Source organism: Rattus norvegicus, chromosome 4, assembly GCF_021556685.1.
Source record: "Rattus norvegicus strain SHRSP/BbbUtx chromosome 4, alternate assembly SHRSP_T2T, whole genome shotgun sequence".
In the NCBI taxonomy this organism is placed as follows: domain Eukaryota; kingdom Metazoa; phylum Chordata; class Mammalia; order Rodentia; family Muridae; genus Rattus; species Rattus norvegicus.
Genome location: NC_141537.1, coordinates 109730406 through 109874584, shown reverse-complemented (window position 1 = coordinate 109874584; position 144179 = coordinate 109730406). Strand labels below are relative to the sequence as shown.

The window sequence follows — 144179 nt, the reverse complement described above, 5'->3', positions numbered from 1 at the left end:
GTAGAGCAATTTAAACATATGGTGCTGGTCAGACTGATAGTTTACACATAGAAAAATGCAAGTAGATTCATCCCTAGCATCCTGCACAGAACTCAACTCGAAAGGGAACAGAGACCTCAACGTAAAACTGCATACACTGAAACTGATAGAAGCAAAAATGAGAAGTACCCTCGAACTCACTGACACGTGAAAGACTTTCTGAATAGAACATGGTTAACAAGGTACTAATACGAACAATTAATAAAGGAAACCTTATGAAATTGATGTTTCTGCATGGAAGAGGATACTGTCATTGAGACAAAATGTCAGTCTAAAAATGAAAAAAAATACAAAAACTACATATCTAATAGATAATAAAAATATAAAGAACTAAAAATTACATATCAAATAAAACCCCCAAATAACCCAATTAAAATGGTGTACATATCTAAATAAAAAAACTTTCAAAAGAGAAAGCTCAAATGATTGAGAAACATTTAAAGAAATGTTAGCCATAGTTAGCTCTCAGGGAAATGTAACTCAAAACTACTTGGGTAATTCATCTTGCACCTGTCAAAATGGTTCAGATCAATAAAATAACTGACAATTCATACTGATGAGGATGTGAAGTAAGGGGGGGGCACTCATCCATTGATGGTGGGAGTGCAACTTCTATGTCCCCTGTGGAAATCAATGTGTCAATTCTTTAGAAGTATAAGATCAATCTACATCAAGATCCATCTATTCCACTCTTGTGCATACACCCAACCCAGTCTACATCCTATTACAGAGATACATACTTAAAATGTTTATTGTAGCTTTTATAGTAATTGTAGAAAATGGGAAACAACCTAAATGTCCCTCAATACAAAATGAATAAAGAGTATGTGGTACGCTTACACAGTGGAGGAATACTCACAATGGCACACCAACTGGCCACACATTAAGCAGAGAGTTAGAGATCTTAGAGTAATCAAACATAAATGGGATGTATGTCTTCATCAAATCCTTCAATTCAGGGCTCAAGGAAGTTTCTGAAAGAGGAAAAAAAGGGGTATAATAGCCCAAGGGAATGGATCACATAAAGGAAACAGAACTCTCTAAATCAACAGAATCAATATACATATGAGCTTCCTGATACTAATGGAGTACATCCAGGGCCTTGCAAAGGTCTTCACCAGACGCAGTCCTTGGGTTAAGAAGAGAAAGGACGACAAGTCCCCATCCCTAACCCACAAGCAATTCCCAATTGATAAACACTTGCAAATGAAAATATAGTTTCTTCTAAAGGAGACTCACTGGGAAAACAAGGAACCCTTATGTTTGGGGTCCACGCCCATTAGAGTAGATGACTAACACAAAAGGAACTCAAGGGCATCTTTAAATATTATTGTGTTACAATGTGATGAATTTTCTTTTTCATAAACAACTTATTTTATCATTATTAATTTTATTTATATATTTTTATCCTCTCATTTTTCCTGACGGGTCTTTTACATATACAATATGGCTTCCTCCTTTGTGTTTTTATGGGATTCCTGAGTGTTTGAAGAAGTGGTTCTTTTTCTCATGCTTCCTCTCAGGTCTTTTCCTTCTGTTTGCTTACTACATACTTATGTGATATCTTGTTTCATCTTACCATATTTTATTTTATTATATTCTTTTATTGGAACTCATGAAGATGGAAGCCTCAGTATCCAATTACTTTCCAAAAGTCAGCTCAAAATACTTTACTCTCCCCCAAAAAATTTGAACATTTTTTTTGTGGAGCAATAATATTATCCTGCTTTTTCACCACCTGAGATACACTCTGCTTCCATGTTCTGGAAATGGAAAGTAACAGGCTATAAGGGCATAGAAAACGTGAATGAGTGAAGAAAATGGAGCAAATTGCCTGTCTAGACTCCACATTCTGTCATTACTGTTTCTCTTCTTGCTGTCATACCAAAATAATTGGAACAGACATATGCATCTGTGTTGTGTTTATTACAGAAAAACTACCATGACAAGTCTGCAATCATCTTAGGAAAGGCACATCAAGTATAAAGCAATATTTGTTTTGCTGCTTAAGTTGTTGCAAAATTCCTGGAACAGGAAAAAGTCTTTTATTTCATAATTAGAGATAACTGGTTTACTGCAAACAAAAAGAACAATTCCTCTTCAGTAGACAGGGTTGCAATTCGCAGCACCCTCATTGTTGCTTACAACTTCCCATAACTCCAGTTTCAGGGGACTCAAAATCTTCTTTCTTTTGCATTCACCTGTAATGCACATATTTTTCTTCAGGCAAGATATTCACCTGAAATATATATGAAGTAAACTATAAAATATTTTATGAATGAAATAAATAAAAATGTTATGAAATAAAATGAATATTAACCTAAAAGTATTTGTCTAGCTATTTTCTATTGAGCCTGGAGAGACAAGTATATTATGAGATACTAATATAGTGCCATTATTTCTCAATACTAATCAAAGATGCTACATAAAGAATATAAAAGAAAAACAAAACATCTAGTTAGTCTAACGACATGTATCTGTGGGCAGAGAGATTTGCATGCAGATCTGATGGCTATTGTTTGATCAGAAGAGATCAGCTGACATGAGGACCGAATTAAATCTGAAGAATTAATTTTTGTTTTTTATATGTAGGCTGTCACGCATGAACTCACAGAATCATAAATCATCTAACCAACTAACTAACCAACTATTTAACCAACCAACTAACCAACACACCAACTAACCAACCAACCTACTAACAAACCAACCAACAAACAAATAAATGCAATTACATTTTAAATGCATTTCTCTTTATTTCAAAGGAGTAGATAGACAAAAGTGATTTCCCATTCCTTGTGTCCTGCAGTGAATAGTCACTTTAGGGACTCTGATAAAGTAAAGAGAGCCAAAACACACTAATGTAAAAAGTAAGTGTAGCAGCTATGTTATGTTTGTTTCCTAATTCCCTTTACTCAAAAAAAATCTTATTTTCTCTCCCCAGAGAATTTCTGCAAATACACACACACACACACACACACGCAAGCACACACGTGCCTTTTTTGAGACAAACTTTCTTCCTATGATAAAGATAAGCTAAGTAGAGTAAGAGATTTTTAGCACATTCTTTGGATAAATGGTGGTGAGTTTTTAAATATATTTTTATTTCTAGTTGAAATAATTAATATTAATAAAAATGAGGGAGTTAATCATGGGTAGGTTTATCAAATGATCTATAGTATATGGAAAATAGACCCTCTTAATCAACCAGAAGAATCTGAATAGAGGGCTCTTCAAGAAAAATGTATGAAACTTTATTCTATTTGAGGAGGAGGAGTTTATCCAATTACGGAGGAACAAACAGGAACCTGTCCACATAATAGAGCATGGCTGGTGTTGGATGTGAATGGATTCAATGGGAGAGCGCATCAAAAATGAAAAGAGAAGGATTTGTTTAAGCTTTGCAGGATCAGATACTGGATAAGACTAGAGGCCACTCAATTGTCTGAATACAGAAATAGAAAATTAGAGAATTCTCAAGCCAATGTATTTGCTGTTGACATAGTGACAAAATTACTGTGACCAACACATCTTTCTTCAACCTTGTATTTATAATTTGGAATTCTTTGTATGATTGGAAGATACCATTTCACTGCTGTGTATGTAGGTGTGGATCTTAAAGATTTTACTGTTTTGTTTTTTTTTTTAAATAACCATTCCATTAATTTATGTCTCAAATGATATCCCACATCCCGGTTACCACTTCCAGCAACCCTCCACCCACCATCCCACATCTGCCCTCCCCCTCCCCTTTGTATGTATGAGAATGCTCCCCCACCCATCTACAGTCTCCCACCTCACTGCTCCAGCATTCCCCTATGCCTGGGCATCAAGTCTCCCCAGGGACCAACCTCCTGTCTGGCTGCTGTCAGGCAAGGCCATCCTCTGCTACATATGTATCTGGAGCCATTGATTCCTCCAGGTACACTCCTTGGTTGGTGGTCTAGACTCTGGGAGAACTGAGTGGTCAGACTAGCCTATGTTGTTCTTCCAATAAGGTTACAATTCCGCTCTGCATCTCCATTCCTTCTGCCAGCTCCCCAAACAGGTTTCCTGAGCTCCATCTTGTGGTTGGCTCCAGGCTGCCACATCTGCATCGGTCAGTTGTTGCCTGGACTTCCTTCAGAACCTGCCGCACTAGGTTCCTGTCAGTAAGCACCTGGAGCACAGCAACAGTGTTGGTTTGGTGTCTGTAGACATGATGGATCTCCAGGGGCGGTCCCTGGTTGGCCCTTTCTTCAGTCTCTGTTCCCTTTTTGTGCCTGTTCTTCCTTTGAACAGGAATGTTTCTGTGTTTAAAGCTTTGAGATTGGTGGGTGTCCCCATCCTTCGGCCGGGGACTGTGCCTAACTATTGGAGGAGGTCTCTATAGGTTCTATCTCCCTCTTCTCTGCACATTTCAGTTAAAGTAGACCCTCTTTGGGTCTTGGGAGCCTCATGTTTCCTTATGAGTGAATGACAGCTGAGATTTCAGAAATCGTAACCCAGATGTTCACACGTACAAAGTTGCTCTTACTGAAGTGAAACAATTCACCAACAAATCATTGGCCAATAAATTGAAAAAAAATGGACCAGAAGTGAATCTGATGTCCTTGTACTTAAGAGTGCTTGTGTGTTTATGAACGCAATGTGAACTGTCAGAATCTGACTCTGGGAATGCTCTGAAATGTATTTCCAACCCTATTCTCTATGCATGTTCTACATTCCTGGCAAATATCTGCTATTTCTTTAATGTCCAAATGTATTTTTATAAAACTGTACAAGTTTGGACTGGATTGAGATGTACTTTTGTTCAAAATTGGGGAGAGGGACTCAAATGGAGGTTTTATATCAAAGTGCTTTTGTGCATCTATACTGAGCTGCCTACTAATGAATCCAGATTGAAAGAGTCCTTGTTTCTGACCCTTTGGTCTACCCTCAATTCCCCAATTGCCTCTTACCTAGGTAATTTCCATAAGATGAAATTTCCTAATTTTCTGTTCCCGGGTTCTTAAAGAATGGTTCAAAGCTCCATTCTTGATAACAAAGGGCAAGAAGAATTACCCTTTTTTGAGACAAATAAAGTGTAGTCTTTAACATGTTTAAGAGAATATTTTTATTTGGTATGAAAATAACACATCATCTAATTATTCAGCTACTATAAGGGAAAACCCAACTTAAGAGTTGTCCAGCTTCAAATTCAACTTATCTCAGTGGACTTCTTCACAGTTATAATGAGTATTCTAAAGTGATGGAGTTTTCTGTGGGGTTCTACACTTTCACAATCAATATTACAGTTAAAATTAGAAAATGGAATTGATTTGTATCTTCAGTGAATCTTGTGCACCTTTGCCTGTGTTCTGTCCTTCCTTGTTACTTCATTTTACTGTCACTTTAAGTTTTATTCATTTATTACTATACCCACATTTACATTGGTTTATGTGCATGCATCACAGAGGAAACATTAGTGGCCAAGTGCTTGAGTGATTCTATTAAACCTAATTGTGCAAGCTTTTATTTCTGGGATAACTTTGATAATGTTATCTTATTTTAAACAAAATATAGAGAACTAATAATAAGCCAAATACTGCATGCAACTAGATAACGTCTTATATTTTTTAAATCCTGTAAAACTTTACAACATGAGAATCAACATTTAGAATGTAAATCTGAGAAACAAAATAGCTTTATCTATACTTAATATGTTTGAAGACAGAAAAATATTTGCATTACACTTATGTGTACATATTGTGTGAATACATGGACACAGACTTGAGTATCTTTGATCTAGAAAGATTAACATCATAAAAGTAATCACTTTATATATTTTGAAAGAAAACCTATATAATCATTTTACTGATCTTTAAAAAATACACAGTCATTATAAGTTTAATAAAGAATTGCAAAGTGTTTTCAAATTTCTATAGATAGTTCAATGTCTGTAATACCGGCTTTCCTGCTAAGTGCCATGTTATTTTTATAAACTACTTACTATTTTTCGGATGCCTCAGGTTGCTAGCATATTTACTATTAACACTGAGCTCTTAGGATATTTGTGGATGTTAACTGAGAATACACGCATACAAATACACTCACACAAACTCGTGAAGCTCTCTCCTTGCAGGCCTAGGTATCCATATGCCTCAAAGGATACTATGGCAACTATCACTAAACACTTGACAATTGTGGCTAGGATTCACAACTAGCTCTCCTAAAACTTTGCATGAACAGTCACATTTCACCATGAGCTAAATTATTCTTGTTATATTTAAAACTCTTCTGACATTGACCCAGAAACTTTCTAAAGAGTTTTTTCTGCATTGCTTTACATCAATATGACTGAGAATTGCTGGAAAAAAAGGACTATTGTACTAAAAGGTCAAGCTCGTGACAATGTATACTGGAGAGTCTGCTCTGGTTACTTGAAAAAGGAAGTTAATGGCCCTAAAGATTTGAGTTTGTTCAAGGATTACAATATACTATCTATGATTTCTCTGCTATCCAGTAAGGATTCTGAATGATTTAAAAAAACAAACCAAAGGCTTGTAATTGTTAGGGGCTTGGGTATTGTTTTTACTAGCTGCAATTGATATATGTCAATTCAGATTAACTCTGTGTAACGTAGTCCCCAGGTAGGCACTTTATTTTGATTAAAGTGAAGAAGAACGATCTCAATGGATTGTAAATCCTATTATATGCATTGGAACACTAGATTGCTTGTTAGAGAACCATTGCTAGGTCTCACCCACTGAGAAGATGACTCTTGAGTGACATCTGAGAACTGACATTTATAACAAGTCCCCAGCACTGTGCTGTTGCCACACTGCATCCCATTCTGAGAGCAACTGCTCAGCTCTCTTCAAAGCCAACTCATATCCTCTGATGCCTGCACACGTCTTTCTGCATGATGACACTTGTTTCTCTCTGTCTCTCTGCTTAGAAGAAATTCTGGGTTTCTGTTATATACTTTCAAGCAGGTCTGGAAATGTACTGACTTGTGTGTCAGACACAGGGAAAGATCCAGCTCCAGTGAACATATTTCCCAGTCAGGATCACTCTCCAAATCCATGTCTGCTCAATGCTTCATCTTCCTTTGCTCATGAGTGTTCTTCTGATTATTATTGCTTGTTATCTCAGTGTAGTTCTCAAAGACTCCATGTTATTCCGTTACTGTGTATAGGTTCCTTTTCTCTGCATGTGAAAATTAGCAATGTTGATTTGATACAATATAGAATCATCTAGCACTCAAGCCACCGGCTATGCTCTGTAAAGGACACTAGCCCACCTGTACTGTTCTCAATCTCCATGTACATCTTGCATACTACCCAGTATGTTGAGTACTCCTGTATCATATCCAAATTCCAAATCTAGACTGTGCCTGCATTTTGTGCTTTGTGCTGTGATCCAATCTAATCATTTTTACTGGGTCCTAGCTCATCCCAAACTTCTCACCTATCCCATCCTGTAGACCAGTGTTTCACACCAAAGCCACAGCCTGTATCACAAGATTTTTGTTTTGTTTTGTTTTGTTTTTGTTTATTTGTTTGTTTTTGCACTGGTCCAACCTGTTGAGTGCTTAGCAACTATGAGCAAACCATCCATACCCACTGCCTGCAGAGGTCAGAAGAGGGTGCCAGCTGGCACCATCCTCAGTCATCAGGCCTAAATTGGTCTCATGTAGGGGCATGACAGTCCAGCCTTGTGAGTATCTGTGACTCTTGCTCATAATGCTCTTGTCAAACTTCTAGTCAAGGCTCAAGCAACAAACTTCTATTCCAGCCCCATCAGATGCTGTCATTAGTAATATTCACATGCTCTTATGTTTGTGACTTAGTTGGAAGCACTCATGTTCCTTAACCAAAAATCAATGAGCATGTGAAAGATTGATCTACAGTCTTCTCATATCTCATATCTACTTGGGTCACATCAAAAGCAAAACAAAACCTCTACCCAGCTGAGGAACCCTAGACTTTCAATCAGAGACATAAGTGATCAAAGAAATCCACATGCCCAGGTTTCATTCCAATAAAAAAAAAAACAATAAGAAAGGCCAAGTATTTACAGAATGTTCACTGGTGAGAATTACCTATATGAGTATAAAGACCTAAAAATTAAAAGAGTATGCATAAGCTTCATCAAAGAATTATTGAAGTGTAAAGAAGATACAAAACCCAATGAATATAGAGAAAAGAGAAATAAACATAAACATAGAGTGAAAGAAATGCCAAAGTCAATTCAAGATTTGAAAACTAAATTCAGTATAGTGGTGCTAAATATTTAGCAACAATTTCAGAGCAAATTTTCATAAAATCAGAGCATAGAAAATGTATGCCTTGAGAGGACCAGTGTGAATCTACTATGTCACGAAGACAGGGTTGGTTTGTATAGTTTTCTAAAGACTGCTTCTGTCCTAGCAATGTGGCAGTCTTTAGGGCAAATGTCAAGAAGGTAAGAAGATACAGAACCAGTTGCTAGGGAGGTGGTCAGCAGTGAAGAATACATGTTTTTACAGAATACCTGTATTTGGTACCAACACCCAGATATCGGTTTACAACCAACTGCAGCTCTAGTGTCAGGGCATCTGGCATCCTTTTTTGACCTCTTTGGCATCAATCATGAACAGTTTCCACATATATGCATATTGACAAAACATTGATGTACTTAAAATATAACAACTAGATGAATTAATAAAAGAAAGAAAATACAAAACGAACATTAAATCTGATCTTTTGAGCCTAAGTAATTTTATGTCTCAGAACATGTGTGCATTTGAAAATGCATTTTTTTTTAAACTTCAAAAGAGAGACTGGCCCTCCTCTGTATTTACTTAACATGAAAAAAGACCTGTGCATTTTGAAGGGTCCAGAAAATATTACAGGTTGAAATTGTGATACTTTAGTGAAAAGCAAGTTAAGATTTTTTCTTTTGGCAATTACTTCTCAGCCTCTGGAGTATATTGTCAGATTCCCAGGGTAAAAAGTTTACTCATTTTGTTTTCAGTCTTGTGTTTTTTCACTGTTGGTAAACTAAATGTTTTTTTTCTCTTTTTCTCTCTTTCACTTCTAATGTGATTTCCAGTCGGTCTGGGGTTGTCAACTCTCAAGTTTATCTTGCAGGCACTTCACAATATGTTAATTTGTTTATTATAAAATCATAATTCTATTGCCAAATATGCTAAGCTCTTTCCTTTCTTTCATTAAATTTTAAAGACTTCTTATGTTTTAAATTCTATCAAGTCAAACAATATGTGTGTGTCTTTCATGTTCTCTCATTTAAGAAATTGTTGCATAGAAGTAATTTTCTGGTATAACTACCATTTGTAACACACACACACACACACACACACACACACACACACACACTCACAAAGTTGACCACTAAATCCTTGTTAAATGCAATTTGAACTTTCTTGTTTTGAAATAGAAGAAAAAAACAAAACCTATTTTCCCTTGACAATTAAAGAATTATTGTATGAAAAATATGTTCATGGCTGGCCTTTTAAAAGAAATGTTTAAAAATTAACCCAATTCTAATCTACCTGAGCATTTACTTAGTGCCATTGTCAAAATAGCAATGAATTATCAACATAAATATTTATACATCTAATCACAGAAAACAATAGGTAATAATCCTGTTTTCCAGTCATTCCCATAGTTTTATGGCAATACAGTTTGAAGTATATATAAATTTTCCATTTTGGCGCAAAAAGAATCAAGCTTTTATCTTTGAAGACTCTATGTACAAAATGTTTTAGTGTTTTGACAGAATTACACATTTCAGTCAGTGTAGAATTTGATTTAAATTTTTGCCAACAATGCAGAGCAGTGAAGACTCAGCCCTTAGTTATGGGATACTTAATAATGTGCTATGTTACATAATAGACATAGATACAATCCCATTTTTCACTTAGTATCTCATTTTCTTTGCATAGTTCTCAATACCTGGTTGCTTATACAGTGCTCAAACTAAAATGTATACCTCCTCAAATGAAATTCATAGAGGAAGTCAAATCCACAGCAAAAGTCATAATACATAGGAGAAGATGTGAATACCAGAACCATTTAAAACTGCGTGAGATGTTTTCACAATAGAATTCTTGATTATTCCCAAATCTCCTAAGGCTTCAGAAAACTGCAGAGGAGTTCAAATCACTCTGAGAATTTTTAGAAACTTTGTAGTTATCTTTTCATTTGCTTGCCAAGTATAAGGAACTGCCTTACACCAACTTGGAAAGGTGGAGTGGGAAGGAAGAATCACCTTGTTTCACCACTGTAAATGAGACGTTGTAGACTCTTAAGATTAATTTTAAGCAATTATAATTTGCCCAAAAGTTAAAGCACTTATGCTAATAAGATGGTTCACTTGGTAAGAGTACTTGGTGACCAAGACTGATGAGCTCGATTTGATCCTTTTAATTCAAGGTGAAAAGAAGACCAATGCCTGTAAGTTCTCTTCTGGATAACTTGGCCCCCTTACAGAGTCAAATGGTGCCCAGGCATGTGCCTGCTCCCCCTCCCCCAATCATACAAATAGCACACACAATTACATAAGAAGCACACACATACACATACTGCCATCCTCTCCCATACATACATACACACAGACACTAATGATAATATAATAAAACAATAGATTAGAAACTTATCCTTCCTTTAAAAACTTAAATTTGATGATTTTTAAATATACCTTAGGTAAATATAAAAATATGTAATAAAATATACATTGATGCAAAAATATTTATTTAATTTCTTATGGAAATCTTTAACTCAGACATGCCCACATTGCTTTTATTTTCTTCAAAATTCAGGTTGGCTCTTTTGTTTTTTTACATGAGAGATACGTCTATCATCCATACCTGTATCTCTGTTTACATCTACATCTGTATCTTTAGCTACCCCTACATCCTTATCGCTAATGCATCCACATCTGCATCCATGTGTACATCCTCACTTATACCTGCATCTGCATCTGTATCTAGACCCACCTCCTTATCGCTAGCTCCATCAGCATCTCTGTCTGTATCTACACCCACGTCTCCATATATAACTGCATCCGTGTCTGTATTTATGTCTCTCTCTGCATCCATATCAATATCTATACCTACTTGTCTATTTAATGTTTATCTGAATCCCAAATACTTTTACATTTATATTGATTTTTTTTAAAACCTGAACTTTGGTTTCCTATTTTAAAGGATTTCATAGTTATTCTACTTTAATCTTCCATACATTGTTTATGAACAAAATATTCATATGAACGAGTTTGTCATGGAAATTAAGTAAAGTGACACTGTTGTCTGAACATTCTATAAACCGTTTTTCTCTCTAATCAATTATTGAAAGAGTGCTGGATTTTTAAGCTATACTTATAGTTAATTATCTTCTGTTCGTTATTGCATTTTTTTATTTGTATATTATTGAAATTTTTTAATTATATAGCAATTATGATAATAGAGTTTCTAAATGAATTGTCCTTTTGTCTTTCCATTTTTCTTTACTTTTGTTTACACTCCTGATTGAATCTTCCTTTCTTCTTATATTACAATTTTTTTCATCTTTATTAACTTGAGTATTTCTTATTTACATTTCGATAGTTATTCCGTTTCCAAATTTTCAGGCTAACATCCCCTTAACCCCCTCCTCCTCCCCTTTTCGATGGGTGTTCCCCTCCCCATCCTCCTCCCATTACTGCCCTTCCCCCAACAATCACGTTCACTGGGGGTTCAGTCTTGGCAGGACCAAGGGCTTCCCCTTCCACTGGTGCTCTTACTAGGCTATTCATTGCTACCTATGCAGTTGGAGCCTAGGGTCAGTCCACATATAGTCTTTGGGTAGTGACTTAGTCCCTGGAAGCTCTGGTTGGTAAGCATTATTGTTTATATGGGGTCTCAAACCCCGTCAAGCTCTTTCAGTCCTTTCTCTGAATCCTTCAACGGGGGTCCCATTTTCAGTTCAGTGGTTTGCTGCTGGCATTCGCCTATGTATTTGCTGTGTTCTGGCTGTGTCTCTCAGGAGAGATCTACATCCGGTTCCTGTCAGCCTGCACTTCCTTGCTTCATCCATCTTATCTAGTTTGGTGGCTGTATATGTTATTCTACAAATTTTAATGTTTATATCGGGCTACAATTTTTTTTGCTACACATTTCCTTTCATTTACTTTAGCTGTGGTTAATGTTCAGTAATTGTAAACTTTAATGTGTAAGTCGTCATGTCTTGTTCATCCTGCTTTATTAAGTCACCCAAGACCATCCACATTTGAATCAGACCTTCCACATCAATCTCTAGTTTAGAAAGTATTCCATAGTCTTCCCTACAGGTAATCCTGTGGAAGCATTTTCTCAGTTTAGATTCCCTCTTCATATGTGTGTGTGTGTGTGTGTGTTTTCAAGTTGAAAAACACCAAGGAGGACAGTGAGTTTACATAATTTACACTTAATAAAAGTATCGATGCAGTTGTCTTTATGTTTTTTTTCTTTTTTCTTTTTTTTATTAACTTGAGTATTTCTTATATACATTTCGAGTGTTATTCCCTTTCCCGGTTTCCGGGCAAACATCCCCCTCCCCCCTCCCCTTCCTTATGGGTGTTCCCCTCCCAACCCTCCCCCCATTGCTGTAGTTCCCTCATCTATTTATCCCACATACTTTATCCTTTTTAAAAATACTCATTACCATTTCTTTCTGTCTCATCCATATCTTCTTTATTGGCTAATGAGTTGAAGTATTATTTTGATAGATGCTACAGGATTTTTGGTCTATTTAAAGATTATTGGATGCCTCTGTTAATACCATTGTACCTCTTATTCTGCACAGCATCCTTAAAACTGTACCTACATGCCTCTGCCTTAAACGTTTATGCCATTCTCAACATAACATTACTTGATTTTGTCTGTGTGAATTCTCTTTTCCTTGCTGAGATGAGAAGTCTTTCTGTTGCTTTCAGTATTGAAATATGCATCCATGACATAGTGTTCCAGGTTGACAGTTTTGAAATTCTTTCAGCACTTTAAAGCTATCTGCCCTGCATACTTTCTGATAGTAATTCACTTGCAATTTCTGTTTTTATTCCTCTGAGCCCAATGTGTCAAAGGCTTTTGGAACTTTGTATCACTGGTTTTCAGCACCTTTCATGTGGATATTCTCTCTCTCTCTCTCTCTCTCTCTCTCTCTCTCTCTCTCTCTCTCTGTAATGTAGTCTCATCTTTTGTTCCTTGACAAGCTTTCTAGTATGTAAAAAGGTGTATTGTCTTATCAAATTAGAAAAATTCAGTCGGTGTTTACCGGAAGTCCCACACCCGCGGATCCCGGCCCGCAGCAGCTCTCTGCTCCCAGACCCGGTGAGAGAGAGACCCAACCGCCTGGTCAGGTGGGCACTCCAGAGGCTGCAGAGCGGAAGAGACCACCAACACTGCTCACCCCTGCCCACATCCCTGGCCCAAGAGGAAACTGTATAAGGCCTCTGGGCTCCCGTGGGGGAGGGCCCAGGAGCAGCAGGACCCCTGTGCCTGAGACACCGCCGGAACCTGAAGGAAACAGACCAGATAAACAGTTCTCTGCACCCAAATCCCGTGGGAGGGAGAGCTAAACCTTCAGAGAGGCAGACAGGCCTAGGAAACCAGAAGAGACTGCTCCCTGCACACACATCTCGGACGCCAGAGGAAAAAGCCAAAGACCATCTGGAACCCTGGTGCACTGAAGCACCCGGAAGGGGCGGCACAGGTCTTCCTGGTTGCTGCTGCTGCAGAGAGCCCCTGGACAGCACCCCACGAGCAAACCTGAGCCTCGGGACCACAGGTAAGACCAAATTTTCTGCTGCAAGAAAGCTGCCTGGTGAACTCAAGACACAGGCCCACAGGAACAGCTGAAGACCTGTAGAGAGGAAAAACTACACGCCCGAAAGCAGAACACTCTGTCCCCATAACTGACTGAAAGAGAGGAAAACAGGTCTACAGCACTCCTGACACACAGGCTTATAGGACAGTCTAGCCACTGTCAGAAATAGCAGAACAAAGTAACACTAGAGATAATCTGATGGCGAGAGGCAAGCGCAGGAACCCAAGCAACAGAAACCAAGACTACATGCCATCATCGGAGCCCAATTCTCCCACCAAAACAAACATGGAATATCCAAACACACCAGAAAAGCAAGATCTAGTTTCAAAATCATATTTGATCATGATGCTGGAGGACTTCAGGAAAGACGTGAACACACTTAGGGAAACACAGGAAAACATTAATAAACAAGTAGAAGCATACAGAGAGGAATCGCAAAAATCCCTGAAAGAATTCCAGGAAAACACAATCAAACAGTTGAAGGAATTAAAAATGGAAATAGAAGCAATCAAGAAAGAACACATGGAAACAACCCTGGATATAGAAAACCAAAAGAAGAGACAAGGAGCTGTAGATACAAGCTTCACCAACAGAATACAAGAGATGGAAGAGAGAATCTCAGGAGCAGAAGATTCCATAGAAATCATTGACTCAACTGTCAAAGATAATGTAAAGCGGAAAAAGCTACTGGTCCAAAACATACAGGAAATCCAGGACTCAATGAGAAGATCAAACCTAAGGATAATAGGTATAGAAGAGAGTGAAGACTCCCAGCTCAAAGGACCAGTAAATATCTTCAACAAAATCAAGAAGAAAACTTCCCTAACCTAAAAAAAGAGATACCCATAGACATACAGGAAGCCTACAGAACTCCAAATAGATTGGACCAGAAAAGAAACACCTCCCGTCACATAATTGTCAAAACACCAAACGCACAAAATAAAGAAAGAATATTAAAAGCAGTAAGGGAAAAAGGTCAAGTAACATATAAAGGGAGACCTATCAGAATCACACCAGACTTCTCGCCAGAAACTATGAAGGCCAGAAGATCCTGGACTGATGTTATACAGACCCTAAGAGAACACAAATGCCAGCCCAGATTACTGTATCCAGCAAAACTCTCAATTAACATTGATGGAGAAACCAAGATATTCCATGACAAAACCAAATTTACACAATATCTTTCTACAAATCCAGCACTACAAAGGATAATAAATGGTAAAGCCCAACATAAGGAGGCAAGCTATACCCTAGAAGAAGCAAGAAACTAATCGTCTTGGCAACAAAACAAAGAGAATGAAAGCACACAAACATAACCTCACATCAAATATGAATATAACGGGAAGCAATAATCACTATTCCTTAATATCTCTCAATATCAATGGCCTCAACTCCCCAATAAAAAGACATAGATTAACAAACTGGATACGCAACGAGGACCCTGCATTCTGCTGCCTACAGGAAACACACCTCAGAGACAAAGACAGACACTACCTCAGAGTGAAAGGCTGGAAAACAACTTTCCAAGCAAATGGTCAGAAGAAGCAAGCTGGAGTAGCCATTCTAATATCAAATAAAATCAATTTCCAACTAAAAGTCATCAAAAAAGATAAGGAAGGACACTTCATATTCATCAAAGGAAAAATCAACCAAGATGAACTCTCAATCATAAATATCTATGCCCCAAATACAAGGGCACCTACATATGTAAAAGAAACCTTACTAAAGCTCAAAACACACATTGCACCTCACACAATAATAGTGGGAGATTTCAACACCCCACTCTCATCAATGGACAGATCATGGAAACAGAAATTAAACAGTGATGTAGACAGACTAAGAGAAGTCATGAGCCAAATGGACTTAACGGATATTTATAGAACATTCTATCCTAAAGCAAAAGGATATACCTTCTTCTCAGCTCCTCATGGTACTTTCTCCAAAATTGACCATATAATTGGTCAAAAAATGGGCCTCAACAGGTACAGAAAGATAGAAATAATCCCATGCGTGCTATCGGACCACCACGGCCTAAAACTGGTCTTCAATAACAATAAGGGAAGAATGCCCACATATACGTGGAAATTGAACAATGCTCTACTCAATGATAACCTGGTCAAGGAAGAAATAAAGAAAGAAATTAAAAACTTTTTAGAATTTAATGAAAATGAAGATACAACATACTCAAACTTATGGGACACAATGAAAGCTGTGCTAAGAGGAAAACTCATAGCGCTGAGTGCCTGCAGAAAGAAACAGGAAAGAGCATATGTCAGCAGCTTGACAGCACACCTAAAAGCTCTAGAACAAAAAGAAGCAAATACACCCAGGAGGAGTAGAAGGCAGGAAATAATCAAACTCAGAGCTGAAATCAACCAAGTAGAAACAAAAAGGACCATAGAAAGAATCAACAGAACCAAAAGTTGGTTCTTTGAGAAAATCAACAAGATAGATAAACCCTTAGCCAGACTAACGAGAGGACACAGAGAGTGTGTCCAAATTAACAAAATCAGAAATGAAAAGGGAGACATAACTACAGATTCGGAGGAAATTCAAAAAATCATCAGATCTTACTATAAAAACCTATATTCAACAAAATTTGAAAATCTTCAGGAAATGGACAATTTCCTAGACAGATACCAGGTATCGAAGTTAAATCAGGAACAGATAAACCAGTTAAACAACCCCATAACTCCTAAGGAAATAGAAGCAGTCATTAAAGGTCTCCCAACCAAAAAGAGCCCAGGTCCAGACGGGTTTAGTGCAGAATTCTATCAAACCTTCATAGAAGACCTCATACCAATATTATCCAAACTATTCCACAAAATTGAAACAGATGGAGCCCTACCGAATTCCTTCTATGAAGCCACAATTACTCTTATACCTAAACCACACAAAGACCCAACAAAGAAAGAGAACTTCAGACCAATTTCCCTTATGAATATCGACGCAAAAATACTCAATAAAATTCTGGCAAACCGAATTCAAGAGCACATCAAAACAATCATCCACCATGATCAAGTAGGCTTCATCCCAGGCATGCACGGATGGTTTAATATAAGGAAAACCATCAACGTGATCCATTATATAAACAAACTGAAAGAACAGAACCACATGATCATTTCATTAGATGCTGAGAAAGCATTTGACAAAATTCAACACCCCTTCATGATAAAAGTCCTGGAAAGAATAGGAATTCAAGGCCCATACCTAAACATAGTAAAAGCCATATACAGCAAACCAGTTGCTAACATTAAACTAAATGGAGAGAAACTTGAAGCAATCCCACTAAAATCAGGGACTAGACAAGGCTGCCCACTCTCTCCCTACTTATTCAATATAGTTCTTGAAGTTCTAGCCAGAGCAATCAGACAACAAAAGGAGATCAAAGGGATACAGATCGGAAAAGAAGAGGTCAAAATATCACTATTTGCAGATGACATGATAGTATATTTAAGTGATCCCAAAAGTTCCACCAGAGAACTACTAAAGCTGATAAACAACTTCAGCAAAGTGGCTGGGTATAAAATTAACTCAAATAAATCAGTTGCCTTCCTCTATACAAAAGAGAAACAAGCCGAGAAAGAAATTAGGGAAACGACACCCTTCATAATAGACCCAAATAATATAAAGTACCTCGGTGTGACTTTAACCAAGCAAGTAAAAGATCTGTACAATAAGAACTTCAAGACACTGAGGAAAGAAATTGAAGAAGACCTCAGAAGATGGAAAGATCTCCCATGCTCATGGATTGGCAGGATTAATATGGTAAAAATGGCCATCTTACCAAAAGCAATCTACAGATTCAATGCAATCCCCATCAAAATACCAATCCAATTCTTCAAAGAGTTAGACAGAACAATTTGCAAATTCATCTGGAATAACAAAAAACCCAGGATAGCTAAAGCTATCCTCAACAATAAAAGGACTTCAGGGGGAATCACTATCCCTGAACTCAAGCAGTATTTCAGAGCAATAGTGATAAAAACTGCATGGTATTGGTACAGAGACAGACAGATAGACCAATGGAATAGAATTGAAGACCCAGAAATGAACCCACACACCTATGGGCACTTGATTTTTGACAAAGGAGCCAAAACCATGCAATGGAAAAAAGATAGTATTTTCAGCAAATGGTGCTGGTTCAACTGGAGGGCAACATGTAGAAGAATGCAGATCGATCCATCCTTATCACCCTGTACAAAGCTTAAGTCCAAGTGGATCAAGGACCTCCACATCAAACCAGACACACTCAAACTAATAGAAGAAAAACTAGGGAAGCATCTGGAACACATGGGCACTGGAAAAAATTTCCTGAACAAAACACCAATGGCTTATGCTCTAAGATCAAGAATCGACAAATGGGATCTCATAAAACTGCAAAGCTTCTGTAAGGCAAAGGACACTGTGGTTAGGACAAAACGGCAACCAACAGATTGGGAAAAGATCTTTACCAATCCTACAACAGATAGAGGCCTTATTTCCAAAATATACAAAGAACTCAAGAAGTTAGACCGCAGGGAAACAAATAACCCTATTAAAAAATGGGGTTCAGAGCTAAACAAATAATTCACAGCTGAGGAATGCCGAATGGCTGAGAAACACCTAAAGAAATGTTCAACATCTTTAGTCATAAGGGAAATGCAAATCAAAACAACCCTGAGATTTCACCTCACACCAGTGCGATTGGCTAAGATCAAAAACTCAGGTGACAGCAGATGCTGGCGAGGATGTGGAGAAAGAGGAACACTCCTCCATTGTTGGTGGGATTGCAGACTGGTAAAACCATTCTGGAAATCAGTCTGGAGGTTCCTCAGAAAATTGGACATTGAACTGCCTGATGATCCAGCTATACCTCTCTTGGGCATATACCCAAAAGATGCCTCAACATATAAAAGAGACACGTGCTCCACTATGTTCATCGCAGCCTTATTTATAATAGCCAGAAGCTGGAAAGAACCCAGATGCCCTTCAACAGAGGAATGGATACAGAAAATGTGGTACATCTACACAATGGAATATTACTCAGCTATCAAAAACAACGAGTTTATGAAATTCGTAGGCAAATGGTTGGAACTGGAAAATATCATCCTGAGTGAGCTAACCCAATCACAGAAAGACATACATGGTATGCACTCATTGATAAGTGGCTATTAGCCCAAATGCTTGAATTACCCTAGATCCCTAGAACAAACGAAACTCAAGACGGATGATCAAAATGTGAATGCTTCACTCCTTCTTTAAATGAGGAAAAAGAATACCCTTGGCAGGGAAGGGAGAGGCAAAGATTAAAACAGAGACTGAAGGAACACCCATTCAGAGCCTGCCCCACATGTGGCCCATACATATACAGCCACCCAATTAGACAAGATGGATGAAGCAAAGAAGTGCAGACCGACAGGAGCCGGATGTAGATCGCTCCTGAGAGACACAGCCAGAATACAGCAAATATAGAGGCGAATGCCAGCAGCAAACCACTGAACTGAGAATAGGTCCCCTATTGAAGGAATCAGAGAAAGAACTGGAAGAGCTTGAAGGGGCTCGAGACCCCAAAAGTACAACAATGCCAAGCAACCAGAGCTTCCAGGGACTAAGCCACTACCTAAAGACTATACATGGACTGACCCTGGACTCTGACCCCATAGGTAGCAATGAATATCCTAGTAAGAGCACCAGTGGAAGGGGAAGCCCTGGGTCCTGCTAAGACTGAACCCACAGTGAACTAGTCTATGGGGGGAGGGCGGCAATGGGGGGAGGGTTGGGAGGGGAACACCCATAAGGAAGGGGAGGGGGGAGGGGGATGTTTGCCCGGAAACCGGGAAAGGGAATAACACTCGAAATGTATATAAGAAAGACTCAAGTTAATAAAAAAAAAAAAAAAGAAAAATTCAGTCAAGTACTTATTAAATGCTGCTTCTGCTATTTCCCCATTTACCCTTTCCATTTTGAAAATATTTATTTTTCATTATGTATAGGTGTGCCTATCTGTGTACTTCAATGCAGGTTCCCACGGATGCAGATCTTTTGTAGATGAAGTTAAAAATGATCATGAACAGTTAGTATGGGAGCTAGGCACTGAATCTAGGATGTTTGGAAAAGCAGCAAATGCTATTAAACACAACCCCATCTCTCCAGCTCTCTCCATTCCACTATTTTTCTTGACTTTGAGCTCATTTTTTCTTATGTCTATTTCTTTTTTTAAATTTTGTGTATATGTGTGGCCATGTTGGATCTGTACTATTCATTTTTAAATATTTAAAATTTCCATCCAATATTTTTGACCATATTTAATCCCCCAAACCCTCCCATGTCTTCCCTACCTCCCTACCCATTCAATCTAATATATACTTACTGCTAGTCTCAAAAAAAAAACAGGCCTCCAAATCTGTTTAGAATGATACTTTTAAGAATACCAAGTATTTGTATCATAGTAAATTTCATCCCAACCTCTATCTTTTTTCCTTTAAGATATCCCATCCAACTTCTACTTATATTTACCTTTTCTTTTTGTTTTTCATTTCTAGAAATGCCATTTGAGGGAAAAAGCCAGTCTTCAGAGTGGTGACACACATGAGAGCACAGGTAAGACCACCACTTCTACACCAAGGGACACGCACAGAGCCCTGAGGACACAGGAACCGAGGGGCAGTCTGGGACAGGATCCTTCTGGTTTCTGCTTGTGCCCTGAGTTGACCCTGTGCCACAGTTCTCTGTAACCAGATCCAGTGGTGAGAAAGCTGGATTCTCAGAAGTGCAGAGCACAAGTGAGACCACCACTTCTATTCACATTTCTTACCCAAGAGGGACCCACCTGGAACTCAAGAGCAGTCTGGGACAGGTTCCTTCAGGTTTCTGCCTGGCCCTGGAGCTGACACTGCAATGGCTTTCTGTACCCTGATCCCATTGTGAGAAAGCTGGTATCCAAGAGTGCTGACACACAGGCTTATAAGAGGATCAAGCCACTGTCAGAGACAGCAAGACCAGCTAACACCAGAGATAAACAGATAACAAGAGGCAACTGCAAGAACCTAAGCAACAGAAACCAAGGCCACTTGGAATCATCAAAATCCAGTTTCCCCACCCCAACAAGGCCAGGACACCCCAACACCCTGGAAAAGCAATATTTTGATATACAATCACAACTCATGATGATGTTAGAGGACTTTAAGAAGGACATAAATAACTCCCTTAAAGAAATACAGAACAAAATAGGTAACCAAATAGAAGCCCTTTTAAGGAAACACAAAAATCCCTTAAAGAATTACAGGAAAACACAACCAAACAGGTGAAGAAATTGAACAAAACCCTCCAGGATTTAAAAAAACCACAAAAGAAACAATGAAGATATCTCAAAAGGAGACAACCCTGGAGATAGAAAACCTAGGAAAGAGATCAGGAGTGACAGACACAAGCATCACCAACGGAATACAAGAGAAAAGAAGAGAGAATCTGAAGGGCAGAAAAAAACCACAGAAAACATTGACACAACAGTCACAGAAAATGTAAAACACAAAGAGCTCCTAACCCAAAACATCCAGGAAATCCAGGACACAATAAGATCAAACCTAAGAATGATAGGTATAGAATAGAGCAAAAATTCCCAACTTAAAGGGCCAGTAAATATTTTCAACAAAATATAGGAGAAAACTTCCCTAACCTAAAGAAAGACATGCCCATAAACATACAAGAAGCCTACAGAACTCCAAATAGATTGGACCAGAAAAGAAATTCCTCTTGTCACAAAATAATCAAAACACCAAATACACAAAAGAAAGAAAGAATATTAAAAGCAGTCAAAGAAAGAGGTAAAGTAACATATAAAGGCAAACCTATCAGAATTACACCAGACTTCTTGCCAGAGACTATGAAAACCAGAAGATCCTGGGCAGAAGTCATACAGATCCTAAAAGAACAAGAATATCAGCCCAGGCTACTCTTTGCAGCAAAACTCTCAATTAACATAGATTGAGAAATCAAGATATTCCTTGACAAAAACAAATTTACACAATATCTTTTCACAACCCAACCCTACAAAAGATAATAGATGGAAAACTCCAACACAAGGATGAAAACTACAGCCTAGCAAAAAAGCAAGAAAGTAATCTAATTATAACTAACCCAAAAGATGGAGACACAGAAACATAATTCCACCTCTAACAACAAATTTAACAGGAAACAGCAATCAATTATCCATAATACCTTTCAACACCAATGTACTCAATTCCCCAATAAAAAGACATAGAGTAACAGACTGGATACACAAAGAGGACCCAGCATTTTGCTGCATTAAGGAAACACGTCTCAGTGACAAAGACAGACACTACCTCAGAGTAAAAGGCTGGAAAACAATTTCCAAGCAAATGGTCACAAGAAACAAGCTGGATTAACCATTTTAATGTTAAATAAAATAAACTTTCAACCAAAAGTTGTCAAAAAAGATAAGGAAGGACACTTCATATTAATCAAAGGAAAAATACTCCAAGATGAACTCTCAATCCTGAATATCTATGCTCCAAATGCAAGGGCACCTACATTCATAAAAGAAACCTTACTAAAGCTCAAAGCACACATTGCACCTCACACAATAATAGTAGGAGATTTCTACACCTCACTCTCATCAATGGACAGATCATGGAAACAGAAATTGAACAGAGACATAGACAGACTAGGAGAAGTCATGAACGAAATGGACTAAACAGATATTTATAGAACATTCTACCTTAAAACAAAAAGATATACCTTCTTCTCACCACCTCATGGTACTTTCTCCAAAACTGACCATATAATTGGTCATAAAACATGCATCAATAGATACAGAAAGAGAAATAACCCCGTGTATCCCATCAGATGACCATGGACTTAGACTGGTTTTCAGTAACAACCAAAAGGACAGAAACCCCACAAAAACATGGAATTTGAACAACCCTCTACTCAATGATAACTTGGTCAAGGAAGCAATAAAGAAATTAAACTCTTTTTAGAATTTAATGAAAATGAAGGCACAACATACCCAAACTTTTGTGCCACAATGTAAGAAGTGCTTAGAGGAAAACTTATAGCTCTGAGTGCCCAAAAAGAAACAGAAGAGAGCATGCATCATCAGCTTGACAGCTCACCTAAAAGCTTTAGAACAAAAAGAAGCAAATACACCCAAGAGGAGTAGAAGGCAGGAACTAATCAAATTCATAACTAAAATCAACAAATGGTAGGAGAAGCCCTTTGTCCTGCCAAGGCTGGATTCCCCAGTGTAGAGGAATCTCAGGGCAGGAGGCAGAAATGGGTGATAGATTGGTGAGGGGGATTGTTTAAGGAGTTTATGGATAGGAAACCAGGAAAGGGGATAACATTTAAAATGTAAACAAAGAATCCAATAAAAAATTACTAGGCCAAGAATTCATACAGTATATTGTGATGATATTTTGGCCTTTCCCAGCTTGGCCTAGATCCAACCACTTTTTCTTACCCACTCAATTTTCTGTTTTTATTTAAAAAAAAACAATCAAGTAAACAAACACCTCTGAGCCTTAATTCTCCTGCCCATATGCTCTTTAGTCTGCGTTCCATCCTCAGAAGTTTGTGGGAATTACCAGTAGTCTCCCTAAAGAAAACATTTTTTTCTACTTACAGTTATTAATTTCTAATAGATCCTTACTTAGGGATGGAATATTATGCCTACTTTTCCTCTCTATATTGGGATTTTTTTATAGGTCATGTGTATAATACCATACATGTTCTGAAATCATATTTGCAGCTGCCTTGTTTTGTCCAGGAAACATTGTTCCATTTAACCATCTACTACCTCTGGCTTATAATTGTTCTCAGTTCTTCAATATCTCTGAGCCTTAGGAGAAGGAGGTATGATATGTCCTCTTGAGGGCTTGGTACTCCATAGTCCTTAGTTTCTGGGTCCATTACTATAGAGGCTTCTCAAGGAGCAAAAAGAAGTTTCTGTTTAAAATTGGATACATTTTCATCTATTAATTATTTTTCTAATCATATTAAAAATTTAGTTTTTATTTGCTGTTCTTCTCTTTTTTCTTTTCTCTATTTTATTTTTTAATAAATATTTATCCAACCTATTTGCTTGCTTTTCAGATTTTAATACTGATAAGTATATCAAATGCAACTGAAATTTTTTCACCAATTTAATGTTTACTTATAGTTTGGAGAATGATAGAAATCTATGTGCTTAGGCTGATGCTATTCTGAAAATGGAGTAAATTTTACGATGATTAGAGGACATTTCATTCACTCAGTTGTTCTACTACTCTAATTTTTCTGATGCTTCTAGATTTACTCAGTTTTCCTGCTGTGGCTTTCCATCCATTTATATCTTTAAATGAAATTATGTTGATTATAGCATTTTCTTCAATTAATTATGATTGTGTCTGTTAATTAACTATAGAGCATAATACATTCCAATATAGTATAATTATTAGCAAATGTATACTCACTCTTGCCATTGTAATATTTCACTTTTATATATATCATTATGTTTTATATGCTAACAGATTCCACAATTATTTGTTTCTTTTGTGTTAAATACAAAATATATAATCTTGCTTAATAACTGGACACCACACCAAAGTATTGTATTAATATTTTAAATTTATAACCATCTAATTCACACCAATGTTAACTGGGTTTCTGTAGCATGCAATATTTTCTCTTCTTTGCTCCTTTTTTGCCCTTCATTTGTGCTATCATGTTACAAATTACTCTTTATACCCTGTGTACCAATTGGCTTGAATTTAAACTCATATTATTATATATTTATGTTTTAAATCTGATATGAAAGGTAGGCTACAAAAATCTATATATGTGCCCAGTCCATACTTTTACAGATACTCAAGATCAGCTAAAGGTAAAAACTCAAGAGAGTCATGAGCACAGATTCAATTACTAAGATAGAAAAATAAGTTAACGTAATTTTTCTCAATGTGTAGATACAGTAAAATCTTTCAATATATACCATTGTGAGGCTGATTTCAAATCCTTCTATAAAGGACTAAGTTTTTGAAAAGCTCTAAAATTACTTTGTATAAAGGTGTATACATAGAGAAGAAAACTATGAGTCTGGCCATATGAATATTAGTTTCTCTGAATCTCAAATCCTAAACAAAATACTTTTGGATAGGATAGATCAGCATTTATATAGGTTTGTTACCAATAAAACAGTGATATACTTTTGCTTGCTTTTATATAGTATTTGATTTATTTTAATTAAATATTATTATATTATGAATATTTGTCAATAATCTTAGCTATTGAAGTCAGCAAGACAGACAAAGACATTGGCATGTGAGTGGAAGGCAAGGTAGGGGAGGAAGGAGCACTATTTCTTCTTCTTTTTATGATGTTTGTTAAGGCCAATTGCATACTTTTACTATTAATGATGCAAGCAAGTCTTATGTGTAACCTGAAACTAAGATGAATAACTGTTCAGAGATTCTAATTATGCTTTGGGGATCAATGTATTAGTCGGGTTGTCTATGAGAACATAAATGATTGAATATAGTCTATGTGATATGGTGTTGGCAGGTCTATAACAACTGTCTCACATCTGCAAGGGATGTTTCGGCCAAAAAAAAAAAAAAAAAAAGCAGATAGATTTGTTAGCAAGATTGAAAGCAAGGAGGCAAAAGTGTGGTCTGATTGATCTTGTCAGTGTGGGACAGTATTTCTCACATTTAAGATTGTTCTTCCTTCACATAATCTTATCAGGAAAATCCCTCATAGGTATGCCCAGTACTTTCTTCATTCTTATTGATTCCAAAATTAGTCAAGTTGAGAACCAAATGAATCATCACAGTAATGGTTGTAATGTTGTCATTGTGTAAGAAACAACAACAAAAACAAACAAAGAAAAACAGAAAACCCTCTGGAAATTCTTTGAAGGTATAAATAGAGTATATCACGCCTTGGTCCTTAACCTCTGATGAGACTCCACTGGACAGTCAGCATTATGCTGCTGCCCATCATATGAGACCGTCACACTGAAATAAGAGCCTCCAGACCCTATTTGAGTGGCCAAGGAACCTTGATCAAACTGAAGATGTCTAAAAAGATAAATATTTTTATTACTTTATGGTGCTTTCTGTGACAGTTGTTTGTTCAGCCAAGCATTTGATACATATAAAAAGATTAGTATGGAAAAATAGTCGACTATTTAAAATGAAGATTACGAGAAGGTAGAGAGCCTTGGAAGAATCTCTAGTGGTACTGTCTCATGGTTCTCAAGCAGATCTTTGTAAGAGTTTAAAGAAAATAAAGAGGATTTGTTTGCTTACTTGTTTTGTTATTTTATCTAGAAAGAAATTGATCTTCACTTTATAGTCATTAAACGTTTGGCAAGAGTCTTTCTTGAAACTATGAAGAAAATGCCCTGGACTCTGACCTCGTAGGTAGCAATGAATAGTCTAGTAAGAGCACCAGTGGAAGGGGAAGCCCTGGGTCCTGCTAAGACTGAACCCCCAGTGAACATGATTGTTGGGGGAGGGCTGCAATGGGGGGAAGGTGGGGAGGGGAACACCCATAAAGAAGAGGAGGGGGAGTGATTAGGGGGATGTTTGCCCGGAAACCAGGAAAGGGAATAACATTCGAAATGTAAATAAGAAATACTCAAGTTAATAAAAAAATAAAATAAAATAAAAATAAATAAATAAAAAAAAGAAAAAAAGAAAGCCAAAAAAAAAAGAAAATGCAAAATGAATTATTCTGATTGGACAACTAAAATGAAAAGATTTTAAGTTAGTTGAGAGAGCCGTATGGCATTTTTCATTGCCTATGAAGAAACAGAATGACCTAAGGGACCCTTGCAAACATCAGAAGCAATACCACCCAAGTTAGAAAATGAACTCTTCACCACTCTTTGCTTTTCCAGCTTAGACAGTTAGTCTCAGATAAGGAAAGGGCCTGAGAGAGAAAGTAGAAGAAATGTGAGATTATGTGCTTCATTGTCTTAGAACAATGGAGATATTGTCTCAGTGGATCATTCAGAAATACACTGTAAAAATGGAGACATCAGGGAATGATGACTTTGCTGATATTAAACACTAACACCTTTCAAAGTTTTCTCACAAAATATGGTTTTCCATGTTCAGTGAGTTGCTTAGGACTTTTCTTAAGCCATAAGGCCTTACCTACAGTTTGCAGAGAACAATCCATAGTAATGGGAAAAGCCTATGTTGTTTCAGGATTCTCATGGACCCCCTTTCCCTAAAACCGAACCAGGTCTAAAGTATTTCTAGAAATAGAGACTTCACTCATTGATGAGAGATGTCCAATTGGAGCTTTCTCTTCCTAATTATTTGCTGATTCTATTTAGATTACTCTTTTGTTGAAGAATTGAAAATATTATTATTGAGAGTTATCAATGATCTGTGATTATTGATTAAAATTTGATTTGCTGATCTGGGGATATGTATTGTGTTTTTATGGGTGTGGTTCACCTCTGAATGTTTAGGTTTTCCTTCTATCTTGATTTAGAGGTACATACCACTTAAATTTGTTTTTATATGCAATGTTCCTTTTCACTGTCTATTTATCCTGACTAAATGTTTTGTTGGGTGCAATAATCTACATGGGTAGCTGCTGTCTTTTAGAGTTTATAAAATATCCATCCAGACCCTTTCGGATTTTAGAGTTACTCAAATGGGTCTGCCTTCATTTTATTTAATTTTTTCATTCTTTAATCTTTTTCTTCAGTCTAGACTTTATCCCCCTTCCATTCCAACCTCTGACTCTTTCACACCCCACACCACCTATCCCCCTAGATATCTGCATCCCTTCCATCCCACCAGTCTTTATATTTCCTGGGGCTCCAAGTTCTAAGGGTTAGGTCTACCTTCTCTGACAGTCCTATTAAGACTCACCTATTAAGAACAATGACATGAGTTTTACAGGCAAATGAATGGAACTAGAAAATATCATCCAGAGTGAGGTAATTCAAACACAAAATGATATGCATGGTATGTACTCCCTAATAAGTGCATATTAGCCAAAAAAATTACAGAATTCCCAGGATACAATCCACACAATTCAAAATGGGTCTGCATATATATTTTATTTTTCACCCTCGCAGCTTTTAATATACTTTCTTTTGCACAATTGGTGATTTGATTATTATGTGTTGTGAGGAATTTCTGTTCTGGTCCAGTCTATTTGGTGTTCTGTGTGCTTCCTTCACCTTTATAGACATGCCCTTCTTTAAGTTAGGCAATTTTTCTTCTATGATTTTGTTGGGAATAAATTTTGTTGTGCCTTTGACCTATATCTCTTCTCCTTATCTATCACTATTACACTATTATTAATAAATTTGGTCTTTTCATAGTGTCACAGATATCCTGGATGTTTTAATGCCTAAAGGTCTTCTTAGATTTAACTTTTTTATGGTGATTTTCATTTTCTTTAATATTTTGTCTGCAATGCCTGAGATTCCTTCTCTCTCTCTCTCTCTCTCTCTCTCTCTCTCTCTCTCTCTCTCTCTCTCTGTGAGGCATACAAGTGATTTACATTTATGAGTTCATAAATTTTTCATTACTAATTTTAACTCAGCTTGGTGTTCCTTAGTGATTATATTTCCACTTTCTGGTATTGAATTATTTTCTTTATTCCATTCTATTGTGTTTTCATAGATTTCATTAATGGATTTATTTGGATCCTCTTTAATGTCCTTGAACACATTCATAATAGCTATTTTAAAGTCATTGTCTGTTTTTCTGATCTATTGAATTTCTCATGGCCTGCTGTAGTAAGGCTTGCAAGGCTAAAATGAAGACCTATTATATTCTGGCAAGTAATTATTTTATTTTTATCCTGGAATCTTGGCATATTGGTTTGGAATGGTTCTAATTCTAGGGACTCACATTTTGTCTTTGTCTTTGTTGGGTGCTTTTCTGTTTCTTGGTTTCTGTTGACTTCTCTGGATCTTATGAGAGAGTGGTGCCTAAGGGTTGCCTGGTAGGGATTGTTTCATAGTTCTGAGTCCCTGGCAACTCTGACCACTAGGGCTCCAGGGCAGAATTTATTTCTATGAATTAGGAAATGACTGGAAGAAAAAGGATACACTCGAAGGCTGGGCTGGGGAGATGAGATGGTTTATAAAAAGGAGGAAATCTCAGTCTGCCATGAGGGGTAGTGGAGTCCCCAGGGAGTGAGGGAAGAGAAGAACTGTAGGCCTTGGTTAAGTGATCTCCTACAGTGTAGGTATAAGACTGGGGACTGGGTTTTTAAGAACAAAAGAAAAAACCAAAGGTACCTACCTGATTCCTTGGCTATTGTGGTTACCAGGTTACCAACAAGAGATTGGGATGACATCAGGGAGGAGGACTATAGGAGAAGATCTCTGTAATCCCTTGAGAGTGGGAGTAGTGAGGAAGGGGGAAATACAACATGTGGCCAGCTACAAATCTGGGTATAAATCAGAGGAATTAGAAATGGGAATTGGAAAGATAATGAAAATTGGCTCCCATATGCCCTGGTCAGCATAGCCAGCAGATTTTCAGGGAGAGAATGTTTCTGCTGTTGGTGAATGAAACAAATGGAGCACATTTAAAAATCTCAGAAATGTATTAATAAGTATTTCCCATGGCAATACGATATTTAGCCCAAGCCTGAAAATTATTTGTATGCTTGTCTTTTGTGTAATGGAATAGATTATTCATTAGTTTATATAAAATTGGATTTTATAGCCAGGTGTGGTGTTGCTAAAACCATAGCACTGCACACCCTTACTTGTACTACTAATGGTCAGATGCAGGGGGATTTCTATTAGTTTCAAGCCAGTATCATCTTCAGAGTGCGTTCCAGGCTAATTTGGACTACATGTTGAGATCTTGTCTAGTTTATGTAGAGATATAGTTTTCATTTCTGGAGAGACTCTCAGCAGCTAAGCACTTGCTACACAAGCATGAGAATTAGAGTTCAAATCCTCAGAACACAGATAAATGCTTGAAATATGTATTGACCCACTTACATTTCCAGCCTCAGAAAGCAGAGACAAAGAGTTAAAAATGTAAGAGATGACTAAGAGAGGAGATAATCAGATAATGAGAAACCAGCTGGAAATAAAGAAGAAATCTGGGAGTTGCCTTTCTGTATCATCTTTCTTCATCAAATATTTTTAGAACATCTTTGAACTCTAGACCACTGGACTAGTCTCAGGAAAACATACATTGTTTAATTTTACTTTCAGAATAATGCATTTCTGCTTTTCCATAAATTGTACTTCTTCTCACATACGTATTCCATTCTTGTTTTTAAGGCCTGCACACTTACTACTAATGCCTTGATCACATTCACTTTATCCCTTTAAAATGCAAAACTAAGTTAAAAGTGTGCACCCAGCATTTCTGCTAAATGATAGCAATCTGGTCTAGGAACAAGCACGGTGATACAAAGAAGGAAGTGAAAAATATTACAGGATATGGAAGAAAGGGTAAAAGAATAATAAAACAGTGGGTTTTAAAGACAGTTTTGCAGAAAGATTTTCAAACAAAATCCTAACAGAAAGTCCATACTATGCAAAAAGTTAGATGAGTTTTTAAGATTTATTTTTATTTTTATTTCTACATATACATGCATATATATGTATATCTATATATGGATGATGAAAGAGGCCAGAATAGTGTGTTGTATCTCCTGGGACTGAAGTCGCCAGCCATTGTGAGTTTATTTGGTCACATACCCTGAATATCTTCTGGTTGACTATGCCAAATACACATGGGAACCTCTGGATTATATGATCTCAATAAACTACTCTCTTTTAATCTTCACTTTCTGAGTAATGTGCAATTGCTACTCAAGAGAAGAGTAAGCCAAAGTTGAAATGAGCTTGGCAAAAGTCTCACAACTTGGGAAAATAATCATCAATTTGCTTAAGACATTTCAAAGATTCTAAAAGAGACTCTGAATCCCCAAAAAAGCACCCATCTGCCCCCTGACATCTGTGAGTAGAAAATGCATCACACTAGAAATAGTTTAATTGACATAAAATTCAACAAGGTTTACACAGAGCCAATCATTTCAAGCCCATCTTGATCTCTTTGCTGACAGACTAATGGATTGTTTGTGACAGGGTCCCAGAAGACAGAATTGAACTCTACTGATGAAATAATCATGGGCTCTTGAAGTTGTATATCCTCCATATGGGGCCAGATGGAATAATGCTTGGAATAGAATTTATTTCAGTCATAATGCACATGATATCATTTATGAAAGCACTGTCAGTCCAATTGATGTTTCCTTATATTTGCTTCAAGAATGTGACCTCTGTATATTCTTATCTGTGCTTAAAAATGTTTTGCGTACACAAACAGACTGGGTAAACCAAAAGTGCATGGAAACACGCTAAGACACAGAAGAATTCCAAATGTCCCAATAGGCTAAGAGAAGAGATCCTTGTATTTTTATTTAATCTAACAAAAAAAAATCAATGTATTTTCTCTATTCACACTAATTGCTATAAAGACTGGGGAATGTCAAAAGACTGTTATTGCTTTCATTGGGGAGTGGAGTTGAATGTGTGTTACCTAATGATGACCCACCTTCATCATTTTTTACTTTTGTCTATCTATATCCAACTTTAAGAAATCATTAATAAAATAAGGATTTTAAAGACAAGACAATGGTCAAGAACACTTTCTTGACTTAAAGAAGATCTGGGTTTAGTTCCCAGCACCCATAGTGGGCAGCTCAAAGCAGTCTGTCATTTGCAGCTCCAGAGTCTCCAGAGTCCTCTTCTTCTCTCCACAGAAATCAGAAACACATCTGGTACACAAAATACACATAAAGGCAAAACATTTATAAAATAAAATGAAAATAAATAAATCTCTAAGAACAAATGTAATATTTTATATTCACTAAAATGGAAAGCAGAATATGGTTATAATATGAACACAAGTTCTTGAAACATCAAAACTATAAAATATGATCTGGGGACAAGATAGACGAATAGATAGATGATGGGTAGATAGATAGATAAATAATACATACACATACATACATACATACATACATACATACATACATGTATAAGCAGGCATACAGACATCTAAAAGCTATAAGCATGAAATAATAACTTATTAAGGTCTCTGAGTAGTACTGGATGAATATGAAGTACAGCATGGTATATGGTAGGAGGTACATACTACATGAAACTATGCATGCAGACTGTGTTCAAATAATTCCTTCCTTTGAACTTTTGCTTTTATTTACAAATATACAAGTATGGCCTTACTTTCAAATTTAATAAAGGCAGTAAATGAAAATCATTTGATAAGTTTTGGGATATCAAAAAACCAGAGTAGCTGTCTGTGAAGATGATTCAGTCAGTGAAGTATTTGCTGCTGTGTGAGCAATAGTCCCTGACTTCCTTCCCAAGAGCTCATGTACAAAAGTCCTTTGATGGCATAAATTTGCAATCCTAGCACTGGGTCCTACAGGTAAACCTAGATCCTTGTGGCTTCATGGCCAGCCTCAGACAAGGGCACCGATGGGAGACTAATGAGAGATAATATTCTTACAAAATAATAGTAAGGTGGATAGTCCTTAAGAAATGAAGTCAAAGACAGTCTTTGGCTCTACCTGCACTTTTTATGTTATGACATTCCCTTTTTCCGCTCATATATACACAAACATTCACACACATACACTAAAGAAAGAGAAACTGTAGCACATTAATAGCAAATAAACATTTTGCAAATTTTGTTAGGGCTAGATTTAAAAACTCCAACAAGATTACAGTGTTACTGAGATTGGAGTTACAGAACCAAAGATTTATGTTTCCTACTCAAGATTTCCTCTGCTAGAGTCTGAAGCTAAACTCTGACTCTACTAAAGACATGTTTCTGTAACATCTTTGGCTCCATTTCATAGGAGAAACTGTCTGACCCATGGAGCAGACAATGCTTCACATAGATTGTCCTATAAGGAACCGCCATGTGAAGTCTTCTGGGGAACCAGTGGTCTCTTTCAAGTCATGCAATGTGTCTCATCTTGTTGGAAAAATAATTGTGAATACAGCAATAGTTCAGAGATATATGAATCATGAGGGCAAATATATGACTATATTCAGGATGATAGCCAATAAAGTTATTTTATGATCTCAAAATCGGTCTTTTCATGAAGTCAGTACCATGCAGCTATATGAACATATTTTGGCTACTGTTGTTACATAAAGTTGTAAACATGTAGAGTTAATGAAGGTTGAGTGTAATCATTAATACATTAATAAAGGAACACTTACCCACACATATAATTACAGCATCTCTCTGGTAAATGCATTTGTGAAATCAAGAAGGTAGTAAAGGATAAATGATCTCTTCTGTCTCTACTTTTGAAGAATGGTTCACTCAATGGCTATAGAGAGCATCTCTACATCCCACTGCCGTAGCTGAAGTCAGCTCTGTTTCAATATTACAGCTATACAAGGTCACATATAGTACATTTTGTTTTCTAGTGAGTGAATTCAATGAAACACTAAAGTCTTGGGGGCTGTCAGAAAATGTTGCCTGTTCTAATTTTCTCAAGATGCTTAAAAATGTAGTCTTCCAAAACAAACAAACAAACAAACAAAAACAAAACATTTACTGATAAGCAACTTTATTCCATTTTTTGTCTTACTGAAGATGATACATACTGCTTGGTGTAATTATACCACAGAATAGTTAACACAAAGCAATGTGTGTTTTTCTAATAACATACGGATTATGCTGATATAACCTTCTATCATAGCTGATGTTACTCCTTTTTTTTCTGTCTCCTTTATTAAAAAATGTTAAAATATACATATAGTCTAAATATTGGAGTATGTCACTTCCAATGGAATCTAATTAATGCATAGAACTGCTGACAGTCAGTCCTAGGCTGTCAGAACAGTATTCAAAATTTCAACATTCTATGAACCTGGCAGAACTAAGAAAATCTGAGTCATTCATTGACTCAGATGCGTATAACATCTGCATCCTCATGATGTGAGATGGAGCTGGATTTCAGGGAAGGAAGTGCTGTGATTGTTAAAATAATGTAAGTCTTGACCTAACTTTACCTGTCAAGCTGGTTTCATTAATGCACCAATGTTACAATATCCATTGCTACACTTTTTACGAATTTAACCTTCTGCTAGGTAAGAGACTCAGAATTGCATAGTTAGGCTTTAGTGTCTCCTAACAATACCTTCCAAATTGAGGCTTGGTCTAATTAAAGGTGGAGTTGATAGCATATTTTCTCAGTCACCTTGGAGGAGATAACAAGGAGGGTTACATATACAAGCTCTCGCAGATATGAATGTTAAGGTTAAATTATGAAAAGCAAAGATAGTCCATGATTCCAATAAATTTGAGGTTATTTCTGTTGGAGGGAGCTTGGGTAGGTTGAATAGTACCACTGTATTTACCTGTACAGTTTTGATGCTCTAAGAAGAAACTAACTATGACTATTTAAATGTCTCAGATAGTTAAGGAATGAGATGACTGAGTAATTGATACCTTTTGATAATGGGAAAATGGATATTTTGGAAAAGAACAAAGGAAACAATATTGTTTATTTTGTCACAGTATACGTTGAACTTATACATGCTAGATGACCACTGCTACTGCAGAATTTACTTTTTGCCATTATTTTTTGCTTTTCTAATGTGTGTACTTCATTTTGAAATACTATCTCTTTAAGTTGTCAAGTATGTTCATGAAATTTTTTTGTAAACTTGTTAGGTCTTTAATTTGCTATTTTTTTCCTCAGCAACCCCAATGGCTGGACAAGCAAAGCTTGAAAGAATACTACTTAATATCCCAGCAGAGATAATTATTTTGTGTAAGATTTCTATGAACACACTTCATTAAGAGGTGTAGTTTACTTCATCGTAGGATTAAGTTTGAGGTCTCAGAGCCTCGGAAACAAAATGAAGTTCCTCAGAAATAGTTAGAACTAACAAAAAACAAACGAACAACAACAACAACAAAAAAAAAACCCAAAGAATTCTTAAAGCTGAATTAGAAGCATCCCCTGACAGAGCAAGAAGACACATGGGCTGAGAAACTCTTATGGCATTAGAAAGTCTGAAGATTGTACTGAGAAGGCTTTCTTGCTCTAGTGTTTAGTTGTTTAATGAAAAAGTACAATACTTTGAAAAATGTATTGCAATGTAGGTGGTCTACATTGCAGAAGACGGACTTTATTCATATAGGGAAGTAGCTCATGATATAACACAGGTTTTTGTCTTTTATTATTAAAATGTATTTAAAAATTTAGTGATTATGCAACTACTGAATTTTACATTACGGGAGGGTTTTTAATGCTACATTTACCATACATCTGGAACAACCTATCAATTTTGAGTCTGCTTTGAGAGCTGTATGAATAGAAACTCCTACTGAGCATTCTTGTTATATTTTCAATGAGCATTTTAGCATTTACTGAATAATAATGCTGTTCTTTCATAGCTTTAGATAGGATTAATAGTTAACACACTGGATTATGTGTGGTCAGTTTAGACAATCAAGATGCAAGACGAAAGTTGTCAGGGGAATAATCGCTTAATGACACATAATAATTCATGTTTGCTTCAGAAAATACTAGTCCCCAGGAAGAGAAGATAAAATACTATTTTTGGCATATTTTTCCACCCAAATTATGAAGAGAAATTCTAAATTTTGATGTTATTGAAAGATGAAAATTGGAAAATATGTTAAACAATAAGAATGGTTATCATAACATATAAACTACTAAAAGAAATATAGAATAAAAACGAAAATATTATTCAGATTAAATATCACCATGTTGATTTTTCTGTTATAAAAGTCTGTTTTCTTTAACAGACCATAAGTTTATAGTATGCATGGGATAGACCTATATATTATATAAGCTAAAAATTGGGAAGAGAGGGATATGAAGGAAAGGCACACTGACCTGAAAATAAAACATGAATCCACAGAAGCTAATAATGATATTCAATGAAAATACAGATAATTACTTGTTTTAAGAAGTGCACACTGGAGAACAGTCAACTGGAATACTTCATCATGCCTATACTTAACCTGAAAAGGCAAAATGATGGAGAAAAGAAGAATGGAAAGAAAACACTGAAATACAGACATCTTGCAGAATATGGATAGAGAGCTTCATTTCAAATTATCTTGAAAAGTTTCTGAAATCACATATAGATTTTTTTTCAAGGAAAAGGAACAACAGACTGATGAATGTTGTATGCTGAGTTTCCTATTTTCCACAGTCCACACTGACAGGATGCCATGTGTGAGTTCTATTCCTAATGTATTTTCACAGGTAATCTTTAATTCAAATTGTAATTGGTATCACTCATTAGCACTTTAAGGTCAAAGTTTAAGAATATCTGCATTACAGAAAGCACATACCTATGCTTGCCATAATTCTGAGCAAAAGAAGTCTATATTGTCATGCTTTATTTTGAAAGCATTTACCCAGCATTCTTACATCTCTTCAGGCACATCTTTTTTAAATTACATATTCTCCCTGTAAAGAAATAGCTGAAGTTCAAGAAATAAGAAGTCATTCTAAGGAAGTTTTCATAGTATTTGAATGTTAGTGTAAAGTACAACTGCATAAATTTTTATGTGACTGACTTTCTAACCCATTTCCCATGTATTTATCAGTTTTACAAAAAATTGATACAATAATAGGATTTAAAATGATATATGTTCTGGTTAGATTTTGTCAACTTGACACAAACCTAGACATATCTAGAAAAGGAAATCTTAGTTAAGGAATTTCCATCATGATATGGGCCAGTGATCATGTGTTTGTGGCATTTTCTTGATAAGAAATGGATGCAGGAGTTTCTAACACAATGTGAGTGATGCTATTGCAGGCAAACCAACCTGGACTTAATAAACAGGTAGATCATGAAGCCTGGGGATGCTAGCTAGTATGCACCGTTCCTCTGTGGTCGCTGCTTCAGTTACTGCTTCCAGGTTCCAGCCTTCAGTTTCTGCCCTGGCTTTCTCTCTTTAATGGCAGACTGGAATATGCAAAGTAAAATAAACCTTTTCCTGTTCCATTGTAGCTTTGGTGAATATTTTATTGCATCAAATAAAAACCAAACATGAACAATGTGTCACACACTTTTGTCTGGAGAGAATTCCTTGTAGTAACTCCACATGGGCTTAGGGAATCGTCCTTTGATGTAATTTAATTCGGCGATGTCATGCATATATCAGTTTGTGTAATAGCTGTTTAAATTTTTATGTGGATGAAAGAAGAGGGAACTGAAAAGAAACACTGTGAATACAAGCATCCTGGAGTCTTCGACATCAGGCTGACATGCCAACAAATACTCATCACTCTGTGCATTCCTCAACAATGGTTAGTTTGTTGACTTTATGTACAGATTAGATCCTCGTGCTAGAACAAACAGTGAAAGCAGACGGCTTAGTCATTAATATCTAGAGCTCGCTGTACAATGGAACAACAGTAGGAGGTCACACTTCTATACAGACTGTGCCTCTCCCTTCTTTCCAAGGCTTTAAGCAACATTACAAAATACCATTCAATAACACGCATACTTTTAAACTTGAAATATTAATTAAAGAAATATCCTTTTATTGTTGAAGATAGTTTTTGCTATCCTGGGTTTTTTGTTATTGCAGAGGAATTTGCAAATTGTTCTGTCTAGCTCTGTGAAGCATTGGGTTGGAATTTTGATGGGGATTGCATTGAATCTGTACATCGCTTTCAATAAAATGGCCATTTTTACTATATTAATCCTGCCAATCCATGAGCATGGGAGATCTTTCCATCTTCTGAGATCTTCTTCAATTTCTTTCTTTAGAAGCTTCCGGGGGAATCACTATCCCTGAACTCAAGCAGTATTACAGAGCAATAGTGATAAAAAGTGTATGGTATTGGTACAGAGACAGACAGATAGACAAGTGGAATAGAATTGAAGACCCAGAAATGAACCCACACACCTATGGTCACTTGATTTTTGACAAAGGAGCCAAAAACAATCCAATGGAAAAAAGATAGCATTTTCAGCAAATGATGCTGGTTCAACATAAGGTCAGGATGTAGAAGAATGCAGATTGATCCATGCTTATCACCCTGTACAAAGCTTAAGTCCAAGTGAATCAAGGACCACCACATCAAAGCAGATACACTCAAACTAATAGAAGAAAAAGTGGGGAAGAATCTTGAACACATGGGCACAGGAGAAAATTTCCTGAACAAAACACCAATGGCTTATGCTTTAAGATCAAGGATCGACAACTGGGATCTCATAAAATTACAAAGCTTCTGTAAGTCAAAGGACACTGTTGTTAGGACAAAGTGGCAACCAACAGGTTAGGAAAAGATTTTTACCAATCCTACAATGGATAGAGGCCTTATATTCAAAATGTAAAAAAAATTTCACAAAGTTAGACTACAGGGAGACAAATAACCCTATTAAAAATGAGTTTCAGAGCTAAACAAAGAATTCACAGCTGAGGAATGCCAAATGGCTGAGAAGCACCTAAAGAAATGTTCAACATCTTTAGTCATAAGGGAAATGCAAATCAAAACAACCCTGAGATTTCACCTCACACCAGTGAGAATGGCTAAGATCAAAAACTCCGGCGACAGCAGATGCTGGCGAGGATGTGGAGAAAGAGGAACACTCCTCCACTGTTGGTGGGATTGCAGACTGGTACAACCATTCTGGAAATCAGTCTGGAGGTTCCTCAGAAAATTGGACATTGAACTACCTGAGGACCCAGCTATACCTCTCTTGGGCATATACCCAAAATGCCCCAATATATAACAAAGACAATGCTCCACTATGTTCATCGCAGCCTTATTTATAATAGCCAGAAGCTGGAAAGAACCCAGATGCCCTTCAACAGAGGAATGGGTACAGAAAATGTAGTACATCTCCACAATGGAATATTACTCAGCTATCAAAAACAATGACTTTATGAAATTCGTAGGCAAATGGATGGAACTGGAAAATATCATCCTGAGTGAGGTAACCCAATCACAGAAAAACACACATGGTATGCACTCATTGATTAGCAGCTATTAGCCCAAATGCTTGAGTTACCCTAGATGCATATAACACATGAAACTCAAGAAGGATGACAGAAATGCGAATGCTACACCCCTTCTTTATGACAGGCACTTTTTTTTCTTTTTTTCTTTTTTTCTTTTTTTTTTTTTTTTTTTTTTGGAGGGAAACAAACAAGAATACCCTTGGCAGGGAATGGGGAGGCAAAGTTTAGAACAGAGGCAGAAGGAACACCCATTCAGAGCCTGTCCCACATGTGGCCCATACATATACAACCACCCAATTAGATAAAATAGATGAAGCAAAGAAGTGAAGGCCAACAGGAACTGGATGTAGATCTCTCCTGAGAGACACAGCCAGAATACAGCAAATACATAGGCAAACGCCAGCAGCAAACCACTGAACTGAGAATGGGACCCCCGTTGAAGGATTCAGAGAAAGGACTGAAAGAGCTTGACGGGGCTTGAGACCCCATATAAACAATAATGCTTACCAACCAGAGTTTCCAGGGACTAAGTCACTACCCAAAGACTATACATGGACTGATTCTGGCTCCAACTGCATAGGTAGCAATGAATAGCCTAGTAAGAGCACCAGTGGAAGGGGAAGCCCTTGGTCCTGCCAAGACTGAACCCCCAGTGAACATGATTGTTGGGGAGAGGCAAACACCCATATAGAAGGGGAGGGGGAGAGGCAAGGATGATGTTGTCCTGGAAACCGGGAAAGGGAATAACAATTTAAATGTAAATAAAAAATACCCAATTCAATAAAGTTGGAGACAAAAAAAAAGAAAGAAAAAAGAAAAAAAGATATATTCTTTGTTTAATTCACTCAATATAATACATTAATGTCAAAATTAAATTTTGTCTAATAAGGTCTTATTGATAATTATGTCATAGATATCCTATGAAGAGAAATGTACATTGGTATAAATATATTAAAGGAATGAGCAGTAACAAAAATGCATTATTTCTTTTTTACTTTTTCCAAGTTACCATTTCTTCATTTTATGCATTTGGGTAGTTTACCTGCATTATTTTTGTACCACACACATGTACTATCTGCAGAAGACACCAGAAGAGGGATCCCCTAGAACTGGCATCACAAACCATTGCTAGCTTCTGGGGATGTAACACAGGACCTCTGAAAGAACAACCAGGTTTGAGCCAAGTCTCATGCTCCACTTAAATATTTCATTACTTATTATTGTTTAGGAAATATTTCTGAGGCAGTGTCTTAAAATTTAATTCATGCTCTCTTTAAGTCTTCAATTCTTGTCTCAATTTCCTACCTGGTAGGAATATAGGAGTAGGCAACACTGAATTCCAAAAACAACGACTTTATGAAATTCGTAGGCAAATGGCTGGAACTGGAAAATATCATCCTGAGTGAGCTAACCCAAACACAGAAAGACATACATGGTATGCACTCATTGATATGTGGCTATTAGCCCAAATGCTTGAATTACCCTAAATGCCTAGAACAAATGAAACTCAAGACAGATGATCAAAATGTGAATGGTTCACTCCTTCTTTAAAAGGGGAACAAGAATACCCTTGGCAGGGAAGAGAGAGGCAAAGATTAAAACAGAGACTGAAGGAACACCCATTCAGAGTCTGCCCCACATGTGGCCCATGCATATACAGCCATCCAATTAGACAAGATGGATGAAGCAAAGAAGTGCAGACCGACAGGAGCCGGATGTAGATCGCTCCTGAGAGACACAGCCAGAATACAGCAAATACAGAGGCGAATACCAGCAGCAAACCACTGAACTGAGAATAGGACCCCCGTTTAAGGAATCAGAGAAAGAACTGGAAGAGCTTGAAGGGGCTCGAGACCCCATATGTACAACAATGCCAAGCAACCAGAGCTTCCAGGGACTAAGCCACTACCTAAAGACTATACATGGACTGACCCTGGACTCTGACCTCATAGGTAGCAATGAATATCCTAGTAAGAGCACCAGTGGAAGGGGAAGCCCTGGGTCCTGCTAAGACTGAACCCCCAGTGAACTAGACTGTTGGGGGGAGGGGGACAATGGGGGGAGGGTGGGGAGGGGAACACCGATAAGAAAGGGGAGGGGGAGGGGGATGTTTGCCCGGAAACTGGGAAAGGGAATAACACTCGAAATGTATATAAGAAATACTCAAGTTAATAAAAAAAAAAAAGAATTCCAGAGTGTTTTAATCATCAGGTACAGTGTGTTAAATTACCAGACACTTTATAAAGATTCTATAGCATTACTTATTAATAGAGTGAGCTTTATGTCATTCATTGTTATCTGTACAATGAATGCTATTATGATTTCCAAAGTTAGCCAAGTTGTGGCTTAAAGTGTAAATAAATGTGTACCTTTGGCTTTAAGTGGAATCTAAATTGCATAGCAGATGAAAACTGAACAACTGATAGTGACCATAAGAAGGCAGGGTATTCCAACCTACACAGGAAACATCAAGTCCCTGGGGAAGATGCAGGGAAACTTAATAAGAACATTGGCAAAGATTAAAGAAGAAGATATGAATAGGGTGTTGTGAGAGCACAGTGCAATATCACACTGTGGTACCATTCACAAACTTGACCCTCTTACAGTGCACATGTGTACCCTTGATGTTTTCAAATCCCTTTGTATATAAAGATCTTCATAAATCCAAGTGGTTATTTTTAAAAGTGAACCTAAATAGTTCACTTCAACGCTTTGAAGTCAGGAAGCTAAGCTTTAAGTAGGCTTACTTATCTAGATAAAAATTCCCAAAAGGCAGAGTCATTTCAGAACACATGAGAAGGAAGAAAGGCACAGTTTGAGAAAGCATATTTAAATTCATATTCTATTTATTGTGTTTGTTCACAGTATTGATATTATTTTATTGTCATATTGCAATATACATAATTTAAGTAAACATGATTGCATTTATGTAACTCTATGACTTTAAATGACAGCATTACTGAAGGGAAACTGACACCATAACATGACTGCAGTTTAGGTTTGGAGCCTATGTGTTGACATATTTATAACCTCATATGATTATTACTGTACTCATGGCAATGAGCGCACTTCTCACCTTCAAAGCTTTCCTGTTTTTCATCTGTATTCTGTTCCTCTTTCACATTTCTATTCTAGAATGCACTTTTCTAATGCACATATTTTGGTAAAGTGTGTCTATGTTACTTTACATTTTTCAAAGTTCATTGTGAAGGAAATCATGCCACATGACCTTATTTCTTCTTCAGCTGTTTTTATTTCATGTAGCCATTGTAATTTGAATGAGAACTATATTCTTTATGCTTGCATGTTTAAATACTTAGACCTCAACTGGTGGCACCATTTTAAAAAGTTGTGGCGCCCTATACTCCATTTTTAATTGGGTTATTTGAGTTGGATTTTACTCCTCTATCATATGTAGGGTTGGAAAAGAAGATCCTTTGCCAATGTGTAGACTGCTATTTTCTTATCGACATTGATCTTTGCCGTAGAGGAGTTTTGCAGTTTCATAAGATCCCATTCATCTATTTTTGATCTTAGAGCCTAAGCCATTTATGTTCTGTCCAGGAAATTGTCTCCTCTACCAATGTGCTCAAGAGTATTTCCTACTTTCTCTTCTATGAGATTTAGTGTATCCAGTTTTATGTTGAGGTTCTTGATCCGCTGGACTTGAGTTTTGTTCAGGATGATACATGTGCATCTATTTTAATCCTTCTACATGTGGACATCCAGTTAGATTAGCATCATTTGTTGGAAATGCTTTCTTTTTGATATTATATGTTTTTAGCTACTTTTTCAAAATCAAGTGTCTATTGTTCTATGTGTTTATCTTTTGGTCTTTCATTTGATTTCATGGCCATGAAAATGAATGGAAATCTGCAACTGACTGGGTCAAGGATGTGGGGACTATCTTCAGGAGGAGACAGAGAATTCTGATAAGGGAGGCACCCAAGAATCAATGGGAGTAACCTTAGTTGTATCTTACTACATTGCAGGAATGACACCTAAAATGGCTACCTCTTATAGCTAGGTGCGAATTCTAATGAAGTGATAGAGACACCAAACCACCCACAACAATTCCAACCCCAATTTTTTTCTGTCTACAGAAGGTACAGACAATGTGGATGAAGCAGAGACTGAGAAAATAACTAGCCAAACTTGACACCCATCCCATGGGCAAATACCAATCCCTGACACTATTAATGACGCTCTGTTGTGCTTGCAGACAGGGACATTTTGTCCTCTAAGAGGCTCTACCCATCAGCTGACATCCAGATACAGATTCCCAGAGTCAAACAGTGGATGGAGTTTGGGGACTCTCATGGAATAACAGGAAGAAGGACGGCTGGAAGAAGGGATAGGAAATCCACAGGAAGACCGATAACCTGGACTAACCTGGACCCTTGGAGATCATGAGGTCTGAACCACCAACCAAAGAACATATAGAGGTTTAACCTAGCACCCCCAAAACATATGCTGCAGATGTACAGTTGGTTTTCATGTGGATACAGAAAAATTGAAGTTGGCACCAGCCCAAAATGTATTGCCTTCTGTCATATACCCAAAAGATGATACAACATATAACAAGGACATGTGATCCACTATGTTCATAGCAGCCTTACTTATAAAAACCAGAAGCTGGAAAGTACCCACATGTCCTTCAATAGAGAAATGGATACAGAAAATGTGGTACATTTACACAATGAAGTACTACTCAACTATTAAAAACAATGACAACATTAAATTCTTAAGGCAAATGGAACTAGAAAATATCATTCTGATTGAGGTAGCCTATTCACAAAAGAACACACATGGTATGCACTCACTGACAAGTGGATATTAGCCAAAATCTCAGAATACCCAAGATACAATTCATAGACCATATCAAGCTCAAGAAGAAGGAAGATAAAATGTGCTTTAGTCCTTCTTAGAAGAGGGAACAAAATATTCACAGGTGGAAATACATGGGCAAAAAGTGGAGCATAAACTGAAGGAAAGGCCATCCAGAGGCTGCACTCCCCATCCTGGGGATCCATCCCATATGTTACCACCAAACCAGTTACTAATGCTCACGCCAAGAAGTGCTTGCTGACAGGAACCTGATATTGATGTCTCCTGAGAGGCTCTATCAGAGCCTTACTGATACAGATGAGGATGCTTACAGCTAACCATCAAGGTGAGCACGGGGACCACAATGGAGGAGTTAGAGAAAGGACTAAAGGAGTTGAAGGGGTTTGCAACCCCCATAGGAATAACAACAATGTCAAACAACCAGACTCTCCAGAGCTTCCAAGTAATCACCAACCAAAGAGTACACATGGAGGGACCCATGGCTCCAGCTGCATAGTAACAAAGGGTGGTATTGTCTGGCATCTATAGGAAGAGAAGCCCTTGGTCTTGTAAAGGTTCCTTTCCTCAGTGCAGGGGAATGCCAGGATAGTGAGGTTGGAGTAGGTGGGTAGGAGAGGGAGTCCTCATTGAAGCAGGTGGAGATGGAGGAACTGGAAAAGGGGATAACATTTGAAATGTAAATATATAAAATATTTAATAAAATGTGAAAAATTAAACGAAATTAAAAAAGAAAGAGAAAAAGAAAAAAATTTCAGTCTAAAAATTAAGTTGTGGAGCTTTACAAGATAGAATTGATGGGGAGGAGGGAGACCTTAGTTTTATAATCAGGGACCACTTCCTTTTCAGTCTGGTTCCTGAATATCTGTGCTACACTGTCATGCTCCTGCCACCAACTCATGATAAATTGTACCCTTTAGGAAATATAAACTGGAATAAACTATTTCTTCTTATAGTTTGATTTTTAGTTATTGCATATCCATTTTTAATTGTGTGAACATATGTGTGTGTACAGGTGTCATGGCACATGTGTGGATGTCAGAGAACAATTCTTTTTTTTTTTACCCTATGCAATCAGGTATCAAACTCAGTTCCTCAGGCATGGCCACACACCTTTACCTACTGAGTCAACTCAAAAGCCCTTTGTAGATATTTTATCAGAGCCACATGGTGTAAAGTAATCGAGACAAAAATGATTCAAAAATTTATTTATATTCAATATGTTTTGAAATGTAATTGTACATTTATGTTCACTGTAATATTTACATACATGTACAGAATATATTTTGTTCAGATTAAAATAATTTATTTTTCTAGATTTTAAAAATTCATTCTGTAATAGCTGACGTATTTCTTTAAACTATATTCACACAATATAATAGAAAACTAGAATTTATTCTACCCAGATTGACACCAGGTATTTTGTCTTGCTTGATAAGCCAGCCTCCCTTGACCAACCATTCTCTTATCCTTTCCAGCCTTGAGGAATTCCCTTTCTCTCTAATTTTAAGACTAACTCTTCAACTTTTTCATATATAAAGACAGCAAAAAATACCCATCTTAAAATTTAACATAGTTGTATTATATTTCATGATAGTGTAGTCTATATTGATTCTACCATGGCTGGAAATGTATGTTGTTATAGAATTTGAGTATAACAACTAAGTTTCTATGTCTAAAGGATTTGGAGTACCGATACACTTCCTCTACCCTTAAGTAAATGAGGATGAATGAATCTATGGTAGGTGTTTCTCTAACTTTTAAGATGTTGAGAAGTGATAATTAATGAGCCTATACTAATTTACATTGTTTCCAGCTCTCCACATAAAGTTTGCCTTTACAGTCACACTAATATGGTTGTTAATGTCTAACCTTACTGTCTTTTTTAATGTGTTGACAATGGTAAACTAAATATTTTGCCATGAACTTATTTGTCAACTAAGTATTTTGGTTGATACTAGTCTGTTTTTGTATATTAAAATTATTTTTGAGTCACACATTTTCTGTATATGAGTTAAATATGTTTATATTATGTAATACATGTTACTGTTTTTGTAGTCTCTCACTCGTACTTTGATTTTTCTGTATAAAGGATGAGTGTATCCAGAAGCAAAACAAAATTTTAGAAAACAAATGGTGAAATTTTAATGGGTTTTACAATTTAAAAGACTTAAATAAATAAGTGGTATTATTGGTGATATATATTTATGTAGGAAGGAATTGATAATTAATTTTTCTGCTGAAGAGGCTTATTGGGACAGTTATAGATTTCATGGGTAGTATGCTAGGGGTTCTGAAGAGAAAGTTTTCACTAAGGAAGAACTTTGAAAAAAATAGAATATTTTGTTCTTCAAGTGTTGGAGTAGAGGAAGTTTTATGACACGTGATACTACCCAACCTGACATAAGCCAGAGGAGCAGGGAAGGTAGACAAGGACTAGGACAATAATTCAAAGATGCCTTGGAGATGAGCATAACAGAGGGATGGATAATGAAAAGAGTCCTCAGTGGCCTTTGGCTTTCACCCTGTTTTGTAACTGTGGGAGAAAGGGAGAAAGAAGACTTAGCTCTTTGCAAGCTTCAAGGTCACAGAAGGTGCACTTTCAGAGAGCCTTTCTGGAGTTACATAATGTTTAATGATTGAAACATTCATGGATTCTGTGTCTGCCTGTGGTTATTATGCTCTTTAGGTTTTATTTTTAAATTTTGCATGTGTGTGTGTGTGTGTGTGTGTGTGTGTGTGTGTGTGTGTGTGTGTGCATGCACGCGCGCATGCGCCCATGCATGATTGTGCATGTGTGTGGGTGGAGACAGGGACATTCTTGAAAATCCTCAGAAGGTATTGACTGACAGTCCACTGACCCTCTGGTCCCAGATAGAGCTCGAAGGCATGTCATATAAGTTTAAACTTGCTGATGTAACCTGTACCTCTAAAAGTATAAAAACTGCTTGTTTAAAGGTATTTGGGGGTCTCCTTCTAGTCAGTCACCAAGAGGGGCTGATTGAAGTTTGACCCGGATGCTCAGGAAATTAAACCTCTTGCTTTTGCATCGAACGCCATTCTCGTGCCTCCCTTGGGGGATCTCCTGGTAAACTATCCTCAACAATAAAAGGACTTCAGGGGGAATCACTATCCCTGAACGCAAGCAGTATTACAGAGCAATAGTGATAAAAACTGCATGGTATTGGTACAGAGACAGACAGATAGACCAATGGAATAGAATTGAAGACCAGAAATGAACCCACACACCTATGGTCACTTGATTTTTGACAAAGGAGCCAAAACCATCCAATGGAAAAAAAGATAGCATTTTCAGCAAATGGTGCTGGTTCAACTGGAGGTCAACATGTAGAAGAATGCAGATCGATCCATGCTTATCACCCTGTACAAAGCTTAAGTACAAGTGGATCAAGGACCTCCACATCAAACCAGACACACTCAAACTAATAGAAGAAAAACTAGGGAAGCATCTGGAACACATGGGCAGTGGAAAAAATTTCCTGAACAAAACACCAATGGCTTATGCTCTAAGATCAAGAATCAACAAATGGGATCTCATAAAACTGCAAAGCTTCTGTAAGGCAAAGGACACTGTGGTTAGGACAAAATGGCAACCAACAGATTGGGAAAAGATCTTCACCAATCCCACAACACATAGAGGCCTTATATCCAAAATATACAAAGAACTCAAGAAGTTAGACTGCAGGGAGACAAATAACCCTATTAAAAATGGGGTTCAGAGCTAAACAAAGAATTCACAGCTGAGGAATGCCGAATGGCTGAGAAACACCTAAAGAAATGTTCAACATCTTTAGTTATAATGGAAATGCAAATCAAAACAACCCTGAGATTTCACCTCACACCAGTGAGAATGGCTAAGATCAAAAACTCAGGTGACAGCAAATGCTGGCGAGGATGCGGAGAAAGAGGAACACTCCTCCATTGTTGGTTGGATTGCAGACTGGTACAACCTTTCTGGAAATCAGTCTGGAGGTTCCTCAGAAAATTGGACATTGAACTGCCTGATGATCCAGCTATACCTCTCTTGGGCATATACCCAAAAGATGCCCCAACATATAAAAAAGATACGTGCTCCACTATGTTCATTGCAGCCTTATTTATAATAGCCAGAAGCTGGAAAGAACCCAGATGCCCTTCAACAGAGGAATGGTATAGAAAATGTGGTACATCTACACAATGGAATATTACTCAGCTATCAAAAACAATGACTTTATGAAATTCGTAGGCAAATGGTTGGAACTGGAAAATATCATCCTGAGTGAGCTAACCCAATCACAGAAAGACATACATGTTATGCACTCATTGATAAGTGGCTATTAGCCCAAATGCTTGAATTACCCTAGATTCCTAGAACAAATGGAACTCAAGACGGATGATCAAAATGTGAATGCTTCACTCCTTCTTTAAAAGGGGAACAAGAATACCCTTGCAGGGAAAAGAGAGGCAAAGATTAAAACAGACATAGAAGGAACACCCATTCAGAGCCTGCCCCACATGTGGCCCATACATATACAGCCACCAAAATAGACAAGAGGGATGAAGCAAAGAAGTGCAGACCGACAGGAGCCGGATGTAGATCGCTCCTGAGAGACACAGCCAGAATACAGCAAATACAGAGGCAAATGCCAGCAGCAAACCACTGAACTGAGAATAGGACCCCCGTTGAAGGAATCAGAGAAAGAACTGGAAGAGCTTGAAGGGGCTCGAGACCCCATATGTACAACAATGGACTGACCCTGGACTCTGACCTCATAGGTAGCAATGAATATCCTAGTAAGAGCACCAGTGGAAGGGGAAGCCCTGGGTCCTGCTAAGACTGAACCCCCAGTGAACTAGACTGTTGGGGGGAGGGCGGCAATGGGGGGAGGGGAGGGGAACACCCATAAGGAAGGGGGGGGGATGTTTGCCCGGAAACCGGGAAAGGGAATAACACTCGAAATGTATATAAGAAATACTCAAGTTAATAAAAAAAAAAAAAAGACTCACTTCGAGCCTTACAAAAGCATTGGATGCTCTTCCAGAGGACTTGAGGTTGACTCCAACTTCTGACATAGTGGCTCATAACTCCATTTCCAGGAGATCTTCAGGGCTCTGCTGGCAGTGCGTGCAAGTCGTACAGGCATGCTAGCAGAGAAAAATACCCATAACATACAATAAAGATAGAGCTACATAATAAAACAAAACGACACCTTCTGCATGGGGCTTTAGAGATGGTTGAGTGAATATGACCTCTGCTCTTCCATGTGACCTAAGTTCATTTACCAGAACCAGAATGAAGCAGTTCACAACTGCCTGCAATTCAGTCTCTCAGAACGAACATCCTCTTTAAGATTCTTCAGGCACCTAAGAGGATGTGGCATACGTTCACAATTACATAAACATAAATAATAAAAATAAGAGAATTTCTTGTGCTGATAATTTTATTATATAACATCTCTGCATGGAGAACACTTCACCATTTCAGGTAATAAATAAAGTCCAGCTGTAGTGTTGCAATTCAAATGACCCATTGAACATCATCTAGACAACTCTAAGCCAAAATGGTACAATAAATTTAAATGTGCAAAATAACAAACCTGGATTATTTTTTTTATTATGAACTTCCTTTCCAATTGGGAATGTGATTCTTCAATTAAATAAACAGATAGTAAAATTGAGTTCTAAACATCTTTATTTTGTCCCCCCCATTTCCCATCTATTTTTTCTTTCTCTACTCTTTCTCATTCTATCTGTCCCAATCTCCATTCTTTCTCTTCTTGCTACTAAATAACACCACATAACAAATATATTGTCTCATTATTCGTCCTGCTCTTGGACTCCACACATTCGTCCCTTCCAATGAAGAACTAAACAGGAAATGTGTATGACCACTGACAGATGCATTAAGCTGAGTGACTCTGAAGGTATCATAAAAATGTAAAAAGTCTTTCGTGAATTCACTGTGTAGTCTTAGTTATTTTGAAATAATCTTTCTTTAGTTTTTAGTATGCTGAAATAGAGAGAACAACAATATGTCAATGTCTGAAAAATCTACACATATTTGAATAATACTACTACACAGCATGGGGGAAAGTACTCACACTGTATTTTCCTTTATAACAAGCTAATGGGTGCTTTGTTTTATCACTGAACAAGTGTAGGAACTCTCAGAGGATAAATTAACCAAAGAAAGAATGGAAGGAAGGAAGGAAAGAGGGAAGGAAGGAAGGAAGGAGGGAAGGAAGGAAGGAAGGAAGAAGGAAGGAAGAAATAATGAAAGAAAGAAAGAAAGAAAAAAGAAAGAAAGAAAGGAAAGAAAGAGAGAAGCAAACTGCTCCTTTTATCCTTGTCTCAAATTCAACGACTTTTTTGATTTAGTTTCCAACTATTAGAACTGATTGAAATTACTTATTGGCATTTCTCAGTGCTGTTGTATTAGCCCAATGAGCAGGTGTAATTGTGTTTGCTAGATCAATTCATCTATTGCATGATGCTTTTGAAAATCTGCTCTGGTTACTAAACAACAGAAAATAGCCTGATTGTTTAATTATATCAGGTAAATCTATGTCTATTGATAGAATTAATCTATTCAAAATGAAATAATAAATCTTACAAGTTAGACAGTCTTTCCAATTATCTAGACACCCCCAAAACTCTCATTTCAAATTAATGGACATAAATTCAACATCTGTACAATCCACTAATAGAATCTTATCATTTTAATGTGTGTTAACATCTACATTACTGAAATTCTACCAAAGCATTAAAGACTGGCAATCACTGGCATAAATAATAATTTAATATTAATCCTAATGACAGTAACTGCTGCTTCTTTTTTTAAATTTTATTTAATCTTTTTTATATACTCCAGATTCATCCCCCTCTCAATCCACCGTCTGATTGTTCCACTTCCCATATCTTCTTCTGTGGTTTTCATGAGGATGTGCCACACCCACCCCACCACACCAGTCCTCCTCACTCTCTGAACCTCCACTCTCTTCTCTTGAGGGTTAAGTGCATCTTAACACAAACAAGGCAGTCAGCTGCTGTATATGTATTGGGGGCCTCATATCAGGTAGTGTATGCAGCATGGTAGGTGGTCCAGTGTCAAGAAATCTGAGGGAGGCAGGTTAATTAAGACTACTGGTCCTACTACAGTATTGACTTCCTTTTCAGCTTCTTCCAGCTTTTCACTAATTTCAACCACAGGGGTCAGCAGTTTCTCTCCATTGGTTGGGTATAAATATCTGCATCTGACTCTTTCAGCTGCTTGTTGAGTCTTTCAGAGGGCAATCATGGTAGGCCCCTTTTAATATTTTTATTGAGTAATTTTGCATTGATATTAGTAAGAGAAATTGGTTTGAAGATCCGTTTTTGTTGCATCCTTTCATGGTTTAGGTATCACAGTAATGGTGGCGTCATAGAATGAATTAGGTAGTGTTCCTTTTCTTTCTACTTTATGGAATAGTTGAGGAATACTGGTATTAAGTCTTCGTTGAAAGTCTGGTAGAATTCTACACAAAAGCTGTCTGACCCCTGGCTTTTTGGTTGGGAAGTTTTAATGACTTCTTGTATTTCTTTAGGCCTATGGAACCATTTAGATAGTTTACCTGCTCTTGATTTAACTTTGGTATGTTGTACCTGCCTAAAAAACCATCCATTTTATGTAGATTTTCCAGTGTTGTTGAGTATTGACTTTTGTAGTAGTAGTATAATGATTTTTCTGAATTTCCTCCATTTCTGTTGCCATGTCTCCCTTTTCTGATTTCGATAATTTGTATACTGCCTCTAGGGCCCTTTAGTTCATTTGACTAGGGGTTTATCTATCTTGTTGCTTCTCTCAAAGAATTAGCTTTTGGATTTTTCAGTCTGTATCATTCTCTTTGTTTCTATTTGGTTGATTTTGGCCCCGAGTTTGACCATTTCCTGCCTTCTACTGCTCTTGGGTATGTTTGCTTCTTTCTGTTCTAGAGCTCTCAGGTGTGCTATTAAGTTCCTAGTGAAGATTTCTCCAGTTTCTTTACCAGGGCACCTAGTGCTATAAGTTTCCCTCTTAGCAATGTCCCAAACTTTTGGATATGTTGTATCAATATTTTCACTGAATTTCAAAAAGTCTTTAATTTCTTTATTTATTCTCCGACCAAGTTATCATTTCTTAAAGAGTTGTTTAGTTTCAACTTGTATGTGGGCCTTCTGTTGTTTTTGTTATTATTGAAGACCTTAGGATGTATGGGATTATTTTAAACTTCTTATATTGATTGATGCTTGTTTTTTTTGCCCAATTATATAGTTAATTTTGAAGAAGGTGCCATGAGGTGCTGAGAAGGTGAACTCTTTTGTTTTAGGGAAAAATGTTCTGTAGATATCTGTTAAATCCATTTGGTTCATAAACTCTATTAGTTTTACTCCGTTTAGTTTCTGTTTCAATGACCTGTCCATAGTGAGAGTGGAGTGTTGAAGTCTCACACTAGTAGAGAAGTTCTTCTCTTAATTCATTTTCAGTTCTAAAAACAAAAAAGTAACTTGGAATATTCTTTTCAGTCATGTACCTTTAAGTGGAACACTCTCACACATCATTATTAATCATATATATATTATATATATGATATGTATGTATGTATGTATGTATGTATGTATGTATGTATGTATGATTGTAAACCTTTCTTCTGACATCATTTTCCTCCTCTGTTGAAGGGATGATGGATATACTAGTTCCAAGGAGGAGTCAGTAAAGAATAGAAAAATCATGGCTAGCAAAATCTCTTGTTAGGGCTAGCTCTAGTTTATGGTCCTGAATCTCTAGACACATGCAACAATGTTGATCTAAGCCCAATTTCTTATGAATACTTTGGACATAGTGTAATATATACCTATCATACTTGTGGAATAGTTTCTCCAGCCAGGAATTTACTTACATACTTCCACATCAAACCGTAAAACAGAAGTTAGGGTTTATTTATGGACAGTAATTAGAGATAATAGAATCACTCACAATATGTGAGGACTGTCTAGTTTGCTGATCCATGCTAATTCTACTGTTAAGAATAAAATGAGAAAAAAGTCAAACATTCTAATTCTTCTATTTATTTTCCAAGGATTAATTTTTACTTATTCATTTGTATATATGTGTCTCTCTGCTTAAATGGAGGCAAGACGTTCAGACATCATATTTCCTTGGACTGGAGTTATGGGCAGTGATGTAAGTGTTTAGAAATCAACTCTAGTTCTCTGCAAAATAAGCAAATGATCTTAACTACCAAGCCACTTCTTTGGTCACCAGGAGTTCCCTTTGGGGGTGAAGAAAGACCTTGAAACTTTCCATTATTCTGTTCCTGCTTTTCTTCACAAGATATGTTTCATGTAACGAGTATCCTTAGTTCATGATACTTCATCTTATAAATCACACAGTGTTTATATTTGCTCTTCATGAATTAGAACTGTTGTTCCAATTTTTACACTTAGACAGATATACAGAAATAACGATGCCACAGTCAGAAAACATAGAAATGTTGAGAATGAAATGTCAATCATGAAAATTGAAGAGAAAAAAGTTTTGTAGCTACCCCTAGGATTAAGAATAGAGGAATTGCAAATGGAGAATTTTGAAGCCAGTGCAAGTACAAACATTGGAGCAGATTTATACCTGGGCTGAAATTATATTAAATACAATGAGATGTTTTAAATTATAAAGTTATTTCACTTTCAAAGGAATCACCATATATATAAAATGGAGAGGGGAAATACAAAATAGCAAAAGCAAAGGAATTGGCCTATTCTTCTATTGTCCTAAAGTACAGCTCTCTGGCCATCTGATTAAGATACTACTATTGGACATGAATTTTGTGGAGCATGATGAATATGAAACTATTTGCAATTTTCTATATGCAGATATCTGGTTAGACCGGAACCAATGTTTGACAATGCTTTCTCGTCTTTATTGTTTAGCGTTGACATCTTTGTTATAGGTGTGTGCTTTTATTTATGTTACTTCCATTTCATTCCACTCATCTTTGGTTGAAACCTGTCACCGTGATACCACCAGAAAAAATTTTTTATACAGGATTATTTTAGTTATCCTGGGATTTGTGCGTTTCTATGTGAAGTCGGGAATTGTTCTTTGGGGGAGGGCGGCAAGGGGGAGAGGATGGGGAGGGGAACACCCATAAAGAAGGGGAGGGGGGAAGGGGATGTTTGCCCGGAAACCAAGAAAGGGAATAACACTCGAAATGTATATAAGAAATACTCAAGTTAATAAAAAAATAAAAAAATAAAAAAAGATCTTGAAAGAATTGTTTTGGAATTTTGGTAGGAATTAAATTGGTTCTGTAGATTGTTTTGGTAAGATGGCCATCCTGGCACAATTAATTATACTATGCTATCCTTGCAGACAGAAGCCTAATGTCACTGTGCTCATAGAGGCTCCACCTAGCAGCTGATCTACTGAAACAGATGCAGTGACCCTCAGCCAAACATTAGACAGAGCTCAGGAAACTTTGTGCAAAAATTGGAGGAAGGATTGAGGAATCTAGAGGGAATAAAGACTCCACAAAAAGACCAACAAAGTCAACTAACTTAGATCTTTGGCAGCTCCCAGAGACTGAACCATCAAAGAACATACATGGACTGGAACTAGGGTCCATGCACATGTGTAGTAGATATGCAGCTTGGTATTCATGTGTATCCCCCAACAACTGGAGCATGGGTTGTCTCTCATTCTGTTATCTGTCTATGAATCCTATTCCCCTAACTGGGCTGTCTGGTGTTAGTGAGAGAGGATATGCCTAGTCCTGCAGTGAGTTGATGTGCTAGGGTTTGATAGTTTCTGGGTGGGGAGCTCCCCCTTTTCAAAAGAGAAGAGGGTAGAGAGGGGCTGTGTGAGACGAAGATTGGAAGGGAGGTTGTGACCAAGATGTAAAGTGAATAAGTAAGTTAATGGAAAGAAAGGACTTTGTAATTGCCTGGATAGGTGGCTCATTGAGTAAAAGTGTAACAAAATCTTGGAGAAATTATTATTTTATTTTTACAAAAATTATTTAATTATTTATGTGGCCATTTATTTACATTATTTTTTATTGTGCTTATTCTATTACAAGATGCATACTTTAAACCTAGTAAACTTCTCTTATAGCTACCCTTTCAAAATAAGTGTCTGATAATACTTTAAGTTGTTTGTGCTTGTGCTATACATTCTACTTTGTCTTGACCAAAATTTCCCTGCATGGTTAGAAGCCATGGTAAATAATTATTAAGTGTTTGCTGCAAATATTATTTCAGTTTATGTCCATACACTTACACTTCACTCTACTATACAAATTTTATTGTGTTGGTTTATCAGTTATTTGAATGATGTTATGTATTAATGTGACTAAATGTGACATATACCTTACCTTACTAACATGTTTCCAATCCAACTTCTTTATACATTCTTACTGATTCTCATGATTTACAATATCTGGTAATCACTACTTTACATGCATATTGACTAATATGACTTTCACAGATATGAGAATATGTGTATGTGTTCACATCCACTGCATATTTGATGTCTCTGATGACCAGAGGAGGGCCAGAGATCACCTGGGACTGTCGCCACTGACAGATAAAACAGCCATGTTGTCTCTGTGGCCTTGAACAAGGTCCATGAAAGGGTAGCAAGTGCTCTTATCAGCTGCACTGTATCTGTAGCCCCAGGTTTATGAAATTTTACACAAGTGACACAATTTTATTCTTATTTATAGACAAGGCCTCGATCCATTTTTCTGTTGATGTGTATCTAGCCTGATTCTCTTATATAGCAATTATAAATATTATTTATATATAATATTAGAGCTCTTGTTTCTTCACCTATATTAGCACAACAATATCTGCAATGTACTCTTCAAATTTCAGTGTATTAATTTATTCTAGAAACTGCATACATATTTTCATATTGGCTAGATGAATTTACCTTTTATTACCAAAATATAAATCTTCCATACCCAAATCGTCACCAGAATTTATTATTATTTGTTGAGACAGAATCATCTTTGCATATATGTGGTGCATTCAACTTGGTATACTGTAGCCTATGTTACATAAATATTCTGATTCCACATTTTTAGAGTTTGTATATTCTTGATTATAATTATTTTGGCCAATTCAAGAAAATTACTTGCATCCCTTGAAGGCTAGTGATGGTCAACAAGTTTCAGAAAGTTGTTGGAAATTTGTGCATCCATTCTAAAGCAGAGTCTGTTCATCTCATTTTCCATTTATTGATTACATGCTCTATAAAAGCTAAGACCTTCTCCCATTTGACTGGTTGTCTTTTCACACTGGTAATTGTTCTCTTTTTGTTCTGAAGCTTTTTAAACTTTAGAGTATTCTCATTTCTAAATCTTCCTTTAGTTTACAGAGCTACTGGAGTCTTACTTAGAAATTCACCATTTCTTCTGGTATCTTGAAGTGTTTTTCAGACATTTTCACTAGTAGTTTCAAAGTTTAAGAGGTACATTACAGTGCTTTATCACTTTGAGTTGCTTTTTTGTGTATTATGAGAGAGTTTGGGTTTTTCTAAGTGTGAATACATAGGTTTCTTCCAGTTGTTTATTCTTTTTCCAATGCAAAGCTTTACTCCTTTCTTGGGTATTAGAAGACTACTATTGCGTTCATTTATTTCTGTGTCTGATGTTATATGTTCATGAGTATATATTCTTATTTTATTTCAGTATAATTCTGGTTTTGTTACTATAGGTCTGTGATGTTTCAAAATTACTTATTTCCTTTTATATTTCTCTATTGTACAGAATAGTGACTTTCCTAAGTTCATTTCCCCATAAAAATGATGATTAGCATTTTTAGGAATACTGCATTGTTCTGTGTCTACATCAGTTTCATTATTAAAGTAAATTTGTTTTTCTTCGGTACATCATATATCCTGGCTAGTTTTTGTCCATGTGTCACAATTAGAGTCACCTGAGAAGGACGGTCAACTGAGGAATTATGTCAAAGGACACACAAATAAGGAAGTGGTATTTTCTTCCTTATTTTTGTTGTTGAGGGAGGATTGAGCCCAGTGTGTATTGTGCCAGCCCTAAATAGGTGGCCCAATGAGAAATAAAAATGGTAGCTCCATATAAGCATTAAAGTAAGCTGGAAAGTAGCCTTTTCCCATTGTTCCTGCCTCTTTCCTGTTTGAGTCACTTTCTTGAATTCCTTCAATATATTCCCTTGATTAGGTTGTGCAAGCCAGATAAATCCTGTAGTCTCCAAGTACGTTTTGGTTTGTATTTTATCACAGCACCAGAAACCCAACTAGAACATCATACTTCAATCTGTAGGCTTACCTACTTATCTTGACTCAGAAACATTCTCTTTCAACTCTTATTTTAATTCAGTAATTTTCCTGCATTCTTGTTTTACTGGCTGTTTGTCTGTTTGTTTGTTTTTTCCTGGATTTCTGGTGATAGGTACGTTAGACCTTTTATTCTTCCATGATGTTTTCATATTTTTCTGCATTCAACCTGGTGGGCTCTAGGAACATTTAATTTTTCTATATGTCATCCACTCTGTTAATTCTCTTCAACTGCTTCTACTCTATTGAGAATCCCATCAAGATAATTTCAGTAAGTTAATATTTTTGCTACCAAAATTGACTATGCTCCTGCTTTAGTCCCCTGGAATCTTCTTTCCTGTTAGGTCCTGACCCTCTTTCTTTGTTCCCCAAATTGCATAAGTCCATTGAGAATTTAATTTCATTTCTGTAATTATCTGACCTAATTTTTTCCCCTGTCAGCTCTTTTATATTTCAATCACTTCTTTTCATGGCTCAAAGCAAAACCATCCTAAGCAATTAGCATCATTTCTAAGAATCTTGTATTTTTTCATGTTTGACAGTGCAAATCCTAGCTTCTCTCTGATTCATTTGGGTAGTATATGTTCTAATTATTCTCAGCAAGGATTGGTCCAAATAGACTAGTCATCATTGGGAAAGGCATAGCTTCACTCCTATGCATTTTCTTAACAAATTGCACAATGTATAACCCCATTAATAGCTAAACATAATACATATGGGATAGATTATAGATAAATGTATAGATAGATGCATGGATGGATAGCTAGCCAGACAGACAAATAGATAGACAGACAGAGATTGCCCTTAAACAATGATCATATGTTTCTTACCTAATTTTTTCACCAATGCTCTATTTATTTTGCCTGCATTTCTTCAAATCCCTTAACATCCCATAATGATAATATGTGTAGCAACAAAGGGAACTGGAGAGATGTCTCTATGGTTAAAACCATCAGCTGGTCTTCCTGAGTCTCCCAGCATACAAAGCAGGATTACAATGATCTAAAATTCAAATTCCTGGAGACCCAAACATGGTGCAGTTAAATTTCTTAACTAGGATTCTCAACTCTTTGACCAAATGACAGACTACTACTGGACTCTGACAACATATCTGTTGAATTTATATTTATAAATACTAGGGTATCCATTTTGTAGAATAAGCCTTTATAGAGATAATATGAATTTACAGTGTGGTATTAGAATATGCCAGGGAAGATTCATAACTGCTTTATTATATCACCTTTAGCACCATTTATCTTGATCTCTAAGCATTTACTTACAAAAGTGGTCCATAGCAGAGTTTCTCTCAGATGAATTCCAAGTCTCAAGTGCAATAGACCACAAGAGAAATAGCTTTTTTCCTTATGAAATTGTCCAAATATGAGCTCAACAATACTTTTATCAGTCATTTTTCTAATCCATTAGCAATATTGACTTTGCCGTGAAATGAGAGTAATTCAATTTCAGATTATACCATAAAGCTGAAATCATTATAGCTTTGCCTGCTAGTTTTATACTAGTTATGGCTCTGTCAGAGTTCTCTTGATAAAGCTTTATATTTCAAGTTTTATCCTCAGACATTTTAAAAAACCTGTATTCCTAATGACTTTTGAAATAGCATAGGTTCTTATGAGAATTCAATGCTAGTCTTTATTCAGAGATGAACATTGTGTCTTATACTTAGACAGTCTTTATTCCCAGATACAAGTTTGAGGATATTTTCATAAAATGGCTATTGCACCTTAAGTCAAATTATCTTGAGAACTGGGTCATATTCTTTGGGATACCTTACAATTCGTGAGATCCTAACTTGTAGATTGTCTCTCAGTTCTATATTCTTGCCTTTTATGTTCTTTAGAGTATCACGCTGTCTTTGTCTTCTGAACTTTCAATGGGAACAATTGTAGCACTTTAAGTACTACAACATATAGAGTGTTCAATGATGTCAGTAGCACTCTTACTTGCCTTGAGGACATTTTATGTTTCAGTTTTTCATATGTCACAAACCTACATATAGATCTTAGCTGTACTCTGAGCTCATCATATTATGTGATATGTATTCTAAGTTATGATAGAAAAATGAACTGTTTCGTCAATGAACAGATAATAATTCTCTCCTTTCCCTCTCTAACACTTAAGTATGACCCACAACTTGGGCTGCTATCTTCTTATGCTGAGGATTGCTCTCAGAGTCTTGTTTATATTAAGTAAGTGTTCTACAAATAACCCCTAACCCAGTCTAGATATAGACTTTAAGGACAGAGTTTATTTTTAATATTTTATTTTAAATTATGTATATAAGTGTGTACAAGTGGGCAAATATGTGTATGCCATTTGTCACTAATGTACAGGTTCCCACAGAAGCCCAAAGAAGGCATCAAATTCTGTGAAACTGAAGTAACAGGTGGTTGGAAGACAGTGGTCGTAGGTGATGGGAACATAACTCTGGTTCCTTTGCAAATGTAGCAAGCACTCTTACCGACTGAGCCATCTCCTCATCCCAATTGGTAGATTTTGTAATAGCAGAATAGAAACATTGTTGGCAGGAAACTCCTTAAATGAGAGTTTTGAAATAATGCTTATATTCATGCATACTTTTTCTGTTTGTTTTACGTTTTTGTGCTGGTTGCTTTTAGATTTCCTTCTTGCGTCTGTTAAGCATCTTAGTAAATACTTGTATGTTTCACTTTCTTGTTTGAAGACTTTGAACAAGAGAGTAAGCTAATCTTTATTTCATATTGTTTCAAAGTAAGAGAATATTACCTCTTTTCCACATTTTACATGGGTCATTGACCTCCTGGTAAAAATTCCTGGGCTTAAAGCAGATTGAACCCTAATGGAGATTTGCATCTTAAGCTTTCGGTACCTATTCAAATAATATCAAACCTCACTTACTTGTTTTAAAAGTAACCCTTCTTTTCTAAAATTAAAAATTATGATATTATAATTTAAATTATAATTAAATCATTACAGATAATCTATCCACAAAATAATGTCTAAAAACACAGATATTATAAGGATAGAAAAATATGCTAAGAACATTTTCAGATTCTATTGGGAGCAAGGTCTTCATGTGTGAATTTGACAATAAAAGAATATGGTAGCTTTTATAAAGATTGTATGACTAAATAATTATTCCAGATTACAAACTCTATTACAAATTTTAGAGCATGTAATATATTTTAAATATATAGATGGCTTGCTTGAAGTATGTCTGTGCACCACATGTATGTAGTGTCCACAGAGGAAAGAAGGAAGCAGCAGATCTTCTGTAACCATAGTTACATGAGTCGTCACATGGGCTTTGGGAATTGAACTTGGGTCCTCTTGAAGGGCAAACAGCAGTCCTAAGAGTTGTACCATTTTTCCAGTCCCAAAGCATCTCTATGAATCCCTAACTCAGTATATTTACAAACATCTTTCTAAAGGAAGTTTTTCTCTCTTTTTCTAACTTCTCCTTCCCTATGGCCTCCTTTAGCGGGCACACTAGGTGCTAACTAAGTGAGTTTTAATTGGTGATGTTTCAACAATGCAAATTTATAGAAAATGAGAATCTTTTTATCCATGAACACTCATTTGGAACTTAACCTTTTGACTATTGAGTAATTCCATATTTTGGTAATGTTAGGAAAGAAACATTTTAAAAGTTAGACAAAAAAATTTCTGAAGGTAGATTCATTTCTATATATTAGTTTGAAGGAAGACATCCATAATTTAAATATGAATACATTATAATGATAGAATATCTGAATGTTATTTATTTATTATTTATTCTTACTTACTTTGCATCCCAAACACAGTTTCCATTCCATCCTCTCCTCCAAGTCTGTCTCACCTATCATCCATTCCTTCTCCATTTCTCTTCAGAGGAGGGATGGCCTTGGTGAATATCAACCAGCCGTGGCATATCAGGTTGCAGTACTACTAGCCACCTACTCTTCAATTAAGAGGAGAAAAGGTAACCAGTAGGGGCAAAGGGAAGAACAGAGTCAGAAACAACTCTTTTCCCACTGTTGGGAGTCTAACAAGAATACCAAATTATACAACTGTAACATATGTGCTGAGGGCATAAGTCAGGCCCATACAGGCTTTCTGCTGAGTGATTCAGTCTGTCAGCCTGGATGGACCTAGGGTGATTGATTCTATGTTTTTTTTCTTGTAGTGTCTTGAGCCCTTTGAACCCTCTGACTCCCAGAATCTTTCCTCCAATTCTTAAACAGGATTATGCAAACTCCATCTAATATTCTGCATCTGTTTTAATCAGTTGCTGGGTGAAGACTCTCTGATGACAGTTGGGCTAGATGTCAATATACGAGTACAGCAGAATACCAATAGGAATCATTTCATTGACTTTTTATGTTTGGTTGTTTTTTCATGTTTGGTACTATCATTAATCTCTGTACTGTCCAGCCCCAGGTCTTTACTCTCTGGGCAGTGTAAGTAGTGGATTCCCTCTCATGGCGTAGGATTCAAGTTGAATAAGTCATGGATTGATCTATTCCACAATTTCTTTTCTACCTTTATTTCAGCACATCTTGCAGCCAGGACAGAATGTAGGTTGAAGATTCTGTGGCTGTGTTTTTTTCCCAATCGCTGTACTCACAATTTGTTTGGTTATAGAAGAGGATCAGTTCAGGCTTCTTATTCTCATTACTCTAAGTCTTAGCTAGGGACATTCTCATTGATTCCTGGGAGTTTCCGTTGCCCTATGTGGCTAGCTTGTCCTAGAGATGGCCTTGATTTCAGTTATCTCTTCAGTACTCTCTTCCTCTGTCCTCTCCACACCCGATCTATCCTGTTCCCATCCCCACTCTATGCACCCAGCTAGTTCTCTCTCCCCATTCACCCACCCATAGATGTATGTTTTGTTTCTCTTTGAGCCCCCCTTAGCCTTTCTTGTTGCTTAGCTTCTTTAAGTCTGCATTCTAGCATAGGTATCCTTTACTTTTTATTTCAAATCTACTTATAAGTGAGAACATACCATGTTAGACTTTCTGGGTCTGGGTTATTTCAGCCAGAATGATCTTTTCTAGTTCCATCAATTTGTCAGTAAATATCACAATGCCATTATTTTTAATAGCTGGGTAATGCTCCATTGCATAACTGTACCATATTTTCTTTATTCTTCAGTTGAGGGACATCTAGGTTGCTTTTAGTTCTGGCTATTATGAAAAAGGGATGGATTTACTTCAATGTATTACTTAGTTCAGAAGTATGTCATGTTATAATTTAAATATAAATGCACTCTGAGGTTAGAATACCTGGATTTCATTTTTTATTTAATTTTTATTGATTCATTTAATATCCTGCTCAGTCTCCCCTGTAGTTGACATCTACTACAATCCTCTCCCCATTCTCCCTCCCCTTCTCCTCTGATCTGGGCTGCCTTGTCTGGTCCCAGTGGGAGACGAAGTGTATAGTTTCACAGAGAATACTTGGATTTCTTAACTCACAGTCATATACAATTACATAAAATTAAAATGGGATTACTTCATTACTATTTCAAAATTCAAGTTTTTCTTATTCCCAATTCAGAATATGTTAGGCACCAGAAAACACTAATGCATATTTTAAATTGTGTAGCATTTTTGTTTTCAGAGTAAACAATTTTCTAGAATTTCTATTTTTCTAAGCTAAATTTAATATTTGTCACAAATCTTGGATAACTATTTAATAATAAACCTTTTTTAAAAAGCTGCCATTTCATTATTCTATTATCAGATCCAAACATAAGCACTTCAATATCAGTATAATCTGAAAATAATTTTTAATATATTTTCAATAAAAACAGTCTCTGTCCTCTACGTTGTGTTATTGACACATGAAATCTGATTTATTTGGCCTGATGTTCAGCATGGAAAGAAATAAAGGAAGAACATCAAAACGAATGGCTCTCATTTTCCAAAACATACTCTGAAGTCATTCAGTTATCCAGCAACCTTATGCAAAGAGGGAATGTCTGAGCTTCTGGAATACAGGGTAGAAAGAAAGGATTTTTAGAAGAGGGACAAGATATGAAGATGTGCTGAGTCTTGGGTTGGACGAGATTGGTTTGGAGACCTGGCCCTCATAGTCAGAGCACCTAGAAAGTCTCACCCAAGAGCATTAGGAATTATATGTTTCGGAAAGGTGTGACAGAAGAGCTTCCTGTGCTCTTTGCCTGCTATTACTGAATTGTGGGTCTCATTGGTTCAATTTCATTTTCTCCACTGTTTTAGCTATTATGGCAGACCTCTAGAAATAGCTATTTCAGATTTAGTTGTATCCAAATAACAATGTGCTAATCCTAATTCACACTTGTGTTTTCCTGATGAGACCAGAATATGTTACCACTCTGAATATTTTCTAGACATATTCAGAGATGCCATGTCTTAGGGAAGAGGAAGTAAATTCTCAGGGAAATTGATCAGAAATAATATTATCCTGATTAAGCCTGAACTTAATCTAATTTTGACATTCCCATTTTAATGCTTTTTCAAAATCCAATTAGCTTACACAGATGATTAGCATTTACACGCCTCTTACTTTACAGTCTGCAAATTTCTGTCACCATAACTTTCTTTTTCATTTTTAGAATTTTAACTCATATATAACAAGAAGATTTGACAAGATTTTAATATTAGCTACATCAGAGCATATGCTACCAACACAAATTGTGCATTCAGATGTCAAAAAGTCATCATTAAAACAGGCAAGCTGGAAGTGTTATCAAATCAAATGACATAAAACTTGTGGTAATAACATATTTATTGTTTGCGTCACTTTTTCATTCTCTGCTTGAGGAATGAAAATCAAACAAATGAACACTAAAACCAACCAATACTGTAGTATATTGATGGTCCTTCTTAGAGAAGACCAGAAAATTAGTCTCCTCATGCTATAGAAAATTGACTCTACCATTTGAAAGCCTTGCGAGATGCCATGTTGCAAATCTCACCCATAAAACAGTATCAGTCTCACAGAAACCTCTGCAAACATGAGATGAGATGATAAATGATGCTCCTTGATTTCTGTGTAGCTTCAAGAGCATGAACTTAAATATCTCACACGAGTATTTTCCAGTTCAGAGTTAACTGATAATCTGCATTTTTTACATGAATGACAGATGGACATGCTTGAGTAAATATTGCATAAGATTGAAGTACTTAAATAAGAAACTGCAGATTCTCCACATTCATACTTTTCAGACAGTACCTTCCAAGGAAAGTTACAGACATAGTGAGCCACAGAGTATGTATTTGGAGGAGGGGCTTTGAAGATCTGTAAGCAAAAAGATACAAAAGTGATTAAAAAATGGCACAAACTCCCCCCAAAACAAAACAAAAATGCATATCTCTTTTTATCCTAATGTTTTATGATAAGGAATAATGGCATATCAGATCATTGGCTCATTGGGATCATTGCTTACTCTAACAATATTGTGAGCCTGAACTTGGGGACTCAGAAGCCACATAAGGACTAATGCAGTAATTACACTTCCTAATCCTTATGGCATGGGGGGAGGCATATAGAGATCATGAAAACTCACAAGATAGCTAGAATTAGGATGGATCCCTTAAGTTCAGTTGAAAATCTTACTATTCTTTTTTTTTGTAGGTCTATAGGTATAATTTTATTGATTTTATTTTTTTTATTAACTTGAGTATTTCTTATATACATTTCGAGTGTTATTCCCTTTCCCGGTATCCGGGCAAACATCCCCCTCCCCCCTCCCTTCCTTATAGGTGGTCCCCTCCCAACCCTCCCCCCATTGCCACCTTCCCCCCACCAGTCTAGTTCACTGGGGGTTCAGTCTTAGCAGGACCCAGGGCTTCCCCTTCCACTGGTGCTCTTACTAGGATATTCATTGCTACCTATGGGGTCAGAGTCCAGGGTCAGTCCATGTATAGTCTTTGGGTAGTGGCTTAGTCCCTGGAAGCTCTGGTTGCTTGGCATTGTTGTACATATGGGGTCTCGAGCCCCTTCAAGCTCTTCCAGTTCTTTCTCTGATTCCTTAAACGGGGGTCCTATTCTCAGTTCAGTGGTTTGCTGCTGGCATCCGCCTCTGTATTTGCTGTATTCTGGCTGTGTCTCTCAGGAGCGATCTACATCCGGCTCATGTCGCTCTGTACTTCTTTGCTTCATCCATCTTGTCTAATTGGGTGGCTGTATATGTATGGGCCACATGTGGGGCAGACTCTGAATGGGTGTTCCTTCAGTCTCTGTTTTAATCTTTGCCTCTCTCTTCCCTGCCAAGGGTATTCTTGTTCTCATTTTAAAGAAGGAGTGAAGCATTCACATTTTGATCATCCGTCTTGAGTTTCATTTGTTCTAGGCATCTAGGGTAATTCAAGCATTTGGGCTAATAGCCACATATCAATGAGTGCATACCATGTATGTCTTTCTGTGATTGGGTTAGCTCACTCAGGATGATATTTTCCAGTTCCAACCATTTGCCTACGAATTTCATAAAGTCGTTGTTTTTGATAGCTGAGTAATATTCCATTGTGTAGATGTACCATATTTTCTGTATCCATTCCTCTGTTGAAGGGCATCTGGGTTCTTTCCAGCTTCTGACTATTATAAATAAGGCTGCAATGAACATAGTGGAGCACGTGTCTTTTTTATATGTTGGGGCATCTTTTGGGTATATGCACAAGAGAGGTATAGCTGGATCCTCAGGCAGTTCAATGTCCAATTTTCTGAGGATCCTCCAGACTGATTTCCAGAATGGTTGTACCAGTTTGCAATCCCACCAACAACATGTTCCTCTTTCTCCACATCCTTGCCAGCATCTGTTGTCCCCTGAGTTTTTGATCTTAGCCTTTCTCACTGGTGTGAGGTGAAATCTCAGGGTTGTTTTGATTTGCATTTCCCTTATGACTAAAGATGTTGAACATTTCTTTAGGTGTTTCTCAGCCATTCGGCATTCCTCAGCTGTGAATTCTTTGTTTAGCTCTGAACCCCAATTTTTAATAGGGTTATTTGTTTCCCTGCGCTCTAACTTTTTGAGTTCTTTGTATATTTTGGATGTAAGGCCTCTATCTGTTGTAGGATTGGTAAAGATCTTTTCCCAATCTGTTGGTTGCCGTTTTGTCCTAACCACAGTGTCCTTTGCCTTACAGAAGCTTTGCAGTTTTATGAGATCCCATTTGTTGATTCTTGATCTTAGAGCGTAAGCCATTGGTGTTTTGTTAAGGAAATTTTTTCCAGAACCCATGTGTTCCAGATGCTTCCCTAGTTTTTCTTCTATTAGTTTGAGTGTGTCTGGTTTGATGTGGAGGTCCTTGATCCACTTGGACTTAAGCTTTGTACAGGTTGATAAGCATGGATCGATCTGCATTCTTCTACATGTTGACCTCAAGTTGAACCAGCACCATTTGCTGAAAATGCTATCTTTTTTCCATTTGATGGTTTTGGCTCCTTTGTCAAAAATCAAGTGACCATAGGTGTGTGGGTTCATTTCTGGGTCTTCAATTCTATTCCATTGATCTATCTATCTGTCTCTGTACCAATACCATGCAGTTTTTATCACTATTGCTCTGTAATACTGCTTGAGTTCAGGGATAGTGATTCCCCCTGAAGTCCTTTTATTGTTGAGGATAGCTTTAGCTATCCTGGGTTTTTTGTTATTCCAGATGAATTTGCAAATTGTTCTGTCTAACTCTTTGAAGAATTGGATTGGTATTTTGATGGGGATTGCATTGAATCTATAGATTGCTTTTGGTAAAATGGCCATTTTTACTATATTACTCCTGCCAATCCATGAGCATGGGAGATCTTTCCATCTTCTGAGGTCTTCTTCAATTTCCTTCTTCAGTGTCTTGAAGTTCTTATTGTACAGATCTTTTACTTGCTTGGTTAAAGTCACACCAAGGTACTTTATATTATTTGGGTCTATTATGAAGGGTGTCGTTTCCCTAATTTCTTTCTCGGCTTGTTTCTCTTTTGTGTAGAGGAAGGCTACAGCTTTATTTGAGTTAATTTTATACCCAGCCACTTTGCTGAAGTTGTTTATCAGCTTTAGTAGTTCTCTGGTGGAACTTTTGGGATCACTTAAATATACTATCATATCATGTGCAAATAGTGATATTTTGACTTCTTCTTTTCCGATCTGTATCCCCTTGACCTCCTTTTGTTGTCTGATTGCTCTGGCTAGAACTTCAGAACTATATTGAATAAGTAGGGAGAGAGTGGGCAGCCTTGTCAAGTCCCTGATTTTAGTGGGATTGCTTCAAGTTTCTCTCCATTTAGTTTAATGTTAGCAACTGGTTTGCTGTATATGGCTTTTTTTTTTTTTTGGTTCTTTTTTTCGGAGCTGGGGAGTATATGGCTTTTACTATGTTCAGGCATGGGCCTTGAATTCCTATTCTTTCCAGGACTTTTATCATGAAGGGGTGTTGAATTTTGTCAAATGCTTTCTCAGTGTCTAATGAAATGATCATGTGGTTTTGTTCTTTCAGTTTGTTTATATAATGGATCACGTTGATGGTTTTCCATATATTAAACCATCCCTGCATGCCTGGGATGAAGCCTACTTGGTCATGGTGGATGATTGTTTTGATGTGCTCTTGGATTCGGTTTGCCAGAATTTTGTTGAGTATTTTTGCGTCGATATTCATAAGGGAAATTGGTCTGAAGTTCTCTTTCTTTGTTGTGTCTTTGTGTGGTTTAGGTATAAGAGTAATTGTGGCTTCATAGAACGTATTCGGTAGTGATCCATCTGTTTCAATTTTGTGGAATAGTTTGGATAATATTGGTATGAGGTCTTCTATGAAGGTTTGATAGAATTCTGCACTAAACCCGTCTGGACCTGGGCTCTTTTTGGTTGGGAGACCTTTAATGACTGCTTCTATTTCCTTAGGAGTTATGGGGTTGTTTAACTGGTTTATCTGTTCCTGATTTAACTTCGGTACCTGGTATCTGTCTAGGAAATTGTCCATTTCCTGAAGATTTTCAAGTTTTGTTGAATATAGGTTTTTATACTAAGATCTGATGATTTTTTGAATTTCCTCTGAATCTGTAGTTATGTCTCACTTTTCATTTCTGATTTTGTTAATTTGGACGCACTCTCTGTGTCCTCTCCTTAGTCTGGCTAAGGGTTTATCTATCTTGTTGATTTTCTCAAAGAACCAACTTTTGGTTCTGTTGATTCTTTCTATGGTCCTTTTTGTTTCTACTTGGTTGATTTCAGCTCTGAGTTTGATTATTTCCTGCCTTCTACTCCTCCTGGGTGTATTTGCTTCTTTTTGTTCTAGAGCTTTTAGGTGTGCTGTCAAGCTGCTGACATATGCTCTTTCCTGTTTCTTTCTGCAGGCACTCAGCGCTATGAGTTTTCCTCTTAGCACAACTTTCATTGTGTCCCATAAGTTTGGGTATGTTGTACCTTCATTTTCATTAAATTCTAAAAAGTTTTTAATTTCTTTCTTTATTTCTTCCTTGACCAGGTTATCATTGAGTAGAGCATTGTTCAATTTCCACGTATATGTGGGCATTCTTCCTTGATTGTTATTGAAGACAAGTTTTAGGCCATGGTGGTCCGATAGCACGCATGGGATTATTTCTATCTTTCTGTACCTGTTGAGGCCCGTTTTTTGACCAATTATATGGTCAATTTTGGAGAAAGTACCATGAGGAGCTGAGAAGAAGGTATATCCTTTTGCTTTAGGATAGAATGTTCTATAAATATCCGTTAAGTCCATTTGACTCATGACTTCTCATAGTCTGTCTACATCTCTGTTTAATTTCTGTTTCCATGATCTGTCCATTGATGCGAGTGGGGTGTTGAAATCTCCCACTATTATTGTGTGAGGTGCAACGTGTGTTTTGAGCTTTAGTAAGGTTTATTTTACATATGTAGGTGCCCTTTTATTTGGGGCATAGATATTTAGGATTGAGAGTTCATCTTGGTGGATTTTTCCTTTGATGAATATGAAGTGTCCTTCCTTATCTTTTTTGATGACTTTTAATTGAAAATTGTTTTTATTTGATATTAGAATGGCTACTCCAGCTTGCTTCTTCTGATCATTTACTTGTAAATTTGTTTTCCAGCCTTTCACTCTGAGGTAATGTCTGTCTTTGTCTCTGAGGTGTGTTTCCTGTAGGCAGCAGAATTTAGGGTCCTCGTTGCGTATCCAGTTTGTTAATCTATGTCTTTTTATTGGGGAGTTGAGGCCATTGACTTTGAGAGATATTAAGGAATAGTGATTATTGCTTCCCGTTATATTCATATTTGGATGTGAGGTTATGTTTGTGTGCTTTCATTCTCTTTGTTTTGTTGCCAAGATGATTAGTTTCTTGCTTCTTCTAGGGTATAGCTTGCCTCCTTATGTTGGGCTTTACCATTTATTATCCTTTGTAGTGCTGGATTTGTAGAAAGATATTGTGTAAATTTGGTTTTGTCATGGAATATCTTGGTTTCTCCATCTATGTTAATTGAGAGTTTTGCAGGATACAGTAACCTGGGCTGGCATTTGTGTTCTCTTAGCGTCTGTATGACATCAGTCCAGGATCTTCTGGCCTTCATAGTTTCTGGCGAGAAGTCTGGTGTGATTCTGATAGGTCTGCTTTTATATGTTACTTGACCTTTTTCCCTTACTGCTTTTAATATTCTTTCTTTATTTTGTGCATTTGGTGTTTTGACTATTATGTGATGGGAGGTGTTTCTTTTCTGGTCCAATCTATTTGGAGTTCTGTAGGCTTCTTGTATGCCTATGGGTATCTCTTTTTTTAGATTAGGGAAGTTTTCTTCTATGATTTTGTTGAAGATCTTTACTGGTCCTTTGAGCTGGGAGTCTTCACTCTCTTCTATACCTATTATCCTTAGGTTTGATCGTCTCATTGAGTCCTGGATTTCCTGTATGTTTTGGACCAGTAGCTTTTTCCGCTTTACATTATCTTTGACAGTTGAGTCAATGATTTCTATGGAATCTTCTGCTCCTGAGATTCTCTCTTCCATCTCTTGTATTCTGTTGGTGAAGCTTGTATCTACAGCTCCTTGTCTCTTCTTTTGGTTTTCTTTATCCAGGGTTGTTTCCATGTGTTCTTTCTTGATTGCTTCTATTTCCATTTTTAATTCCTTCAACTGTTTGATTGTGTTTTCCTGGAATTCTTTCAGGGTTTTTTGTGTCTCCTCTCTATAGGCTTCTACTTGTTTATTAATGTTTTCCTGTGTTTCCCTAAGGGAGTTCTTCACGTCTTTCTTGAAGTCCTCCAGCATCATGATCAAATATGATTTTTAAACTAGATCTTGCTTTTCTGGTGTGTTTGGATATTCCATGTTTGTTTTGGTGGGAGAATTGGGCTCCGATGATGCCATGTAGTCTTGGTTTCTGTTGCTTGGGTTCCTGCGCTTGCCTCTCGCCATCAGATTATTTCTAGTGTTACTTTGTTCTGCTATTTCTGACAGTGGCTAGACTGTCCTATAAGCCTGTGTGTCAGGAGTGCTGTAGACCTGTTTTCCTCTCTTTCAGTCAGTTATGGGGACAGAGTGTTCTGCTTTCGGGCGTGTAGTTTTCCTCTCTACAGGTGTTCAGCTGTTCCTGTGGGCCTGTGTCTTGAGTTCACCAGGCAGCTTTCTTGCAGCAGAAAAATTGGTCTTACCTGTGTTCCCGAGGCTCAAGGTCGCTCGTGGGGTGCTGCCCACGGGTTCTCTGCGGCGGCAGCAACCAGGAAGACCTGTCGAAAATCTTACTATTCTATTGTCTTACAAATCTGACTTAGTTCAATATTGTGCCATGATTTAAGTACAAACATACAATTCAACTAGAAATTTGACATTTTATAAATAGTGCATAAAGTTTTTTTAGGCCTGTCTGGAAGCTGGTATCAATTTGTCTATCCTGCTGTGTGTGTCAGTTCATACAACTCCTGGTGTTGGTGGAATGGCCATATGAGAAGTCATGATTGATTTGATCAAAGCTGCATCTGACTGCAGCTGCCTGAAATGTATTTTTGCTCTCAGGAACTTATAACTGAAATTCAAATGTCCTACTTGCTTTCTAGAAACACAGCTAGAATTTATGTAGAAAAGAATACAGTCCCCATGCATTTACAAGTGTATGCATATGCATACTCACATGTAAGGATGGGGATGAGAACTGAAACAGAGGAATATTCTAGGAGAAGATACATCAGTCTTTGAGGATATGAAAGCATGGACACCTTCAGGTACGTTTTTACCTCTTATTATTAGTCACTCCAGAAAAAGCCTAAGTCCTCCACACCAATTGCCTTTTAAGGTTCGGACATACTTGATGAGTTTCAAACCTTTGAAACTAAATGATACTGTATCGTTGATGTTAATGAAAATAAGCTTCATCAACCATAGATATAGAAATGATTATCATCCAAGTAGAGAAATGAAATTATTTAACTGAAACTCAATGACTTTAGTGTAATTCAAGACCAGCCCACCCAACTTCAGGAGAGTCTATGTCTCTTCCCTCTCTGTTAGCCCCTTTTCCATTAATTAGCATATAGAGATAAGGGTGTAGATCCATCTCTCTTCTAACATGGCCAAAACAATATTGGGAATTTTATTGGTGAAGATTGAATGAACTTTTTTATATAATCAGCAAAAGCTGGTGGCTAAGAAACAAAGTATTTACAGCAGATATATGGAGAAAACATGTTGAAAGCTGAGGCTGTGGGCACTAAGAATTTCTAGCCAAAGACTATTAAGTATAGTCTAGCCATCCTATGAATATGGGTATGTAACTTATAAACTCCTACCTTCCTACTACATTTATCTTTTTCATGGATACCATAGTGAGTTGAGTAACTGGCAAAAGGCAAGTTTATTGGCTGAAACTTCTGTTCTTCATGACTGAATGCACTGGCCTGAGGGAAAAAAGAGATCTAAATCTATTAAACTACCAAATAACAATAAGTCCCCTAATAGTACGTACCATAAAAATAAAACAAACTATTTTTATCACAAAGTAGTGCTTACAAAAGTGTGAACATTTGTGTATGATTATTCATCTCAATAGCAATATTAAGTGAATCGTGGTATATTCTGTTTAGATTGTGATTGTTTGCAGTTTCCTCCAAAGAAAAAATTTTATTTTTTTATTAGTAGATACCATATAGTCTACTGAATAGCATGCACTCTTCTTTTATAAATTAGCTTCAGTGATAAATAGGTGGAATTTTAATCTTAGAAATGAAGCAACAAAGAATTCAAAGGTTCTAATCTGCCTATCACAATTTCTTCATTAAATATGTCAGTCTCCCTTTTCTCTGGATGATATATTTTACTTCCCTGAATAAATATTGTTTGCTTGTTTATGCTTCTATGTATACATGTAATAAAGAAACATTATGAAAATATGTAGCAATAATGTGTGAATATAATTTTCAGTCAGCGATTCCCCCATCCTGTATTGTTACTCATATCTATTCTACACTTACCTTTTATGTAATTGCCTAAGATAATATATTGTTTGTGTGAAGAGCAGAAGTAAGGTTTATTTCTTTATGTCTCAATTCATTATCATTACTCGGAGATTGTTATACTATGGGTCAATCATGAAGGACGTGACTCTTCATTATCAGCCTGCGTATTGGTGTTGGACTTATTTAGCCCTGTTTAAGCAGCTATATTGTTGAGATTACACAGATGAAGCTTCCTTGTCATTTCTAAGAGGCACAATCTGATAGCAACTTTCTTGATCTTTTGGCTTTCTTCTCTAAGATTTTGGTGGAGGAGTTCTATTGTACTTTTATCAATTTTGACTAGGCACCTGAATATCTAGATCTCTGTATTTTGACCAGTTTTTGATTTCTGTAAAGATGTCCTGTTGCAAAATGAAATTTCCTTTATGAGGTGTTGGAACTGCAGTAGATCTAGGAGAGAGGGAAGGTATGAGTTGTCAGAGGAGTGGAGGGAGAGTAGGCTATGGTTGGATGTATTGTATGAAAGGAGAGTAAATTTTAAAAGAAGAAATCTTGACCATCAATTTTATAATCTCTCCCTAAATCTGCTCCTCCAGAAAATGGCAGGGCTCTCGGGGATATCAACCAAAAACAGCATGACAAGAAACAAGATACAAACCTTCATATGATGGCTAGGTGTACCAAACCAGTCAGAAGAAACGTGTTCTAAAGTCAGGCAGAAGAGTCAGGACACTCCCACTGCCACTGGTAGGAGTCCATAAAACGGAAACATAAAACATATAACTGTATGAAATATATAAATAAGCAAGGCTATTCTAGCACAGAGAAGATCAATAATAATGAGATTTGAAGGACCCTATTTTGTCATGAGCTGAATATTTCACTGCTCTGTGATGTCTTTTGACTGGGACACTACACACTTTGTTGGGATACCTTGGGTATCTTACATGATTACAACATATGCGGAATGAAAGGATTCATTTTAGCTACTTCATAGGCCAACCAAAACCTTTTGTGTAGTCACTGGGTTTGAGTTTGAAAGATTCCAACCTCAAGGAAAGAATGAAAGCTGACTGTACAGTGATGCGACTCTAGATCATCCTTGTCCTACAGAATTAGTTGCTTTAAAATGTATTTTAGCACATATATTTTCAGAACTGACAAAGAGGATAAAATGGATGAAAACATCAGGACAGTGCATATAAGGTCTAATTTTCCCCTAAAAATAGTTGTACATAAAGGAGAAAGCCATTCAATATTTATAACGCATAATTGCTAATATCTGCAGCAGTTTGTATTGAACTATAGGTCACAGAAATTGTCTTTTTTTTATTATTGTGCAACAAAATGAGCCTCTAAGTTTCTTGACTTAGACACTAGTGCTTAGATCTTAGAACAGTTTGAGCAGCCCTTAAAGTCACAAAGTGACTGGAACCTCACTTGTTGGTTTTCTGCACTGTTTACCTCTCATCCATCAACATGTTATTTGACTCTCCTCCTAAGAAAAGTAACCACTCGATGGCTGGACTTTACTAGTCAATGAATGCAGTTCCCATGTTTAGAAAGTGTATTTTTCCCAGTATCATCAGCCAGGTGCCTGTGGTCTGATGAAGGAAGTCACCTCTCTGAGGTACTTCTGAATACATTTGAATTACAATGAAGATAACAAGATTCCTGCAGCCTGCAACTTATCCATTTTTAGTTATTTATCAACACAGTAATGGGATTATTAGTAAATTGCTTTTTTCCTCCAACTTGCTCCATTTGACTTCTTCCATTTGCTTGCATTATCAGGAAAATAATTTAATGCATGCTAATGAATTCTAAATTTGCATAAATCATCTCCCTATGTGATTTATAATCCTGACTTAAATATAACCCCAAATACCCACATGCAAGGAAAGCCTATTATATGTGTAGGCATAATTCTCATAATCATACAATTTATAAGCTGAGCAATTGAAGAGATTAGATGACCTCGAGCCACTCAGAAATGAACCTTTTTTCTTACATTCTTACCTCTTTATCGGTCTGTCAATTAGAGAAACTTAGCATATTTCCATCTTGTAGTATTTTCAGCAGTGCATTAATGTTGAACAAGTAATTAGATTTCCTCAAAATCATTTTGGTTTTTTTACATAAAGAAAAGCACAAATAAATATGATTCCAGCTAATTTATTTATACACTCAATACATTTTGTGATAGCTTAATAAATATGCCAAAAACTAAAATATGAAAACAGGATCATAAAGAAAGAATGAGCACAAAACACTATTCTCTAAAACAAGAGAAAATGAGTGGAATCTTAGTGACATATTTATTGCCATCTCTCTAATACCAACACTTACAAAAATAGCAGTTACTTATTTACAGGTGTTCTTTTAAGCATATATTCATGTTAACCATTTAATTCCCTTAAGTGGCCTTCAACATCAGCCCAGTTTTCAGCTATAGTTTACCAATCCAGTTACTGATACATGAAAAGATAATGCAGATTCAGTAAATTACAAAGGAAGAAGGAATGTTGATCACTGATCACATTGTGCAATGTGCAAACCATTACAAAGTATGGTCCAGGCAAACTAGTATTAATAGAAATTTGGATATATCTATCGCTCCTTATCAGTTGGTTAGGTCCTTCTATGATTTTGGGGGGTGGGGTGAGCACAATGTATGAAAGAAGTTACACTAATACTTTGTATTGGCCAAATCTAAAAGTGTTTTTTGGCACGCATGAATATGCAGTGATAATGATTAATCAAAAAAGGTATTCAAAAACATGTCAGCAGGGGAAAAGATCATGCCATTCACGTTGGAAGGAAATTGAATAGCCTATTAAAATTGTCATCAGAAAGAAAGCATCCTATCTTAACAATATCAAAAAGAACAGCTATTAACTAGCAGAAGAAAAAATAGCCCGAAAAGGAGGACATGTATGAATTGAGGTCTTACACAAGAAACAGTATCATATATTTGCAAAGCAGATAAAATTATGCAATTACTAAGTTTCTCATCTAACCACGATCAAAGCATAGTTTTTTTCATACTCTACAATCTTTTAGGAGTGTCACGTTTTCTCTTAGGCTAATAGGTGTAAAAAAGGAGAACTCCAGGTTCTCTGATTCAGTTTCTCTGAAGAAGTCTTTGTTCTGTTTTCACAATAGACTAGCCACTTATTAGCTGATAATATCACTGACCACAAAGGGGAAGATTAGAACTCTCATACCACTCTCATTATTCCTTCTGGCATAGGAGCAATAGCTACTGCACCTATACACTCAGAAATGCCCAGAGTACCATAATAATTCCCCATAGGGACCAAAGATACACAGCAGAAGGAACAGGAGAAGAGAAAATGATGCACTCCTGAAAAATGTTCAGGAAAAAAAAGTCAGGGAATAATGAGGTGGATAACTAATACAAAGATTAAAAGATGAGAGAAGGGGAAATAACAGCCACAATAATGCCAAGAAAAATAGACCTCAGTTTTTCAGCTCTGGACAATCTTTAAAATAGCTAATGTAAAACCTGATGTGTTTTTAAAAAGGAATGATAAGTAGGGAAACAATACCAAAAGATGTCCTAGATTCAGGCAGTCTCGCTGTACAAAGTTGGGGAGGATTGTATTTAGCAACATAAAAAAAAATAAATCCAGCAATTTGCTTTGCATCTTTGGCATCCAACTAGCAGATGCATGAATAATGTTACCTGAAGTTGGAGCTCATAAGGCAACCTTCCCAGCAGATTATTTTCCATAACTAAAGAAAGTTAAGCCTCTGATTTTGGCTAAGGTGAGTACACACAGTTAGGCAGAGGTGTCTTTCTCTAGAGCTACAGAAACTATTTCTATTCAGAGAGAATGACACACACACACAGAGAGAGAGAGAGAGAGAGAGAGAGAGAGAGAGAGAGAGAAACAGAGACAGATAGAGAGACATAGACAGAGAAAGAGACACAGAGAGACACAGAGATGCAGAGACAGAGATAGAGACAGAGACAGAGAGACAGAGAAGAGTACCAGGGATTATTAAGGACTAGATGTATTATAGGTGAACAGAGATAGGTCAGCAGAGACTGTGAACATAGAAACTCTGGGTTACCTTGGAAGTTCCCATTACAACCCAGGAACTGAAAGCTACCCTATTAATCTCAGAAACAAAGTCCTGATGTAACTTTTAAAAACCTCACTTTAAGTTGTAAACTGCATCACTTCTGTCATTGCAGTATTCTACATGGAACAACGTAAGAGGGAAGAAATTTTAAGATTTAACGCACAAGGAACACTGAGTAATCTTGATCTCTTTTAAACTACTGCACTCATTTCCTAATTACACTGCTTTAATTTCATGGTGCTGTTCAGACTTCATTTGATCATTGTCTGTGGTTCTGTACATGCTCAATTAGGTAATCTTTGCTATTGTTTCCATGCACTATTCACATACAAGTCCTCTCTATTCTTGCTTCATTTTCTTTTTCTTTTCAGTCTCTCTCGGTTCTATTCCCTTTAAAATGTTAATTAAATGAAATTAATTTAATTTTATGTGTAGAGCACATGCCAAAGCATATATATATATACCACTCAGAGGACAATATCTTGGTGACAATTTTCTCCTTTTTACACCTTGTGATTCCTGGGGATCGGTCTTGGTGGCCAGGGTCATTAGGTGTAGAGGTTTCCTACCAGCTCACTTTAAATTTTTTTGAATTGACAAAGTATTTGCAGCATTAACACCAGTAACATGGTACCTCTAAACTTGCTGCCACCTCCAGGTGTACACAGTTAGGTCAGAAAAAAATTAAGGAAAATTTTTAAAAAGTCAGCTCCCTGTACCAATTAGAATTTAGTTTCTTTTTGACATTTTAGCTACAAACTTCTTTGACTTTAATCATCTTTAAATTATATGAATCCTATTTATACAAACTTTTCTCATTCCATTCATTTGTCTTTTCTTGCCAATGAAGTAATACTAACATTAATTCTTGTCCTTATCCCACATATACCCCTTCTATCCTGAAATCTAGTAACTAATAACTTAATTTATATAATTATATCCTTGATTATGTATTTGAAAAATGATATTGAAGGTGGGTCCACTGTATTTTTCTTGATATTACTCCATTGGCAGAGTAGGCTTATACAGCAGTTGTGGCTTTGTCAGTATTTTTTGCTCAGAGTGGTACCTGACACCCTGAGTGTATGAACTGATGCATTTGCTACTTAACTCTCCTGTGGAAGAATAACATCTTAATCCTACTATCTGTATCCATTTGATTCATTCAAATTATTTTCAATTAAAAGAGTACATCTTATGAAAATAACCCAGTCAATGAAATAATAATAGAAACACATGTCTAAATACAAGCATAAGAAACATGGAAACTCAAGACAATGTGAACCCTGCAATCAAAGGATTTTATTTTATAGTAAGGCATTCGAATGAGAGTGAATTGTATGACAACACAAAGAGTAGTTCAAAGATTTCGTTAAATCAAAGAGGATTTAGAAATGTCTGAATTAATTCCAAGGAATACGTAACAGTAAATATATCAAAAACAATTGCTGACTTCTTAGCCGAAAACTTAAAAGCCTGTTATGATATATTCTAAAGTGTAAAAGGCAACAGCTGCCTTCCCCAAATAATGTATCCAGTAAAACTGTCCATTACAACTGATAGAGGAGAAACTTTCCCTGAGAAACATAAAAAAATTCATAATCAATAACCAAACTGCAGATGATATTTGAATGAAGAACTAAACAAACCCATGGAAAACAGAATAGAACAAATGATCATGACAACACAGTAATTAAGCAAATGACAGAAACACTCAGAAACCCAGCAAGATGACATTCATCCATATTTTACAACAACTTTTACTATTAATGGTATAAATTTTCCAAGTAAAATCCATGAACTAGGAGGCTGGATTACAAAAGAAAATGTATGCAACTATCCCTCTAACAAACTCTCCTTACTGAGAGTGGGATGGTGGAAAAGGCATTTGAAACTAAAGGAATTAGATTGTTAGTAGATGATACTATTCTACCTTTTGACAATGGAGACTGCACAACAAAATAGTAGAGAAGATAAACAAGCTCACTCCATATTGGATAAGAGAAAACAAATTGAAAAGACAAGTCAATTCTAAATATGCATGCACCAAAAACAAGATCCCAAAATTTCATAAAATGAGCATTACTGCATCTGAAGACACAATCATAGTGAATAACTCCTCACATTCATGAATAGGCAGGATATTCTAACAAAACCTAAGCAAAAAGTTCTCTGAATTAAATAACAGTAGAGAAAAAATGAACCAAATATATATGTTCAGGGATCATTGAAACCAAACACATTGAAAATGAACACTCTGAATAGTCCAAGGGTATTTCTACATAATATGATATACTGTAGCACATTGTACTATATTAGTCAAGATTCTCTAGAGTCACAGAAGTTATGGACTAGACTGCATCCTCTTTCTCTCTCTTCCCTCCTACACACCTCTCCATATATATGACCTGCTGGCTTACTGGATGGTTCTTGGATGTGAATGAACCATCCAAGAGTTCAGTATGTGCAAATTTTCACAAGACTGGATATCTGTTTATGTTTGAATCATGAAGATGTATGCTGCAATGCCAGTGAGGTAATGTATGTGCTAGTACGACAAGGCCAAACAGGCAAAGGAGCAAAAAACTCCATGCTTTTACATATGCTTCCAGCAGGATTGTGGCCCAGGATAAAGGTCTGTATTCTGACATCAAGATCTGAATCAGAAGTGTATCATCCTATCTCAAAGGTATGGACTAAAAGTGAATTTATCCACTTCAAACCAGGCAGAAAATTTCTTACAAGTGTACCCTGTATATCTGGATTGTAGTTCATTACAGAAATAGTCAAGTTGACAACCAAGAATAGCAATCATACATTTAAATTAAAACTTAGAGAATATCTATAGCTTCTTGTAGTCTATCTGATCACAATAGGCTAAAGGTAAAAATAAGCAGGAAATATAAACTCTATAAAATATACAAATTGAAAGAGATAGAATATTATCAATAGAATTAAAGGTGAATATTAAAATTTTATGCCAGACAGTAATGAAACTCAGAAAACCCTAAAGACATCCCTTGAAAAATGTAATGCCCATAAAAATAAAATATAAAATAAATCAAAAAATTTCTAGACATACATTACCAAAATATAGCCATGTTGATATAACCAAATGAAACATCTAAATTTATCAATGGGAGTAAAATATTGATAAAATATATCCTGCAAGCAAAAACTGACAAGTTTGAGATAAATTACCACTGAATTCTCCAAGACTCTAACAGAACTAATACTACTTATCTCCAAACTATTTCACAATATATGAATGATGCTAAGTAATATTTATAGCATAAATATTTCCCTGAGACTAAAACTAGATAGTCACATGGCAATCAAAGATTATAGGTCAGTCTACCCTATGATCACAAATACAAATAGTCTTAATAAAATACTTTCAAACCAAACTGACATACAAATATAATCATATGGTCAGGTTAGCTTGTTTCTAGGAGGTAAGGGCATTTCCACATATAGAAATAATAATTTAACGAGATGATAATGAGATTTATTTTTCCTTTGAGTTTGTTACATAGTGGATTACATTGATGGATGTCCGTATATTGAATGACCCCAGCATCTCTGGGATGAAGCCATGGTGATCATTCTGATGTGTTCTTGGATTCAGTTTGCAAGAATTTTGAGTATTTTCATCAATATTCATGAGAGAAATTGGTCAGAAGTTCTCTTTCTTTGTTGTGTCTTTGTGTGGCTTAGGTATTAGTGTAACTGTGGATTCATATAATGTATTACGTAGTGTTTCTTCTGTTTCTATTTTAGGAAATATTTTGAAAAGTATTGGTATTAGGTCTTTTTTGAAGGTCTGATAGAATTCTGCATAAAAACCATGTGTTCTTGGGGATTTTTTGGTTGGGAGACGTTTAATGACTGCACATGATAATCTTATTAGATTATGAAAATGCCTTTCATAAAATACAATACCTCTTCGTGCTAACAGTATTGGAGAGAATAGGAATTCAAGGACTATACCTAGATATAATAAAAGCAATATGCATCAGCCAATAGCTTCAAACTAAAGGAAGAGAAACTTGAAGAAATCCCACTAAAATCAGGGACAAGGCAAGGCTTCTCTCCCCTATCTATTCAATATAGTACTTGAAGTTCTAGCCAAAGCAATTAGGCAACAAAAGGAGATCAAAGGGATACAAATTGGAAAGGATAAAGTCAACATATCACTTTTTGCAGACCATAGTATACATAACTGACCCAAAAAATTAAACTAGACAATTCCTGCAGCTGATAAACAGCTTCATCAAAATGGCTGGATACAAAATGAATTCAAAAAAATCAGGAGCTTTCCTCTACTCAAATGATAAACAGACTGAGAAAGAAATTTGGACAATGAGACCCTTCACATTAGTCACAAATAATACAAAATATCTTGGTGTGACACTAACCAAGCAAGTGAAATATATGTATGACAAGAACTTCAAGTCTCTGAAGAAAGAAATTGAAGAAGGCCTCAGAATATGAAAAGATGTCCCAGGCTCATGGATTGGAGAATTAATATAGTAAAAATAACCATCTTACTTAAATAAATCTACAGATTCAATATAATCCCATAAAAATTCCAATTCAATTCTTCACAGACATAGAGCAACTTTGAAATTTATCTGGAATAACAAAAAACCCAGGATATCAAGAACCATTCTCAACAATAAAAGAACTTTTGGAGGAATCACCATCCCTGATCTCCAGCTATACAACAGAGAAATAGTGATAAAAACACATGACATTGGTACAGAGACAGACAGGTAGATCAATGGAAAAGAACTGAAGACCCAGAAATGAATCCATACACCTATAATTACTTAATCTTTGACAAAAGAGATAAAACCATCCAGTGGCAAAAAGACAGCATTTTCAAAAAAATGGTACTGGTTCAACTGGCAGTCGCCTTATAGAAGAATGCAAATTGACCCATTCTTATCTCCTTGTACAAAGATCAAGTACAAGTGGATCAAGAACCTCCACATCAAAAAGAACCAATGAATTTAATAGAAGAGAAACTAGGAAGAACCTGGAGGACAATTGCATAGGGGAAAATTTCCTAAACAGAAAACCCGTGGCTTATGCTCTAAAATCAAGAATTGACAAATGGGACCTAATAAAATTGAAAAGCTTCTGTAAGGAGAAGGACACTGTCAATAGGACAAAATGGCAATTCACAAATTGGGAAAGGATCTTTACCAATTTTATATCCAATAGAGTGCTAATATCCCAAATATTCAAAGAACTCAAGAAGTTAATATTCCAGAGAACCAAATAATCCTATTAAAATTGGGGTACAGAACTGAACAAAGAATTTGCAACTGAGGAATCTCAAATGGCTGAGAAGCACCTAAAGAAATGTTCAACTTTCTTTGTCATCAGGTAAATGCAAATCAAAACAAACATGAGTGTCCACCTCGCACCAGTCAGAATGGTTAAGATCAAAAACTCTGGCAACAGCAGATGTTGGAGAGGATGTGAGAAAGAGGAACACTCCTCCATTGCTGGTGGGATTGCAAGCTAGTATAACCACTTTGGGAATCAGTCTGGCAGTTACACAGGAAATTGGAAATAGTTCTACCTGAGGACCCAGCTATACCACTCCTGGGCATATACTCAAAAGATGCTCCAGCACATAACAAGGACACATGGTCCACTATGTTCATAGCAATCTTTTTTTTTTCTTTTTTTCGGAGATGAGGACCAAACCCAGGGCCTTGTGTTTGCTAGGCAAGCGTTCTACCACTGAGCTAAATCCCCAACCCCAGCAATCTTATTTGTAATATCCAGGAATTGGAAAGTTTCCAGTTGTTCATCAATAGAGGGATGGATACAAAAAATGTGATTTACAAAATGGAGAACTACTCAGCTATTAAAAACAACGATTTCATGAAATTCATAGGCAAATGGATCAAACTTGAAAATATCATCCTGAGTGAGGTATCCCAGTCACAAAAAAGCACACATGGTATTTACTCACTGATAAGTGGCTATTAGCCAAAAAGGAGCTCATACTAGCCACAATACAACTCATAGATCATATGAAACTCAAGAAGAAGGAAGATAACACCAAAGTGTGGATGTTATACTACTGCTGAGTAGGGGGATGAGAAAAATGTCTGGGAAGTAGAGAGAGAGAGGAATCTGGGAGAGAGAGGAGAGGCAGGTAAAAAAGGGGGGCGCTGTTCAGAGATGATAGAGATGGGGGAGATGTACAGAGGGTCAGGAATTTGAAAGTAGGTGTGTGGCAGTGGAGAAAGGGAAACTGAGGTTAGCCACTAGAAAGTCCCAGATGCCAGGGACTCAAGAGTTTCCCAGGGCCTAACAAGGAGGACTTTAGCAGAAATACCCAACAAAGGGAAGATAGAACCTGTAGAGATCATTTTTTTTATTAACTTGAGTATTTCTTATATACATTTCGAGAGACCATTTCAAGTAGATAGGTACAGCTCAGTGTTAAGGGATGGGGCTATCAACCCACCGCGAAAAAACTAATCCAGAATTCCTCCTGCTGAAAGAAAACACAGGGCAAAGAGTAGAACAGAAACTGAAGGAAAAGCCATCCAGAGACTGCCCCACCTAGGGATCCATTCCATTTGCTGACACCAAATCCAGACACTATTGCTGATGCCAAGAGGTTCCTACTGAGAGAAGTCCGCTATAGCTGTCCTCTGAGAGGCTCTGCTCTGGACCAATACAGATGAGGATGTTCACATCCATACATTGGACTGAGAATAGGGACCTCAATGGGTAAGTTAGGGCAAGGACTGTAAGAGCTGAAGGGGTTTGTACCCTCATAGGAAGAACAATATCAACCTACCAGACCACCTTCCCCCCAATGTCCCCGGGGACTAAGCCAACAAACAAAGTGTACACAGTGGCTATCCATGGCTCCAGCTGAATATGTAAGAGGATTACCTTCTCTGGTATCACTGGGAGGAGACACCCTTGTTCCTGTGCAGGCTTGATTACCCAGGATGGGGGAACCTATACCGCTGAGTTATGAGTGGGTGTGAGGATGGGGGAGCACCCTCATAGAGGCAGGGGGTAGGGAGAAGGTGCTAGCGGACTTGTTGAGGGGAAACTGGGAAGGAGATAGCATTTGAAATGTAAATAAATAAAATAACCAACAAAAAGAAAATAAAAATCTGTAACATAAATCAGCTCAGGAATAATATTATACTTTAATCTCAATAAATAGAGAAAGGAATTTTTGACAAAATCCAACATATTTCTAAGATAAAAATCTTGAAGGGAATATGAGTATAAGGAATATATCTCAAATTAATGACAAATAAATATATGCCAAACCAAAAACAAACATTATAATAGAAGTGAAAATAAAAAAAATAATTCTAATAAAATCAGGAATTAGAAAAGAGTGTCTACTTTCCACATTTATTTAATGTGGTACTTAGAACATTGGCTAGAACACACAGCAAGAAAAAGAAACAAACTTGACCCAAAAGTAAAAGAAAAAGTCAAAGTATCTTTATATGTAGATGATAGGATTCCATATAATTAGAATTTCAAACTCTTCCAGTAAAAGCTTTGGACAGATTAACATGTATAGCAAAAGAAAAGAATACAGATTAGCCTACAGAAATCAGTGTCCTTCCAATGCATTAGCAGACATGCTGAAAGTCAAATTTGGAAAGTATCCTCATGCATAATAGCCTCAATAAACACAAAGTCAAATAAAAGTAATTATAGTAGTAGTGGTACTGATAATAATAATATTAATAATGATATTGATGATGGTGATGATGATGATGATAGCAAAAGGAACCACTACAGAGTAACCATATCTATGGAAATTAAACATCTCCACCAACAAAAATGGTAAACATGGAAAAAAAGATATTTAATAAAACACTAAGAAAGATCTACCATGTTCATTGACTAGAAGAATTAAAAATTTAAAAATAATCATAATACTAAAATTCGTGGATTCAATACACTCTTTGTCAAATTTTCATTGGTACTGTTTTCAGTACTAGAAAGGTAAGGATATAAAAATTCCTGGTAAAATAAAGTAATCTGAGCAAATAAACAGTGCTGGGAATATCACCACATGAGATCACAAAGCTAAAATAACATGGGGCTCCTACAGAACTAGTATAAAAATCAGTATGGTAGAATATAGGACCCAGGTACAAGTCATCACAGATACAATCATCTGATTTTAGAAGAAAAAGAAATGGTTCCTGTAAATATTCTTGCGAGCAAAGATCACCTCTTTCATGAATGTTCCTGGGAAAACTGGATGTTCCCAGGAGGAAGAGTTGGTCAGAATTGCAAGAACCAGTGAGAAACTTTGTGCCTTATTTCTGATCTATATACCATACACTGCCAGTGTAAGGAAACTGCTTCAGAACATACGTATATAGGCAAAAACTTCCTGAAAAGAATCCAAATACCTAATGAAACAATTCTAACACCATAACACTTGTAATTACTTGAAATGAAGTAAGTGGAGAAAATTTTGGGTAACTACACAAAGTGAAACATATTATCAAGAATATTGAAGGAATTTAAAATATTAAATACCAACTAATTAAACATCAAATCAATAAATGTGGTTATGTCAAGAAGCTTTAAAAATTAACATTGTACTCGTTTGAATAAGATTGATTGCCATAGGCTTATATATTTGAATGCTTAGAAACTAGGAAGAAGAATTTTTTACTTTTTACTTGAATATTATTTTATATTTTAAATGTAATCCCCTTTCCCAGATTCGCCTTCCCAAAGCCCCCATCCCATCCTCCCTCCCCCTGCTTCTATGTGGGTACTCCCCCATCCACCCAGATACTCCCATTAAACCACCTATGCATTCCCCTACCCTGGAGCATTGAGCCTCTCCTCCAATTGATGGCCTACAAGGCCCATCCTCAGCTACATGTGCAACTGCAACCATGGGTCCCTCCACTCTTTGGTGGTTTAGTCCCTGGGAATTCTGGGGGTTTTGGTTGGTTAATATTGTTGTTCTTCCTATGGAATTGCAACCACTTCAGTTCCTCAGTCCTTTCTCTAACTCCTCCATTGTGGACCCTGTGCTTACTCTAATGGTTGGTTTCTTTCTCCTAGTTCCTCAGTCCTTTCTCTAACTCCTCCATTGTGGACCCTGTGCTTACTCCAATGGTTGACTGTGGGCATCCACCTCTGTATTTGTCAGGCTCTGGCAAAGCCTCTCAGGAAACAGCTATATCAGGTTCCTGTCAGCAAGCACTTGGCATCTGCAACAGTGTTTGGGTTTGGTGGCTGCATATGGGATGGATCCCCAGGTAAGACAGTCTCTGGATCGCCTTTCCTTCAGTCTCTGCTTCACATTTTGCCTCCATATTTCCTTCTTTGAGTATTTTGTTCACCCTTCTAAGATGAACTGAAGCATCCTCACTTTGGTCTTCCTTCTTCTTGATCTTCATGTGGTATTCTGAGCTTTTGGGATAATGTCCACTTATCAGTAGGTGTAGACCATGTGTCTTCTTTTGTGTCTGCATTACCTCATGCAGGTCCTCAGGTAGAACTATATTCAAATTTCTGAGAAATTGACAGACTGATTTCCAGAGTGGTTGTACCAGTCTGCAATCCCACCAACAAAGGAGTGTTCCTCTTTCTCTACAACCTGGCCAGCATCTGCTGTCACCTGAGTTTTTGATCTTAGCCATTCTGACTGGTGTGTGGTGGAGTCTCAGGGTTGTTTTGTTTGGCATTTCCCTAATGACTATGGATGTTGAACATTTCTTTAGGCATTTCTCAACCATTCAATATTTATCAGTTGAGATTTCTTTGTTTAGCTCTGTATCCCATTTTTATTAGAATTATTTGGTTCTTTTGGAGTCTAGCTTCTTTAGTTCTTTGTGTATATTGGATATTATCCCTCTATGAGATGTAGGATTGCTACAGATCTTTTCTCAATCTGTTGGTTGCCATTTTGTCCTATTAACAGTGTCCTTTGCTTTACAGAAGCTTTTCAATTTTATGAGGTCCCATTTGTCTATTAGAGCATATTAGCCATTGGTATTCTGTTTAGGAAAATTTCTCCTATGCCCTGTTTTTAGGCTCTTTCCCAATTTCCCTTCTATTAGGTTCAGTGTATCTGGTTTTTTGTGGAGGTCCTTGACCCACTTGTACTTGTTCTTTGTACAAGTAGATAAGAATGGATCAATTTGCATTCTTCTTTATGCAGACCCCTAGCTGAACCAACACCATTTCTTGAAAATGCTGTTTTTTTTTCCCCCATTGGATGGTTTTAGCTCCTTTGTCAAGGTACAAATGACCATAGTTGTGTGCTTTCATTTCTGGTTCTTCAATTTTTTGCATACTGTACATTTTATTTCACATTTTCAAATATTGTATATTGTGTTTTTATACAATATTGCAAAGTTGTATGATTAGTAAACCATGTATGAGCAAAACATCATGAATAATGCTTGTATAATTTTCTGAAATGACCGAAAGGGTACATAAAGGAATCATTAACTAAGAGTGGAAAATACAAGATACCGAAAGATTTGAGGTTTTATGTGTCAGTCTGTGACCACTGATTTCCCTTTTATTTTTATTAAAATGTAGCTTAAGTACCCTCAGTTAAACGGTACAATTTCTTTTTCCTAGTCCTTGCACTATGACATGTTTGGTTGTCCTGTTTTGACTTCAAATTACTCTGTGTGTGTGTGTGTGTGTGTGTGTGTGTGTGTGTGTGTGTGTGTGTGTGCCTGTGTGTATCTGTGTGTATGTACATATGTATGTGTGTATGTATGTATTTGTGTGTGTGTGTATGTGTTTGTGTGTGTGGGAAAGTGAACATTTGTTTGCATACATGTATGCAAAGAGGCCAGTGTCAATATTCCATCAATTCTCTTCTGTTTGTATACCTACCTTTCTCTCTACCAATATCATGTAGTTTTTATGATGATTGCAGAAGGGATGGTGATTCAATCAGAAGTTCTTACATTGTTGAGAACAGTTTTCACTATCCTGGGTTTTTTGTTATTCCAAATGAAAGTGAAATTTTTTGAAAGTGGTGTAAGTATGTCACTGGGAATTGGTATTGATGTTCCAAAAGTCCATTCCTTGCTCAGCTTCTATTTCTCTATGCCTATGAATTAGGGTGGAGTTCTCAGCTACTGCTGTGATGCATGTCTGCATGTGGCTATGCTTCCTGCCATGGTGGTAATGGATTAAGCCTTTAAAATAGTAAGCAAGTCCCCAGTTAAATGCTTTTCCTTACTAATGTTGCTTTGGTATGCTATGTCTTCACAGAAAGGGACAGTGACTAAGCAAAGATCATTAGCCATCAACAAAATAGAAATTAAATATCCAAAAGATGTGCACAAATTTTAATTAAAATGTAGTCTTTATGAAGATAGGTAACAAATGGTGGTAAGGATGTGAAAAAGACATTGGTAGTGGAAAACAAGTTCATGCACCCAGTGTAGAAATCATACACGTTTCTCAAAAAAGAAAACAAACAAACAAACAAATATTTGTTCTATACCACAGTTATTACTCAAGAGACTAAAAAACAGACACGGCATAGTTATTTACATCTATTGAACTATTGTTAAGATCTATGCTATGGAACCAATATAAAAATCTATCAACGGTGAGACAATTGAAGAAAGTGAACATATACCCAGAATGAAATCTTATTAGGACTAAAATGAACAAATTCATTATAACTTACAGATGGATGGATATAAGCAGAAATTATATTAAATAAGTATAGTCATTCTATTAAAAACAAAGCCAGCTATTGTATACTTTTGGCCACTTTAGCAGGATGAAGACTAAGGGGAAAAAAGGAGGAAGACAGGGTTTACAGAGAGGGAAATGATGCAGGAGTATAAACTTAAAGGCATTAGACATTTATATTAAAATGTCATAATAGATGCAGTGCTAAGGCTGGAGAAAGGAGAGATGGCTTAGCAGATATGTATGTTTTTAGTGTTTTTAGGTTTTACAGAGATTGAGAATTCGGTTCCCAAATCATGGACCAGGATTTCACCTGGATTCTCATTTTCTCTATATTGTCAGATCCATTTTTTTTAGTGTATTTAGTACTTTTCCACGGTAGACAACACTGAAAAGATTTTTGTACTGTACCAGCAAAAAATGCATTATAGGATCACATTACTTTACAACTCAATTCTATTTAACTATTTAGTCATTGCTTGGCCCTTCTGATATTCTACATGCACTCTTGGTAGATTGGCCCGCCTGTTCCCCCACTCTACACACTACATGTCTTCCAGAAGGTCAGCATCAACCAAGGACACAGGTAAAACCCCCGCCCCAATATACTCACCAGCTTGGACGCCCATAGAGCCCATCAGACTTAGTATCTGTCAAACCCTGCTGGAGTTCTAATGCCCTCCTAGTCTGTTTGTTGACCTGTATCTGTGGCTGATCAGCATGCCCATTACCCAACATACACCCCTGCCTGTCTCCTAGGAAGACTGTTCTAATCCGGCACATAGGAGTTCTGCTTTAACCAAGGACACAGCAGGACTGCCCTAACAAGAAACAATACAGTGTAATTCCCACCTCCCGGGAGCTCAGCTCTAAGCCAGGATACACAGTTAGCTCTATCTGTATCAAAAGAGGCCTACTCCATTCAAAAACACCCAGGCTGGTATAACCCAAGGCAAACAGATGGTGAAAGGCAAGCACAAGAGCATAACTAACAGAAGCCATTGCAATTTTGTCACCATCAGAACCCAGGTCTCTTACCATACAAAGCTCTAGATACTCTAATAATACTGAAGATCAAGATTCTGACTTAAATCCTATCTCATGAATATGATAGAGGCCTTTAAGGAGGACAAAATAATTCCTTTGAAGAAATGCAGGAAAATATAGTCAAACCCTTAAAGAGAAATAAATCCCTTAAAGAAATACAGGAAAATACAATCAAATAGGTGATAGAACTGAACAAAATGTTTCAAGGCCTAAAATTGAAAATGGAAATGATAAAGAAATGGAATATGCAGATGGGACCCTAAGAAAGAGAACAGGAAATACAGATGCAATCACCACTAGAAGAATGCAAGGGTTGGAAGAAAGCAACTCAAGCATAGAAAATATCATCGAAGGTATTAATAAACCTGTCGAAGAAAATTGCAAGTGGAAAAAGTTTTTAACTCAAAATATCCAGGAATTAAGGATGCAATGATGAGAAAAAAACCTAAGAATAATACAAAGAGAAAAGGGTGCAGATTCCCAGTTAAAAGGGCCAGAAAGCATCCTCAAAAATCATAAAAGAAAGCTACCTTAACCTAAAGAAAGATATGGCCATAAAAGTATAGAAACCTGAAGGACTCCACATATATTGGAGTATAAAAGCAAATCCTTTAGCCACATAATAATCAAGCCACTAAATGTGTACAACAACAACAACAATAACAACAACAACATCAAAAAAATGTATTAAAACTTTCAAGAGAAAAAAGCCAAGTAACATAAAAAGGCAGACCTAGCAGAATTACACTTCACTTCTCAAAAAATACTTTAAAAGCCAAAAGATCCTGGACAGATGTCTTTTTTTCTCCATCTTTATTAAATTGAGTATTTCTTATTTACACTTCAATTGTTATTACCTTTTCCGGTTTCCAGGCCAACATACACCTAACCCTTCCCCTTCCCTTCTGTATGGGTGTTCCCCTCCCCATCCTCCCCCATTACCACCCTCCCCCCAACAATCCGGTTCATTGGGGGTTCAGTCTTGGCAGAACCAAGGGCTTCCCCTTCCACTGGTGCCCTTACTAGGCTACTCATTGCTACCTATGCAGTTGGAGCCCAGGGTCAGTCCATGTATAGTCTTTGGGTAGTGGCTTAGTCCCTGGAAGCTCTGGTTGGTTGGCATTGTTGTTCATATGGGGTCTCAAGCCCCTTCAAACTCTTTCAGTCCTTTCTCTTATTCCTTCAATGGTGGTCCCTTCTCAATTCAGTGGTTTGCTGCTGGCATTCGCCTATGTATTTGCAATATTCTGGCTGTGTCGACAGATGACTTATAAACCTAAAGAGAACACAAATGCCGGTGAGGACAAATATAGCCAGCAAAATTGTCAGCCACTATAGATAGAGAAACCAAGGTGTTCCAAGACATATTTAAGTTTAAAAAGTATTTTCTAATACTCTAGCCCTAGAGAGGACACTAGAAGGAAAACTCCAAAACAAGGAGGGAAACTGCAGACAAGTAAAAAACAAGAAATTAATCATGTCACACCATATAGAAAAGAAGAGGATTACACATATACATTATATCACCACCAATAACAAAATAAAAAGAACTAACAATCATTATTATTGCTCAACATCAATGGACTCGATTCCTCAATAAAAATACAGTCTAATACACTAGGTATGAAAACAGGATCCAACATTCTGCTGCAAACAAGAAAGACACTTCAGCAACAAAGAGAGACACTACTGCAGAGTAAAGTGCTGGGGAAAAAAGTTTTCCAAGAAACAAGCTGTAGCAGTCATTCTAATATTCAAAAAAATAGACTTTCAACCAAATGTAATAAAAATGATGGGGAAGACCATGTCATAATCACCAAAGTAAAAAATCGGCCAAGATAAAGACTACATTCTGAACATTTATGTCTCAAATGCAAGAGTATCCATCTTTGCAAAATGAACTTTCCTAAAGCTCAAAACACACATTTGAATCCCACACCCCACCCTCACCAGTGGATTGGTCATTGAACCAGAAACTAAACAGAAATAGAATGAAATTAACAGAAGTTATGAGCCAAGAGTTTGGGCTAATATCTACTTATCAGTGAGTGTATACCACATGTGTTTGTGGCAGGGTTACCTCACTCAGGATCGTAATTTCTAGTCCGAACCATTTACCTGAGAATTTCATGAAGTCATTGTTTTTAATAGCTGAGTAGTACTCCATTGTGTAAATGTACCACATTTTCTGTATCCATTGCTCGGTTGAAGGACAACTAGGTTATTTCCAGATTCTGGTTATTATAATTAAGGCTGCTATGAACATAGTGGAACATGTGTCCTTATTATAAACTGTGGTATTTGCCCAGGAGTTGTAAAGCTGGGTCCTCAGGTAGTACTTTGTCCAATTTTCTGAGAAACTGACAGATTGATTTCCAAAGTAATTGTACCAGTTTACAATCCCACCAACAATGGAGTAGTGTTCCTATTTCACAACCTCACTAGTATCTGCTGTCACCTGAGTTTTGCCATTCTGACTGGTGTGAGGTAGAGTCTCAGATTTATTTTGATTTGTATTTCCCTGATGACTAAGGAGGTTGAACATCTCTTTAGGTACTTCTCAGCCATTTGATATTCTTCAATTGAGAATTCTTTGTTTAGCTTTGTACCCCATTTTTAATAGGGTTATTTGGCTCTCTGGAGTCTAACTTTTGTGGTTCTTTATATATACTGGATATTAGTCCTTTATTGGATGTAGGATTGGTAAAGGTTTTAGCCCAAAGGTTCAGAATACTCAAGACACAATTCACAGGCCACATGAAGCTCAAGAAGAAGGAAGACCAAAGTGGATGCTTCAGTCCTTAGAAAGGGGAACAAAATACTCTCAAAGGAGGACATATGGAGAAAAAGTGTGGAGAAGAGACTATAGGAAAGGACTATAGGAAAGGCCATTCAGAGACTGGCCTACCTGCAGATCCATTTCACATACAGACACCAAACCTGAACTCTATTGTAGAGGCAAAGAAGTGCTTGCTGACATGAGCCTGATATAGTTGTCTCCTAAGAAGCTCTCCAGACCCTGACAAATACAGAGGTGGAGCTCAAGCCAACCACTGGACTGGAGGAGTTAGAGAAAATACTGAAGGAGCTGATGGAATTTGCTATCCCATGGGAAGAATAACAATATCAACCAATCAGAACCCCCTAGATCCCAGGGACTAAACCACCAACCATAGAGTACACATGGAGTTACCCATGGCCCCAGGCACATATGTAAAAGAGGATGGCCTTCTTGAAAATCAGTGGGAGGAGAGGCCCCTGATCCTATGAAGGCTCAATGCCCTAGTTTACATGAATTCCAGGGCGAGGAGATAGGAGAGGGTGGGTGGGGCTGCACCCTCATAGAAGTAGGGGAAGGAGGATAGGCGGTTTCTGGAGGGGAAATTGGGAGGGTGGATAACATTTTAAATGTAAATAGATAAATTATCCAATAAAAACAATAGTAAAAGCAAAAAAAAGTTATGAGCCAAATGGATTTAACAGATATCTACAGAACATTTCACCCTGAACAAAACAATACACTTACCTCTTAACACCTCACAGAACCTTCTCCAAAATTGACCATATAATCAAACAAAGAACAAGCTTCAACTGACATAAGAAGATTGAAATAATCCTTTCATTGTATTAGACACTATGAAATATGACTAGATTAAAAATAAACAAAAACAACAGAAATTGAGCAACTAATACTCAATGATAACTTGGTCAAGGAAGAAAGAGAGAAATTAAACTTTCCACAGTTCAATGAAAATGAATGTACATCATATTCAAACTTATAAGACACAATGAAAGCAGTAATGAGAGAAAAGTTCATGTTACTAAATGCCTGTAAAAAGAAATCATTGGCATTCTATACTAGCAACTTAATAACATACCCATTAGCTCTAGAACAAAAAGAAGATTACACTCAAGAGGAATAAATGACAGGAAGTAGTCAAACTAAGGGCTGAAGTCAACCAATTATAAACAAAGATACAATATAAATCAACAAAATCAAGAGCTGGTTCTGTGAGAAAATTTACATTATAGGTATACCCTTCACCAAACTAACTAAAAGACATAGAGATAGTATTCAAATAAACAAAATCAGAAATGAAAAGTGTAACATAACAAGAGAAACTTAGGAAGTTAAAAAAATTATCAGAACTTACTACAAAAGCCTATATTCAACAAAACTGGAAAAACTCAATGAAATGGATGATTTCCTACACAGATACCAGGTACCAAAGTTAAATCAAGATCAGATAAACTGTCTAGAGTTCCATAACTCATAGGAAATTAAAAGTTATTATTAAAATCTCCCCAATCAATAAAAACTCACAGCTAAATTGTTTTAATGCAGAATCCTACTAGACCTTCAAAGAGGATTTAATACTAGTATTGCTCAAACTACTGCACAAAATAAAACCAGAAGGAACATGACCTAAATCATTCTTTGAGGCCACTGTTACTGTGATACCTAACCTAACCCACAATAATACTGAACAAAGAAATAGAAATCCAGGCTAATTTTGCTTATGAACATCAATGTAAAAATAGTCAATAAAATGGTAGCAAACTGAATCCAAACACATGAAAAATGTCACTCCCCAAAAGGGGTTATTCAAAGGATGCAGAGATGGTTCAGTATATTAAAATTTATCAACATAATCAACTATATAAACTTAAAGCAAAAAATTATTAGATGCTGAAAAATCCTTGAAAAAAATTCAACATCCCTTTATGCTAAAATTCTTGGAGAGATCAGGAATTCATGGCAGGTACCTAAACATAACAAAAACAATACACATCAAAGCAGTACTTAACATGAAACTAAACAGACAGAAAATTGAAGCAATTCCACTAAAATCAGGGATAAGAAAAGACTGCCCACTCCATACCTATTCAATAGTGTACTTGAAGTTCCTTGTTAGAACGGTAAAACAACAAACATTGATCAAGGAGAAACAAATTGAAAAAGAAGTTAAGGTATAATTATTCAGAGGTGATATCATAGTAGATATAAGCAACACAAAAAATGCTACAAGATAACTCTGACAGCTAAAAAATAGCTTCAACAAAGAGGCTAGATATCATATTAATTCAAAGCAATCAGTAGTCTTCCTTTATATAAACACTAAATGGGCTGAGAAATAAATAAGGGGAGCAATGCCCTTTACAATAGCCACAAATAACATACAATATCCTGGTGTAACTCTAACCAAGCAAGTGAAAAATCTGTATGACAAGAACTTCAAATCCCTGAAGAAATAAATCAAAGAAGACCTCAGAAGATGGCCAGATCTCCCATGCTCTTGGATAGGTAGGATTGATGGGGAAAATGGACATCTTACCCAAAGCAATCTAAAGATTCAATTTACTTCAAATCAAAATTTCAATACAATTCTTCAGATACATGGAAAGAACAATTCTCAACTTCATATGGAGAAAAAGAAAAGAAAAAAATAGCTGAAACAATTCTAAACACTAAAAGTAGTTGGGGAAGATTCACCATCCCTGACCTAAGCTTTTCTACAGAACAATAGTGATAAAATCTGCATGGTATTGGCTCACAGACAGGCAGGTGCTAGACTATTGTTTGTCTATATTGAACATAAGCCACTTATTTAAAATGTTATGGTTCTGTGACTTTTATGGTGTGTTGATTGTTAATGTTAGAGAAAAGGACATTTTTTAAATAGAAACCTTGATATGAGGTGGAAACTACTTATTTGGTTATAAAGTCAGTTATGTCAAAAGATGTTTTGCTGGGTTACATAAGTGAAAGGATGACTTGATAAAATAGACACATAAAAGAATGTTGTCCTCTAGCATACACATGAAACAACATAGAATGTAGCAATATAAATAGACCCTCATAGACAGTGGGTGATAAGAGCACTGACTATTAGTTTGATTTGCTCCTCCTAGCTAGTCTTCTCTAAGGCATGCCTATATTGCCTTGACTTAAATAGCAGCATTGTTGAATTCAACTGGTTGTAATGTCACAGCCACTGAATAAAACTTGCCAAGGAACTGATTGTGAGGTTCCTTAGGCAGTTTTCTTCTTCCTTGGACTCTATTCAGGCCGGTTGGTATTTCTTATTCCTTGTGGTTTCTTCATGATTGAACTATAGCTATTGGTTCCTGCCTAGTGTCTGCCTGCTGAAAGGACTGGACTGTGGCTGCTATATCCTTTGTGATATATGCCTGACTAGATGACTAATTTGTAACTGTTATGTCATAACTGGTGTTTGCTATGGGACTGAACTGCTTCTAAAGAAGATCAAGTTTGTCCCCAAGGAACTATTGCTAAACAGGTCCATTTTCTCATATACTAATAATTTTTTTCTTCCACTACGTCTGGTGAGTGGTGGGTAGGAGGAAAGATTGGACATATATTAAAAGTAGGTTGTAAAAACATTATGCCTACAGACTGGACAATCAATATATTAGAATCAAAGACCCAGGAACTAACGAAAATACCTATGGATACTTGATATTTGACAAAGAAGCCAAAAACCATATAATAGAAAAAAGAAAGTCTCTTCAACAAACGGTGCTGCTTTAACTGGCAGTCTTCATGTAGAAGAATGCAAATTGATCCATATTCATCACGCAGCACATAGCTTAAGTTGAAGTGGATCAAAGATCTCAACATAAAACCAGATACAATGAATCCAATAGAAGAGAAAATAGAAAATATCCTAGAACACATTGGCCAAGGGAAATGTTCATGTACAGAACACCGATTGCTCAGGCTCTAAGATCAACAAAAGATTGGGTAAAGTTCTACTTCAAGACCTAACTATACTACTTCTGGGCATAAACCCAGATGACGTTCCATCATCCCACAAGGGCACATGCTCATCTATGTTCAGGGAAACTTTATTTAAAATAGCCAGAAACTGGAAACAATCTAGATGTCTTTTGACTGAAGAATGGATCCAGAAATTATGGTACATTGACACAGTTCAGTACTACTCAGCTATTAAAAACAATGACTTCATGAAATTCTTAGACAAATGGATGGAACTAGAAAATATTTTCCTGAGTGAGATAACCCAGTCCCAAAAGACATGCATGGTATATACTCACTGATAAGTGGGTAATAGCCAAAAAGTACAGAATACCTATAATACACCTCACAGATCCTAAAAAGTTATTTAAGAAGAAAGGTCCAAATGAGGATGCTTCAATCCCACTTAGAAGGGGGAATAAAGTAATCATGGGAAGCAGCAGGATGGTTGGATATAGGTGGGAAATGGGAGGTGGGAAGGGATTCAGTATCAGGTTTGGGGGTGGACAGGAGAGACCTTCAGCAGGTCAGAAGAATGAATGAAACCCTGCAGCTATTAGCAATGAGGAGGGAGCTCTAGAAAGTTTCAGAGACCTGGATGGGTGAGGATCCCAGGACTCAATATGGGTGACTTTAGCTAAATGACCAATAGCGAGGATATGGAACCTGAAGAGAATACCTCTAGTTGTTAGACAGGACTAGCAGTAGAGGAATGGGCACACCAACCCACCTTCAAACATTTCCACCCAAAATTGTTTCTGTCTAAAAGAAATGAAAGGACAAATATAGAACAGACACTGAACAAATGGCCAAACAATGACCAGCCCAACTTGGAATACATCCCCCGGACAGGTGCCAAACCCTGACACTATTACTGATGCCATGTTGTTGGTGGTTCTCTGAGAGGCTCTAACAGCAGCTGTCTGACACAGATGCAGATACTCACAGCTAACTGTTGGATTGAGGTTGTGGACTTACCTCTACAGAAGAGTTAGAAGAAGGATTGAAGCGACTGAAGGGCATGGCAACCCCATAGGATGGCCAACCATGTCTGCTAACCTGAACTCATCAGAACACCCAGAGACTAAGCCACCAACCAAAGAGCATAAATACATTGGCTGCTCCTGAGCCCCTGGCACATATGTTGCAGAGAACTGCCTAACCTGGCCTAAGTGGGAAAGGATGCCCCTAATCCTGGAGAGACCTCAGGGAGGGAGTGATACCCGGAGAGTGCGGTGACATCCCATCTGTCCTAGAGTTGAAGGGTATTACAGGCATGACTGATGCCTTAGGAGACCTAAAGTTGTTTTTACACTGTGGGACCATGAAAGGAACTCTGGTTCCTGGTTGAACAAACGCTTGAAACCCCGCTGACCCTGAAAGGAATGGCAAGCATTTCGCCTTACTCCCAGAAATCAGGCCCCTGTCACTAGCCACAACCCCCCATAGATTTGTGGCCATCAGTCACATAAAGGATAATGCCCCGAGCCCCTCAACAGGTAGGGCATGACCATAGGTCATGTAGTCTCAAGGCAGATCTCCATTATAATGAGGTATCTACTAAGGGCCTGGAGGCTTGGCCAATAAACTTTCCTTCTCAGACACTCCACCCTTCAAAAGGTATTTAAACTCAGGCCCACCCTGAGAAGTGGTGTAAGGTTATATTCATCCACTTTCTGCCATGACAATAAATGTCTTAAATCCATGGACTGTCTCTTTACATAGGGATCTGCCATGGAGAAGCCCTTTGCCTACAGAGCTAAAGTCTAATTTCTAGTATGTAGAAGGACTTTGCACTCCCAGGTACCTCAACCAGCAAGCCTACAGCCCACCACCATCAAGCCAAGGATTCTCTCCCTTTTTCCCCCTTGGCCTTGGGCTAGATCCAGCCCAGCCCCAGGGCCCCACTCGATTCTCAGCTCTTCTGTGGCTTCTAGCAGTACCTGGATGCCAAAGAGCCCGAGAACCTGATGACCTCTGCCTCTCACAAGCCTGGGTCACATAGTGTTTCCTCATCCTTGAAGCAGTGTACCAGGGCTTCCCTAAGACCAGACACCTGCCTGACAAGTACGGAATAAGCACAATCAAACTTCCTGCGTCCCGCCTCCCTAAGCTGCTGAGCCCTGTGGCAGAGCTGAACCAAGACCCCCATAACCCTACACGAGAACACTGGAACTGGAATTAAAACGGTTTTTGATCCAGCATGCTGTTTCTGTGGATGTACTGTAGGCCCTCTGCAAAGGCAGTCAGTGCTTTTAGTCAAGACGCCTTCTCTCCTGCCTCGTTACTGATCCATTCTTGGTTTGCCCAGCCATGACTGTTAAACTATTATAGATGAAATATACTCTTGCCTTTTCACATTGGTTCCTTTTAATCCACGATTCCGTTTTAATCTTGTACATGACATTTTGTGGTTCCTTGATTGTTTTTCATAGCACTGAGTAATATCCCACTGTCTGCAGGTGCCTCCGTTCTTTAAAGCCCTACAAAAGCTGTGAGTTTGTATTTGGTGTGTGTGTGTGTGTGTGTGTGTGTGTGTGTGTGTGTGTGTGTGTGTGTGTCTGTGTGTGTGTTTATGTGTGTGTGTGTCTGTGTGTGTGTGTGTGTGTGAGAGAGAGAGAGAGAGAGAGAGAGAGAGAGAGAGAGAGAGAGAGAGATGAAAAGTTACCAATGAGGGTGAATGTATATTGGAACATTACCTTACTAACCTAAGTTATCACTCTATCACTTTAACCATAGACATCCCTTAATTGATGGGAAATGATATAGGAAGCCAGAACTTTTAAGGTGAATTAGTCAAAAAGAAGCAGCTACATTTTTGATTACACAAATTGGACAGTGATTGGCTTAGTCGGGGTTTGTATTCCTGCACAAAACATCGTGATGAAGAAGCAAGTTGGAGAAGAAATCTTTATTCAGTTTACAGTTCCGCATTTCTGTTCACATCAAAGGAAGTCAGGACGGGAACTCACACAGGGCAGGAACTTGGAGACAGGAGCGGATGCGGAGGCAACGGAGGGGTGCTGCTTACTGACTGGCTTCCCCTGTCTTGCTCAGCTTGCATTTCTATAGAAGCCAGACCTACCAGCCCAGGGATGGCATCACCCATGATGGGGCCTCACACCTATGATCATTAATTGAGAAAATGCCTTACAGCTGGATCTCATGGAGGCATTTCTTCAAGGGAGGCTTCTTTCTCTGTGATAACTCCAGTTTGTGACAAGGTGACACAGGAAACCAGTCAGTACACTGGCATCAGAGATTATAATATATTTTGTTACTTTTTATCCTGTCATATTTTGTATTGAAATACTTTTTTGTATTTTAGCTCCCCTCAAATTCATAATTTTTCTTCTGTTCCAATAACATACAGTACTACGTATAGACTTATCGTGGTCTATTTTATGTGGTGAGGCAGGCTTCTTTTAGATATCCAGAAAGCTAGAGTGCCATTATGAACAAATGAAAAACAATCACATAATTCTACTTCTATTTATTATTTTATACAGATTTTAGATCCAACTTTTATTATTTGTAAATATATTATAGTGGTTAATTTTGACTATCATAGAAAGACATTTCTGGGAATGTATCTGAGGATGATTCTAGATTGAGTTAATTAAGTAGAAGCACTCTAAATGTGGACTTGATCATTTCATTGGGTGTGATCTTTCTTGGACTGTCAAAATAAGAAAGGGAACTAAGAACTAACATTCATAACTATCTGTTTCATATCTCTGAGCATAATGGGTTAAGTTGTCTTAAGTCCATCAAGATTTGTTGTTCTTTGAATCTGTGAACCAAAATAACCCATCCACTCCTCAAGTTTCTCAAGTCAAATACTTTTTTTCCTGCAACAAAACCAGTACCAAATTCAAATGTAAAATCATTTATATGAATTTCTCCTACTTTTTCATTCATAAGGTTTTTAGAGTCATTCATACTGTTAAGTGCAATGCAATCCATTTATATGCAATAGATTCTGTGAATTAGCGGACAAAATAGAGACAGCGCCAAGGAAAGCATTTTGTAAAGGATATAAGGCAAAATTTCCTTCTAGGGATCCTAAGTAGGTTGTGGTCATAAATAAACATAATTTTATCTTTTCAGTGCATTATACGAGCAATAGATCAAAATGTGGATAGGTCACAACTACTTAACTGAAACGACAATTTTACAGTTTTTGCTGCTTTGAGCATTATTACTGTGGTACTATTTTTAGTCCACTTCGTTAGATAAGCTAATAGGGTAAGTTTATGGGCATTGTTATGTATAAATTTCTATTTAGAGAAACATATCATTTTTAAAATCAGTTCTATCATTTTTAGAATAACACACTTTTATTTGAGTATCTTACTAATATCTATCTATGAGTAATATTTCTACAGTCAACCCTTCTTTTCTCATTCACAATGGCTAATCATTTGTAGTACCAAAAATTTCTTTTCACGTGAAGTGACTCAAGGCAACCAAAATGAATAACAGGAATGTATAATACTTCAAGGATTTTCAACAAATGAGTTTTCTACCCTTTCATTTATAAGGTCAATACTAAACAGTGAGCTTACTGGCAAGATTGAATTATTTGAGACAGTGCCTAAAAAATGAAATGAAATTAATTGCAAAGTACATATATAAATAAACAAATAGTAGATTATCTTAGATTTAGAACATCTGGGAATATCAGCATTATCCAATTTAATCATAGCTATGCTGTCAAACACTTCCCATAGGACACAATAATGAGGAAAAAGACTAAGATGCTTACTATCTTTGATTGCCTTCATTTTTTTGTTGTTTGCTTTGTTTTATTTTTGTTTCTACAGACCAGGTGCATTATGAAGGTTCCAATGTCCTGGCATACTCTATATTGAAAAAAAAAACTGGCCTCAAACCCACACACATTTACTTCAGTCTACATTGTGAGTGCTGGACAAATTAAATGCATGCCCTAAATATGATATTGATTAACCTTATTTTAATTGTACTTGTAAACTGTAATATTCATTTACCATCATTAGATTTGCTAGTGACTGAGTGTGGCCACTTGCTTATTACCTAAGAGGCAGTCAGTTAAGTCAGAAACTAGAACATAAAAAACAGTGACTGGTATTATATAAATAGATATGAAACGACTAGAGGAAAGCCAAATTCTGGAGGTAAGAAGATAGAATATAAGAAAACAGAAGAGACGTTCTGTATGAGAAATGGTAGGAGACATGTTTCACTGATAAGCTTAGTGACTATTTTGAGACAAGAATATCATCAAAGAGATATTTCACCAGAAAAACTAGCTTGTCTTGTTTATGTAATTATCATTTTACTTAAATAAAGTGAGGCATTTTATATAGAGAGTTTGTTTAGTTCTGAACTTCTTAGTAAATCTGATTACAAATTGAAAATCCAGGAATTTAAGCAATGAAATATCAGGCTAATCAGAGTATGAAATACATTTAAACCCAGTCAGTGTCCTGAGCTTACAGAATATATTATTCTTGTTTAGGAAACTACCTATTATTATTACCTTTTCAAGTAATATGGATACTGTCTAAACTTAAATCCAAATTATTTTAAGAGTTGTTATACTTCATAGATGGTTCAATGGTTAGGACAGCTTGCGGTTCTTTCAGAAGACTCAAGTTCAGTACCCCGGTTGCACAACTTGTACTGAAAAACCACTTGAAACTCTATCTCCAGAACATCTGTAGCAGTATTCAATTAATGGTACTCAAATGGTCTCCTGGGTGGGCGTGATCCTTGCTATCCAACCACATGCTCTGGGTTCCTGAATGAAAGACACATACACACAGTCTTTATACTTTTATATTCCTAAAACAGCTGTATGGCTGGGCCACTTCCTAACCTCCATGTGGCAAATTTACCTTCCTCTGATATTCTCAAGCTATTACTTATTGAAATCTAAATTCCATCTTTGCTGCCCGTGCCCAGTCGGGCAGCCTGCTTGGGGCCACCTTGGCTCCCGTGCTCAGTCCGATGTTTGGATGCAAGCATCTGCATCTGAATTGGTAGGACTCTGGCAAAGCCTCTCAGGAGACATCCATATCAGGCTCCTTTCAGCAAGCACTTCTTGGCATCAGCAAAAGTGACTGGGTTTGGTGGCACCATATGGAATGGATCCTCAGGTGGGGCAGCCTCTGGATGGCTTTTTCTTCAGTTTCTGCTCCACTCTTTGTCCCTGTATTTCCTTCTGGATTAAAATTTTGAGAATGGTGGGTGACCCCATTCCTCAAATGGGGGCCATGCCTGTCCTCTAGATATGGTCTCTACAGGGTCTCTCTCCCCTGTGTTGGGTATTTCAGCTAATGTCATCCCTGTTGGGTCCTGGGAGCCTCTTGCTTTCCTGGTATCTGGGACTTTCTTTTGACTACCCCCAGTTCCTCATCCCACATTGCTCCACACCTCTGTTCAATTTCCTGACCCTCTGTACATCTCTCCCGTTTCCTCCCACACCAATGTGGAGGAAACTAGCACCATGACGCAAGATCAGGCCATGTGATGTGGACCTATGAACTGAGATTACGCAGAGTGGAGGGAGACTATAAGGGAGTGTGCTTGGGGGCTGAGGGAGGAGAGAGAAAAAAGAAAAAGAAAAATTGCTGCTTGCATGCAGAAAGAAAGGTTCCTGAATAAACTGCTTTGAGAAGAACGCTGTGTTATTGCTCCTTTCTGCGGGTCGGAGACAGAAGCAACACACCAGATCCTGCTTCCCCTCTCCCCTCCCTCTCCCTCTCCCTCTCCCTCTCCCTCTCCCTCTCCCTCTCTCCCCTCCCTCTCTCCCCTCTCTCCCCTCTCCCCTCTCCCCTCTCCTCTCTCCCCTCTCTCCCCTCTCCCCTCTCCCCTCTCCCCCCTCTCCCCTCTCCCCCTCCCCCCTCTCTCCCCTCTCCCCTCTCCCCTCTCCCCTCTCCCCTCTCCCCTCTCCCCTCTCCCCTCTCCTTCTCCCTTTCTTCTCTTCTTTTCAAGTCCCTCCCACCCTCTACCTCCCATAATTATTTTGTTCCCCTTCTAAGTAGGACTGAGGCACCAACACTTTTGTCTTCCTTATTTTTGAGTTTCTAATGGTCTGTAAATTCTACCATTCATATTCTGAGCTTTTTTCCTAATATCTACTCATCGGTGAGCACATATCATGTGTGTTCTTTTGTGACCTTGATACTTCACTCAGGATGATATTTTCTAGTTCTACTCAGCTATTAAAAATGACTTCATGAAACTTTTTAATTTTAATGGAGAAAATTAGGGACAAAACATTACAACATACAGTTTAAGAAATTAATTACTCTGGATAGTTACTTATGGATAGTTATATATTTATCATAAAATATACAAAATTGTTGCAACAAAGAATTTAAACATGAGAAGACTTTAGGAAATAAGACAACAATCAATTTGGAAAATATCTTTGGAGATGAGATTTCTGTACATACAGAGTTTAGGCAGCCTCGGGAATTTTTTTCAATGTGTGGATAAAAATCCTTTTGGCTAAATCTAATGCAACTATATTGAAAACACAGAGCTTTCTGAATCTTTGAAGGCAGAAAAGGTTTAGAGGAAGAACAGCCATTAAATATGATAATTTCAACTTCCAGCATAAAAACTACCCATTTCAGAGTTCCAGGATCAGCACTTATGCATGGCTGCAAGAAGGAGTTTACCAAAAAATTCCAGAAACCAGAGTAAGCAAAAGACGCTGACCCCAGACACCATGGCTGTACCACTCAATATTGCTGCTTTAGTACTTACGCATAGCATCCTGTGCATCCTCCAGAGTGGCAGTGATCCATGATCTGGCTAAAGGAACCTCCAAGAGATTTCAAATTCAAAAAGCTCTTTTTTTTCACTTTCTTCCATTTTTCGTCAATATTAAAGTCTAAGCTAGTCAAAACTAAACACTAAGACTAGAAAACTTAGAAACTGACCGTGTTATACAGAGAAGGGCAAAGGTTCATAAAGAACAAGAGAAAACATTAATTTGTCATTTCTTGACAGTTCTTGAAAGTATGATGGCTTAAAATAATAATAAAATACATTGTCACCAACAGTATTACTAATCCAAGGTGTACCTGGAATCTGATTTCTGCAATTCTTCAGATTCAAATATTTATTTTAGAATGGACACAAGCTGCACAAAGACAGGTTAAAATATGTGAACTCCAATGCCAATCTTGTAGAGGTAGTCCTGCCATAGGGTGCAGAGCAGGCCATCAGGTGAAAGCTAATAAGCAAGGCTCTTCCATAGCCTCTGCAGTTCTTGTCTCCACATTTCTGCCCTTAATTACTCCTCTGATTTCCAATCATAATGGACTATACCTGTATGCTGAAATAAACCTTTCCTCCTCATGTTGCTTTTAGACAAGGTGTTTTCCATAGCAGTAGAAAACTAATTGTCACTTAGGAAAAGTACATTAAATCTAGTAAGCCATAGACCAACAGAAGACATGTAAGTAGGAGACATGAGAAGTCTTCCAGTGAAATGAAGGAGGATAACTGGGTGAGAAAATGACTAAAATTTACAAGGTAAATGTATGATGCTCTTACAAAACAACAACAGTAAATGATTCTGGAAAAATGAATCACTAAGGCAGGTGGCAAATGACTTCTGACACTGTATTTGTTTGATATTACTATTAACTGTCAATTACAAACTAAAGAGTTTAGTATTATAAAGGGCTTCTTGCTCTTGTTATTTACCTAAGTGTGGTTGCTAGTACCTAGAACATGTGAGTTATAACTACTGGTAACTCCAAATTCAGAGGATCTGACACCATTTTCCGAATTCAAATGCACATAACAGCATCCATATATGCATAACAACAATACGAAGAAATACTGAAATAATAGGTTGAAGAACCCAACTAACCAGATTCACAGAAACTAGATTTCATGTATCACAAGACAATGACAGAAAAATAGGAGTGGAGACTTAGAGAATGGACTTAACTTTCAGGAGGCAGTAATAAGAACACAGCTCAAACACTGGCAATTGGCTATGAATAGACATTTTTACAAAGAGGTTGTATATTGAAAAGATATTTAACATCACCAATTGTTATGTTAGGTAAATACAAATTCACCACCTATTCTTTAGAAAGAGTATGGTCAATATGTAAAATGAGTTGGATATAACACTATAAAACTGAAGTCCTTGCACACTTCCAATGGGAGGTGACAATCAGGAAGTCACTCTGATGAACAATATGACAATCCCAGCAAAAGACCAGCAGAGCATTGACATCACTCTGAAACTGAGTGATACCATATATACGGAAAGTGAGAAATGCCATTTCTACAAGCATATGTGCATGGTTGAGAAGATATTTAATATCACCAATTGTTAGGTAATGCAAACTTACCTCTTATATATACATACATACACACATACATATGTACGTATGTATACATACATACATACATACACATATATATACATATATATATATATAAAAGGCTCATGTGTATGTTTGTATAAAATAGATAAAGTAGGATTTTTAAGAAGTATTTTCACATCTGTGTTCACGTCAACATTTTTGACAAACGCTTAAGGTGTAGATGCTGCATAAGTGTATATGAATGTATCAGCAAAACATGTTTTTATGCTACAAGGAGAGTGACTCTGAGAAGTTTTGACCTTGATTCTATTATGTTATGCAAAGTAGGGCAGCTACCATACCATTTTAGGGGTATGAAATGGCAAAACTATACCAAATCATAGAAACATAAACCAGAACTGTGATTGGTGGGAGCATGAGTAAAGTGTTGATATTCAAGAAGGATAGAGTTCCAGTTTGAAAGATGAAAAACTTTATAGTCTGTATAATATTTTTACCTATAATAAATATACTGCATTGCAATCTTAAAAGTTATCATTCCTTGTCATTAACAAACTTGAACATGTGTGGTGTGTGCATTCCCTGTCTTAGCAGATGTCCTTTTTAGAGGCAGTACATCAAATAGACATGGACCGAGAGCCACCATCTTGCTACATGATGAGTTGTTAGCTCTGGTGTGGTGTTGCCTGATGGACAACTCTTCTTACCTTACAAGTAAAAGAAAGTATTTATTTTATGAATGTCTCTCTTTTGAACATAATTTATGCATTTGATTAATTGAATAAATTCATATCATTGTCAGGTGGAATAATTATAGTAAAAATAAACATCAGATTGATTATAGATGAAGAAAAGAAGGTGGACTAAAGGTAATTTTGACGGTAGGTTTGGCAGCAGTCTATAGTTTTGAAGACTAAATTTATCTATTTAATTTTCAAAAATGTTCAACAATCCTGATATAAAGATTAATAATGATGAATGAGGGAAAGGATTCCTGATCCTGAATAGAGGTATTTTTATATTTTCTAATTCTCAAAGTGAATGAGTAATAAGCACTATATTTTGATAAAATATTCTTATAATTTACATGCATATTGATAGAGTCATCTAGAGAAATATAATTTAAAGTTATATCTCTCTTATTCTCAGTGTCTCAAATTGCAAAAATCATTTTCTAATATTTCAGATAATATGTTGCTGAAATAAATGGGGGTTTTACTGGAAACTATATAAAATATATTGTGCTAAGTGATTCAGCAACTTAAAGTGTGTAAAAATATATTCAAACTAGAGGAAACAAATTGTCTTAATGTAATGACTTTAAACCATTAATATAGATTATATTTTATTAACCAAGTTAAAATTTAAATCCAGCATTACATTAAACAGTAAAAGTGGAATCTTAAAAGCATGTAGAATAAAATCAATATGCACCTTTACAAGTATTCTCTTAGAACTTGCCAGTGATCCAGTCAGGTATCAGAGCAAAGAGTTTCAAGTAAAGCTTCCAAAACTTGACAGATTTAATTACAGATGAATGACTAAAATATGGTGTGCTCTTTATATTTTTTATTGGATATTTTATGTATTAACATTTCAAATGTTATCACCTTTACTGGTTTCCTCCCCAGAACCTCCCTTTCTAATTGTGGGATCTTCTACCTAAATGGTAAATTGGATTAAGAAAGAAAAATATATTTATGCTAACGAGTACTCTAACCATTTAAAAGTAAACAAAACAACTATGATGAAACTGACAGTTATGTAACTTTAATCTGGAGTCTTTGAAGCAATACAGATGGGCCAATGTCCCTTAGATGGAGACCTAAATTTTCAGGTTAGTGCAAACTTACATTGTAGAGGCTGAAGTTCTCATAGGCATATTATTTTAATAAAAGAAAAAAATGAATGGCTTAATTGTGAAGACATTTTTATAAGAAAGTTTAAGTTTATAAGATTATGAATCAAGGGGATAAAAAGGTTAGGAGGTGTCCTTAGACATTTTCTACAAAGTGATCAGTGATGGTGTTTGTGTCCCTCTCATTTTATCCCACAGGGTGATCATTAAACAAAGACAGCTCTCCGGGTACAGGTAGTGTGGTATTGAGGGATGGTGGCAAGGATATTGGAAACCTGATCTACACACCTTCTTTTATCTATTCATTTGAGTACTTTTTCCCAACTTGGCTCTTGTGTCTCCAGATGCACTATAGGGCTGGCATATCCATGTTTGAGGTGTTTGACAGATTATGTGTCCCTGTGCGAAAAATGAAGGCTGGAAAAACCTACTCTTATTGACATTTCTAATATTTTAAATTTTATATTTTTTGGTAGCCAAATTTCTTTGATTCTCATTATTCCCCATCCAGTATAAGATCTAAATGTAATTAATTTTTAACCGTTTTCTGTTTATGGCTGAGAAGTGTGATTTATTTCTTTTATTGCATGGTATTGATGGAGAACATTTGATAATAACTAATATGTTGTGAAGTTGCCATTATGTCGATCTGTTTACCAACTAGGGTTATTAGTAAATTTTAAGGAACAACTAGATAACACTCTCAGGCCATTGTTATGATATTATTATTATTCTCTTATAAGATACATCCCCCTCCTTCCAGTTTCCCCTCTATTTCCCCTCTCCTGCAGATCCACTGCTTCTATTTCCCCTTAGAAAACACCATGCCTCCCAGTGATATCAACTGAACTCAGTATAACAAGCTGCAAAAAGACTAGGCACTCACCATTGTATCAAGGCCCAACAAGGCAGCCCGTTAAGGAAAAAGCTCCCATGAGCAGTCTAAACAGTCAGAGATAACCCCACCCCCATTGTTTGGAGTCCAAAACAAAACAAAACAAAGCAAACCTAAGCTAAGAACCACAGTTTAAATGAACAGGGCCTGGTATAGACCTATGCAAGTCCTGTGATCACCCTGGTCCCCTTTGGGCCCTTCAGTCATTCCTCCATACTCTGTGTAGTTAGCCAAGCTCTGCCTAATATTTGACTGTCATTCTCTGAGTGTGTTCTCATCAGCTGCTGAAGGGAGGCCAATTTTCTATGTTGACAATCTGTCTAGGCACCGTATAATAGAATCAGGAATCAGTTCAATAACTTTTGTTTTCCTTTTGCTTTTGTTACTTGTTTTGTTTTGTTTGCAGTTGTGTTTCATTTTACCCTATGTCTTTAAGTAACCCAGTTTCCCAATCCTAGTCATCAAGGCAGTGTTGGGCATAGGTTCCCTCTCCTGGCATAGGCCTCAGGATACATCAGTCCTTGGCAGGCCACTCCCACAAGCTCTGAACCTCAATTGCCCCGTGCATATTGCCAAAGGACAGGTTTTGGGTCATAATTTTGTGACTATGTTGATGTCCCAGTTCCACCCCTAAAACTCTAGTTTGGCTCAGGCTCCATATATGCCATTACTAAGAGTATATGGTCAACTTCATAGGATCCAGGAAGTTTTTACTGCACTTAGCTTTCTATATTGGCTTTTAAAAGATCACGATTCTTGGGTCTTTAGGCATGGAATTTTACTTGGAAACTTTTTTCTATTTTTATTTTTATTAACTATTTTGTTCATTTACATCTCAAATGTCTCCAACTTCCCTTTACCCCTCCATAAACCACCCATTTCACATCTGCCATCTCACCCTTCCCCTTTTCTTCTATGAGGATACTCCCTTACCCATTCACCTTCTCCTTCTCCACTGTTCCAGCATCCCCCTATACTGAGGCATCAAATCTCCACAGGACCAAAGGCTTCCCCCATTGATGACAGACAAGGCCATCCTCTGCTACGTATGTATCTGGAGCCATGGATCCCTCCCTGTACACTCCTTGGTTGATGGTCTAGTTCCTGGGAGCACTAGGTGGTCCAGCCAGTCAATGATGTTGTTCTTCCTATGGGGTTGTAATATCCACCTATTCCTCCAGTCCTTCTGAAAACTCCCCCACCAGGGTCCCCAAGCTTAGTTGATGGTTGGCTCCAAGCGTCCACATCTGCATTGGCCAGTTGATGGCAGAACTTCCTAAGGAACAGTCACACCAGGTTCCTGTCAGCAAGCTTCTCTTGGCAACAGCAAAAGTATCAGGCTATTGTGTCTGAAGACAGGGTGGATCCCCAGGTGGGGTGGTCCCTGGATGGCCCTTCCTTCAGTTTCCTTCATTCTCAACAACAAAAGAACTTCTTGGGGAATGACCATCCATTCTTTATTGGATAGTGTATGTACTAACATTTCAAATGTTTTTCCCTTTCATGTTCCCTGTTCCCCCTCTAATACTCTCTTTCTACCTGCCTCTAAGAGGATGCTCCCCTACCACCAAGCCACTCCAACCTCAATACCCTGGCATTTTCCTACACCGGGGGAAGGAGCCTTCACAGAACCCAGGGCTTCTTATTCTATTGATGCCAACAATACCATCCTTTGCTACATATGCAGCTGGAGTCATGGGTCCCACAATGTGTACTCCTTAGTTGGTAGTTTAGTCCCTGGGACCTCTGGGGGTGCTAGTTGGTTGACATTGTTGTTCTTTTATGGATTGGAAACCCTTTCAGCTCCTTTAGTCCTTTCTCTAGCTCTTTCATAGGGGTCCCAGTGCTTAATCTGATGGTTAGCTGCAAGCTTCTTAATCTGTATCTGTAAGGCTCTTGCAGAGCCTCTCAGGATTTATCTGTATCAGGTTCCTGTCAGCAGGCCCTTCTTGGCAGCTTCAATAGTGTCTGGGTTTGGTGGCTGATTATGGGATGGAACCCCACGTTCAGTCTCTGGATGGCCTTTCCTTCAGTCTCTGCTCCATTGTATGTCCCTGTATTTCCTCCCATGAGTATTTTGTTCTCCCTTTTAAGAAGAATTGATACATCCACATTTTTTCTTCCTTCTTCTTGAGCTTCATGTGGTCTGTTAATTGTACCCTGGGTATTTTGAGCTTTCGGGCTAATATCCACTTATCAGTGAGTGCATAACATGTATGTTCTTTTTTTTTTTTTTTTGGTTCTTTTTTTCGGAGCTGGGGACCGAACCCAGGGCCTTGCGCTTCCTAGGCAAGTGCTCTACCACTGAGCTAAATCCCCAACCCCATGTATGTTCTTTTGTGACTGGGTTGCCTCACTCAGGATGATATTTTCTAGTTCCATACATACATTTGCTGCAAATTTCATGATGTCGTTGTTTTTAATATCTGGGTAGTACTCCATTATGTAAATGTACATTTTTTGTATCCATTTCTCTGTTGAAAGACATAAATCAATACATTCTTTTTCCTTCTACAAAGCACACGTCCAAGTGGATAAGGACCTCCACATAAAACCAGATATACTGAATCTAATAGAAGAGAAAGTGGGGAAGGACCTCAAACACATAAGCACAATGGAAATTTTTCTGAAGAGAACACCAATGGCTGTGCTCTAAAATCAAGAATTGACAAATGAGACCTCATAAAATTAAAAAGCTTCTGTAAGGCAAAGGTCAATAGGACAAAATAGAAACCAACAGATTGGGTAAAGATTATTTCCAACACTACATAGATTGCTAATATCCAAAATATACAAAGAACTCTAGAAGTTAGACTCCAGAGAACCAAAAAATCCCAAGTAAAATTGGGTTAGTCTCAACTAAGAGATTTTTGAATGGCTGAGAAGCACTTACAGAAATGTTCAACATCTTTAGACATCAGGGAAATGCAAATCAAAACAACCCTGAGATTCCACCTCACACCAATCAGAATGGCTAAGATCAAAAACACAGATACTGGCAAGTATGTGGAGAAAAAGGAACACTCTTCTATTGCTTGTAGGACTGCAAGCTGGTAAAACCACTTTGGAAATCAATCTGGCAGTTCATGAGAAAACTGGAAATAGTTCTACCTGAAGACCCAGCTATACCACTACCGGGCATATACCCAAAAGATTCTCCAACATATAACAAGGACACAAGGTCCACTATGTTCAAAGCAGCCTTATTTATCATAGACAGAAGCTGGAAAAACCAGGTGTACCTTAGCAGAAGAATTGGTAAAGAAAATGTGCTTCATTTACACAATGGAGTACTACTCAGCTATTAAAAACAACATCATGAAATTTGCAGGCAAATGTATATATGGAACTAGAAAATGTCAACCTGAATGAGGTAACCCAGAGGCAAAAGAGCACACATGGTATGTACTCACTGATAAGCGGATATTACCCAAAAGCTTGCAATCCCCACGATATAATCCACAGACCATGTGGAGCTTCAGAGGAAGACCAGGGTGTTGGTACTTTAGCCTTGTGCTGAGCGGGGAACAGGATGATCAAGGAAGTTGAGGGAAATGGGGAAATGGGACAGAGAGATGAGGTGTCGTATATAAGGGAGGCAGTATCAGGTACTGAAGGGGACAGGAGAGAGGTAGAGAGGGTGACGAAATCGAATAAAAATATGTAACAGTGGGGGATGAGGAACTGGCGATAGCCACTTGAGGGTTCCACATGCCAGGGAAGCAAGAAGCTCCAAGAACCCAATGCGGACAACTTTAGCTGAAACACACAGATGTCTCTCCCATGCAGCCCAGCTGAGCTTTGTTCTCTCTTGGTATTTCAGCTAGTCTCTGCTTCTTTCAGCCTTCCTAGAGAGTCTGCTTCTTCCACGTTTTTTGGGTCTGAGGTTAAAAAAGTGTTTAAGTAGCTTAGCTTGTCAAAGAGTCTTTACCTAAGTCAGGCTCATCTGGGAGTAATCTTCAGCAGTCTGTACTGCTTATATACTCTAGGGAATGGAGGGGCCCAGAGAACCTCGTCAGTTTAAGGGACCTGAAACTATTTTCACTTGTTTACTTCCTACTTTAACCATTTATCTGCAGGATGGAATTTAGAATCTTGAAGGAAACTGATATCTAATAAGCCTCAAGCTGTGTGTAGGAGAAACTTCAACTTCTGATCCACTTGCCTCGATCTTTCCACCAGCGCTACACCATATCTGGAATATGAGGTACTGTGGATTAAATTAAGGGCTGAGATCATATTAGGCAACTATTTTAATTACTAAGCTATGTTCCCACTCCATAGATCATTCTCCTAAAACAATTCAATGAGTCTCCTTTTACATTCCTAAAGTCCTTGGTCCTTAATCCTATAATGATATGAATCACCTGTGACACAGAATATTAACTCTCCTCTGAGATTCTGAATGAAAACCTGTATGTTTGCAAATGTATTTATATCTTCACACACATTAATTAATCAATGCGGTTCAGAAATTCTATTGGTTTAGCCTTTATAATATCTTAACAGCAACCGAAGCCTCCAATAACCAGTCCGTATTTGACTATTGCTACTCACTTTTGGAGGTGATTGGGGATGGTAGTATTAATTGCTTGTCTCTTCTCTGATCTCTAAACATGTATCTCTCATGAGAGCTTATTCTTTATCAGCACGAAATAGTAACTCCAGATGTTTGAGACATCAGAAAATTTCAATTTTGTTTGTCATTTGGAATACTGGTAAAGACAGATGTCTGTTATCAGGCTTCTAAGGAGGCTGCCTCCTAAGATCCTGAGCTTTCAGTCTCTGAATGTCCAGGGATCATTTTATAAAAGCTTCACTCATTTCTGGATAGTACTTAATAAAGATATAATCATTAATTTCTTTTAAAAATATTCCTATATTTTAACCTTGAACTCACACATGTGCTTTTAAAAAGATTTATTTATTTATACAACATATATGATTACACTGTTGCTCTCTTCTGACCCACTAGGAAATCATATTAAATCCAATATGATTGTGAGCCACCATGGGGTTGCCTGGAATTGAACACAGGACCTCTGGAAGATCATTTAGTGCTCTTAACCACTGAGCCATCTCTTTAGTTACTCAAACATGTGCTTTTTAGAAATTTATGGTTGAGGTCTGAGGAGCTGTCTCATTCAGTAAAGGCTTGACATACAAACCAAAAGATCCCTAGAGTGCACATCAAAAGCTCGGCATGTCAATGTATTCTAGTCACGTCAGCCTTTGCAATGGTAAGAATTGAAACATGTAGATTCGTGAAGCGCAATGGCCAGTAAGCCTAGCACAATTATAGATGTTCAGCTTCAGTGAGACTCAACTTCAAGAAATAAAAAAGAGAAGCCATCTGACCCAGAGCGAAACATGGTCTCCAGTCCTCCATGGACCTGCACAATCATCTACACCTAAGTGTTTGTACATCTGCAGTCACTTGCCAACACATTACATACATACACACTACATAGAAACAAATCACAAAAGCTTGCAGCTCATTGGAAAAAGATGTTATATTTTTAAAAGACTGTCAGAATTCATAAATAATATTGGTAGAAATATCCTCAGCTTTTGTATTGTACTCAATACAAGTGAACCGTTTTTATTTTATGGAATTTCTGAGATAAATGTGAGATAGTTTCCTCATTAATATTCTATGCAGTGTATTGGGCTAAATTTCATTAACCTGAAAGTCTCTATTGGATGGAACTCAGTTGAACTTTTAGGTTGAAATCAAATCAATTTGAATGAAATCAACTACAGAGTTTGATCTGACCTTGATGTCAAGGAAGATTTTCCCAATTTGGCCAAGAAACAGTGCTTTCAAAAGCCAAATTCATTTTCAGACCTTATTTTTTCTTTTCAATCTTTTAACTCTATTTCCCACAAGTCAAAATTAATTGAACTTAGAGGTGTTTTTATTATATTAAATTGATAATTTCAGCTGACAGGTTGTGTTTCAAAATTCCAAGCCTAATCTTGTCAGACCTAAAACATTAGAGTGCTTCTTGGGGGAAAATGGTCAATGAGAAAAAAACTGTTATTTGCTGAAAGGAATGAAATGCATTTAGAAAGAATGCTTCTTCTTGCAATATTCCTAGAAAAAATAGAGAATAAAAGACTTAGCAGTCAAGAATGAAATGCAAAAATATCCCCTACTTGGCAAAGTTCTATATTCTTTTCCTTTTGATTAACTGTACAAAGGTAAAGATTAGAAAAGGGAGGCATTAACATAAAAGTCAATTAAAATAAGATTTTTCTTCATATAACAATTAGGATTAATCTATCAAATCAGATTAAGTACATCCTTAGCATCTGAGGAAATTAGACATCAAAAATTCCAGGGTTCTACTCCAACAGCTCATGCCATGAGTTAAGGCAATGAAACTCAACATAGTAGTATCATTAATTTGTGAATAGTGTTTCTTTTGATGAAATCTCAAATTACATTTTCATAACTCAGTTTCTAACAAAGAAATTCATATTGGTTTTTTATGATTTTTCTTTCACTCTCTTTAAAACATGAAATGAATCTACTATGAATAGTCTAATAAAATCGATGTATATCAAACTGACTCTTAAGACTTTCTTATTTTGTATCAAGGCTGTTAATCTAATACATTTGGCATTTCTGTTTAGGGACAAATTTAAGGCCCCTGGCATCAATGTGGGAACCTTCAAACAGTGTTGTGATATATCTTCTGCTTGTGACAGTACACTGTAGCAAAGCTATGCCATTATTGACTATGCTTATGTTTAGAGAAGCCAGCATAAAATAGGGATGCAAATTTTAAAGTGATACATATTATAACACTACTGCATATATTTTTTATGTCTTTATTATTTGCTGTGCTCCTTTTCACTATGATGAATTTGGGCAGGAGATTCTTGCATAACAATTAGTCGATGACCAAATCCTGTTTCTTTTATTATGGCTATTTTCTATATTATGTTACTACCATAATGCCAAATACACCACTCATTCCCTAGTAACAGCATAGATAGAACTTGAAATATAAGAGTTAAAATATACATGTGCCTCAGTTTCTACAAATATACAAGCATCAGTCCATTCCATTACCATAGTGTACAGCTAAAGTTTCACCTAGAATGAAGCTCTTAAAGTTTCATGTTTCTGCTTTGTTTGCTCATATTTTGACAGCAGGGATGGTCTCACCAATATATGATTTTTAAGTTCTCTAGAACATAATTATTTTGGAGACTCATTTAATAATGTCTCCTCTCTTCATATGCCATTTTAAAAAAATTTGTGCCTCTCACATACCTTTTCCTTTTTCCCAATTAGATTCACCCCTTCCTGTCTTTAGAAAGCACTTGTATTCACTACCCTGGTTCCAACTGGCAGGAAAACAAGTACTAGTTTAGCAAAAATCTTATCCTCAGTCCATTCCATTTATTTGGGATTCCATTAAGGTAGTGTTCTTTATGAGTCTACACGGTGCTTTATTGATCAGAAGCAATACAGTTTCATTCAGTATAGAATTGAGATTTTCCCCAAGGCAATAAAGTTAAAACATACCCCATCAAATGTTTAAAATTTAAGCAGTGTTATAGGTTTCCATTTTTGGCATCCACAGTTGCAGACGGAGTCCTGGAAGTACTGGACTGGAAAATAATAATCTTAACCTGGTACCATGAGTTATCTACATCTGTCTGTGGATGAACACATCCACAGACTCTCATCTGCAAACCCTCCATAAAGGTAAAGAGTACTTCTTAGTATGAACCTCCTTAAAACAGCTCTCAACTTAAATATGACTCCATTCCCATGAAGTAAAGGCAAGCATTCAGTCCTTAATGTCTTCATGGTTACTGTAGGTTTTTTCCACTGTAAACTGAGGGTCAATCTATTGATATAATGACTCCTCTTTTAGTCCTTTTATACTATTCTTCTTCACATTTGAAGCTATTTAGCTCCACACATATATGCATATGATGTTTCTTTAGGTTATCTTATTTTTTAGAGGAGTGATAAGTAGTATTGCAGCATATTTGATATGTATATTTAAAGGAGGACTTTTCTGGCTGATTTGAATGCATATTTATCAGACATATGCTTCTTCTTCCTCTGGGCAGCAATACAGACTCCTTTAGTATATGGATTCTAGTTTTTATGGTCTTTAAAAATTTTTTATGCTCCATTCTCACTTTAAGCCTATGAGGGTAACAGAGGATGGGTCATTACACTGACTTTATGATTATAAAACAATGCTTAGATAAGTTAGTGGATGGGCTCAAAATAATCCTACTAACCAATGGAAAATGACTCATTAAAATTTAAATCTGTTTTATTGTTTCTATTTATACTGTGATCATTTCTATATTGGATTCCCTAGAGATAGAATTTTAAACCCTGAAAAAAGAATTTTGGAAGTGAACTTGGAATCTCGAAAAGAACAGGAAGCACTCTTAACTGTTCACACATCTCTTCAGCATTATCTTTTCATTAAATATCTTATACAAGAAAGAGAACACTTTACAATGCCTTTTCTAGAAATTGACATAGAAATGAAGAAAATGTTAGTAAACATCAATCAAGTCAGTCACATATTTTAAAAGGAGGATCTATTTGCAGCATTCATAGGAGCCCTAAGTGTAAATGCTTCCACTAATGCTATTTTCAAGGTATCAACATAATTGAAGTCACAGTGGTAAGACACATAGCACAGTCATATCATGTAAGCTACAGCAAATCAGGTCTTGTATCTCACTAATATTGTCAAAATATCTTGGATTTTAAAAACTTGTACATGTAGCAAAGCATCTTAGGGAAGAATCCTGCAAGAAAGCACTCTCAAACATTTGCTTATATTTGAAGGAAGATGGTATGGAATAGCAACTTTATGGTAATTAAAAATCAGCCTTTCATTAGGAAGTCCACGCTTGGTTTTTCAACTCACCAAGTCCATCAGTTATATCATTTTACAGCTTCTATGAGCATTGGTCTAGATGTGATTTACTTGGTGACTTTTCACCGATTACAGTGATCACATTCTGTCAGCTCTTATGTAGGAATCCAAGAGCTTTGTTTATTAATTCTTTCCAATCTGCTACAAGAACAAATTATAGGCTGAACTCAATCCCTCTGAATGACAGTATTTGGTTAGAAGTACTTAAATAAACCTGGAAGCTTGAGGTAATGCCATTGAGTGTAGCTATAAGAACAGTCTCCTTAAAAATGGGATTTATAAGACACCATTTTAAATATAAAATAAGCTTACCATAAAGTACAGCAAGGACCCTTGAATAAATAACTCTACTCCCGCAATTTCAAATTATAATTCCTTTTCTATTAGGTTGAATATCTACATTTTTACATCCTTAAGCAGATTACTTGCTTGTCTTTAATTTACTAAGACAACTTAGTAAATTTTGATAACAAAATCACTTTGCCTCATTTCCTGAATAAAAGGACAATTATTTATTTTATATTATCTTTCTTTTGTTATAGAAAGTTTCTCACTTTCTGGAACTTAACGATTACATGTGTCAAAGTTTACAAATACCTTAATATTATTAGTTGCTAACTATCAAATGAGACATGTATAATGTCCGGAATGAAGCATGAACATCATGTAGAGGTCAGAAACAAAGTGGTCACACAGTATACCACATACCTTGGGGTAATTTCTTGTTACTATGGTGCCTTAAGTCCCATGAATGTGATAGAGGACTAGCAGAAGGTTCACAGACAGTAGATTCAACATATATCTGGGCATTCTAGAATGTTAGAGAGCCTTGATAACCTCTCTCTCTCTCTCTCTCTCTCTCTCTCTCTCCTTTAATTTTTTGTCTTGGTTTGTATATATGATGCTTGCATATATGCAATGTCTACAGTGCATTTTCATGTATATGAGTATACTCCTTCATGTGCTATTGTGTTCAACTGTGCTCAGGGGTCAGTTTTTTCCTACACTTCGCCTGAGAAAGAGTCATTTGTTTACCACAGGGTTCTGGAGAGTCTTGTCTTTCCACCTTTTATGTCGCTGTAGGCACACCAGAATGAAAGCCATGTGCTACAACAATTTTCCATTGTGTTTGTTTTAGGAGTCAGAACTCAGGTGTTCTCAACTGTTTAAATGTGATTTCCCACTTGTGCAATCACCTTAACCAAAGATTGTTTATATGTGGCTCAATACAAAACCTACATTATCATTTGTATTGGTATCATACTTGTATAGCTGGTGCTTACAAAAAATGTTAGTGAGATTTCATGAGCATAACTTATGACCTTCCTAGGAGACAGTCTTACAGAAAATTCTTTGTTCCTCTGTTTTTTTTTAAATGATTTTCCACCTACACTTCTCCAATGTTCCCTGTTCCTTAGGAGTATGAGTTGTACTGTATATTTATTACTTGTAGGCAAGATAATCAATTGAGAATAATAAATGTCCCTCCACATATACAATCAAAATCAATTTTTATTGTTTGACCACTGAATTTTCATATCTTTCTCATGCATTTTAAACTGATAAAGCAAAATCGCTTTTTTTTCTTGTAGGAATATTTGTAATTTTTCTTTCTTTCTTTTACACTACTTCTCTGTCTGGCCAACATGGACTCCTTCCATTTCCTTGTGTTACATAGTAAATTATAAGAAATTTAGTCCTCTGGACTTTGTTCAACTTCAACTCAGTGAGTGATTTAACCACGATACCATAAACTGGAGGCTGATCAAGCAGAATACCCAGTATTTTGCTCTCCCCTCTGCATGTACATCGTTCATATACAGCATGTATACATCTCACAAGCACACACATGCGCACACGCGCATACACACACACACACACACACACACACACACACACAATTTTACTATTCAATTTCATGACTTTTTCCACAAGGACATTGTTTGATATATGATCTAATGTATTAAAACTTAAAAGAGTACAAGAAGTGCTTGGTGACAAGAACCTGGTATAGCATTGCCCTTGGAGGCTGTACCAGAGCCTTATCAACATAGATACAGATACACACAACAAACCATCAGACTGAGCATGGGGACCAGAGTGGAGGAGATAGGGGAAGCACTGAAGGAGTTGAAGGGGTTTGCAACCGTAGAAAGAACAACAACATCAACCAACCAGACCCTCCACAGCTCACAGCAGCTAAACCACCAACTGAAGAGTACACATGGAGGGGCCATTGCTACAGCTGCATATGTAGCAAAGGGGTGCCTTATCTGGCATGAGTGGGTGGGGAGGCCGGTGTTCCTGTGGAGGCTTGATGCCCCAGCTTGGGGAAATGTTAAGGAGGTGAGGCTGGAGTGGGTGGATTGGGGAGCACCCTCATAAAAGCAAGGGGAAGTGAAATGAGATGGGGGAAGAAGGGTAACATTTGCAATGTAAATAAATAAAATAACCAATAGAATTAAGAAAAAGAGAATTCTGCTACCAATTTTTCTTTTAAATATAATTATTAGGTTTGTCGATTTTCTTTTCACTTTAATTATTTTCCATATTAATAAGTATGTTCTATTTTCACATTAACAATTTTTTATTTTTGTGGTGATAAAGAAACTGTAGATTTTTGTTGTTTATTCTTTTAAATAGATGCCACATAGCCCAAATGGGTATTGAACTTTAGCTGTAGGGGAAGCTGCTCCTAAATGCCTAGTCCTCCTGTCTCTGTCCCCAAGTGCTACGATTACGGGTGTGAACCATCATGTCCAGCAAAGTAACGTAGTTTTTGATAACTAACACTGATTTCAGAAATTTTCTTGGAGAACTACTTATTTTCTACTATTTTATGAAATCACTGAGTTTCTTTCTTCTTGATACTCTGACAGGCAAAATAATTTGTTTTATTTTCTTGAAAATTGCATCAGATTTGAGGTTGTATATACTTATTTCATAGTCAAAAGCAAAGACTTTATGTTTATATTGTAATCTACTAAATTCTATCATATCCTCTCTTTGTCTAGGAATAGAAAAGATCTTAGAGCAGCTTTAATTTATTTTGCAGCATATAGTTTTATTTGAAATTATCTCATAGTCATTAATGTTTGGTGTTAAAATTGTGTGGAGAGACGGTATGGAGTTAAAAAGTCTGGGTTTTAGTTCACTGCACCCATGTCAAGAGGTACAAAACCACTTGTCACTCACTCCTGCTCCAACCTAATTATGTTAGTGGGATCTAAAACCCACTTCTAGCCTCTATAATTCTGGACGGCATAATTTGCCATTTCAACTTTCATATAGACTCTAGTGTCTGTTGATAACATTCCTACCTGAACATGTGCTATATTGTTTGTAGCTCTGCTTGTCAGATCCAGAATAAAAAAAAATTCCAGGAAAAAAAATCAATCACACTTAATGAGTACTGGGCACTAGTTTCTTGACCCATGTTAACCACAATATGTCATCTGCAAAGAATATATGTCCTGTCTTATTTATTTAAATCCATTGCTTTTATTATTATATTATTAGGTCTCTAGAACTAATTTAAGTTGTTATAGATATAGTGAACTCACTACCTTTTTAAAACTCATTTTATTGTTTTTAATTGGTATCCTAGTGGATAAAACCATTGCCTTTTTGTATTGGGACTTTTTTTTTTAACCACAAAATAAATTCTATTTTTTCCAAACATATATAGCTGAATTTAGAAGCCAGATCAAAATATTTTATATACAATCCTGTTCGATTATGTTTCGTGACCCTCTTGTTAACCTTTTAAAGTGCTTTGGACTCCACTTTGTCGTCTGAAATATCACAGTTCCCTCCTGCCAGAGGGCCATCTGCAAGCACATATGGTGCTTTAACTTCTACAGTATGACCTGAAAGGGATCGCTGCATCACTGTCAGCCTGAATTCCAACTCTGGTACCTGACCTGAGCTCCCTCTCCAGGTACAAAAGCAAATGATCTCCCAACTCTTTTAATTATTAACATGGCCAAACTAAAATTATTTACTCCAAGAGAAAGATAATAAAAACTTTCAGATATTAAATGTCTTGTACTTTAAATGTGTCATGTGTTTAAAAAATATAAGAGTATGTATTCTTGATATTAGATGGGGCAATAGGGGGCATTGTGATATGCACTGTCATTTCTTTTTTTTTTTTTTTGTGAAGACAAAGCTTCATTTTTATTAACTTGAGTATTTCTTATATGCATTTCGAGTATTATTCCCTTTCCCAGTTTCCGGGCAAACATTCCCCTCCCCCTGCACTGTCATTTCTTAACCTCACCACTAAAGTTGAATGAGGCTCCAGTTGATCCTGTTTTCTCCTACCTGGCACGTTTTCACACTGACTTAATGAGTTATCATATATCACCAATTCTAATTATCCCTATATCCTATATTAAGCTTTTGGGGGTGTCTCTCACTATATCTTAGGATTTGTCCTTGTTTTTTTGCTCTTTTTTCAGCAAGAATGGTGCTGGCAACAATGAAGGTACAAAAAAAAAAAAAAAAAAAAAAAAAAAAAAAAAAAAAACACAAAACCAAAACAAAAAAGAACCATTGGGAATTAGCAATTCTGGTTGTTTAATTTTATAAAAGTACTGATTACATCTGAAATTTTTTCTTCTCCTTTGGAAGGAAAAACCCTAACTAATTCTTTAATACTCACAATGTACATGTGATATCCATCACCTTTCAAATCATTGACAATAACTTGAAGAATTACCGTAAAAAATGTTACATGGTTTTAGCACCTTGAACTTCTCTGAGTCTCTGCATTTACCACATTTGACATTAAAGGGGCTGATTATAACTAATAGTAACTTTCATGTGGGACAAAAACATATTTTTTAAATTTTTTTATATACATTTCGAGTGTTATTCCCTTTCCTGGTTTCCGGGCAAACATCCCCCTCCCCGCTCCCCTTCCTTATGGGTGTTCCCCTCCCCATCCTCCCCCCATTGCCGCCCTCCTCCCAACAATCTAGTTCACTGGGGGTTCAGTCTTAGCAGGACCCAGGGCTTCCCCTTCCACTGGTGCTCTTACTAGGATATTCACTGCTACCTATGAGGTCAGAGTCTAGGGTCAGTCCATGTATAGTCTTTAGGTAGTGGCTTAGTCCCTGGAAGCTCTGGTTGCTTGGCATTGTTGTACATATGGGGTCTCGAGCCCCTTCAAGCTCTTCCAGTTCTTTCTCTGAATCCTTCAACGGGGGTCCTATTCTCAGTTCAGTGGTTTGCTGCTGGCATTCGCCTCTGTGTTTGCTGTATTCTGGCTGTGTCTCTCAGGAGCGATCTACATCTGGCTCCTGTCGGTCTGCACTTCTTTGCTTCATCCACCTTGTCTAAATGGGTGGCTGTATATGTATGGGCCACCTGTGGGGCAGGCTCTGAATGGGTGTTCCTTCTGTGTCTGTTTTAATCTTTGCCTCTCTATTCCCTGCCAAGGGTATTCTTGTTCCCCTTTTAAAGAAGGAGTAAAGCATTCACATTTTGAGCATATGTCTTGAGTTTCATTTCTTCTAGGCATATAGGGTAATTCAAGCATTTGGGCTAATAGCCACTTATCAATGAGTACATACCATGTGTGTTTTTCTGTGATTGGGTTACCTCACTCAGGATGATATTTTCCAGTTCCAACCATTTGCCTACGAATTTCATAAAGTCATTGTTTTTGATAGCTGAGTAATATTCCATTGTGTAGATGTATCACATTTTCTGTATCCATTCCTCTGTTGAAGGGCATCTGGGTTCTTTCCAGCTTCTGGCTATTATAAATAAGGCTGCGATGAACATAGTGGAGCACGTGTCTTTTTTATATGTTGGGGCATCTTTTGGGTATATGCCCAAGAGAGGTGGATCCTCAGGAAGTTCAATGTCCAATTTTCTGAGGAACCTCCAGACTGATTTCCAGAATGGTTTTACCAGTCTGCAATCCCACCAACAATGGAGGAGTGTTCCTCTTTCTCCTCATCCTCGCCAGCATCTGCTGTCACCTGAGTTTTTGATGTTAGCCATTCTCACTGGTGTGAGGTGAAATCTCAGGATTGTTTTGATTTGCATTTCCCTTATGACTAAAGATGTTGAACATTTCTTTAGGTGTTTCTCAGCCATTTGGCATTCCTCAGCTGTGAATTCTTTGTTTAGCTCTGAGCCCCATTTTTTAATAGGGTTATTTGTCTCCCTGTTGTCTAACTTCTTGAGTTCTTTGTATATTTCGGATATAAGGCCTCTCTATCTGTTGTAGGATTGGTAAAGATCTTTTCCCAATCTGTTGGTTGCCGTTTTGTCCTAACCACGTGTCCTTTGCCTTACAGAAGCTTTGCAGACAAAAACGTATTTTAAGGCAGTTTGATGTTACATACTTTAAGGCATTTAAAGGCAGCTCGATGTTACATAAATTGAAAAAAATTAGAGCAAACCAAAGTTTCCTGCTTGGGTCTTTGACTTATCAGAGACTGAGATATAATTTAATAAATTAGACATGGACTATCTCTTGTGGAGGTTTCAAGCTAAGTCACAGATCAGTCGTTTGCCTTCATTACAGTCATACCACTATCACAGTGAACTAATGTTCCAATGGCAATTTGGTTCGTTGTTCACAAATTTCATTGTTGGGTAAGATCAAGGCTGTATTTTCTACCACAGCTACATGCAGAGCACCTACTTGGACTTTGAACGTTATCTAGCAAATAGAAAGGTTTCAGTTTGTTTGCAGCTTTCTTTGTCCATCTACAACTGAAGTGTGTATCATCTTTAGAACTAGGCTTTAATGAGGTATTTCTAATGGGCAGGCAAGAGGACAACTGGTGACAGTGGAGGACCTATCCCTAGAGAGAACAGTTACATAATTCCCTCTAAGATTCAGAAAACAATTTGTGAGAAGGGGTAAAATTAAGAGATGGAATATAGAAAAAAGGGTTGAAAATATGTCATTCTGTAAGTATAATATAACAATCATAATTCTTGCACTTATCTTGTACAGACAACCTAATTAGAAATTATTCATGGAATGGTGAAAGGCTCGTGAGATGTAACAGTATAATTCTAGAATGCTGTTGACTCTTGATGTATTCTGAGAAAGTGGGAGTCATTGCTTTTATTTTATACCCACTAATAATGCCTATCCTACTGATTGTTTCAAACTCATACAGAGACTACCTTGGTTGAAATGACTCACAAGACAAAATAAATTGGAATAGAGAAACATTTTTCAAAAGCACAGACAATAAAAATGCATTATATTCATTTATAAAACTGGAAAATGTAGATTTAGTTAATAAAAACACATAATCAGTAATATGGTGCACGTATTTAATCTCAGTACTTGTGATACAGAAGCAAGCTGATCTCTCAGTTTTCGAACAGTGTGGTCTACATAGTGAGTTCTAGGTCATCCATGAGTACATAGTGAGAGTTTGTGTCAAAAAAAACAAAAACAAATACAAAAACAGATACATTTAGTATACTATCACCTTTATTTTTACGAGCCCACAGCTCTGCCGGCATAACTCGAGATCTGCTAATACCAGGTGAGACTCTAGCCATTATCCACACCTGTTCTTCTGACCCCTGGCAGCCTCAGCAGCTGTAAACCATGTCCTATTCCCCATGTGCCCCATTTCCCAGCCCATAGCTCTGCCTCCATTCCCAGAGGCCTGCGGGGACCAAGGAAAACCAGATGGCTAAAGGTCAGAGTAAGAACCCAATCACCAAGAGTGTTTCAGGGCAATATGATACCACCAGATTCCATCTATCCTACTACAGCAAGCCCTGGATATCTTAAAACAGCTGAAGCTCAAGAAAATGACATTAAATCCAATCTTATGAAGATGATTAAAAAAGAAATGAGGGGTTGGGGCTTTAGCTCAGTGGTAGAGTGCTTGCCTAGCAAGCACAAGGCCCTGGGTTTGGTTCCCAGCTCTGAAAAAAAAGAAAAAAAAAGAAAAAAAACGAAATGAATAATTTCTTAAAGAAATACAGGAAATACCATCAAATTGGTGAAGGAAATGAATAAAACTGTTTATGATTTGAAAATGAAAAGAGAAGCAGTAAATAAAACACAAACAGAGGGTGTATTCTGGAGATAGAAGCTTAGATAAGTAAGCAGAAAATCAACAGAGACAAGCATCACCAACAGAATACAAAAGACGGAAGAAAGAATCTCACCTCTAGATAGTACAATAGGAGAAATTGATACATAAGCCAAATGAAAATGTTAAATCTAAAATTTTCTTGACATAAAGCATTCAGGAAATCTGGGATACTATGGAATGGCTGAAGCTAAGAATAAAAGAAATAGAAGAAGGAGAAGATTCCAAGCTCCAAGAGTTATTGGAAAATATTTCAACAGTTTCATAGAAGAAAATGTTCAGAACTTAAAGAAAATGATGCATATTAACATGCAAGGAGCTTAAAGAACACCAAATAGATTGGAACAGAAAAGAAAATCCTCCCACTACATTACAATCAATACACTAAAAGTAAAGAACAGAAAAGAATGTTAAACATTGCAAGGGAAAAATGGCCAAGTAGTATATAAACAGAGATCTATCAGAATCATGTTCAACTTCTCAACAGTGACTAAGCATCACCAATAGAATAGAAGTGATAGAAGAAAGACTCTCAGGCATAGAAGATATGATCGAAAAACACATGGGCATATGTCCAACAGTCTCTAAACTATTATATATGCCAGCCACGGCTACTATTAACTAGAAAATCTTTCACTTAACCTAAATGGAAAAGCCAAGATATTCCGAAAACAAAATAATTTAACCAATATATAGTCACAAATTCAGCCCTACAGAGGATAATACAAGGAAAACTCCAACCCAAGAGGGGTTAACTATACCTAAGAGCACAGGAAATAAATAATCCAACACCAGCCAAACTAAAAGAAGGACGTATGTGTGTGTATGCGCATTCAAATGCACACACACACACACACACACACACACACACACACACACAAACACCATCACCACCAATATCAAAATACCAGGAATTTGCAATCACTGGTAAATAGATCATTAATACCTTTCAACATAAATGGAGTATATTCCCCCAATAAAAAGACACAGGCTAACAAAATCAAAGAGGAAACAAGATCCAGACTTCTGTTGCATATAGGAAACAATGGTCATCATTAAAGATAAATATTACTTCAGAGCAAAGGCTGGAAAAAGCTTTTCCAAGCAAACAGATACAAGAAGCAAGTGATTCTAGTATCTAATAAAGTAGACTTCCAACCAAAGTTAATCAAAATACATGGGGAAGGAAAATTCATACTCATAAGGAAAATGTTTCAAAATTACCTCTCAATTCTTTTGTTGTTGTTGTTTTTCTTTTTTAAAAATTGAATATTTTAGATCTTCCGGGTTGCTGCCGCCGCGGAGAGCTCGTAGGCAGCACCCCACGAGCTAACTTGAGCCTCGGGACCACAGGTAAGACCAACTTTTCTGCTGCAAGAGACTTGCCTGGTGAACTCAGGACACACAGAGGCAAAATTCCTCTAGGACCGGGCACTTCCTGTGTTTACCGGGAGTCCCAAACCCGCAGATCCCGGCCCGCAGCAGCTCTCTTCTCCCAAACCCCATGGGAGAGAGACCTCACCGCCTGGTCAGGTGGGCACTCCTGGGACTGCAGAGTGGAAGAGACCACCAACACTGCCCACCCCTGCCCACATCCCTGGCCCAAGAGGAAACTGTATACGGCCTCTGGGTTCCAGTAGAGTGTCCCACGCGGTACTTCTCGCCGGCAATAAACACGCGGGTACATAGAAATCCTTACTGTGACCAAACTTTATCATAATCTTAAAGAGGAAGCCCCGCGCGCCAGCATGGCGTGCTTATATACACTCTAGCGTGGTGCATCCACACCTGATTGGTTGCTTACTCATGACCTCATCAGGTACGCCCCGGAATGGGCAAAGACCTGGCACGATGGCACTCTTGCACATGCGCACACAGTTAATTTCCCGATAGGGCGTCAGCTGGTGCGGCGAAGGCTAGCGCCATCTTGTCTAGCTCGGCCTTCCATGTGGGGTGCAGTGGAAGCCAGCGCCATCTAGTGGTGGCGAATGTTATTGCGGCCCTCTACATCTCCCCCTTATCATTTTATTAATTAATAACAATAAATTATTGTCTAGGCTGGTCTAGGTCCCTGCAGTTACGTCCATCTGCTGTGGCTCCTGTCTTAGGTCGTTCCTCTATGTCACAGCCTTATCCGTCGAAGGGTAACCCTATCGACACCGGGCCCCGTGTCTTAGATTGGTCTGTGCATGAGGAAAGTTGCCCGTCTCTGGATACCACAGTGCTGTGTGACTGTAACTGATAATGACCTAGGGCAAACTCTAAAAAGAGGCCAGCCAGAAGGTGAGTTAGTGGGGAGATCATCATCAACCTATCGCGTGCAATGAGGAAACCTCAGCGATGTAGAAGGGCTGATCGAAGAATCATGGAGTCTCTCTCATCCCAGTGCAATGGATCCACAGACCCATGGGGTGCAAGAGCAGAGAACTCAGATACCGACTAATTTTTGAAGATAGATAACCAAATTTTAGGGGAGGCCCCTTGTTCAAATGGCCACAAGTGCTTGAGTGATAACGGCCTTGTCATGTTTCTGTTGAGATCTGAGTTTGCAAACCAACCATAGCATGAATACTAATCCACAGCATAGGGCTGCACCAAACAGAGCCACCCCCACCCATTCTTAGAAGTACTAGGAATCCAAATCCAAAGAGGCAATGTGAGGGCTAGAGGTAGTTTCCGAGGGATCCATCCGGGAGTCATTTCTAGGCATCAGAATTCTCCGTGTCAGTCGTTCCGGTAGCCAGAATGGGTTGTCTTCTTCCTGTGGGAAAACACAAATCACTCCCCTGGATCTTATTAAAATAGGATCCGGACCTTTCCATAGACCAGTCAAAACATCTTTCCATTTTACCATCTCTTTTGGTCTATCAGGCTCTGAATAGTGACGTTCGGCCGCAGTATGGCCTTGGGCGTCAAGATTTAAAAAATTAAGGGTGAAGAATGCTATGGAAACAGCTACTCTTGGTACTGAGGGTAGAGCCTCCTCGACTCCCCCTTTTTGTTTAATTAAATAGGATTTGAGAGTGCAATGGGCACGTTCTACAATGCCCTGTCCCTGAGGATTATACAGGAGACCAGTCAAATGAGTCACATCCATCTGGTGGCAGAATTGTTGAAACTTTTGAGAAGTATAAGCTGGTCCATTGTCTGTCTTAAGGAGTTTGGGTTTACCCCAAGTGCTCCACGCCTCGAGGCAATGTTGAATTGCATGTGAGGCCTTTTCTCCTGTTAGAGGTGTAGCAAACATAATGCCAGAGCATGTATCAATAGAAACATGCAGATACTGAAGTTTTCCAAAAGAAGGGATATGAGTAACATCCATTTGCCAGACCTGTAGCGGTCGGATTCCTCGTGGGTTAACTCCCACATGTGGTACAGGCAGGAATTGACAACAATTTTGACATTGGGTAACTATCTCCCTAGCTTCTTTTCTAGTCAAAGCAAATCGGCGGCGTAAAGTTTCAGCCATCACATGAAATTGTCTGTGAGATTCTTTTGCTACATCTAATTGAGGGGACAAGGCAACTGCAATCACTCTTGTAGCTTTGTCCGCTAGGTCATTTCCGCGGAACATTGGCCCAGGAAGGCCCGAGTAAGCTCTAATATGTGTTATGAATATAGGGGATCTCCTGCTGAGAAGGGTAGGTTGAATTTGTTGAAAAATTTGAGCAAGTTTGCTGGAAGGCCTGATTAATCCAGCTACCTCAAGAACCTTAACTGCATTAACCACATAAGAGGAATCTGACACAATGTTAAGCGGGCCTGGGAAGGTCTCGAGGACCTTTAGCACCACTAAACATTCCACCACTTGAGGTGAGGTTTCATTATACTGCTTAGATACTACCTTATTATTTACCACATAAGCACCTATACCAGTTTTTGACCCATCTGTATACACTACAACCCCATCAACAAGTGGTTTCTGAGACATTATGCATGGGAACACAATGGCTTGGCTTAAAGCAAATTGTAGGATCGGGTGTTTTGGATAATGATTATCAATCTGTCCAGCAAAGGAAGTAACTAACACTGCCCAAGCATTTGAGGTAGCAGCTAATGTTTGAACCTGAATGGCTGTATATGGTACTATCAAGGTTTTGGGTTCTTTCCCAAAATGAGTAATAGTTGCCTTCAACCCGCGGAGTGCAAGCTGAGCAACCGCATCGGGATACCAGTCAATAATCTTAGCAGGAGATGCATTGGGATGGACCCATAATAAAGGCCCATCCTGCCATAAGACAGCTGTTGGCAATTGCATAGTTTTGAAAACACACAAGTCAAAAGGCTTGGTCTCATCAATGTGCTGCAATTGAGCATCCTGTAAGGCTTTTTCTACAACTTGTAAGGCCTGGTTTGCGGCTGGCGTCAATGCTCTCAGAGAGGAGATATGAGAGTCCCCTTCCAAAATATCAAATAAAGATTTCAACTCAGCAGAGGAAACCTTTAAAAATGGTCTCAGCCAATTTGTATCTCCCAATAATTTTTGGAAATCATTTAAGGTATGTAAATGATCTCTGCGAATCTCTAATTTCTGGAGAACTATTTTTTCAGGATAAATGACCGATCCCAGAAATGAGCCAATTTCGGCAATTTGAATCTTTTCTGAAGCGACTTGTAGTTCCCATTGTCTCAATGTTTTGATTAAGATGGGATATGAGGTCCGTAAGGTGGTTAAATCTTTATCACATGCTAAGATATCATCCATGTAATGAGCCAGCAACAAGGAAGGAAATTGCTTCCTTATAGGTTCAAGGGCTCGTTGCACATATAGTTGGCAAATAGTGGGGCTATTGGCCATGCCTTGAGGCAGGACCTTCCACTGAAATCTCTTATCAGGTTCAAGATGATTAATAGCTGGTATAGTAAATGCAAACCTCTGTCTGTCTTGTGGACACAAGGGGATGGAAAAGAAACAATCCTTAATGTCTATAATTATTATCTTCCATTGCTTAGGTAAGGCGGAGAGTAAGGGTAGGCCTCGTTGGATCGAGCCAAATAAACGCATCTGTGCATTAATTGCTCTCAAATCATGGAGAAGTCTCCATTTTCCTGATTTTTTCTTTATCACAAAAATAGGAGTATTCCATGGTGAAATGGACGGTTCTAAATGACCAAGCTGTAATTGTTCATTAACCAATTTAGTGGCAGCTTCTAATTTTTCAGAGGATAGATGCCATTGAGGAACCCATATTGCCTCCTCCATGAGCCAGGGTATGGGCATAGAACCCTCAATGGCACCTAGGAAAAACCCAGGCCCTGCCTTCCTATATTACCTTCTTGTGGGACCGGTTCTAATTTTCCTTGTTCCTTTTTTCCTAATCCCTTCCCTTTCTCATAGCCCATTCTCTTCATAATCTCGACAGCTTGTCGAGAGTACTCGTTGGTCAATGTCAGACCTAGACCCTGTAAGACATCCCTCCCCCAAATGTTAACAGGAAGAGGGAGGACATAAGGAATAAACCTTCCTGATTGGCCTTCTGGAGCATGCCAGATCAAGGAGCGTGAGCTGATATTGGGGCTGGCCTCATACCCTAGTCCTTGTAAGGAATGGGATGATTGAGTGACAGGCCATGCCTTAGGCCACCACTTAGAGGAGATAACGCTCTTATCAGCCCCTGTATCTAGAATTCCCTTAAGAGTTTTCCCTTCTATATTCAACTCTAAAGAGGGTCTGAAATTAAGGTCCATCATTAGATAAGCAGAATCAGTCCCAGAAGAGCCAAACTTCACGGTGCCTCTAGGGACCCCGGAAGAAGGAAAATGATCATGTAAGCTTGGAAGAATAATCAACTGAGCAATCCTGTCACCTGGGGAAATGGAAAAAACACCTTGAGGGCACGAGCAGAGAACTTGAAGTTCTTCCGTGTAATCTTGATCTATTATTCCAGGGTGAACAATAAGTCCCTTTAAAGTTAAGGAGGACCGTCCCATAATAAGGCCGACACTTCCCACGGGTAGGGGGCCTTTGTAGTCAGTGGGGACAGGTTGCACACCCATCAGTGACATTAATATGAATTGGGTGGTGGAACAGAGGTCCACTCCTGCTGAGCCTCTTGTGGCTCTGCGAACCGTGGTGTCCGTCTGTTGTAAGCTGGAGTCCCATATGTTTTGGGGCCCTGAGACCTGGGGCCCAGATACCCATTTTTTGGAATGTTTTCACTGCCTTCTGCCTGGGGAGGCCCGGGCTGAATAAGCCTGCCTCTGATATCTTTAACTGAGCAACACTCACTAGCCCAATGATAGCTTTTCCCACACCTAGTACAGAGTCCTGGTGCTCTCTTCCTAGTGAGGGCTTGACACTCCTTTTTCAAATGTCCTGGTTTGCCACAGTTATAGCAGACCTTGCGATCACCTGTACCTGAGCACTTTTGGCCCTGTAGGATAGCAGCAGCGAGGCCGGCATTAGTAAGCGGGCCTCCAAGTTCTCGGCAAACTCTCAGCCAGTCCTGTAATCTTTGCTCTTCCTAGGTGTAATAGCTGCTCTGCATTCCTGTGTGGCTTGCTCATAGACCAACTGTTCCACTAAAGGCATTGCCTGTTCAGGGTCTCCAAAGATCCTGCCTGCTGCCTCCATAATCCTAGCCACAAAGTCTGAGAATGGCTCCTGGGGGGCTTGTATGATTCTCGTTAAGTGTCCCCCAGACTCTCCCTTCTTGGAAAGTGCCTTCCACGCCTTAAGGGCGGCAGCGGAAACTTGAGCATCTGCTCCCCAGTCATAGTTAGTTTGATTATTGGCATATTGCCCTTGTCCTGTTAACAGATCAAGCGTCCAGTCTCTCTGATTGCCTTCAGCAATGGCATTGACTTTGGTCTGTGCCTGAGAGGCGTCATACCACAAGGCTTTCCATTCCATATATTGTCCCATATTAGGAAGCGCAGCCTTCACTGTTGTCTGCCAGTCTCCTGGAGTCATGGCCAGAGTAGCAAGCCTTTCGACTTGAGCAATAGTAAAATTAGCACTAACTCCATAGTTATGGACCGACTCTGCAAGTTCCTTAATTTGAACATATTCTACTGGTGCGTGAACACGGCCTCCATCGGCGGCCTCAAAAAACCGGGAATGCCTGCTGTATCTTTTTCTGTTCCTCTTTAGTGAGGAAGGAATCTGAGTGGAATCTCTCCATATAAGATGGAGGGGCGCTGGGGCTTATAGGCTGGGAAACCGCTTGGTTTCCACCTTCTACTTCCTTTTGTTTACCCAAGCTGTTAGCTCGTTGTTCATCTGGGTAGTATCTTTCTTTTTCACAGAGAGCTGCCTCATCTTCTAAATCCTCTCCCTCAGAGGAGCTAAGCTCGTCTGTCTCTGAGCTATCAAGCTCTGAAGTCTTTGAATCCTTTACCGGATAAAGACTTCTGCTTTTCAAGACCTTTTTCTTCCTTCTCTGTTTTATCTCACCCAGGGCGTTTTTCCCCCACTCTCTCACTTCCGCATTGGAAGGGTCTTTTTATTAGGTGCACCTTTTCCCTTTAAGCTCTTTAATTCGTTAACTAACCCTGTTTCTGACACGCCGCCTCACCCTTCCCCCAACGCTCTCCACTTTGCTGTTACAGCTGGGCAGTTCTCACGCGACCTCTGACGCCATTTGGCGGTAACTAGAAACACAAAGGTCAATAGAAACCACCCGAGGGCGGCCAGAGCAACCATAAAGGTTCCTACCGCATCTGGAAAAGGAGTGAGCTGGAACAGATCAAGGCTAAACATAGTCTCTCAGAGTCTTACCTCCACTCACAGCTTCTGGACTTCTTCCATGAAACGGAGCCTCCTCTTGGCACCGGCGATGATGTAGCTTTTTTGTCCCGGGTTCTCGGCACCAAATGTCCCACGTGCGACTTCTCGCCAGCAAGAAACACAGGGGTACATAGGAATCCTTACTGTGGCCAAACTTTATTATAATCTTAAAGAGGAAGCCCCGCGTGCCGGCATGGCGTGCTTATATACACCGTAGCGCGGCGCTTCCACTCCTGATTGGTTGCTTACTCATGACCTCATTAGGCACGCCCTGGAATGGGCAAAGACCTGGCACGAAGGCACTCCTGCACATGCGCACACAGTTAATTTCCCGATAGGGAGTCGGCTGGCGCAGCGAAGGCTAGCTCCATCTTGTCTAGCTCGGCCTTCCACGTGGGGCGCAGTGGAAGACAACATCATCTAGTGGTGGCGAATGTTATTGCGGCCCTCTAGAGTAGAGGAGGGCCCAAGAGCAGCAGAACCTCTGCGCCTGAGACACCGCTGGAAACTGAAGGGATCTACCGGATAAACAGTTCTCTGCACCCAAATCCCGTGGGAGAGAGAGCTAAAGCGTCAGAGAGGCAGACTCACCTGGGAAAACAGAAGAGACTGCACTCTGCACACATCTCTGACGCCAGAGGAAAACACCAAACGCCATCTGGAACCCTGGTACACTGAAGCTCCTGGAAACGGCGGCGCAGATCTTCCTGGTTGCTGCCGCCACAGAGAGCTCATAGGCAGCACCCCATGAGTAAACTTGAGCCTCGGGACCACAGGTAAGACCAACTTTTCTGCTACAAGTGACCTGCCTGGTGAACACCAGACACAGGCCCACAGGAACAGCTGAAGGCCTGTAGATAGGAAAAACTACACGCCTGAAAGCAGAACACTCTGTCCCCATAACTGGCTGAAAGAAAACAGGAAAACAGGTCTACAGCACTCCTGACACACAGGCTTATAGGACAGTCTAGCCACTGTCAGAAATAGCAGAACAAAGTAACACTAAGATAATCTGATGGCGAGAGGCAAGCACAGGAACCCAAGCAACAGAAACGAAGAATACATGGCATAATCGGAGCCCAATTCTCCCACCAAATCCAAACACACCAGAAAGGCAAGATGTAGTTTCAAAATCATATTTGATCATGATGCTGGAGGACTTCAAGAAAGACGTGAAGAACTCCCTTAGAGAACAAGTAGAAACCTACAGAGAGGAATCGCAAAAATCCCTGAAAGAATTCCAGGAATTAATAAATAAACAAGTAGAAGCCCATAGAGAGGAGTCACAAAAATCCCTGAAAGAATTCCAGGAAAACACAATCAAACAGTTGAAAGAATTAAAAATGAAAATAGAAGCAATCAAGAAAGAACACATGGAAACAACCCTGGATATAGAAAACCAAAAGAAGAGACAAGGAGCTGTAGATACAAGCTTCACCAACAGAATACAAGAGATGGAAGAGCAAATCTCAGGAGAAGAAGATTCCATAGAAATCATTGACTCAACTGTCAAAGATAATGTAAAGTGGAAAAAGCTACGGGTCCAAATCATACAGGAAATCCAGGACTCAATGAGAAGATCAAACCTCAGGATAATAAGTATAGAAGAGAGTGAAGACTCCCAGCTCAAAGGATCAGTAAATATCTTCAACAAAATCATAGAAGAAAACTTCCCTAACCTAAAAAAGAGATACCCATAGGCATACAAGAAGCCTACAGAACTCCAAATAGATTGGACCAGGAAAAAAACACCTCCCGTCACATAATAGTCAAAACACCAAACACACAAAATAAAGAAAGAATATTAAAAGCAGTAAGGGAAAAAGGTCAAGTAACATACAAAGGTCAGAATCACACCAGACTTTTTGCCAGAGACTATGAAAGCCAGAAGATACTGGACAGATGTCATACAGACCCTAAGAGAACACAAATGCCAGCCCAGGTTACTGTATCTTGCAAAACTCTCAATTAACATAGATGGAGAAACCAAGATATTCCATGACAAAACCAAATGTACACAATATCTTTCTACAAATCCAGCACTTCAAAGGATAATAAATGGTAAAGCCCAACATAAGGAGGCAAGCTATACCCTAGAAGAAGCAAGAAACTAATAGTCTTGGCAACAAAACAAAGAGAAGAAAAGCACACAAACATAACCTCACATCCAAATATGAATATAACAGGAAGCAATAATCACTATTCCTTAATATCTCTCAAAGTCAATGTCCTCAACTCCCCAATAAAAAGACATAGATTAACAAACTGGGTATGCAACGAGGACCCTGCATTCTGCTTCCTACAGGAAACACACCTCAGAGACAAAGACAGACACTACCTCAGAGTGAAAGGCTGGAAAACAACTTTCCAAGCAAATGGTCAGAAGAAGCAAGCTGGAGTAGCCATTCTAATATCAAATATAATCAATTTTCAACTAAAAGTCATCAAAAAAGATAAGGAAGGACACTTCATATTCATCAAAGGAAAAATCCACCAAGATGAACTCTCAATCCTAAATATCTATGCCCCAAATACAAGTGCACCTACATACGTAAAAGAAACTTTACTAAAGCTCAAAACACACATTGCACCTCACACAATAATAGTAGGAGAGTTCAACACCCCTCTCTCATCAATGGACAGATCATGGAAACAGAAATTAAACAGAGACATAGACAGATTAAGAGAAGTTATGAGCCAAATAGACTTAACAAATACTTATAGAACATTCTACCCTAAAGCAAAAGGATATACCTTCTTCTCAGCTCCTCATGGTACTTTCTCCAAAATTCACCACATTATTGGTCAAAAAACGGGCCTCAACAGGTACAGAAAGATAGAAATAATCCCATGCGTGCTATCGGACCACCACGGCCTAAAACTGGTCTTCAATAACAATAAGGGAAGAATGCCCACATATATGTGGAAATTGAACAATGCTCTACTCAGTGATAACCTGGTCAAGGAATAAATAAAAAAAGAAATTAAAGACTTTTTAGAATTTAATGAAAATGAAGGTACAACATACCCAAACTTATGGGACACAATGAAAGCTGTGCTAAGAGGAAAACTCATAGCGCTGAGTGCCTGCAGAAAGAAACAGGAAAGAGCATATGTCAGCAGCTTGACAGCACACCTAAAATCCCTAGAAAAAAAAGAAGCAAATACACCCAGGAGGAATAGAAGTTAGGAAATAATCAAACTCAGAGCTGAAATCAACCAAGTAGAAACAAAAAGGACTATAGAAAGAATCAACAGAACCAAAAGGTGGTTCTTTGAGAAAAAATCAACAAGATTGATAAACCCTTAGCCAAACTAACAAGAGGACACAGCGAGTGTATCCAAATTAACAAAATCAGAAATGAAAAGGGAGACATAACTACAGATTCAGAGGAAATTCAAAAAATCATCAGATCTTAGTATAAAAGCCTATATTCAACAAAACTTGAAAATCTGCAGGGAATGGACAATTTCCTAGACAGATACCAGGTACCAAAGTTACATCAGGAACAGATAAACAAGAAAAACAACCCCGTAACTCCTAAGGAAATAGAAGCAGTCATTAAAGGTCTCCCAACCAAAAAGAGCCCAGGTCCAGACAGGTTTAGTGCAGAATTTTATCAGACCTTCGTAGAAGACCTCGTACCAATATTATCCAAACTATTCGACAAAATTGAAATAGATGGAGCACTACCGAATTCCTTCTATGAAGCCACAATTACTCTTATACTTAAACACACAACCCAACAAAGAGAGAGAACTTCAGACCAATTTCCCTTATGAATATCGACGCAAAAATACTCAATAAAATTCTGGCAAACAGAATCGAAGAGCACATCAAAACAATCATCCACCATGATCAAGTAGGCTTCATCCCAGGCATGCAGGGATGGTTTAATATATGGAAAACCATCAAAGTGATCCATTATATAAACAAACGGAAAGAACAAAACCACATGATCATTTCATTAGATGCTGAGAAAGTATTTGACAGAATTCAACACTCCTTCATGATAAAAGTCCTGGAAAGAATAGGAATTCAAGGACCATACCTAAACTTAGTAAAAGCCATATACAGCAAACCAGGTGCTAACATTAAACTAAATGGAGAGAAACTTGAAACAATCCCACTAAAATCAGGGACTAGATAAGGCTGCACACTCTCTCCCTACTTATTCAATATAGTTCTTGAAGTTCTAGCCAGAGCAATCAGACAACAAAAGGAGGTCAAGGGGATACAGATTGGAAAAGAAGAAGTCAAAATATCACTATTTGCAGATGATATGATAGTATATCTAAGTGATCCCAAAAGTTCCACCAGAGAACTACTAAAGCTGATAAACAACTTCAGCAAAGTGGCTGGGTATAAAATTAACTCAAATAAATCAGTAGCCTTCCTCTACACAAAAGAGAAACAAGCCAAGAAAGAAATTAGGGAAACGACACCCTACATAATAGACCCAAATAATATAAAGTACCTCGGTGTGACTTTAACCAAGCAAGTAAAGATTTGTACAATAAGAACTTCAAGACTCTGAAGAAAGAAATTGAAGAAGTCCTCAGAAGATGGAAAGATCTTCCATACTCATGCACTGGCAGGATTAATATAGTAAAAATGGCCATTTTACCAAAAGCGATCTACAGATTCAATGCAATCCCCATCAAAATACCAATCCAATTCTTCAAAGAGTTAGACAGAACAATTTGCAAATTCATCTGGAATAACAAAAAACCCAGGATAGCTAAAACTATTCTCACAATAAAAGGACTTCAGGGGGAATCACTATCGCTGAACTCAAGCAGTATTACAGAGCAATAGTGATAAAAACTGCATGGTATTGGTACAGAGACACACAGATAGACTAATGGAACAGAATTGAAGACCCAGAAATGAACCCACACACATATGGGCAATTGATTTTTGACAAAGGAGCCAAAACCATCAAATGGAAAAAAGATAGCATTTTCAGCAAATGGTGCTGGTTCAACTGGAGGTCAACATGTAGAAGAATGCAGATCGATCCATGCTTATCACCCTGTACAAAGCTTAAGTCCAAGTGGATCAAGGACCGCCACATCAAACCAGATACAGTCAAACTAATAGAAGAAAAACTAGGGAAGCATCTGGAACACATGGGCACTGGAAAAAATTTCCTGAACAAAACACCAATGGCTTATGCTCTAAGATCAAGAATCGACAAATGGAGGGGCTGGGGATTTAACTCAGTGGTAGAGTACTTGCCTAGCAAGCAGAAGGCCCTGGGTTTGGTCCCCAGCTCCGAAAAAAAAAAAGAAAGGAAAAAAAAAGAAAAAAAATAATCAACAAATGGGATCTCATAAAACTGCAAAGCTTCTGTAAGGCAAAGGACACTGTGGTTAGGACAAAATGGCAACCAACAGATTGGGAAAAGATCTTTACCAATCCTACAACAGATAGAGGCCTTATATCCGATATATACAAAGAACTCAAGAAGTTAGACCACAGGGAGACAAAAAACCCTATTAAAAATGGGGTTCAGAGCTAAACAAAGAATTCACAGCTGAGGAATGCAGAATGGCTGAGAAACACCTAAAGAAATGTTCAACATCTTTAGTCATAAGGGAAATGCAAATCAAAACAACCCTGAGATTTCACCTCACACCAGTGAGAATGGCTAAGATCCAAAACTCAGGTGACAGCAGATGCTGGCGAGGATGCGGAGAAAGAGGAACACTCCTCCATTGTTGGTGGGATTGCAGACTGGTGCAACCATTCTGGAAATCAGTCTGGATGTTCGGCAGAAAATTGGACATTGAACTGCCTGAGGATCCAGCTATACCTCTCTTGGACATATACCCAAAAGATGCCCCAACATATAAAAAAGACACGTGCTCCAATATGTTAATCGCAGCCTTATTTATAATAGCCAGAAGCTGGAAAGAACCCAGATGCCCTTCAACAGAGGAATGGATACAGAAAATGTGGTACATCTACACAATGGAATATTACTCAGCTATCAAAAACAATGACTTTATGAAATTCGTAGGCAAATGGTTGGAACTGGAAAATATCCTGAGTGAGATAACCCAATCACAGAAAAACACACATGGTATGCACTCATTGATAAGTGGCTATTAGCCCAAATGCTTGAATTACCCTAGATGCCTAGAACAAATGAAACTCAAGACGGATGATCAAAATGTGAAAGCTTCACTCCTTCTTTAAAAGGGGAACAAGAATACCCTCGGCAGGGAATAGAGAGGCAAAGATTAAAACAGACACAGAAGGAACACCCATTCAGAGCCTGCCCCACATGTGGCCCATGCATATACAGCCATCCAATTAGACAAGATGGATGAAGCAAAGAAGTGCAGGCTGACAGGAGCCAGATGTAGATCGCTCCTGAGAGACACAGCCAGAATACAGCAAACACAGTGGCGAATGCCAGCAGCAAACCACTGAATTTAGAATAGGACCCCCGTTGAAGGAATCAGAGAAAGAACTGGAAGAACTTGAAGGGGCTCGAGACCCCATATGTACAACAATGCCAAGCAACCAGAGCTTCCAGGGACTAAGCCACTACCTAAAGACTATACATGGACTGACCCTGGACTCTGACCTCATAGGTAGCAATGAATATCCTAGGAAGAGCACCAGTGGAAGGGGAAGCCCTAGGTCCTGCTAAGACTGAACCCCCAGTGAACTAGATTGTTGGGGGGAGGGCGGCAATGGGGGGAGGATGGGGAGGGGAACACCCATATGGAAGGGGAGGGGGGAGGGGGATGTTTGCCCGGAAACCGGGAAAGGGAATAACACTCAAAATGTATATATGAAATACTCAAGTTAAAAAATAAAATAAAATAAAATTAAAAAAAATTGGGTATTTTCTATATTTACATTTCAAATGTTATCTCCCTTCCAGGTTTCCCCTCCAGAAATGTTCTTTCCCATCCCTGTATCCCATGCCTCCATGAGGGTGCTCCCCCCCCCACCCACTCACCTTCCTGCCTCCACATCCTGGCATTCCCCTACACTGGGGCATCGAGCCTTTATAGGAACAAGGGTCTCTTCTGCCATTGATGCCTGACAAGGCTAACTTTTGCTACATATGTGGTTGGAACCATGGGTCGCTCTATGTGGTTTAAGAGAATTTTGAATGGTGGTTTAGTCCCTGGAGCTCTGGGCTGTCTGGTTGGTTGATATTGTTGTTCTTCCTATGGGGTTGTAGACCTAGACCACTCAGTTCTTATTATCTATGCCCAAAATGCAAGGATACCTACACTTATAAAATATCATGAAATCTTAAAGCAGACATTAATAGTGGGAGACTTTGCCACCCCACTCTCACCAATTGATAGCTCATCCAGACAGAAACTAAAAAAAAAAAAAATTAAAAGACTTTATGAGTCAAATTTCCAAAATGCTATCTACAGAATATTTCAAGCCAACACAGAAGAATGTACTATGTACCTTCCTCTCAGTACCTCAAAGGACTTTCTTCAAAAGTGATCATATACTTGGTCACAATGCTAGAGTCAACAACCTGCAAGAAAATTGAAGTAATACCCTGTATCTTATTAGACCACAGTGGATTAAAACTGGGCTTCAACAACAGAAACAAAAGATAGTCTACAAACTAATGGAATTGAACAACTCTACTCAATAACCAGAGGGTCAAGAAGAAATAAAAAATGAAAAGAAAAAAAAATTTAAAGACTTTTCAGATTTCAATGAAATCTTTCACCCACCAGTGAATGGAAAAAGATGCAGAGACCCACAGCCAAACATTAAATGAAGAACTGGAAATCTTGTGGAAGAGGGGAAAGAAGAATTGAAGGGCCCAGAAAGGACTCCACAACAAAACAAAAATTCAATTAACTTTGACCCATTGGGGCACAACTGAGTCTCAGTCAGCAAGGATAGAGCATGCATGGGAAGGACCTAGGCCTCCTACACATATGTAACAGTTATTTAGCTTAGTCTTCATGTGGAGACCCTAACAGCACAGCAGGAGGTGTCTCTGACTCTGTTGCCTACCTTAGAACTCTTTTCCTTAACAAGGCTGCCTTGCTTAGCCTTAATAGAAGATGTTCCTAGTCCTACTTGAACTTGATATTATTAATTAAGGCTGGGTGATATCCATGGGAGGTCTCCCATTCTATAAGGAGAAAGGGAGAGGGGTTGAAATGAGGGAAGGTGAGAGGGAAAAACTTGGAGGAGAGGAAGGAGTGAAAGATTAGATTTGAATCTAAGGTAAATGAATAAAAAATAATTAATAAAAATATATATTTGAGATACATATATATTTAGGATACATATATATTTGAAACAGTGTTTCACTCTTCTGACTTGGCTGGATCTTGCTATGTAGTCTAGGATGGCTTGAACTTAAAGAAATCCATCCATCCCTACCTCCTAAATGCTGGACATAAAGGAGTGTACCTCCGTGACAAAAATAAATGTTCCCCATAAAGCTACACTATATCAAAGTTAAGGATATGTTTTAAGTTAGGGAGTGGATTGACAGGGAGGAAATATTATAAGCTGAAAGATATTTTTAGTCAGAAAAGGATAAAGGTGAGAAAATTACAAAATCTTCCAATTAGAAACAAAGAAGCCACACTTACCAGAGAGGGGGGCATAAGAAAATTAGCAATTTAATTTGGTGATTACAATATTTATATCTCAATAATTAGCTCAATAATTAAGCAAATTAAAGTTAATCAGGGAATTTAAATGACCTATATATTTATTTTAAATTAACTTATTACTTTTAATTACAATTAAATTTAATGACAATTAAAATTAATGAGGAAATGTCTACTTGAGTAATTGTATGTATCAACTCAAACTTGGCTCTGTGTGTAGAATTTTATATCTAATATAAAATTGGCCAAGACCATATGGGAAATGTCTGATAACAGAACATTGACCTATATGCATAATGATTAGGTTTTAAGATTTGTGGTGGGAAACATGCAGGCTCATTATAATAACTTAGGTTATTATTATAAAATAAAGGTTAATATATTTTTATTCAACAATGCTAGCAGTGACTGAAAGAAATTTATATCTGAATCATTTTAATTAGTAAAAAGGTAAGTAATAAAATGAATGGCTCAGTCTTCTAGATCAACTAAAATTAAATCCAAGGAAATTTAAGCAAGAGATTTATAAATATTAAAGCACACTTCAGAGAAGTTAAGGGATTGTTTTTATTTGAAAAATATGGGTAAAATATATAGATTTTATAAACTGTATCAAAAGTTACATAAAACACAGAAAAATTAGGAATGAGACACTTTTCCTAGTGGTTTGGCAACAATTTTAAATAAAAATATTAACTCTGCAGTACCCTGTGTCAGAAATATAAGAAGAATATAATGTGCAAACATTTTAGATGGTAGCATTTCTTATAACCTAAAGCAAAAAAATCAAGCATATTTGTAAGAGAAACAAATAAACAATGCAAGGCAGTATCCCTTGTGGATAGAAATTTTTAATTTTCAACAAAATATTAGCAGACATCCATTACAATTAATGAACAAGTAATGTGTATTCAAATGTAGTCTATACCAGAGGAACACAATGAGTGATTCCAACCAACATGACCATCATGAATCCTTGGCACTTCTACATGTTGATAGGAAAAATAAGTTTACAGCAGAAAATATTTCCAAAGTCTATTGTCAAAATGAACATCACTTACAGAATCTAGCAATTCCAACAAGATAATTATAAAATCATTATGCCTGCACAAAGACTTGAACAAAAAGCATATTTAATTTTAATTATGGTAAACCAATAAACTGAAGTGAAAACTAATTAAATGGGTCAACACGTTTTGATATATTCATATAAGCTATTATATAGCACTAACATTGAACAATATTCAGAAAATAAGCACATACATAAATCTAAATATTAATTTCAAGTGAATAACATTAGAAGCTGCCAGGTAAACTCTGTCTTACAATTTATATGAAACTCTTGGAAAGAGAACTTCAATGGAATAAGAATTGCTCAAATCTAAAGGCTGAGGAAAGGAGCATAAATAAGTTTAATTCATGAAATATTCAATATAAACAGTCATTTGGGTAGTTATAATGTTTTACATAATTTTAATACATTTTTACTTTTTTACTTAAAGCAGATTTATATCAACTGTACTCTCTTGGTATCCCATCCTAACCTATGACAGGTTCTGCCCCACTTTTTCATTACTATTGCTGTGTGTGTGTGTGTGTGTGTGTGTGTGTGTGTGTGTGTGTGTGTGTGTGTGTGTGTCTATGTGTGTCTATGTGTGTCTATGTATGTCTGGTTTGTGTATGTTCACAAGTACATAAATGTAATCTGCTGAGTCCATTTTTGCTGTTTTCATATATTTCATTTCAGGGATGACCACTGTGGATTATATACATAATTTTAAACATATCGACTTAAAATAAATTTTGTGTCTGTGTGCACGTTTGAATCTGAGTATAGAAGTGTGCCTGCCATAGCCCTGTGAGAACCCACACTCTACCTTGTTTCACGGAACCTGTTTATGAATATACCTGCAGGATCACCTCATTCCCAGAAATCCTGAGTCTGTTATTTCTGATTCTAACTTAGTGGACAATTGCTTCGATTATATGTTGTGCCACCACATCTGATTTTTATATGCATCTCTGTGTGATAATTCTTCAGCCTTGAATTTAACTACCTTAAGATTTTTCCCAGGGGTTGCTCTGAAAAAAAAAAGATTTTCCCTGCCCTCTAGCCAGAAACAGGAAAGAACACAGATGGCCTTCAACAGAAGAATGGATACAGAAAATGTGGTACATCTACACAACGGAGTAGTATACTGCTACCAAAAACAATGACTTCATGAAATTCATAGGCAAATGAACTAGAAAATATCATCCTTTGTGAGGTAACCCAATCACAGAAAAATGCACTTGGTATGCACTCATTGTTGATAAGTGGATATTAGACCAAATGCTAGAATTACCCAAGGTACAATCCACAGACCACATGAAGCTCAAGAAGGATGACCAAAGTGTGGGTGCTTCATTCCTTCCTAAAAGGGGGAACAAAAATACACATAAAAGGGGATATGGAGGCAAAGTTTGGAGCAGAGACAGAAGGAATAGCCATTCAGAGCCTGCCCCATATGTGGCCCATATGGAACCAGATATAGATGTCTCCTGAGAGACACAGCCAGAGTATGTCAAATACAGAGGCGAATGCTAACAGCAAACCATTGAACTGAGAACAGGACCCTCGTTGGAAGAATTAAAGAAAGGATTGAAAG

At 37.5% G+C, this 144179-nt stretch overlaps 1 protein-coding gene and 1 long non-coding RNA gene across 2 annotated transcripts; both read right to left on the bottom strand.

Annotated features, from left to right (window-relative positions):
- Nucleotides 1–63753: 63753 nt before the first annotated feature.
- On the bottom strand, nt 63754–117891 carry LOC120102313 (uncharacterized). The gene is made up of 4 exons (XR_015687237.1): nt 117793–117891; nt 73060–73145; nt 71736–71843; nt 63754–64283 (listed from the first exon to the last, which is right to left on the bottom strand). It is a non-coding gene; the product is annotated as an uncharacterized LOC120102313 (long non-coding RNA).
- Nucleotides 117892–130412: 12521 nt separating this feature from the next.
- Nucleotides 130413–131180, bottom strand: LOC147994918 (endogenous retrovirus group K member 7 Pro protein-like). Its single transcript, XM_087659547.1, has one exon. The coding sequence runs from the start codon at nt 131178–131180 to the stop codon at nt 130413–130415; it is 768 nt and encodes a 255-aa protein (XP_087515673.1).
- Between the last annotated feature and the right edge of the window lie 12999 nt (nt 131181–144179).

Coding starts and splice junctions, on each gene's coding strand:
- LOC147994918 (XM_087659547.1), bottom strand. CDS start 131,180: ATGTCACTGATGGGTGTGCAACCTGTCCCCACTGACTACAAAGGCCCC.